Source organism: Schistocerca serialis, chromosome 1 (genome assembly GCF_023864345.2).
Source record: "Schistocerca serialis cubense isolate TAMUIC-IGC-003099 chromosome 1, iqSchSeri2.2, whole genome shotgun sequence".
Taxonomy (NCBI): domain Eukaryota; kingdom Metazoa; phylum Arthropoda; class Insecta; order Orthoptera; family Acrididae; genus Schistocerca; species Schistocerca serialis.
Window position 1 is genome coordinate 869,610,040 of NC_064638.1, and position 144,179 is coordinate 869,754,218.

Sequence of the window (144,179 nt, forward strand, 5' to 3'; positions counted from 1 at the left end):
AAGGATCATGTACCCTTGCTGTAATATGTTAAAAAAGATAACTGGTCAGAAGGCCAAAAATTATATACAGTACGGCATCTGGTATTACCTCTGAGAAAGAAAAACTGTATCCTTCAATAGATAGCTTACATTATGGCATTTTATGAGATCAGACACAGTGTCATGAGGCCTAGCAAAGCTTTCACAAATTTCATTAACGTATTGTATACAAAAACTATTAAATTCAGCTTGTGATACTACTGCAGCCTCTTTTGATTGCTTTTAACCACTGAGTTAAACGCTTTCCTGCATTTATTTCAGGATGACTCAATACTAAACAATTTATCTTGTTTTGTAGCCTCATTATTTATAATCCGATTGAGCTCTTAAGTATCTTAGCTTAGCCATATCTGTTTTGTGCAGTCTATAAAAATCTAAATACATCTACTTGGACCATTGTAAACCTATTTTTGCTGGCCTGGGAGTAATGACTGTTTATGGTCACCATCTACTTCATTCACGTGAAACTGAACCATAACACGTACAACAAGAGATGTTAAATGAATCTTCACAACACCAGAGATAAGGACTGTCTAGACAGGACAAGATGTTGAGTGACCAAGACAAAAAAATTTCTAATGATGGTTGTGAAATATTTTGTGCACTACCAAACAGTACTCAGTTTTCACCAGTGAAACTGTTTAAAGCTAAAATTTCAAATGATACAAAAGGAAGAACATTATACATGTGGATATATAAGTTTTTAAATATAAAACAAAAACTCTTTATTTTCAACTCAGTGCTGTATCACAAACAACAACACTGTAGACTTTTAATATTGCCATAATGTCCATATTACACAGGGTACGCAACTCTACTGTGTGGTTTAATGATGGTGGCATCATGCTGGGTAACATATTCCTGAGGTAAAGTAGTCCCCCATTTGGGTCTCTAGGTGAGGTCAACTCAGGAGAAATAAAACTGGCATTCTAGGAGTCAGAACATGGAATGCTAGATCCCTTAGCCAGATCTTAAAATGTAACACAAATGTGGACTCTTACCTCAATTTATTGCTTGTAAAGTGTTGAGTAAAACTGAAGAAATTACAAAAAGGTGGGAAATTAAGGAGATGAGACATGGATAAGTAGAAAGAATGAGAGGTTGTTGAGAGTTTCAGAGCAAGCATTAGCCAACAATTGAGTAGGACTGGGTGAAGGAATACAATAGAAGACTAATGGGTAGCTTTGAGAGATGCGTAGTGACTGCGGCCGCCACTATTGCAGTTCTGTGCAGCTCAGTACACGAGAGCTTGCCATATGTCATGCTGCAAGTGTTTGATTTCACATCATAAATTCAGTTCCCATGCCAGCCACCAGGAGTGCAGTGATTTGCCATAATTGCTGCCCTTGTTTATTCTTTGTGGTCTGCAAAGTAGGAGAACTGTCATTCACATTTCCTCATTGCATAGTTTCATTACAGATAAACAGTCAAGCTTACTCTCTCTCTCCGGCTCATTATTCTTTCACTACATTTAATGAAAACAGTAGTAGCTTGTCTACAGGGAGAATAAAGTTCCTACCAATCTCCATAAGCTACAGCAATTGTGCATTATTTATTGTAACTGAAACAGGCAGGGCCAGACTCAGCCCTATCACCAAAGTCATCACCCTGATGTGACAGAATTAGCCATATTATGTCACAGGACCTGCATTCGACATGGCAGATGCATCAACAGAGCCCATGCCTTCTGTGACATGATTCGCTGTGCGTTTCCCACCCTTTTGGCCACATAGCTCAGTATTATTGTTTGTGCCTTGGCGTGACCTCAGCAAAGATGGAGGTCATTATCGGAAACAATCGAGGAGCCGTTCGTCTACCACTTCCTCCACGTCAGGGACTGACAAGCCTGCCATTTGCTGGTGCCACAGATGATTCGGGGACCAAGCAAGGAAGTGTGCAATGCTTTGCTCACACCCAAATGCCAGCAGCAATCGAATATAGGCGTATCGATCGATTGCAGGGCGTCGTCTTGGCGCCTATTCATCAGTGAACATAAGTCTGAGCAGAATTATCTCATAGATTCTGGTTCTGACTTATGTGTGTTCCCACACACGAACCTACACAGCAAGAAGCTGCGCAAACCATTCTGCTTGTCTGCCGCCAACAATTCAGCTGTATCAACATATGGAATGCTGCAAATCACCCTGGACCTCGGACTATGACGCGACCTTACGTGGGATTTCACAGTTGCAGAGTCAGAACTCATAATAGGCCCTAACTTTTTATCACATTATCAACATCATAACTATGACCGTCTTTACCAGTAAGTTTTCGAAAGAATGTCTTCGAATGTTTACACAGTCTGTGTCATCCCAGCATGCGATCTGCGATATGCCTCAACACAGATTGATCGTATGTACAGAAATGAAGAAAGACTGCCATGAGTGGTCATGATGTTGCTTACAGTGTCAGCATTGAAAAGTCAGCTGGCACATACATGCACCAATCGGCAGCTACCCTGACACTACCATGCATTTCACTCACATGCATGTGGATGTTGCGTCACTACAACCAACTTCAAAAAGTCAGCGGTATCTGCTAACAATGATTGACCAATTCACCCACTGGCCAGATGCAGCACCTGTGGACAAAATCTCCCCAGGAGCTTTGGTGCATGCTGCTGTGCTAAACTGGGTATCACATTTTGGCTGTTCTCTGCACATTACAACAGATAGTGGCAAACAGTACGAATCGGAATTGTTCACTAAGCTCACAGCACTCTGTGACATGAATCATCACAAAACAACCAGCAACCATGCAGTCAGCAATAGAATGATAGAGCATTAGCATGGAGCACTAAAAAACGCTCTGATGTACCACCTGCTGGGTAGGCAGAAGCTCAGCTGATGGTTCTTCTTGGCTTGCAGAATGCATACATACCCATTCTAGACAGTTCATCTGTGGAACTGGTGTACTATTACTGTCTGACAAATTTGTAGGTGTAACTCCCCAGCCTGATGCAGACCCATCTATCTTCGTTGGTAGCCATAGAGATCATGCCATGACGACCCAACCTCCATACCTGGCCAGGCATGAAACTGTTGCCACATTTGCCTGTAAAGAGCTCGAAACTTGCACACACATGTGCTGCCTACTAATGGCATCAAACCGGCCCTACAACCATCATACGCCAGGCAACATTGTGACATCAAGAGGGGTGATCCCATCCTGCATGTCCTGGTCAACAGCAAACGCACAAGTGTTAGAATAAATGGGCTCAAGTCTGCATACGTTTTCAATGAGCTACCTGTCACTAACGCTAAATGGACACGGCATCCCACTTCACCTCATCCAACCACAGGAACTCCAGCATCAGCACCCAGCCCAGCAGCAGCACCTCCTGTGCCAATACTGGCCACAAGGTAAGCTTCAGGAGAACAACAGACCACAAGATCTGGTTAATGCGTCCACTGCCCGGTGCACTTCTTGGCTGGTGCTCTGCTTACACCTAAGGGACTGTTGTAGCAACTGTGCCTGCTACCAACAAAGTTCTGAGCAGTGCAGAGCACGAGTGTTTGATGCATGTGTTTGATTTCACACCATCAATTCATTTCCTGCTCTAGCCACCACGAGCGCTGTGTTTTGGCATCATTACCACGTTTATTCTTTGTGTTTTGTGACGTATTTGCTATATTTTCTCTGTGTCTTCGCTGTCAGAGAGCTGTCATCCATATTTGCTCATTGTGTAGCTCAGTTATGGATAAACCATCATGCTTATTCTCTCTGTCTCTCTCTCTGGCTCCTTATACATTTAATGAAGTACTGTAGTAGCTTGTCGACTGGAAGAATAAAGTTCCTTTCAGTCTCCATAACCTGTGGGAATTGTATGTTATTTATTCTAATCTAAACATGCAGGCTAATGGCAGGAAGTGCAAAATGGCTAAACAGGAATGACTAAAGGACGAATATAATGATTTAGAAGCATATTTCATTAGATGAAAGACAGATGGTACAGTGTACAGGAAAATTAAGATCGCTTTGGAGACAACAGAATCAGCTATATGGATATCAAGAGCTAAGATGGAATACAAGTACTAAGGAAAGATGGAAAACTGAAAGGTGTAGGGAGTATACAGAGGGTCTATACAAGGGGGATGAACTTGAAGGCAATATTATAGAAACCGAAGAGGACTTGGATGAAGATGGGATGGGGGGTACAATGCTGTAAGAAGAATTTGAAAGAGCACTAAAAGACCTAAGTCAAAACAAGGCCTATGGAGTGGACGATGTTCCGTCAGAAGTACTGATAGCCTTGGGAGAACCAGCCATGACAGTACTCTTCCATCTGGTGTGCAAGATGCATGAGGCAGACGAAATACCCTCAGACTTCAAGAAGAATATAATACTTCCAAAATACCCTAATATTTATGGACAAATATAGTACTTTCAATTCCAAAAAAAGAGGATGCCGAGGTATATGAATATTACCGAATTGTCAGCTTAATAACTCATGGCAGCAAAATACTGACACAAATTCTTTGCAGAAGAATGGAAAAATTGGCAGGAGTTCACTTCAGGGAAGATCAGTTTGGGTTCTGGAGAAATGTAGGAACACATGAGTCAATACTGACCCTGTAGCTTCTCTCAGAAGGCAGGTTAAGGAAAGGCAAACCTATGTTTATAGCATTTCTAGACTTAAAGAACCCTATTGACAGTGTTGACTGGAAATCTCTCTTTGAAATTCTGAAGATAGTGGAGGTAAAATATAGGGAGCGAAAAGCTATTTACAACTTGTACAGAGAGCAGATGGCAGTTGTAAGAGTCAAGTGCCAGCAAAGAAAAGTAGCAGTTGAGAAGGCAGTGTGACAGGGTTGTAGCTTATCACAGATCTTATCCTATCTGTACTTTGAACAGACAATAAAGGAAACAAAACAAGTTTTGAAGTAAGAATTAAAGTTTGTGGAGAAAAATAAAAACTTCGAGGTTCGCTGATGACATTGTATAATTCTTTCAGGACCAGGAAAAGCTGTTGAATGGAATGGACGGTGTCTTGGAAGAAGGATATAAGAGGACTGTAAAAAAAAAAGGAAAACAAGGATAAAGGAATATAGTCAAATTAATTCAAGTGATACTGATGGAATTAGATTAGGAAACGAGATGCAGCGTTCTGCTATTTGGACAGCAAAATAATATGATGGGCTAAGTAAGGATGATATAAAATGTAGACTGGAAATGGCAAGAGAAGCGTTTCTCTAGAAGGGAAATTTGTTAACATCGAATATAAATTTAAGGGTTAGGAAGTCTTTTCTGAAGTTATTTGTCTGAGATGTAGCCATGTTTGGAAGTGAAACATGGACGATGAACAGGTTGGAGAAGAAATAAATAGAAGCTTTTGAAATGTGATGAGTGCTACAGCAGAATACTGAAGATTAGATGGGTAGATCGCCATAAATAATGAGGATGTGGGGAACAGAATTCAGGCTAGAAGAAATTTGTGGCACAATATGGCTCAAATATGGCATCAAGCAATCACCAATTTGGTATTGGAGGGACAGGTGAGGGGTAAAAATTGTAGAGAGAGACCAAGAGATGAATACAATAAACAGATTCAGAGGGATGTAGATTGTAGTAGTTTTTTGGAGACAAAGAGGCTTGTACAGGTCAGAGTAGCATGGAGAGCTGAATTCAGTTAGTTTTTGGACTGAAGACAATAACTACAACAACGACAAATGTCCGTTTTAGGATTTATTATTCTAGAGTAATGTAATCCATTCAGTCCTGACTGTTCAATGACGTACAGTTTGTAGTAAATGGTGATATACTCTACTCAGGCATTATCCAGCACTGATACAACGCGTTTCCCTCGCTATTCCGAGAATATACCTTAACTACCAGCTATTCCGATTTCGTACAACCGGTCGATAGGTAGAGAACAGCCATGACGAGTTATAGAAGATGACGGACATGCTGTTTGAGAATGAAAGATGAATTTTGGCAATGGTGCTCTTCGCCTCCTACTTCAGATGAATAAAATATAGAGTCAGAGATCCTACATAAATCTGCATTGAATGCTCTAGTTGCTTTAAGGCGTAATTTGCAGATTAAATTAATACCTTCCTTGTCGCTTCAGTTGGCTTTCAATTTGTTACTGGTCACGGCTGTAAGTTGATCAGCGATCCTTAGTGGGGCTCCTCTAAAAAAACACCTTTGCTTCGATCACAGCCACAGCGGTAGTTTTTATCTTTGATACAGCGTTGTTTTTGTTTATAGTATTTGGTATGTTTATTGTTTACTTTGGTGCGGTGGGTATGTTAATCGTGTGGAGTGGAAAGCGATTTACTAATTGACAGAAGATCACGAAAGAGACAGGAATTCGTATAATTACAGGAATTTTAAACTGACGCAGAGTAGAATGATGTTCACGCTACCTTGTATTTTTTAAACATTGATTTTCGCAATTGTTTCATTTGCATTAATAATGGAAACAAGTACCACTATTATAAGAAGCAATCTAAGAGAACAAAGGATCCATGAAAGGGATGAGAGACGACAGGAAATTGTAAATCGTCGACGAGCGCTGGGAGAGTTGAACTTAAGTGATCGAATAGTAAGCTCTACAGAAATCATGGATTTGGCGAATAAATTGAAATGCAAAAAGATAACGCTACAAGACATGAAGATTTTAAAACAGGCCCTTATACAAAGTGAGGACAATATACGTGCATTTTTAAATGTCAGCGGCGCGCTTCATGCTCTAGTTCGTGAAGCATCCGGTAATTGACAATTATATGTGTGTGTGTGTGTGTGTGTGTGTGTGTGTGTGTGTGTGTGTGTGTGTGTGTCCTTTTTTTTATTTTTATTTTTTTTTCCTCGTTCTTTTCCAGAAACATCTGGCACGGTTTGCTGGATGCTTCTGTTTGATCAGCTTTTTTCTGTTGTAGTAAAACCCATTCCTTATTCCGGAACACTGCGCAGTTATTTCCTCGTTGTAGGTCTACTCCTGAAGCCGTTTTACCATACTCACTCTAGCTGTGGATGGATACCCATAATCCTATAGTTAGGTCATTCAAAACTGAACTGAGAACGTTAGGCCCATTGGTTTCATCGTCACTTCATTCTTGTTCAAACATGTCTTCTGGGCAGCATCCGCCGCCTTATTTCCCAATCAAAGTAGGCTTAGCCATTTGATTTTTCCCCAAATGCTAATTTTTTTTTTCACTTTTTAGCCGAGGTTAATTGGCAGGATAGTGAGCTCTACACTCATGTCCCCATGTTTTAAAATCGTTAATAGCGCTGGATTACTCTTTAACTGGCAATAAATTAAAGTTGACATGTTTAATTTATGTACGTTAATTCTATTTCTGTGTGTCAGTATGTTAACTTCAAACAGTATGTTATAGGTATGGGTTTTGTTTAATCATACAGTGGCTGTAAAGGCCGAGGCATCTAAGGTGCCAGTATATCAGTAATGCTAATGCATTTATGTTATACTATCATGTGTAATGATATTTTTGTAGATACATGTTATTAGTAGGTAGTTCTGTAATAAATAAAATGTTTATACTTTTTTACCCTCTGTGCACATTTTACCCTGAGCTTCCATAGACAAAGAGTATATATTCACAAGATGATGCCCTTTGTTGATCCTAGTGAACAATGGGATCCATCGGCATATTCTTTGAAGTTTGCTTGCATTTATAATGTTTTTGTTTGTATGTTTCTTTTTAAAATAATAGATGTCATTTATGTGTTTGTTTGAGATATGTTGTTTGGTTCTTATTTTCAGTAGTGCTTGTTATTTGTTTTGTTATGTATGTTGGTGTAGTATATAATGAAGTGTAAAATTTTGTAAAAACTGTTTCCATTATAGAGCTTGTTCCTAGCACTAGTGGTGTTAATCATGCTAGTTCACCTTCTCAAAAATGAGAGGAGGCGGGGGTTGACTGTCTTCTGGAACAGATTTAGAATATTGGTACCCATATTTCAGTCAGAACAGATTTTATAGTAGGACTGTGTAGGCTAGTGACAAAAAAGATTTGATAATTTTTTTTTTTTTAAATGACTGATTGGAGAAAAGATGAGACGTCATTTGTGGCCATTTAATCATTGGATGTGACAGCTGTGTGAGTTACGATAACTAGTGGTGAGTTCATGTGGTGTTGTCTGTGGGAGCGTGTATGGGTCAAACAGGCAGTTGTGTTGTTGGGTCAACAGAAGCGTCCGATCTTACCCGTCGGCTTTGACCCGTGACGTAAGCGTGTTGTGGTGTGTGACGTCATTACGGCGCGGAGTTTGATTTGCGATTGTGGCGTGTTTGTAGATGTCTTGTTTTTGTTTGTCGTGCTCTCTGGTGGTGTGTTCATGGTTTTCGTTTGTTTCGTTTGTTTCGTGTGGTGGGGTCAGTTTTCTGTTGCTCAGGTGTTGGATTTGAAGCGGAATTTCTATTAGTGAGTTAATGGTTAATTTAATGCTCATTGCTGTACGTCGGGTGAGTTTGTTATTGAGTGTATTTGGTTGTGGTTTTTTGTTCAGGAATGGATATGAAAGACCGCCTTAACAGTGTTCGGTTGAGGGCGATGATGGGGGAGACAGCTTTAGAGCTGATTAAATTTCTTCAGCTATTTGGCTTAATTGCCGAGGTCGTGAAGTGCGGTGTGTGCCGTGAACCTATGAAATTGGTTAAAGTTCCGGACTCTCGGACCAGGGACGGATACATGTGGTGTTGCCAGAAAGATGGCGTATGGCGTTCTGTAAGGCGTGGTACCTGGTTCGAGAAGTCTAGATTGGCCATGCGTGAGATTGTGCTTATTACGTATTATTTTTGTTATAGTTGCGGGCAGAGTTTTTGCGCGTTTGAGACTGGTGTGAGTGAGAGGACTGTTTTAGACTGGTATTCCTTTTGTCGTGAGGTGTGTTCCGAATTTATTAAGTACAGGGGTAAGTTGGGTGGGCATGGGGTGCTTGTGGAGGTGGATGAGTCGCAGTTTGGTAAAAGGAAGTATGGGAGGGGGAAGTCTGTGGCTGGTCTTTGGGTGTGGGGGGCTGTTGTTCAGGGGGGTGGGGGTACTGAATGTGTTTTTAGGGTTGTGGAGGGGAGGTCGAAGCCTGAATTAGTGGGGTTAATTGAGGAGTATGTAGAGCCGGGGTCCACAGTAGTTTCAGATGCGTTTTCTTCATATAGGGGGTTGGGTGAGAGGGGATTTAATCATTTAGTAGTGAACCACAGTCTAGAGTTTAAGAATTATGATACTGGGGCTTGCACTAACACAATTGAGGGGATGTGGGGAGCGGTTAAGTCAGTTCTTGGGAGGGGGAAGAGGCGCTCTTCCAACCTTCAGTCTCATTTAGATGAGTACTGTTGGCGGAAGAGTGTCCCAGAGGGCTATTGCATTCTTCGGGTTTTTTTAAGGGCTGTGGGTAAAATGTATAGACCGAAAGTGGTTAGTTAGGGTGGGCTGGGTAGGTGGGTGGGTGGTTTATTTTGTTGTATAGTGTTTGTGTGTTGTATTTTGGAGTTGTGGGGGAGGGGGTTGACGTTTGGGTGGGTTGGGTTTTTATTTTAGTTCAGTATTTTTTCGTTGGTGTGTGTGTGTGTGTTTTTGTATGTGTGTGTGTGTGTGTGCGTGCGTGCGTGTGTGCATTTGTGTGTGATTGTGGTGGCCAATCTAGTTTGTGGAGCTGGAACTTTTTTGAGGTAAGTTCCGTTTTTTTTTTTGGTTATTTATGTATGTTTTGTGTATTGGGTATAGGTTGGAAACATCCGATCTCACGCGTCGGCTTTGACCCGTGACGTAAGGGACCTACACATTGATCTGTAGCGTAGCCCTGAATACGAGGTTAGGTTGGGAGTTTTTTTTTGGAATGCGGCCGCGGCAGCGGCCGCCTATGATTCGAAAATATTGATTTGACGCTAATGAACATGTATACGTAATATGAAGCAATTTGATGAACATATTGATCTGTAGCGTAGCCCACTTGAGGTTAGGTTGGGAGTTTTTTTTTTGGAATGCGGCCGCGGCAGCGGCCGCCTATGATTCGAAAATATTGATTTGACACTAATGAACATGTATACGTAATATGAAGCAATTTGATGAACATATTGATCTGTAGCGTAGCCCACTTGAGGTTAGGTTGGGAGTTTTTTTTTTGGAATGTGGCCGCGGCAGCGGCCGCCTATGATTCGAAAATATTGATTTGACACTAATGAACATGTATACGTAATATGAAGCAATTTGATGAACATATTGATCTGTAGCGTAGCCCACTTGAGGTTAGGTTGGGAGTTTTTTTTTGGAATGCGGCCGCGGCAGCGGCCGCCTATGATTCGAAAATATCGATTTGACACTAATGAAGCCTGTGGGGGGATGGGGGGGCACTGCAGACTCCCCCCACCGCATAACGACACATGATGATCAAATTTTGAAAAAAAATGAAAAATTTTTTCCGTACCTGCTAAACTGCATAAGTGCCGATGTATGTAGGTGTAAGGGAAGCTTTCGTTTCTTAGTTTTCTATTGGGGGATGTGATCGGTAGGTTCTGTTGAGCTATATAGGTTAAGGGAAGTGTCCGATTATGGATAGGAATGTGTTTTTTGGTATTTGGTCAGTTTTGTGATGTTGATTTATTTCGTTGTTTTGCGTGGTTTTGAATGGCGGTCGGTGGCTACATTTCTGTATATTTAGTTTCTCCGCACCCAAAAACCCCTAATTTCTCACGCTTGTCCCGTTACAGTCATTAGGCTTTTTGTGAAACTTGTGTATTTCAGTGTTTACAATACGTATGCGATGTTTTTATATCCGCCATATTGGAATTGTTTATAGTCGTTTCCGCGGTATTTGTGACGTCATGGGTCAAAGCCGACGGGTAAGATTGGACGCTTCTGTATTTCCATAAAGTCTGGTGGTGTTTGCTTGTCATGAGATTACTGTTAGCAGGAAATCTGTAACTGATTGGTTTAATTTTTGTATTGTTGCAATTTGTAATGTGAACAGAATAATTGATGGGGAGGGGACTATTGTTGGAGTAGGCCTAAATGAATCTTGCTTTGGGAGTGTTAAATTTCGCAAGGGTAAGTCAATCGTCAGTGTTTCGAGATTTTGATGCTGTTTCAAGTAAGAGGATGACCTAGTATTAAACATCATTGAGAAATGGGATACAGTCATTGTTTTAAATATTGGTAAAAAAAAAAAAAACACTGAGGAGGGAGCTATTATTTATTGTGATGTATATATGAGGGTCATTCAATAAGTAATGCCACACATTTTTTTTCTCTTAACATATTTGTTTTTAAAAGTCAGAATTTGGTGACAATATACATCAACATGTCTTGTCCATGTCCTATTTTTGTACGTAGTCTCCATCACGTTCTGTGGCCGTACACCAACACTGTGGAAGAGCATGTATTCCCCGGTGGTATAAGCTCTTGTCCTGTAGACGTAGCCATGTTTTCATTGCATGACTGATAGTCTAGTTGTTTTCCAAGTGTGTTCTACATCTACATCTACATTGATACTCCGCAAGCCACCCAACGGTGTGTGGCGGAGGGCACTTTACGTGCCACTGTCATTACCTCCCTTTCCTGTTCCAGTCGCGTATGGTTCGCGGGAAGAACGACTGTCTGAAAGCCTCCGTGCGTGCTCTAATCTCTCTAATTTTACATTCGTGATCTCCTCGGGAGGTATAAGTAGGGGGAAGCAATATATTCGATACCTCATCCAGAAACGCACCCTCTCGAAACCTGGCGAGCAAGCTACACCGCGATGCAGAGCGCCTCTCTTGCAGAGTCTGCCACTTGAGTTTATTAAACATCTCCGTAACGCTATCACGGTTACCAAATAACCCGGTGACGAAACGCGCCGCTCTTCTTTGGATCTTCTCTATCTCCTCCGTCAACCCGACCTGGTACGGATCCCACACTGATGAGCGATACTCAAGTATAGGCCGAACGAGTGTTTTGTAAGCCACCTCCTTTGTTGATGGACTACATTTTCTAAGCACTCTCCCAATGAATCTCAACCTGGTACCCGCCTTACCAACAATTAATTTTATATGATCATTCCACTTCAAATCGTTCCGCACGCATACTCCCAGATATTTTACAGACGTAACTGCTACCAGTGTTTGTTCCGCTATCATATAATCATACAATAAAGGATCCTTCTTTCTATGTATTCGCAATACATTACATTTGTCTATGTTAAGGGTCAGTTGCCACTCCCTGAACCAAGTGCCTATCCGCTGCAGATCTTCCTGCATTTCGCTACAATTTTCTAATGCTGCAACTTCTCTGTATACTACAGCATCATCCGCGAAAAGCCGCATGGAACTTCCGACACTATCTTCTAAGTCATTTATATATATTGTGAAAAGCAATGGTCCCATAACACTCCCCTGTGGCACGCCAGAGGTTACTTTAACGTCTGTAGACGTCTCTCCATTGATAACAACATGCTGTGTTCTGTTTGCTAAAAACTCTTCAATCCAGCCACACAGCTGGTCTGATATTCCGTAGGCTCTTACTTTGTTTATCAGTCGACAGTGCGGAACTGTATCGAATGCCTTCCGGAAGTCAAGAAAAATAGCATCTACCTGGGAGCCTGTATCTAATATTTTCTGGGTCTCATGAACAAATAAGAGAATCTGTAAGTGCCAACAATTCAGATGAAATGACCTTTCTTTGAATCTTGTGGCCCACTGCGAGCATTCGTGGAACCCATCGTGAGCACCTCTTCAAATACCCGACAGTCTCCAAAGCTGACCGACAACTGTAGAGCTAATTATTTAGTTGTGATGTGCTGGTTGGCACAAATTATGGCACCCACACTATTCAGAATGTCTGGGGCAGTGGCTGATGATGGATCTCCATTTCTGCATTTCCTGAGGCTGTAACTTTCTTGACCCATAGTCCAACTGTACTCCTATAAACTGCAGCATCGCCATACACTGCACACAAGTGTTTATGGGTGTTCACCGTGGTTTCTTTTTCTACACACAAGAATTCAATAACAGCATGCCACTTGTAATGTGAGTCGTATGTAGATGCCATTTTGACGCTGTACTACAGCTCTGTTATCTGCCAGAATGGTTAGAAACTTCACTAGCATGCAGAATAAACATCAGATGTGGAGCACCAACAAGGACGTTTGTCTATGTATATTATTGGTTTTTTTTTTTTTTTTTTTTTTTTTTTTTTTTTTTTTTTTTTTTTTGTGGGTCATTACTTATTGAACAACCCTTGTATGTGAGTGGTGTCTGTTCTGTCAGACATATCCAGCAGAATAGACATCATGTGTGATGATGCAGCTAGAACAGACATGGAACTGTAGGAAGGAGAAAAAAAGAGAATGACGGGTGGGAAATTGTGATGGCTAGCTGCAGAGGGCATTGTGATAATGCTATGGCGAAAGTTCAAAGTTTGTGCCATACCAGGCGTTGAACCTGGATTTAGTGCTTCTTATGAGTGGTTGCCATAACCAGTTTGACCATCCGGACATCATCCCTGACCAACTCAAATTTCCAACTTATTGCACACAGCAATGCACCATCCTTGTGTGTTGAACTCTCTATTAGCAAATTATGATTCTCATAGAAGTTTGGATGATATGTATCCATTTGCACTGATACAAATGTGGGGGAGCTGGACATGTCTGACAGAGCAGACACCTCAGAGATATATACATTTCTGAAAAAGAGGTAATGGTTCCTCAATGGTTGTTTGAGTGTGATTGCATAAATATTGTCTGAGTTCCTATGGGAAACAGAATTTGCGAGTGAAAAGTTTAATGGACGAGGGATGCTGCATTGCATTGTGTGATTAGGTTGAAAATTTGAGTCAATCAGGGACTGTGTCCGATTTGCTGAAGTGGTTAAGGCAGCTGCTCATGAGAAGCATTAAATCTGGGTTCAAGTTGAAGCCTGCCCAAATTTTCAGCTCTCACCATTGCATTACCACAATACCATTTGTGGCTAGTTGTCATCCCCCCCCCCCCCCCCCCCTTTTGCTCCATTTCCTTCCCCTTCCTACATTTCATATTTACATTTCTTCTGTTGTAGGATTTACTCTATTAATTGTTGGGTAGAATTTAGAAGTTTTAAATCTAGGTTATGCACTGATACTGAAGGTGGATGTTTGTTTACATGTGCAAGAGCTGCGGGAAGGGGCTGTACATTGCAGTTGTATTTGAAGAAGTAAGTATGGACAGTGAATTTGTCGTTGTATCTTTTCTGAAGGTTAGGTCTTTTTTGTGTGTTTTTTTTTTTTGTTATGAATGGGTTGTTAATGCATGATTATTTGTGACTTGAGGTTGTGATAGTTATTATGTGTATTCTTATGTTTATATGCATGTGCGGCCAGCTCTGCCTTCACGGATTTGTTATTTTTTTCATATTAGTCTTTCTAGGAAATACGGAAGCGTCCGATCCCACCCGTCTGCTTTGACCCATGTCGTCACAAATATGGCGGAAACAAAAACAAACACACACACTTTCCACAAGAAGCCTAATTACACTAACGGGACAAGCGCAGGAAATGGGGTGTTTTGGGTGGGGGGCAAACTAAATATAAACAAATTTAGACGCCTTGCGTAGCTACAACGTGTAAGTGAAGACAGCCATGCATGAATACCCACCCACCTCCCCAGGGGTCGTAACCCCTGCAACCCATAGAAGATAAAGATGCTTCAGTAGCTGATTAGTGTTTTTTGTCTTTTTAAAAAAAAATCTCACGGGATAGAATGAACAGATCAGAAAGATAAATATAATAAACTAAAACAGAAATTTGAGGAAACAGATAATTAAAATAAGTAAATTTTTAAATTAAAAAAAAAATCTCACGAGATAGAACGAACAGATCAGAAAAGTAAATAAAATAATGCGCCGTCATGACGTCACACACGACAACACCCTTACGTCACGAGTCAAAGCCGACGCGTTGGATCGGACGCTTCTGTCGACCCTGTTTCTATTTTATTTGTGATTTTTAGTATTTATTTTTGCTTCTTTTAATTTTTGTTTTGTTTGGGCCTCTCTTTCTCATAAAGTGCAGATTTCCTTAATTATGAGTGGAGTCAACTGTGTATTTTATATTAATTGTTGCTACTTACTTTTCTGTTTGTAGAGTGGGTTGGTTGTTCATATTGCATGGTTTACTGTACCTGCTCAAGATATACCATAATTAATTGCGAATATTGATGCCGATGAAAGTGTGCAACAATAGAAGCAAAAATGTTTCCGTAAATATGGAATCAAGTTTGCATCTAATTGAGCTGAAATTTCACCTGTGGCCTACAGGGTAAAGAAATATTTGGTATTCTAAAATGATCTTCTTAACTTTGATCAAGTATGTTTCAGAAATAGGGGTAGGTGGATATGTGTGGTTTGTGGCATAATGTTCATGCACACGTAAAGCTTTAGTAGTTGTTGAACAAAGTTCAGTTTGTGCACTATCTGTAACATGCAGGATATCGTAATTAGTATTCCAGTTCCTCTCATGCTTGGCCTAGCATGGCCTCCTTTGTGGTGTCACCGCCAGACACCACACTTGCTAGGTGGTAGCTTAAATCGGCCGCGGTCCATTTAGTACATGTCGGACCCGCGTGTCGCCACTGTGTGTTCGCAGACCGAGCGCCACCACAAGGCAGGTCTCGAGATACGGGATAGCACTCACCCCAGTTGTACGACGACTTTACTAGCGACTACACTTACGAAGCCTTTCTCTCATTTGCCGAGAGACAGTTAGAATAGCCCTCAGCTAAGTCCATGGCTATGACCTAGCAAGGCGCCATTAGCCTTACATAGTTTGATAGTTATCGTATGAAATGTCTCAACAAGAAGAACGATGTATACAACAAAAAATAAAAGATAAGTATTCGAGGAGCTGCATACTTTTCTTATTAGAATTCACTACTTATCCTGTTCCAGAATTCATGCCCGTCTGTGTTAGATAGCGTGCATAAAGGCCGCCTCTATCTACAAGGTGTTGGCACATTTACCAACACATCATCCTTAACCTATGCAGTTGCTGCTGTGTTGTGAGTTCTTGCAGGTCCTGCACTGTGGTCTTCTAGTTAGCATCCTTCAGAAAGCCCTAAAGCAAAAAATTTAATGAAATTATGTTTGGTGACCTTGGTGGTCATGAAATGAGTCCTTCACTGTTGGCGTCCATGAAATGGGTCCTCCTCTGCCAGTCCGGCAACCTGGAAATGTTGCCAAAAGCCTTCCTGATGATCAAGGCCCAAGGTATAGGGCCACCACTCTGCCTGAGCATGATGTCAGGTTATAGTTCTTCAACCCGTAGAAATGCAAACAGTTCCAACATGTCCAGATAAACAGTCAAGTTTATTCAAGCCTCTGCAGTGAAACTACATGTTTGCCGTTGGACTGTCGCTCACAATTTCCCTGCTGAAGTATCCTCATAGCCACGCACTGTGTCAGTTCACGTTCATGGACACACTAAAGCGAGCTTTGTCTATAAACATTATCTTTATGATGTAGTCTGGGTCATTGCCAATGTGTCTCAGAATCTCAATTGCAAATGCTTTGTGCTTTGACCTGACATCAGGTTGAAACACATGCAGCAGTTGCACATTGTAAGCATGAAACTACAGTCTCTTATGTAGCACCCTGTGCACTGTGGTTGGTGGTAGCTGCAGCTGTCAGGATGCCTGACTGATTGGTTCTGTTGGACTCCAGATGAATGTCTGTTGCACCCATATCACATTTGCAAGCATTCGTGCTTGGATGCCCAGAACCTGACCTCTTCATGAGGTTTCTCTGAACCTCGTGTTCCACTGCCTGATGGCCAAATGTCATATCGGTGTGCTTCTGTAATGTGTCCAGAAGTTCCATGGATCTGGGTGACAGATTTGGTCTCCATCAACCATTCCACACACTGTGCCATCTGCTAGGGGGGGGGGACGACACATGACCATTTTCATTATAAAAATACCATCCCCATTTGTGAAATGTACATTATTGAAGTTGTAAATATTTTGGAAGATAGGTTTCTGTGAACCTCGTGTTCCACTGCCTGATGGCCAAATGTCATATCGGTGTGCTTCTGTAATGTGTCCAGAAGTTCCATGGATCTGGGTGACAGATTTGGTCTCCATCAACCATTCCACACACTGTGCCATCTGCTTGGGGGGAGGGGGAGGGGACATGACCATTTTCATTATAAAAATACCATCCCCATTTGTGAAATGTACATTATTGAAGTTGTAAATATTTTGGAAGATCCTCTACATTTAATTTAGCAAATTACATGTTGTAATTTACTGTACATTCACCCATACCTGCTAGAGGAGGTGTTTGATATGTAATCCTTCCAGTCGAATGCGATGCTTCACTCATCTCTGTAGTGAATTAAGAATTCTTTCATATGTCACCAGGTCATCTCAGAAATCATGACAAGGTTGCATCGTTCACTACTCCAGTTCTATAACCTTATCACCGGTAGTGCTGTATACTTCACTTTTGAGATGAACCCAGACAAAACACAACAGAGAATTTAGACCAGATGATCTTGGTAGGCTGAGGTACAGGTTCCAACCAACCTACTCATTTTCGACCACACTGGCATGTTAGACATCATCCTAAATCACCAACAAAATTTGCCGGTGCCCCCATTGTGCATCTAGCCCAATGAGATTGGAACTTACATGAACAGGCTACACTTCAAATACATTTCTGCTAGCTAAGACAGTTTTTCATTTTTTACTGAGTTTGCCTTGTAGTCTTCCTACTTTCCCCCACTCTAAAGTGAGTTTATCTTGAGGCAATATCAGTTTACTGCCATCAAAGCAAGCACTGTGACCTACTAGTTATACCAGCTTGCATGAAAATACTTTCAATTGCGACAGGACAGAGTTCACATTGCAATTATTGTGTGGGATTTTATACAACTGCCTGTCACAGCAGACATTTCTTGTGTGTGTGTGTGTGTGTGTGTGTGTGTGTGTGTGTGTGTGTGTGTTTGTTTTAAATATGTACATTAGGAAGACTGGTCAATTTTTGGTTGACTATGTGATGCTACTACATGACTACATGGTTATGGAAAACCTAATAGGATCACTCTTAACATTTGACAGATAGAAGATAAGATGTGGAACCTTATGGATATTACATCAGGTCATATTAAGAAACCTTCCCATTGCTACTGCCATTTATTTCATGTAGGAGAGAAAAAGAAAGCTGCTGATGGATTTACCTTTGCCCAGACATCCAATTTAACTGAATTTTCTTAAAGTGTTTAACTGATACCAGGCAAATCTTTCTACCAATGTTTCAAGACAATTTTGGGCAATCTCCATCAGTAAATGCTCAATAACTTTTTGTTAAAAGAAAAGATATTTCAAAACTTATCTCTGTTACAATTTCTAAGTCCTTAACAGGTTTTCTGAACATCACTTGCTGGCATGCCAATTCTCATTTCAAGGTAGGAATTATGTGTTTGCATAATTCTTCTGGCAATTCAGAAAATGCAGACAGCAGACTTTTTTCAGTGTCTCCGTAAGTTGTATTCTTTTGGGACAGGTGAAAGACTTTTGCAAATAAGGCGAATGATATTGTTCAGTCATTTCACAAAAAAATATCTTTTAGTCCAGCTACCCTGAAACTCCCGCTTCTCATATGTGGCCTACTTGGTCCTTCTTCGTCCATTCTACATTTAATTTTAGACGTTCTCCAAATGGAGACACTGAATTCTCACAACAGTGCTTATGAAGAGAAAAACAAAATCTTAATTACTAAAAGATTACTGTATAAAATTTGGTTACACTATTATTGGCCAATGGTTGTGAAGTAAATGCTTCCTGATTCACAGAAATGTATCAAATTGTTACTAAACTTTGTTGCAAAAAGTTCAGCCCTGTTACTGAGTCTGCTGATGAAGCTCAGTGATGCAAGGTATGCACTATAGAATACGTTAACCACTGATGGCTAAACAATATTGTTTCTTGTGCACCCACATGTTCACTTGACTACATTATTGTGGAAGTTCAAAAATAACATATTGCGAAACAAGTTATTGTTCTGGATTGGGGTCCATTGCCACAGTGCCAGCTAGACTGGCATGGCTCAAAAGAATTAAGTTCTGCAAGGGCCCCCCATTTCCTTTCTGGGAGAGAATGGAAGATGAGAAAGAATGATATTAAAGTTTAAAAAAATTACAGTAGTGAACAATGGGAGGTGGGCTGCACTTTGTGCATTCCTGTTGTAAACTAATATCACCAATAGCTTGTACTGAAGTTTTTTTATTGCTGTAATGATTCACATTAAACTGCATTGTTGAACATATGACTTTGACTTATTTACATGTAAAAATAATAACTTTGAAGAAAGTTATGTACATTATAAACTGCTTTATATAACAAAGTAATTTGATAGATAAAAAACATACTCACCAAGCGGCGGCAGAGCATGCACTTAAAAAAAGGTTACAATTATGCAGGCTTTCGAATCAAGTGTCTCGTTCTTCCAGCAGATGTTTGAAGGGGAAGGAAGAGGGGTGAAGGAAAAGGAATGGAGAGGTCTAGAAAAAGAGGTATATTTCGGAAAAGTCACCCAGAGCTGTGGGTCAAGTAAGGCTTACTGGATGGGATGAGAAGAAGAAACTGATTGTTCGGGACTGCACTGGATGAGATTTGAATAGATTGTCAAACTCATCTCGTACAGTCCCCAACAATCAGTCTTTCACTCCTATCCCATCTGGTGAATATCACCTGTCCCATAGTTGTGGGTGACTTTTCCAAAATCTGCTCCTTTTCCTAGACCTCCCCAGTCCTTTTCCTTCGCCCCTCTTCCTTCCCCTTCTACCCTTCTGCTGGAATAAGGAGCCACTGGTTCTGAAAGCCTACATAATTAAAACCTTTTCTTACGTGCATGTTCTGCCGCCACTTGGTGAGTAGATTTTTTATCTATCCAGTCACACTATACTGCCAAAAATTCATTGTTTTCATTACTTTTAAGTATGCTTTTGACGTAATAATATTATAGATTATTTTATGAGCTTTTTTAGAAATTATGCAACATGACATTTTGCATCATTGTTTTTAATTAATATACAAATTACTTTCCAGTTACAACGTGCAGTATAATGATGATATAATCTGAGCGTGTTTGTCAACATTGTGTTTTGTGAGATGTATGATTTTTGATGTAGAAAAACCTTAAGACTCGATACTAGTAATATTCAAGTGATGACAATATTAGAATTTTTTATAATTCACTAAAGTGTATAGCACTGTTCTATAGATGATTGAAAGTTACATAAATATCAAATGTAAATTCAAATAAATTTCACATAATGTTTAACATATAAATGCACAAATTAATTACTGCACACAGTGTGCAAGTAGGATATGCTACTGCGGTATTAGGCATACAAGTGAATATGGATTGGATCAAATCCCACTCTGCCATGTTATAGTGCACAGCGAATACAAAGAATTCTGACCTGTGTGCTCTAAGAAGCTCATCCACGTGGCAACCTTGCTCTTTGTTGCACAAGGTGTATTTGTAACATGTGCTGTCGTACACATAATCCACAAACCTTGGTGTGCATCCATGGAGCACAACAATTAATGCTGCTAGTTGTGAATATACCAACTTCTTGCAGCTGTTGCTGTAGTTTGATGAAAATGATATTTGATGTGCTGAAGTGATCCAGAAAACATACTCAGTATATGCATTGTGTCGCTCTACCATCTTGGATTGTACCGTGAAGCAGAAGATTTGAAAATTATCTGATCTTCAAACTTATTTCATATCCAAATGGTACATTTCTGGACATGGGTTCCTTATCAAAACTTTACTACATCTGTTCAACAACATCCCTCCACATGTAAAAGGAATTGTGGAATGTCTAGTATACCTCTTATAAGCATATAATGGGAGGAGCTTACATGCTTCACAGCATTTTCTGACATAAGGTGGTCAACTCTGCTCCTGGCCACTTTTTGGGGGTGGCCATTCATTCCAGTGGACAACTGGTTGGTGGTCATGCCTACATAAAATGCTGTTCAGAAATTACAGCTTACTGATTTCAGAGGTGGTCCTGTCTGTGCTGTACACTGCAGTGACAAAAATCATGGGATGATGATTTTCACATATACAGGTGGCGGTAGTATCATGTACAAAAGGTATAAAAGAACAGTGCATTGGTGGAGCTGTCTTTACTACAAGATGATACATGTGACATGGTTTCTGGCAGGATTATGACCCCATGATGGGAATTTACAGACTTTAAATGTAGGATGGTAGTTGGAGCTAGACACATGGGACATTCCATTTCAGAAATCATTAGTTATTTTAATATTCTGAGATCCACAGTGTTCTGAGGATACCAAATTTTAGGTAGGACCTCTCACCACAGACAATGCAGTGGCCGACGGCCTTCACTTAACAATCAAGAGCAATGGCATTTGCATAGAGTTGTCAGTCCTAACAGACAAGTAATACTGTGTGAAGTAACTGCAGAAATCAATGTCGGCTCTACAGTGATTGTATCTGTTAGGACAGTGCGGCGAAAATTGGGTTCAGTGGGCTATCGCAGCAGATGACCGATGCAAGTGCCTTTGCTAAGAGCACGACGTGACCTGCAGCAGCTCTCCTGGGCTCATGACCATATCAGTTGGACCCTAGCTGACTGGAAAACCGTGGCCTGGTCACGAGTCCTGATTTCAGTTGGTAAGAATTGATAATAGGGTTCAAGTGTGGCACAGACCCCACGAAGCTGTGGATCAAGTTGTCAACAAGGCACTGTGCAAGCTTCTGCTGGCTCCATGATGGTGTGTGCTGTGTTCGCATGGAATGCACTGGGTCCTCTGGTCCAGCTGAACATATCATTGACAGCAAATGTTTGTGTTTGGCTACTTGGAGACAATTTGTTGCCATTCATGGACTTAATGTTGCCAAACAAATGTAATTGCCACTGGGCCACAGTTATTTGTGATTGGTCTGAAGAAATTTGTGGACAATTTGAGCAAATTACTTGGCCACCCAGATTGCCCAATATGAATCCCATCAAACATTTGTGGGACATAATCGAGAGGTCAGTTCGTGCACAAAATCCTGTGCCAGCAACACTTTGGCAAATATGGACAACTTTAGAGGCAGGGGACTTCCGACAACTTTTTGAGTCCACACAATGTAGAGTTGCTGCAGTGCATTGAGCAAAAGATGATCTGACACGATATTAGGAGATATCTTTATCTCCTCTGTGTACAATGAGCCTGAGATGGGACTGGAGTAACATGTGCAATGTGGGTGGATTAGTCAAGTTTTGCACCGTATTTTTTCACATGAGTAATGTAGCAAGAGGTGGGGAATAAATGTGGTGTGAGGACTGAGGATCGACTAAGAAATTGCATAGATTTAGTAAGCAGTGAAGTACCATCTTGGGAAGTGTGGATAGGATGTTCATCATTTCCAGGCAGAGTGACAAGTAGTCAAAACCCAGGCAAAGGATATGATTCAGTTTTTCCAGTCCAGGATGATACTGGCTTTACAGATTATTCTTAGGTTTGGTTGGAAACTTAGGAATATGTGTGGATATTTCATATACACATACAAGAGGAACTGCCATGTGGTTAAACAGTGCCTTTCATTCTTCAGTCATTACTTGTGAAAAATTCTTGCATCCCCCAAACCTGGTTTTTTATGATCAGTTTTTCCCCAGTTAAATACTCTATGTAGAGTGCAGTTGTTAATGTGGAATTGTTCAATCTGATCTCTCTGTTGGAAACCATTATTATGTGTTTGAAATATCTGTTTTAATGTCATTTATTGTTATCTCCATTTCACACAATCCTGAAACTCTGAATTCAGCCCTTTTTCACCTGTGTAGGTAATCTCAAATTACATATCATTGAATATTTTTATTTGGTTTGAATATTCATTTTTGATTACTATGATCATGATGTAAATTTAATAGTACATGCATGGAATAGTCTTTTAAGAACAAAAGATTTTCATTACATGGTTATCAGCTTTGATTTGAAATACTAAGACTTCAATTTCTTTTGGGAATCAGGCAAAAGCTGAAGTAGTGGAATTGTGTAGATTCTTTGAATAGTGATAAATCATGTAAGTCCAATTTTTATGTTGTGTTGTGTCGTGTCGTGTTAGATCAGTGACTTGTAGTGGGAACATAGCGGTGTTCATCAGGAATGTAAACATAGCGGTCGAGTCCACAGTGTATTAAGAAAATGATTGTTGTGATACATCCATTTGCTTTGCTAAAATGCAACCAAACCATCAACTTCTCTACCTCACCAGTTCAAAACGTTTTGAGTGTGGATTGATCAAACATAGGGAAACAGTAAATAGCAGTTTTAATGCTTTACTACAGAGTCTGCCCCCTCCCCCACTCACACACACTTACATACAATGCACAGAACACTCGTACAATCATGTGAAACTGTCTTTGGGATGATGTTTAACTTGCATCTCTCATTAGCTTGAATGTCAATTATGTCGCCAAAATATTCACCTTTCATGTGGATTTCTGCATTTTTGTGGTTTGTTCTTATGGGTAACACCAAGTCTCATCTCCTATGATGATGATCTCCCAGAAAAGATTGGTCATGTTTTGCATTTCAGTCAAGCTGTATCCGTGTGTCACTTTTATTTGTGAGTCAAGATGTGTGGAACAAACGCGCACACTTTTCCCTTTTTCAAAACATTCTGGAGGAGAAAGTCTTGAACATTTGATTTAGAGATGTCAGTCCATTGTGACACAACAATGTCAACACACTGTAGCCTTATCCACTACTTAAGAATGTGTTCTTCTAACTGACTGGTCGAATGCACAGCTGTTGTTTACAGTTGTTAGCTCAAGTTGCCACCATAGTTACTGCAATGACATCACTTGCATGCCAAGAGTAAAATCATACTCGAAACGTTTTGCTTTATGATATGCTATAAGTAACTCTGACACCACAGCTTCCATTAAAAATAGCGACATCAGTGATGTCACTGCTCAAGACAGTATTAGAATCAATATGTGTAGTAAACATTGCAATCCAAGGCTTCACCCACAATAACTAAACAGCATATAGTAAGCAAAACTCTCAAATTACATCTACAACAGAAACACCGTTGTGTTCTTCAGTCTGAAGACTCATTTGACGCAGCGGTCCATCTAGTCTATCACGTGCAAGCCTGTTCATCTCGGTAAAACGACAGCAACCTACATCCACTTGAAACTGTCTGCTGTAACAGACACTGATCCTTCTTTGCAGCTTTTACCTCCCAGACTTTTCTTCATCATCAGATTGACTATTTTTTCGTGCTTCAAGATGTGTCTTGTCATCTGATCTCATTCCATTACATTTGCAGTCAACTGAAACATACAAAGAAAAACATCACAGATGCCAACTACGTAACATGTTTCAAATTTCAAAGAATTGTTCACTTGTTAATCACCTTTACAGTGTATTAATGTAATGTACAAAATGTGCTTGTAGCACTGGCCAGCTCTGTGTGATAATTTTAACAGTTTTCTCATTTGAATTTTTCATTTGATAAAAGTATGTATAATGATTATTTAGCAGGAGAAATGCAAGCATTTAATTTATTTAGTACAGTGTTAACTATTTTCTGTCAATAGACAACTTACTAACTATTAACAGTTCAGAGACTTAAAAATAACCCTCAATTTTACTGAATACTATTATTCCATTTATTGCTAAAAACATCATATGCACCAGCAGAGACTGAATGTACTGTGTTTCATTGTAAAAAGAAGTACTGTTAAGCAAATCTTTAATTTCATTCAACAAATCTCATTCAATTAAAAATTATGGTATATGGAGCTGCATTTTCTGTACAGATAGTAAGTTTGGACTGATCATTATTCATTGCACCAGTAACATTTTGCAGGTCATAAAACACCATACAAGTTGGAAGCTATCAACTGCTGTTGCAATCTTGCACTTGGAAATGAAAAAGTTGGAATGCAACTAACCAAAGCATTTGCACCTTATCTTATTTCACAGTTGGATTGCTTCAGCCATGTATTCCTGGTAAATAATTCATCATTTTTCTTCTTTTTCTTCTTCTTCTTCTTCTTATTATTATTAATACCAGAATTGCCCTAACCATATACAGTGGGAAATATTGTTTTTATATATTTGCTTAGAGCAAAGTTATGAAGTGTGTGTTGATAGAAGACATGTTCTATGAAGGGGATAACCAGTATGTGCTGTTATTGTATATAGAATAAATGGATAAAATGATGAAGAAAGCAACTTTTATAAGTTAGTTACCTCTATTAAAGGAATTCTCATGTTTATCCTTCAAATTAACAAACTGTAGAATATTAAGGAAACTCAGTCAGAGGAAAGATATTGAAAACTACAGAAAAGTGTAGATTAGTAGTATGGATGCAAATATCCAGCTCGATAGAGAGCATCACAATGGAGTTGTAAGTAAGGTGAACATTATCTAGGGTTAAAAAGAAAATGATGTGCAGTTAACATTTACAATCAAGGAATTGAGACTTATTCAATGAAAATGGGCAGCAAGTTGAAATAAAAATGTCTGATATGTACAGAGAAAATACCACCCATCAAAATGACTGGGTGCAGGGATCACAGTGATGGTAATATAGCAAACTTTTGCCACCTAAGCTGGGAAACATGGGATGAAGTATGTTTCAGAAATAAATTGCTTTCAGCTGCATATGTACATAAACAGCTGAAAGCAGTTCACTTCTGAAATGTCTATTACTTCATCTGTGGTTCCCCTCAACAAAAAAATTTTGTGGGTTGCGTCCTACTTATATCCGTGGTGTGCCCCCTTCCACCTGGCTCTGGGAGGCATGGTACAGAGAGCCCAGTGGGCAGGGTGAGGGGAGAAGTCGTGATGGTAGCGGGCATGCTGTGTTCATCTCTGTCAGAGCATTCCAGCCCTGTCTCGTGAGGAGGACGGTGGTGGGCATGCTCCGATGAATTGCCGCTATTGCTGGATTCCATGCCGTGCTCAGTTGGTGTCCTTTGTCTCTGTTTACAAGATTCTCATGAATCCAAATTTCTAAGGACTCTTTTATGACACTGTCCCAATAGCTGGCAGCTTGGCAGAGCACCTTGGTGTTCTCCAAGTCAAATATGTGGTATTCTTCGATGCTTTGTTGTCCTATCACTGATTTCTCTGTCTGTCCTAGTTGCACATGCTCAATAAGTTCCCCATAGTGGTTAAAAATACATTGCTGTGTTTGTCCAATGTACTGTTGACTGCAGCCGCAGGCAATGCTGTAAATTCCTGGTACGCTGAGTTTAAGGGGGTCTTTCACAGAGCCAAGCCACTCTCTGTACCCAGCATCCGAAGCTAGGTGGAGGGGATCACACCACTGGTATAAGTAGAATGTCACCCGCAAAATCTCAACACTTCACCAGAAGATGATGAGTACGTTACTCGTCGAAATGTTGTGGTCTTATAATACTGCCATTTGGCTGGAGAGCTTTGCATCAGCCAAAAAACTATTTTTATTATGTAGCAACTCATCATATCACAAAGATGCTAAGTCACAGATAGGTGCAACAAAAAAGACTATCACAAAATGAGCTTTCAGCCAACATGATCTTTGTCAAAAATAGACAACACACACACTCACGCACACACACACACACACACACACGCACACACGCACACACACACACACACACACACACACACACACACACACACACGAAAACTCGACTCACTGTGAGTTACATTTGCGTGAGTGAGTGTGTGTGTGTCTGTTGTCTATTTTTGACGGCCTTGCTGGCCAAAAGCTCATTTTGTGAAAGCTCATTTTGTGACAGTCCTCTGTTGTGCTTATCTGCAACTCAGCATCTCTGCCGTATGGTGAGTAGCAACTATCCTTTTCATAATAATTTTACATTCCATCCTGGATTATCCATTGTTTAAAAAACTGTTTGTCTGGGATGAGGAGTTCAATGAAGCAGATGTAAGTAAAATGTTCAATAACTTTCATGGGACATATCATTACCATTTTGACATAGGCTTCCCACTTCAACAATGTAAATTAAAACCAACTAGAACCAAAAGTTGGATCACGTCAAGTATAAAAATCTCCAGCACGAAGAAAAGATTTCTTCATCCAAAGGAAAAAAAAAAAAAAAAAAATACTGAATCATTAAAAATGCAAAATTATGTCAAGAGTATGGTAGGATCCACCACAAAGCTATTAAAGATCCAAAAATAGGGGTAATGACGAATACATCTGCAAATTGAAAAACATATCATGGGCAACACGGAACATCAGATCCTAAACAGGCACCAAGCCAGTGACAAAAATTATTAACCTAAATCTGGAAAATGGACAAGTATCTGATATCACCTCAGTAGCTAATATTTTTATTGAGTACTTTAGCAGAAAAGCAAATCTTATGTAAAGTAACTTTCAGGCTCTTAACATGTACCAATATGAAAACCGCAAGCCACACAATGGATCTATGTTTCTCAAAAAAGTCAGACACAATGAGCTACATTGGCAATTAAATCATTAAAGAAACTTTCACGTGGTTTTCATGTCATTTTGGCCTGTATTATAAACTGAACAGGACATTATATTGTAGACCTGCTGAAGCATATTTATTATTAATCACTCCTTATTCACAGGTATATTTCCAAACCTGCTAAATGTTGCAAAGATAACTCCCTTGCACAAAAAGGAAGCTACAGGCAATGTTAACAATTACAAGCCAGTAGCTTGGCTTAGTGGCTTGTCTTGTATAATACGTTGCTAGAGCTTATGAACAAAAACTCTTTGTTGTCAAATCACCAGCTTGGTTTCAGGATTCACAACCACAGCACTCTACAAATTCCTGTATGCTACACTAAAAGCTATAGATGGAAAGGAAATGGCTCCTGGAATATTTTTGGACCTATGCAAAGCATTTGACATTATAGATCATGCTATTGTATTACATAAGTTGGAAAGAAAGTGGAAAGGGAGTTAGAGTTACTCCAAATGAATGGATTAGGTCATATCGTACCAACCAACAACAAAAAGTTGTTCTTAAACAAGATAAAATAACTGGGAGCATTTTAAGAAAAACAGTATACTCATCAGAAAAAAGCTACAATGAAATTTGGTGTGCCACAAGGATCAACATTAATTCCAGTCCTCTTTCTTTTGCTTATAGGTGGTCTGAGTGAGACTGTCCATGACAAACAGAAAACTTCATTTGCTGATGACACTAGTATTTTAATAACAGGGTTAAACCAGTAATCTACAGACACACCATTATGTATTTAAACCGGGGACCTAGAAACAATGAAGAGGCTTTGTCCCGCCGTAGCCCACAGTGGTTTGCAACAGGCCACAGCAGTTCACCACCCTCCCCCCCACCACCACCACCGAACCCAGAGTTGGTGGTCGGTTAGGCCCCCAGTTGACCCCCCTGGGAACGTCTCACACGAGATGAGTGTAACCCTAGATGTCTGCATGGTAGAGTGATTATGGTGTATGATTACATGGAGACAGTGTTTGCGCAGCAATCGCCGACATAGTGTAACTGAGGCGGATTAAGGGGAACCAACCCACATTTGCTGAAGCAGGTGGAAAACCGCCTGAAAAACCACACACAGGCTGGTCAGCACACCGGACCTCGACACTAATCCACCAGATGGATTTGTGTCGGGGACCGGCACACCTTCCTGCTCGGGAAGCAGCGTGTTAGACTGCATGGCTAGACGGGCGAGCAGACACACCATTGTTGGAGCTGATACATTATTTTGAAAGAAATGAACTTGTAAGAAACACTGAAAAAATGGCAACCATGAACTTTCATATATCCCGCCCTATGCAACAAAATGACCACTCATTGAGAATAAATAACAAAAACTTAAAGTTGATTGATGATGTGAAACTTCTGGGAAGAAATCTGCAGCTAAACTGTCATCAATCTATTATATGCGACAGATATTAAACACAAGCTGTAACAGAGAAATATTAATACAGGTGTATCACACTCACATCAGATGAGCAGTTAGATATGGAATAATATTTTGAGATAATGCACCTTATAGTTGATCCATATTCAAAACACAAAAATTAGCTATCTGAGTCATATGCAACATAGAGAGACAAGACCCGTGTCTCCCTCGTTTCCTGACATTAAAGATACTGAACCTCCCAAGCCTCTACATGTTTGAAATGACAGTCTTTTCACGGGAATGTTTAGGAACCTCCAATGCATATCAGCAAAACAGCTCTGTGCACAGTTATAAATGGGAAACTGCAGTAACATCCATGTCTCCCAGGCCAGGACATCAGTCTTCCAGAAAAGCTTCATAGAAGCACACAGTTTTAAAATCACCTCCCTAACAATGCCAAGTTATTAAAGGAAGAAAGTTAAAAAATAAAAATAAAACGCGGAAGTCATTTCTGATGGACCACTGTTTCTGCTCTGTAAATGAATTCCTCATCATTTAAAGTGGAATCTTATAATGTAAAATTACCAGATATATTACAGGAACTGTGTGTGATGAATCACACCTATTTTGCGTATGGTACTGTATTAACATAATCATTTACATTAAACTTGTCCAGAGCAGTCACATGTGATAAAATCTATTATTATTTGTATTTATATGTAATCTTTATCTCCTCTGTATCCTTTTTTAAACTTGTCCTATATCTGTTCAAGATGTCACATGACCGAAACTAAATAAATATCAGGTCAATTTGCGTGTGTGACATTGATGATGGCAGCATGTATTTGGATTGAAGGTTGTAGTGGCAGATGTAAATGGCATAACCAGATTCTGAACTGCTGTAGGGTAGTAGTAATCCCACTCATCATGCCTTATGTTTCGTCCTGTCACAAGAAACATTTTCCAGAAGTGAAGATTTCACACCATTTTATTGGAAGTCTCCAGCTTGGTCCATTTGTACTGGAAGCAGATCACATTCAAGTTATGTCCTCTTTAAAAGTTTTTGGTACATTTGTGTGCAAAAAATCTTAGAAATTATCATATTTCTGTGTGTCCCAGAGGGATTGGAAATTGTCTAAAATCTATCACTAACTACTGAATGTATGGGCATATAAAGTTCAAATTCGAGTAGTGACTTGTACGTATAACTGGCTGTGCATTTAGTTGAATATAATGGAAAGGTAAAAATAAATTAAGAACAATGAAATATATGTTTTTCTATGTAACAAGAAAAAAATACTGGCTCTGGTGTAAAAGAAGACACTTTAATTACATGAAACTTGCAGTGATTCATAAATAATCACTATTTTCACACAGGAAAAAATTTTTTAGTTCACTGATTTTTAAAACAGTCGCTAAATATCTTATCTTTGGGTTCACATAAAAAGTAATGCTGAACTCAATATGAAGGGTGATTTGAATGCCATGGCATTTTACTTGGCAAGTGCTATACTCTCAGCTTGCCCATTAAAGAAGAATAAAGAGTGTAATGTGGACCCAGAACTACACTATGGCTGAAAATGACTTACAAATTTGTGGTGCCCTCCATCGGTAATGGTGAAATTCATTATGTGTTGGCCCATCCTTAACCTTGATGACAACTTCCACTCTCGCAGGCATATGTTCAGTCAGGTGTTGGAAGGTTTTTGGGGAATGGCAGCCCATTTTTCACAGAGTGCTGAATATTCGGTTTGGCCATCGACTTGAAAGCATGGCCGGAATATCTCCATGATTTTTGCATTTAGTGTTATTGTAATGAGTCCATTTTTTGTACCCGGTCACAATGCGATGCAGAAATTCCTTGCGTTTTTGCCTCTGAGGCAACTGTTCACAAACACACAAATGCCATTCAATGTTTCTTGGTTTCAGCTCACACGGGACCCAAGTTCCTTCTTTCTGAATCATGCCCATAGCCTTGAGACGTTCTGAAATGGCTTGCTGTTTGACTCCATGCCAATTCCTCTTGAGTTTGACGCGAGTCTTCACTCAGCAATGTCTCCAATTCTGTATCTTTGAAAACATTCTCTCTTCCACCACTATGCCAGTCTACAACATTAAAATTGCCATTCTTGAGGCATTGAAACCATTCACGGCATGTTCTTTCTCTAATAGCGATCTTACCATACGTACTTGAGAGCATTCGATGAGACTAACACCTCCCACAAATGATGAGAATTAGGCTCATAAACTGACATTTTCAATCAGGAACAACTTTATGATGTAGACACAAATCAACTAATGTTTGAATGATGTTATGTTGAGCGAGGTCCAAGCTAACTGCTTGATGTCTGCGATCTGTTTCTTTCGACCGCTACTTACTGTTGTCGCCACCTATCGGTAAACAGCGGAAGCAAAGTTGTACACCTGGTAGGACAGATAGTTAGGAACCTCACTCTTGATGAAAATATATTGGATCTAATGGCAACAAATAGACCTGACCTCCTTGAGGATCTCCACATTGAAACTGGGATCATTGACCGTGATATGGTTGTGGCAAGAATGATTACCAAAGTACAAAGGACAACTAAAACAAGCAGAAAGCTATATACGTTCAGTAAACTAGACAAAAAGTCAGTCATGTCATATTTCAGTGACGAAGTTGAAACTTTCAGCAGAGGGAAGGAGCATATAGGAAAACTGTGGCTCACATTTAAGAGAGGAGTTGACCATGCACTGGATAGATATACATCCAGTAGAACAGGTCATAATGAGAGGGAACTTCCAATCACTGTGAAGAAACTTCTAACTGCATAATTACTGCATAATAGGTGTAAAACAAAGTGTAGAGCTATACATAGAGAGACGCTGAATGAAACCGTTTGATAGTCAGGAGAGCAATGCGTGTTGTCTTCGATGACTAACATAGCAGGATATTATCAAATGATATTACATGTGTAATGGTGTGACGCATGTCAACAATCTTCTGCAGTATGTTGGCCTGTCGTTTGCCTAGTATGTGGCCAACCATTGGTCTTGGATATCTGTTGTCTAATGCAATTTCTTTGTGGTGTTGGCTTGTCAATATTTGTACATAAGTACGACTCACATTAAGTGCAGCTCCTGTTTGTGTAAACTGAATAACATAAAAACCATACTCCCATTTTGTTACACCTTTTTCTTACCACTACACTTCTTTTAGTAGCATCTTACATTTGTTACTTACAGCAGACCCAGAGAGCACTGTAGTGGAAACATTGAAGCCAGATTTGGGGGTGTCAGGGCTTAAATCCTTGTCTGGCCATCCATATTTAGATTTTCTCTGGTTTCCCTAAGTCACTTAATGCAAAGGTGTGGACAATTTTCCTGCACCAATCCCTGCTTGTGCTCTATTGCAAATGACTTTGCTCTCAGTGGGACATAAGGGTTTAATCTGCCTTTACTTTTTTACACATATAGTGATAAATATTTATGATCTTCATTCTGATTTTTGTCTCATTCAGAGACTCACTATGTATGCCTTTTATTTACACAGTGACTTTTGAGTCATCTTGAATAACTGTAATTCAGTAACTAGTAATATTGTTAGATGTATGTGCTGTAGCAGGATAAATGCAAGACAGAAAATTCGAAGTCCACAGTCTGTCTGTCTACAAAAATATTGTTTTATGTAGCTGCAATATATGCCAGTAATAGTGTGTACTACAGCTTATCAATAATTAATTGGAAGCTAGTAACGATATGTCATAAGCAACTTATTTATGCATAATGTAATGGTGTGATTATAGTAAATCAGCTAACATTTCTGCTTGTGTTTCCTGTATTTATTGCTTTACTTTTTTCCCAAAGATAAATATGTGTTTTATCACGAAATATAGTATAAGGGTCTGTAGTGAATGTGAAATTAATGGACCTTCTTTTCCTAACCATCTCTTAAAGGATATTTGCCTCTGGACTCTTGGAAATTTGGCAGGAAGTGGTGTGAAGCCTTGGTCAATATTAAAAACTCAAGGTCTTTTGCCAAAGATTCTGCAACTCATTGCCATGGGAAGTGTCATTCAGTCAGCAGTTTATGCTCTTATGATGTACACAAGGACAGGAATCACTTTTTTAGAGTAAGTTTTTTAAAAGGCAAGAAGTTAGTTCTTTTTGTGATCTTGTGCAGTTTCAATGACAAAAAGCAGCAGTTTAAATTTACTGTAATTTTATATTGGCAATAACTCATGATTGCAACTGTGAGGTGTAAATATTATAGGATAAAATGGCTATATACTGTATTCAGAGTTGTTTGAAACAAAGCTCACACTTTTAGAACAACTAAAAGATACTAGAAACTGGATTTAATAAGTAACAATAAATTTTATTTACGCTCTAAGACAAAAAAAGTCAGTAATGCATTTGTCCACGTCTGTCCCTTATGCGAGCAGTTATTCGACTTGGCATCAATTGATAGAGTTGTTGGATGCCCTCCTGACGGATGCCGTGCCAAATTATGTCCAGTTGGTGCATCAGATCATCAAAATCCCAAGCTGGTTGGAGGACCCTGCTCATATTGCTCCAAATGTTCTCAATTGGGGAGAGATCTGGTGACCCTGCTGACCAAAGTACAGTTTGGCAAGCACGAAAACAAGCAGTAGGCACACTCATTGTGTGTGGGTGAGCATTATCTTGCTGAAATGTAAGCCAAGGTGGCTTGCCATGAAGGGCAACAACACCGGTAGTAGAAAATTATTGACATAACACTGTGCTGTAAGGGTGCTGTGGATGACAACCAAAGAGGTCCTGCTATGAAAAGAAATGGCACCCCAGATAATCACTCTGGTTGTCAGGCCATAAGGCAGGTGACAGTCAGATTGGTATCCCACCGCTGTCTGGGGTGTCTTGACCCATCTCTGGTCTGCAGTCTCATTGACTGGAGTGGAATAGTCTTCACTGTTGAGTCCTGCTTCGAACTGAGCTCTAGTGACCAGCAAAGAAATATCTTGGAATCTATAAGCCTATTATAAAAACTAGTCATAAAAAGACACATACACTCCTGGAAATGGAAAAAAGAACACATTGACACCGGTGGGTCAGACCCACCATACTTGCTCCGGACACTGCGAGAGGGCTGTACAAGCAATGATCACACGCACGGCACAGCGGACACACCAGGAACCGCGGTGTTGGCCGTCGAATGGCGCTAGCTGCGCAGCATTTGTGCACCGCCGCCGTCAGTGTCAGCCAGTTTGCCGTGGCATACGGAGCTCCATCGCAGTCTTTAACACTGGTAGCATGCCGCGACAGCGTGGACGTGAACCGTATGTGCAGTTGACGGACTTTGAGGGAGGGCGTATAGTGGGCATGCGGGAGGCCGGGTGGACGTACCGCCGAATTGCTCAACACGTGGGGCGTGAGCTCTCCACAGCACATCGATGTTGTCGCCAGTGGTCGGCGGAAGGTGCACGTGCCCGTCGACCTGGGACCGGACCGCAGCGACGCACGGATGCACGCCAAGACCGTAGGATCCTACGCAGTGCCGTAGGGGACCGCACCGCCACTTCCCAGCAAATTAGGGACACTGTTGCTCCTGGGGTATCGGCGAGGACCATTCGCAACCGTCTCCATGAAGCTGGGCTACGGTCCCGCACACCATTAGGCCGTCTTCCGCTCACGCCCCAACATCGTGCAGCCCGCCTCCAGTGGTGTCGCGACAGGCGTGAATGGAGGGACGAATGGAGACGTGTCGTCTTCAGCGATGAGAGTCGCTTCTGCCTTGGTGCCAATGATGGTCGTATGCGTGTTTGGCGCCGTGCAGGCGAGCGCCACAATCAGGACTGCATACGACCGAGGCACACAGGGCCAACACCCGGCATCATGGTGTGGGGAGCGATCTCCTACACTGGCCGTACACCACTGGTGATCGTCGAGGGGACACTGAATTGTGCACGGTACATCCAAACCGTCATCGAACCCATCGTTCTACCATTCCTAGACCGGCAAGGGAACTTGCTGTTCCAACAGGACAATGCACGTCCGCATGTATCCCGTGCCACCCAACGTGCTCTAGAAGGTGTAAGTCAACTACCCTGGCCAGCAAGATCTCCGGATCTGTCCCCCATTGAGCATGTTTGGGACTGGATGAAGCGTCGTCTCACGCGGTCTGCACGTCCAGCACGAACGCTGGTCCAACTGAGGCGCCAGGTGGAAATGGCATGGCAAGCCGTTCCACAGGACTACATCCAGCATCTCTACGATCGTCTCCATGGGAAAATAGCAGCCTGCATTGCTGCGAAAGGTGGATATACACTGTACTAGTGCCGACATTGTGCATGCTCTGTTGCCTGTGTCTATGTGCCTGTGGTTCTGTCAGTGTGATCATGTGATGTATCTGACCCCAGGAATGTGTCAATAAAGTTTCCCCTTCCTGGGACAATGAATTTCTCGGTGTTCTTATTTCAATTTCCAGGAGTGTAATTTACAGATAGGAGGATAGGTATCATCAGGGAAAAAATGAGATGAGGTGGAAGCGGCGTAACAAAGAAGCTTGGGTACAAAACATGACATAATAAAGTGACAAAACAACACAAAAAGATTTGCTGTAGTAATATGAGTAACAAGGGTGTAAAGATGGAGGGAAGATGGGAACTGCTGCCTAGTGATAGTTGAAGAATTGGCTTCACAATGTGATGAGAATATTTTATTTGATGCTAGTTTGGCACATTGTATACAGCTAATGATCATTTTATTCAGCAGTCTCATTGTTAACATGACATTTATTTATTTGTTCAGGGTTCATCTTATAATGATATACAAAGTGCTTTAACAAATATGTATGAAAATGCTGCACACAGAATCACGATTTGGGGCAGGGGTGGGGGTGTCCTTGGTTGATGCTTGGTTCCTATCTGAGTTAGGAACATGGAGTAAAAGGTTTTTGGTTTAGACTGGACCAGTGGCCATTTGTATAGCCATTCAAACAGCTGTCTTACTGTAGATATGTTACAGCATGCTGTGCAAGATTTGAATTTACAGTATGCTGTGCAAGATTTGAATGACAAACCAGCACTTAGGGAAACTGTGCAGATTGATTAATTCCTTTTGCAAAAAAATTTAATTTGGCTGAAATTAATGCTCAGCTAATGGCACCATTTGTACTTGCACTCCTCAGATTGTACATGCAAAAACCATCCCCCTCATTCAGATATTATGTGCAAAAACAGTCGCCTTTTAAATGCATTGGACTGGAGCAAGATTGTTGGTTCAAATTTGGTCCTCTGGTGTATCCAATCTTGATCTAAGATAAATTTTAACCATTTAAAAAAATCTTGCTTTGTTTGGATTTTATATGCAGAAAACACACATTTTTCTGGAAGGTTTTTGAAGCAAGCCACTTGTATGCACTAAACTTGTATGAAGCAGTTCAAACTTTTGATAAAGGTAAATACAAGTCCGAATTAATTTTTTAAATTCAATAATCTGTACTCGTTGTTGAGACACGATTGTTTAAAGTTGACCTAAATGTAGCTCGTATAAAATTTGTTCTTACATGAATTGAATCCCCCCATGAACCATGGACCTTGCCGTTGGTGGGGAGGCTTGCGTGCCTCAGCGATACAGATAGCCGTACCGTAGGTGCAACCACAACGGAGGGGTATCTGTTGAGAGGCCAGACAAACGTGTGGTTCCTGAAGAGGGGCAGCAGCCTTTTCAGTAGTTGCAAGGGCAACAGTCTGGATGATTGACTGATCTGGCCTTGTAACAATAACCAAAACGGCCTTGCTGTGCTGGTACTGCGAACGGCTGAAAGCAAGGGGAAACTACAGCCGTAATTTTTCCCGAGGGCATGCAGCTTTACTGTATGATTACATGATGATGGCGTCCTCTTGGGTAAAATATTCCGGAGATAAAATAGTCCCCCATTCGGATCTCCGGGCGGGGACTACTCAAGAGGATGTCGTTATAAGGAGAAAGAAAACTGGCGTTCTACGGATCGGAGCGTGGAATGTCAGATCCCTTAATCGGGCAGGTAGGTTAGAAAATTTAAAAAGGGAAATGGATAGGTTGAAGTTAGATATAGTGGGAATTAGTGAAGTTCGGTGGCAGGAGGTACAAGACTTCTGGTCAGGTGACTACAGGGTTATAAACACAAAATCAAATAGGGGTAATGCAGGAGTAGGTTTAATAATGAATAGGAAAATAGGAATGCGGGTAAGCTACTACAAACAGCATAGTGAACGCATTATTGTGGCCAAGATAGATACGAAGCCCACGCCTACTACAGTAGTACAAGTTTATATGCCAACTAGCTCTGCAGATGACGAAGAAATTGAAGAAATGTATGATGAAATAAAAGAAATTATTCAGATTGTGAAGGGAGACGAAAATTTAATAGTCATGGGTGACTGGAATTTGAGTGTAGGAAAAGGGAGAGAAGGAAACATAGTAGGTTAATATGGATTGGGGGACAGAAATGAAAGAGGAAGCCGCCTGGTCGAATTTTGCACAGAGCACAACATAATCATAACTAACACTTGGTTTAAGAATCATGAAAGAAGGTTGTATACATGGAAGAACCCTGGAGATACTAAAAGGTATCAGATAGATTATATAATGGTAAGACAGAGATTTAGGAACCAGGTTTTAAATTGTAAGACATTTCCAGGGGCAGATGTGGACTCTGACCACAATCTATTGGTTATGACCTGTAGATTAAAACTGAAGAAACTGCAAAAAGGTGGGAATTTAAGGAGATGGGACCTGGATAAACTAAAAGAACCAGAGGTTGTACAGAGATTCAGGGAGAGCATAAGGGAGCAATTGACAGGAATGGCGGAAATAAATACAGTAGAAGAAGAATGGGTAGCTTTGAGGGATGAAGTAGTGAAGGCAGCAGAGGATCAAGTAGGTACAAAGACAAGGGCTAGTAGAAATCCTTGGGTAACAAAAGAAATATTGAATTTAATTGATGAAAGGAGAAAATATAAAAATGCAGTAAGTGAAACAGGCAAAAAGGAATACAAACGCCTCAAAAATGAGATCGACAGGAAGTGCAAAATGGCTAAGCAGGGATGGCTAGAGGACAAATGTAAGGATGTAGAGGTCTATCTCACTAGGGGTAAGATAGATACCGCCTACAGGAAAATTAAAGAGACCTTTGGAGATAAGAGAACGACTTGTATGAATATCAAGAGCTCAGATGGAAACCCAGTTCTAAGCAAAGAAGGGAAAGCAGAAAGGTGGAAGGAATATATAGAGGGTCTATACAAGGGCGATGTACTTGAGGACAATATTATGGAAATGGAAGAGGATGTAGATGAAGGTGAAATGGGAGATATGATACTGCGTGAAGAGTTTGACAGAGCACTGAAAGACCTGAGTCGAAACAAGGCCCCCAGAGTAGACAATATTCCATTGGAACTACTGACGGCCGTGGGAGAGCCAGTCCTGACAAAACTCTACCATCTGGTGAGCAAGATGTATGAAACAGGCGAAATACCCTCAGACTTCAAGAAGAATATAATAATTCCAATCCCAAAGAAAGCAGGTGTTGACAGATGTGAAAATTACTGAACTATCAGCTTAATAAGTCACAGCTGCAAAATACTAACACGAATTCTTTACAGACGAATGGAAAAACTAGTAGAAGCCAACCTCGGGGAAGATCAGTTTGGATTCCGTAGAAACACTGGAACACGTGAGGCAATACTGACCTTACGACTTATCTTAGAAGAAAGATTAAGGAAAGGCAAACCTACGTTTCTGGCATTTGTAGACTTAGAGAAAGCTTTTGACAATGTTGACTGGAATACTCTCTTTCAAATTCTAAAGGTGGCAGGGGTAAAATACAGGGAGCGAAAGGCTATTTACAATTTGTACAGAAACCAGATGGCAGTTATAAGAGTCGAGGGACATGAAAGGGAAGCAGTGGTTGGGAAGGGAGTAAGACAGGGTTGTAGCCTCTCCCCGATGTTGTTCAATCTGTATATTGAGCAAGCAGTAAAGGAAACAAAAGAAAAATTCGGAGTAGGTATTAAAATTCATGGAGAAGAAATAAAAACTTTGAGGTTCGCCGATGACATTGTAATTTTGTCAGAGACAGCAAAGGACTTGGAAGAGCAGTTGAATGGAATGGACAGTGTCTTGAAAGGAGGATATAAGATGAACATCAACAAAAGCAAAACAAGGATAATGGAATGTAGTCTAATTAAGTCGGGTGATGCTGAGGGAATTAGATTAGGAAATGAGGCACTTAAAGTAGTAAAGGAGTTTTGCTATTTGGGGAGCAAAATAACTGATGATGGTCAAAGTAGAGAGGATATAAAATGTAGGATGGCAATGGCAAGGAAAGCGTTTCTGAAGAAGAGAAATTTGTTAACATCCAGTATTGATATAAGTGTCAGGAAGTCATTTCTGAAAGTATTCGTATGGAGTGTAGCCATGTATGGAAGTGAAACATGGACGATAAATAGTTTGGACAAGAAGAGAATAGAAGCTTTCGAAATGTGGTGCTACAGAAGAATGCTGAAGATTAGATGGGTAGATCACATAACTAATGAGGAAGTATTGAATAGGATTGGGGAGAAGAGAAGTTTGTGGCACAACTTGACCAGAAGAAGGGATCGGTTGGTAGGACATGTTCTGAGGCATCAAGGGATCACCAATTTAGTATTGGAGGGCAGCGTGGAGGGTAAAAATCGTAGAGGGAGACCAAGAGATGAATATACTAAGCAGATTCAGAAGGATGTAGGTTGCAGTAGGTACTGGGAGATGAAAAAGCTTGCACAGGATAGAGTAGCATGGAGAGCTGCAACAAACCAGTCTCAGGACTGAAGACCACAACAACAACAACATGAATTGAATGTGCAGAATTTTTTTTAAAGTGGATCATATAAATGAAAAATACTTTCTTATCATGAAATTGAAAACCCACTTTTAAAAATCTACCTTCATTCAGATTTTCTGTTTAAAAACATTTTTTTTTTTTTTAAGCGTGCCATTTCTGTGTTTCAGACTTGTGCAAATTGTTTCTAATTCTTTGAGAAGGTAGACAAATACATGTAATTAATGGTTGTCCTATTGCTTTGTGGAAGCTTTATCCGCTGCCACGATATAAGCAACATGATTTGAAAAACAATAAAAAGACCTATGCTGGATCAGATGTTGCCTGAGTGAACAGAAATCTGCATTGGTTGCCAAGGTATCAAGGTATGGCAGTCCAGTGTCAAAATTATGATAAATGAACGAGAATGAAAAATGGTGCTACATAACACAAAAGAAGGTGAATATGCCCTGGGCAGAGTAAGGGATGTAAAAGAAGTGAACTAGCTTTGTGACCTATATGCCAGCTTCAAAGACATTTAATTCAAAACATCTTGATATATTCACACTCTTTTATGAGTTAACCCTACTTCCGTAGTGCATAGAGTTCTCTTAACTGAAATGCATTGGCACACATGCATCATGCAGTTTAAAGAGCAAGGTTCCTGATCCTGTGCTCAAAAGGCAGATGATTTGTCAGCCATAGTAAACAATACATAATATCATATAGCTGAAGGGCATATATGAAATAACTAAAAAAGTTTTTCTGGTGAAATAAAATTTCTGGGGGTGAATTTGTTCCTGGGGTATGCTACAACAATTTTTTGTTCCTAGGTTGGAGGGGGGGGGGGGGCATTTCCTGCCCCCCCCCCCCCTCTCAGGGAACAATTTCTCTCCCAAATCCACCCACTGATACACGCATGGTGAGGAATGTAAAAACAAATAGACACTAATTTATGCTTGTAGAGAGTGGGATGCATCTGCAATAGTAAGTATCTGACAGTGGGGGTGGATCTGTAATAGAAAGTGTGGCAGAGGGGGGATGCACGCATCCTAAACATTAGTGAAGCGTTGCATCATATTGCACAACATGACAAATTCCATGTTGGATGACATGATGGCATGTGCCATGTTATACAACATGGCGTGATGTATCATGTTACTTTACTTGACACGATGCATTATGTTATGTGACATGGTTTCTAGTACTAACAAGTACCGAGCGAGGTGGCGCAGTGGTTAGACACTGGACTCGCATTCGGGAGGACGACGGTTCAATCCCGTGTCCGGCCATCCTGATTTGGGTTTTCTGTGATTTCCCTAAAGCGCTCCAGGCAAATGCCGGGATGGTTCCTTTCAAAGGGCACGGCCGACTTCCTTCCCCGTCCTTCCCTCATCCAATGAGACCGATGACTTCGCTGTCTGGTCTCCTTCCCCAAAAACAACCAACCAACCAACTAACAAGTAAAAAAGTGAGACTATGTCACAATGTTTTGATCAAAATGTCTTAAGTGAAAAAGCTAGTTCCATTCTTTTACATCCCTAATTCTGCCCGGGACATATTCGACTTTTTTGTGCTATGATATGAGCTCCAGTCCATTCGGAAAATTGACTCTGGATCCGTAAACATGCCGTGGTGCCCCATGCACGTCTTCATATCCACACTTCACCTGAATAACTGAGTTGGCACCCCATGAAGAGTGAGATGTTGAAGTTAGGAGAATGATGTTACTATCATGCACTATAGACCTTGGCACATGGTTTTCCTGTAAAAGCATTACATTGTAATCATGTATTGTGATGTGACAAGGTGTTGTAGTTGTCCCCTTGCATTATTAACCACTGATCTTGATTCCTCTAAGTACCCTTTGTGTGTGTAGTATGTATTACTTATGAAAAATGTTGTAGCTGCATTTTTGAACAGATATATTTTAATAGTCTTTTTCATCTTCCTGCACAATTTATTGTATAATTTTATTCCCTAATAGAAAGTTCTGTTTCAAGTTTATTTGTTTTTGTAGATAAATGTAAGTCCAAACTGGCTTGTGTTCCATCATTATGTGTATAACTGTTAGTTAAATACTTTGTAATGTTTTTCTCAGTATCTAAAACAGATAGGTAGCTAGATTAATTTGTTAGAGTAAGGGTACCCAGTTTGTTAAACGATTCTTTAGGATGAAGTGGTCTAATACTTTTGTTACTATTCTTATAGCCCATGCATTTTAAAAATTGTGTCCATGTTTTGTGACAAAAAATTCCAATCACTAAGAAATGAGTATGTAGGAATAGTATGTCAACACAAGACATTGACTGTTACAAACTTATGATAGAATCCTAAGAGCAAAACTTTCTGTTGGCATTATTTTTGCCAATACCTTGGTGTGTGTATTCCATGTCAATTGACAATCACAATTCATCTCTAAAAACATTGTGTTTGTAACACTTTAGTTTATCATCTATACTTATTTCAACAGGACTGTTTTGCCTCTTAATGCTGTAGTGCGTACTGTTTGTTTTCTTTATATTCAGTGTTAACTTATTGCATTCTGCTCAATTGTGAACATCCTTCAGGGTTTCAGTTTCTTTTACTAATAGGAGTTCAGTGACTATAATGTTGTTGTCATAAGCAAAGAGAACCTGTCTGGAAAGTCATTGACATACAGGATGTCCATAATTAAAGTTCCAGTTTCAAAACGCTGTAGAAAGATTACTACTGATCAGAATGACATCAAATTTGATCTGCGTATTATTGATTAGAGATGGGTAAAACTGTTCTTTTCAGAGATTAGATGAGAACTGGTCACTCACTGGTATGAACTAGTTCTTCTTCATGACTCACACTCACCATTCATTCCCAAAAATAAGTAAAAGGAAGACTCATTGCCTTATCTGATTTTGTCCTATTTTGAAAGAACATATAAAGAGAAGTAACAATTTTGTGTTATGTCTGTAGTAATTTTGAGATCCAAAGTTTTAAATTTCATCTGCTGTAACAATTATAAGTATTGCAACAAAATCCTAAATACTTTTTTATCAAGTGGAAAATTTTTAAAAATGAGGACTGATTGTTGCTATATTTTGATACTTTCATTGGAAAAATGCAGTATAAAAATTATGACATAACTGTAATTAAAGTGTCTCTGCAGTCGTCACTTACATTTAGCATTACCATGTTGTCGTGGTCAGAGACTGGTTTGCTGCACATGTCCGTGCTATTCTATCTTGTGCAAGAATCTTCATCTCTGAGTAACAATTGCAGCCTGCATCCTTCTGAATCTTCTTAGTGTATTCATGTCTTGGTGTCCCTCTACGATTTTTACCCTCCACGCTGCCCTCCAATGCTAAATTGTTGATACCTTGATGACTCAGAACATGTCCCTCCAACCAATCCCTTTTTCTAATCAAGTTGTGCTACAAATTTCTCTTCTCTCCAATTCTACTCAGTACCTCCTCATTAGTTATGTGATCTACTCATCTAATCTTCAGCATTCTTCTGCAGCATTACATTTCCAAATCTTCTGTTCTCTTATTTTCTAAACTATTTATCATTCATGTTTCACTTCCATACATAGCTACACTCCGTACAAATACTTTCAGAAATGACTTTCTGACATTTAAATCTATACTCGATGTTAACAAATCTCTCTTCTTCAGAAACGCTTTCCTTGCCATAGCCAGTCTACATTTTATATCCTCTCTATTTCAACCATCATCAGTTATTTTGCTCCCCAAATAGCAAAACTTATTTACTACTTTAAGGGTCTCATTTCCTAATCTAATTCCCTAGCATCACGTGATTTAATTTGACTACATTCCATTATCCTTGTTTTGCTTTTGTTGATGTTCATCTTATGTCCTTCTTCCGAGACAGTGTCATTCCATTCGACTGCTCTTCCAGGTCCTTTGCTGTCTGTGACAGAGCTACAGTATCATCAGCAAACCTCAAAGTTTTTATTTCTTCTCCATAGATTTTAATCCCTACTCCAATATTTCTGTTGTTTTCTTTGCTGCTTGCTCAATATACGGATTGAATAACATCAGGGATAGGCTACAACCCTATAAATAGCCAAAAAGGAAAAATTAATCAGTGTTGTCATTTATAAATGAAATCTGACCCATTTTAGTTGATGTGAATCTGTTTCTCTTCTCAGTGCCTACTTGTCCTGCTTTTGAAAGTATTCGGTTCACAGAACACTGATGTTGCTTTGATACATGATACTTTTAGAACCAATTGATACAGTACTGACCACAGCAATTTTCTTGTTTTCCACCAGTTTAAGGGATTACTGTTTCTAGGCAAGTATCCCTCTGCCAAATGCCAAATATTTGACTAATTTGACAATTGCTGCACTATCTGGATCGTGACTTGCTTGAAGCTGACTAATAGTTTTATCAGACTCCTACCAGATTGAAGAAGTCCCATGCATTACGATGGCAACTGGTTTAGAAATGAGTTCTGTCTGTGTGTGTGTGTGTGTGTGTGTGTGTGTGTGTGTGAGAGAGAGAGAGAGAGAGAGAGAGAGAGAGAGAGAGAGAGAGAGAGAGAGAGTGTGTTATTTTATTTCTTGAGGACATTGTTTATTTTGGTCTGTAAAGAATTGTAGTTGCAGTTCCATTAATCTTGGCACGATTTTCATTTTTGAAAGTGAGACTTTTTTTTCTGAGAACACCTCTTGGGTCACCTCATGGAAACCTTTCAAAATCTGTAAAGCCTGTTGCATTATCTCCCACTCTGTATCTTTTAAGTTTAAGGTGATCAATTTTGCACCTAAAATAGTGAGACCAGAAATTATGGGATCTTTATTTAAAGTATATCTTTGCAAAATGGGACAAGTTGTTTCAATTTCAGTTGGTCATTTTTTAAAGTTTTTTTGCATTTCAGCAAGTTTGCTTAAAGTAAATGGTCTATCCTTAAAAAACGTAACTCTTTTGACCTTGTCAGTGGTTTTCTGTATGGACTTCTGAATAGCATGTGGCACAGTGAGGTCTAAAGAATGTACACAGCATGGGATATGTGGAAGTTTCAGAAGAATGGCAGTTAATTTCACATTTGATACATTGTCTGTTATTATAGAAGTGATTTTAAAATTGATATTATATTTGGCAGTAACAGACTTTACCCAGTTTGAGATATTTTCTGCAGTGTGTCTGTCCTCAAAATGTTAGCATTCTAAGAAGTATGACTTTAATTCACACTTCTCATCTGTAAAATGTGAGTGAGAGCCTAGAAACTAATGTTATTTACACTCATCCACGCATTAGATATAAGGCAGACTGCCATTTCAGTGGTCAAATCATTTTTATTTTTATCGAATAACTCATGATAAAAACTGGGCATTAGGGAACTCAACAACTTTTTTGACTTGGTAAATTATAATTTGGGCAGAGCATACTCTGTGTCTTACAGAACTCAAACAACTTTTTTGACTTGGTAAATTATAATTTGGGAAGAGCATACTTTGTGTCTTCATCAACTACAGAGAGTCCGCCCCCAGTAGCTGAGTGGTCAGTGCGACAGAATGTCAGTCCTAAGGGCCCAGGTTCGATTCCCGGCTGGGTCGGAGATTTTCTCCGCCCAGGAACTGGGTGTTGTGTTGTTCTAATCATCATCATTTCATCCCCATTGATGTGCAAGTTGCCGAAGTGGCGTCAAATCGAAAGACTTGCACCCGGCAAACGGTCTACCTGACGGGAGGCCCCAGTCACACAACATTTTAACTGCAGAGAGAGGATGGTATTCTCTGCAAATCATTTTTAAAAGCTGTGTATGTAGTGCCATACTTTTATGTACGTGACCAGCTTCATATTATCAGAAAATTTACTTATTGGTTGTTGTAAATGAAAAGCAGTTTGGGGTGAGGGCACCACAAAAGGAAATAAATTAGGACTTGGTCCAGAAACTGGCAACAGAGATAGGCTGGTTACAGTTTGAGACTAAATTTGCCTGAAGTGGAAGCATACGTCAGTGAGTACAGTTCACGAGAAATGATTTCTCAAATTTCTGTATCAATCTTTGGTGATACTGATCGGCTTCCTGACCCTCATCATTCCAGAGGTACTGTGGGATGCTTCTATTTTAGATGTGTCTTCAGGTTTGATGATGAGCCACAAACCATGGAAAATGTCTGCTGAGAGTAGCAGTATTTTTGTTTTTCTTCTATCTTGGTAAAATGGTACCATACATCACTCGTAATTCTTCTGTTCAAAGCCAATGTTGTTGACATATTGTTGTGCAGCACTGAAAAGTTAAAATATTTACTATTAACATAAACATTTTAAACTGTAAAAGCTTAAAGTGAGAACAGTTATACATGCAGCACATTCTGTAATCAGAAGGTATAGAGTATGATGTAGGACGTTATGATTTATGAACCTAGACCCGCGATCATAAAGTTGGTACCATATATGAAAAGGTGTGAAACAGTCAAAATGATTAAGGAACTCGTGAAGGCAAGTCTGACAATACAAAATATAGCAAGAGCCTCACTGAGGCCTTTACAGACCATAATTACCCTCTCAACCTTCTCATATCTTATCTTTCCGGTCACCCAACACCTCCCAAAATTCCACCATCTGGCCACAGAAGATCATTCCCCTCATGACTTAGTATCACCCAGGACTGGAGCAAATGAATTACGTTCTCTGCGAGGATTTTGAATACCTCTCATCTTGCCCTGAAATGAGAAATTTATAACCACTATTCTTCCCGCCCCTCCCATAGTTTTATTCTACCACCCACTGAACCTACACAATATCCTCGTCCATCTATACACAACCCTTGCTTCCTACTCCGTGTCTCGTGGCTAATATTTCTGCAATACACTCCTGGAAATTGAAATAAGAACACCGTGAATTCATTGTCCCAGGAAGGGGAAACTTTATTGACACATTCCTGGGGTCAGATACATCACATGATCACACTGACAGAACCACAGGCACATAGACACAGGCAACAGAGCATGCACAATGTCGGCACTAGTACAGTGTATATCCACCTTTCGCAGCAATGCAGGCTGCTATTCTCCCATGGAGACGATCGTAGAGATGCTGGATGTAGTCCTGTGGAACGGCTTGCCATGCCATTTCCACCTGGCGCCTCAGTTGGACCAGCGTTCGTGCTGGACGTGCAGACCGCGTGAGACGACGCTTCATCCAGTCCCAAACATGCTCAATGGGGGACAGATCCGGAGATCTTGCTGGCCAGGGTAGTTGACTTACACCTTCTAGAGCACGTTGGGTGGCACGGGATACATGCGGACGTGCATTGTCCTGTTGGAACAGCAAGTTCCCTTGCCGGTCTAGGAATGGTAGAATGATGGGTTCGATGACGGTTTGGATGTACCGTGCACTATTCAGTGTCCCCTCGACGATCACCAGTGGTGTACGGCCAGTGTAGGAGATCGCTCCCCACACCATGATGCCGGGTGTTGGCCCTGTGTGCCTCGGTCGTATGCAGTCCTGATTGTGGCGCTCACCTGCACGGCGCCAAACACGCATACGACCATCATTGGCACCAAGGCAGAAGCGACTCTCATCGCTGAAGACGACACGTCTCCATTCGTCCCTCCATTCACGCCTGTCGCGACACCACTGGAGGCGGGCTGCACGATGTTGGGGCGTGAGCGGAAGACGGCCTAACGGTGTGCGGGACCGTAGCCCAGCTTCATGGAGACGGTTGCGAATGGTCCTCGCCGATACCCCAGGAGCAACAGTGTCCCTAATTTGCTGGGAAGTGGCGGTGCGGTCCCCTACGGCACTGCGTAGGATCCTACGGTCTTGGCGTGCATCCGTGCGTCGTTGCGGTCCGGTCCCAGGTCGACGGGCACGTGTACCTTCCGCCGACCACTGGCGACAACATCGATGTACTGTGGAGACCTCACGCCCCACGTGTTGAGCAATTCGGCGGTACGTCCACCCGGCCTCCCGCATGCCCACTATACGCCCTCGCTCAAAGTCCGTCAACTGCACATTCGGTTCACGTCCACGCTGTCGCGGCATGCTACCAGTGTTAAAGACTGCGATGGAGCTCCGTATGCCACGGCAAACTGGCTGACACTGACGGCGGCGGTGCACAAATGCTGCGCAGCTAGCGCCATTTGACGGCCAACACCACGGTTCCTGGTGTGTCCGCTGTGCCGTGCGTGTGATCATTGCTTGTACAGCCCTCTCGCAGTGTCCGGAGCAAGTATGGTGGGTCTGACACACCGGTGTCAATGTGTTCTTTTTTCCATTTCCAGGAGTGTAGATATAGAGGCATTTATCCTTCCACCACTGTGTACTCCATTCTGGCTACAAACATCATCTATCCCATCCAGCATTACACAGCCCTCTAGTCCACCAATGAACCCAGTCATTTTACTTCTCTCCTTTCCCGCTGCCCCCCCCCCCCTCTTCCTCCTCTCTCTCTCTCTCTCTCTCTCTCTCTCTCTCTCTCTCTCTCTCTCCCCCCCCCCCCCTCCCCCTGCCCTCTGTCTAAACTCCTAACTGTACCTAGCTACCCTGCCCTCTCTCCACCTCATCTGTGCACACTCCCAATAGAAGCAGTTTACCATCTCACACCCCTACCCAGTTATCCCTCCCCACCCCAGCTTTCCCCTTACCCCCACCCAGTTACCTCTCCCATCATGTGCTGCTGCTGGCATTCTGGCTTCAGCTGTCAGAGACTGTGGTCACGTGTGTGTGAGTTGCGTTTGCTTTTGTGTGTGTGTGTGTGTGTGTGTGTGTGTGTGTGTGTGTGTGTGTGTGTGAGGGAGGGAGGGAGAGAGAGAGAGAGAGAGAGAGAGAGAGAGAGAGAATGTTGGCCAAAAGCTCACTTTTCGACAGTCTTATTGTTGTGCCTATCTGCAACTCAGCATCTCCATTATATGGTGAGTAGAAACTACCTTTTTCATAATGTTGTTACATTCCATCATGGATTTTCCATTGTTTAAAAATATTATGATTTTTTAAAGTAATTGTGATTTTAATATGTTTTGTAATTGCATAGAAAATTCTGGTCTGGTGTACGAGGGATCCTGAAGGTATTAATCTGTGTAGGCTAAATGAATCAATAAAAATTAAACGTAACATACAGGTTGGCCCAGACAGAATGGTCTATATTTGGGGATGACAGGAATGATCATTTGAAACAAAAAATTCATGTAGACATATTCACCATTGTGAATGGTCTCTGAGACAGAATATGCTTTATTTAATGTTTATTGTTATTTATTTTCTTTATTATTCAGTACATTGTCATTGTTTACAATGTACCACAATAGTGTGGATGAAGTTGAGGTGAATAATTTGATATAGGACATGAGATCTATCAAGTCAGAACTCTATCTCATTTTGGTTTACAAAACCTACTTACATCTCAATGTATTTGTGCCACACAAGATTTTCATCTTTTTCTTACTCTCTTCATGCAAACAGTAAGTCCAGAGAAGAAATGAATAGCACCTTTTTATAGGAAATATAATGTAGTTTAATTTTTTACTGTGACGCGTTTTTGTTAGAGGCCACGATTGTGAGTTATTCAAGATAAACATACAAAATTAACTTTAAATGTGTTCCATCTCAAAAACCATTTGGAATAGGGCATGTGTCCATATTTAGTTTTTTGCTTCAAATGATCAGTCCTATCATATCCCTGAATACTGACCATTCCTCCTGAGTCAACCTGTGTATTTGGGCTATTATATACATTAAAGTAATTATGTTGTACACATGCCATTATTTTTATAAAAAACTGAACTCGGATGGAGAGATGGTCAGTGAGGAAAGCGAGTTGCAAGCTGTATCACTGTGCCAGGAGTGCAGAGAAAAGATTGATGCCCCAGGTCACCATGTGATCTGCTCTATGCGATCTCATCCGTAAGAGTGGTGGGGAGCAGTGATGTACCTTGCAATGTGATCTGTAAGGGTGGTAGGGAGCAGTGAGCTAGTGAGCTACCTTGTGATCTGATCCTTGAGAGAAGTGGGGAGCAGTGTTCTAGTGAGACGGCGTACGGTTTGATTGGTTGGAGTGGTGGGAACAATGAGCTGCTGTTGGTAGGGGAGTGATGTTTGGGTCACTTTACGATGATATGTTGCGACTGCATGGTGGCTGAAGACCGCAGCTTATATGATCGCTGACGTTCCAAGTACGACTCCAAGACAAAGGATAAAAAGCAACAACTCACTCAAAAGTATGTAAACATTGATTGAGCTTCTGAAATTTGAGGTTTTCTTTTCAACTGAAGAGTGGTATCACGGTGCTGGAAGTTTTTTCTGTGTTCCTGTGCCATTTTAAAGAGCCAACCTCTCATTTGCATCGGTAGCTGCACAGTGAGCATGGCGGGTTGCTAAATATAGGGACCTGAGTTCGATTCCTGGCTGAGTTGAAGATTTGCTCTATTGGGACTGAGTGCTGTGTCGTGCTTCCTTTTTCACTGTCATAACCAGCTTTACTATTGAGATGGCTGAATGGGTATGACCTGACAGCCAATAAATGGGGATCGGGGCATGTAGCTTTCTTTATTTTCTGCTGTTTTCATGGATGAGAAAAGCTTCACATATTAAGAAGCTATGCAAATCCACATGTGCACATTTTTTGTATCTTAGGAAATGTTTTCTTAAGAATGTGTCATGGGATGGTGTTGCAGCAGCCTACTGCAGAATTTTCATTCTGCTCATTACAGCCACAAGAAACGCATTTTGAAATCAAATGAGCTACCATTCATTTTTTTCCAAATCACCCATCACCCACTCCTTAGAATGATCAGGCTCTTTGAATCAATTCAGGAATGGACCCATTCATTTTTTCCAAATCACCCATCACCCACTCCTTAGAATGATCAGGCTCTTTGAATCAATTCAGGAATGGACTACCCATCTCTGTTATTGATGCAGGGAGAAACATGGAGCAAAAGAAAAAAATTAACAAAAATGTTGCCAATAGATGGCACTGTAAGTATCTTAACATAGGTGGGGTTGCCTTCAAATGACAGATGAATTGCAATATGATGGCTGTGGTTTGAGTTGCACATTACACCATCCGTACTGTTTAATGTGCCTGATTGCACAAGTTCGACAGTCAACAGTTGTGGCAATTTTGCTAGGTAAACCCATCCACGATGACAAGGTCACACCACATTGGGTGGGAAAAATCGTTTTTGAATTGTCATGAGGCCAAAGCTGAATAAAAGGCAAAATGACATTGATTTCTAATTGTCATGAGACTGGTGCAAGATTTATTCAATATGTTGTCCACTGTTTCCTGCCACAAGTTGAAATAGAGAAACAGCAAGTTCCACAGCAGATCAGAATGTCTCGGGTGTCACATTCAGAACATGTTTTGCAGTTCATGCCTTCAGTTCAGCCACATTTGTAATTGGAGCACTTTCAGACATGTTCATAACTGAAGCACTAAACACGATGTCTTTCAGATAACTGGATTAAGATCAAGTGATATAGATGGCAAGGAAATGATGGCTGATAATTCTAGCAGTTCCAAAATGCCTCTGTAGCAGCCACTTCACTGATGATGCAATGTGCAGAAGAGCGCCATCTTGCATAAAAATGATCTCACCCACACATCCTTGCTGTTGAATGGTTAGAATGAAATTGGTGTGCAAAAGACTCTCATAGCTTTTACTAGTGATGGTACAACTAACAAGACCTGCAGGACTCATCTGTTTGAACAAATATGCTGTCGACCCACACCACACAGTCACCTTTGCAGAATGAAGTGGTACCAGTGGATGTGCGTGCGCATTATCCATTGTCCATATTCTGCAAATTGACAAGTCCTTTGAGATGGAAATCTGGTTTGCCTGTCTACAAAATCGGTCATGGCCATTCGTTGTCCACTTCCATGCAAGCAAGAAATTCCGGAGCAAATGTTTGTCTTGCTGGCAGTTCAGCAGGAAGAAACTCCTGAACTTTGGTGATTTTGTATGGATAGCTGTGCAGGATGTTTCTTAGGATTTTATACAGCATGCTCACAAGCATATCCAATGTTCGGGCAGTTCCCTGTGCACTGCAAGTTTGCACACCACTGCTTGAGCCCTGCTGCAATATTACGGCCATGTCTTTGACAGCTGTTCGATCAACTCCTTTCCTCCCTCTGCCACATTGCACTTTGAAAGAACCTTTCTTTTTGAATTTTGTAGTCATTTTCTCCAGATCCCTAGCGGACATCAGACCAGTTCCTTTTTTCATAACCTTGAGTCTGTGGAACTTCTGCAGGGCTACTGGCATACAGTTACTGTTCTTGTAAAAGAGCTTTATCAGGAGCATGCAATCCTTCATGGACACATTCATGTAGGGAATCTCATACACAAACTGAGGAACAGCTGTGTGCTGCACATCTATTGCTGTGCCTATTCTGATGCTGGCCAAATTTTCATAAAAAAATTTTTTGTTCCTTGATGTTTCCCCTTTGTGTCAATAATACGCTGTTCAAATTTGACATCATTCTGAGCAGTGTTTCTCTTTCTATAGTTTTTTTGAAACTGGCACTTTAATTATGTACACCCTGTATATTAAGAACAATTAGACCCAGTACAACACCATGAGGAGTATATATGTTTCTTGTCTGACAAGTGCTTTACTAAAAATCATACTTGAAATGATTCTAGGCCACCTTATTCCATGCTAAAAAATGTAAAATGGCTTCCCATGATTAATGTACAGTACGTGTGGTGGTGAACAATCAATGTGCTCAGAATATATAGAAGAATATTTTATTATTAATTTGTGAAAACAGAAAGGGTAGCAAATTGTCTCCTCCTGGTAATGACAGTGGTGCATCTAGACACTGACTCAATCCAGATCTTCTGTTTAATGTAAGCAGCTGCCTAAATAATTAGGCCATGCAAGCAGATATTTCTGTTCCTTCAGGACATTTCAATTTTAAGTTCATCCATTTGGTATGTAGGGATTGTGCTGTTAAATAAAATGATTTCGTGGAGGGGTGGGGCATTTCCACAGAACTGTCTGTAGATTATTAGTAATGGGTTGACAATACGATGTGTTCGCGAGCTGAATCAGTACAGTGGAAAACGTCTGCATGCCAGAAACCAATATTTGATCATTTTCATAGAATGAGAATATTTTATTATTAATTTGTGAAAACCGAAAGGGTAGCAAATTGTCTCCTCCTGGTAATGACAGTGGTGCATCCAGACACTGACTCAATCCAGATCTTCTGTTTAATGTAAGCAGCTCACTAAATAATTAGGCCATGCAAGCAGATATTTCTGTTCCTTCAGGACCTTTCAATTTTAAGTTCATCCATTTGGTATGTAGGGATTGTGCTGTTAAATAAAATGATTTCGTGGAGGGGTGGGGCATTACCACAGAACTGTCTGTAGATTATTAGTAATGGGTTGACAATACGATGTGTTCGCGAGCTGAATCAGTGCAGTGGAAAATGTCTGCATGCCAGAAACCAATATTTGATCATTTTCATAGAATGCTAAGACAAGATTCAGAAAGCCACATAATAATCAATCTCACTGACATCATCTAGACGAGGAAACAAGTGAAAATCCCTGCTAAAGGGCTAAATTTGTTAGTAGTGTCTGGATCCCACTCCAGCTACTGCTGAGTCTGGGTGCCGACGAGTACTCTCCATTTAGCTCAGCCCTCCCACTACTTTTCTTCCTCCACTTGTTGCCAGATCACACCTCTCCTTTCCACAGATATTCTCACTCCCTTTTTCCATCGTGTTCTTGGGTGCCCTCTAGGTCTTTTTCCAGCCCTCTTAAGTTCTTCCACATCTTAATCTTTTTTTTTTTTTCAATTTCGTCCCTCATACTTTCTTGTTTAAGGTCCTTTCTAATATCTACATTCCTTACTCTGTCCATTCTTATTTTTCCCTTAACTGCTCTGAGAAATTTCATTCCCCCTTGTTATAACGTCAAGTTGAACACATGTATTTCAGAACGACACAACACATATAAGTCACAGAGTAAGTTGACAAGCAAGACATGTGTACACGTTAGCATTCGAATGAGCACTGAGTCCCAGTCTAGCAGCCACTGCTCGGCTGGCCGCTTAGGTGGCGCAGCTGCTGCATGGCAGGCAGACAGCGCCGCGCGTAGAGGACGCACGTAATTGTGCGGCGGCGCTTTGAATGATCGGCGAGTCACAACACTTTTCCCCCCTTTGAAATTGTTGCACTGGTCTTGATGGAGGTGTCCTGGAGATGGCTAACGTCCATAGGCGTTGTTTGACTCACCGTAAAGTCTCGAGGAGGAGGCTTCCCGTACGGACGGAAGTATCCCCCGATGATAACGGGTCGAGATGACAGGAGACGTAAGGGTCGAATCTGCTGGGGCCCCCTGCACCAATCTGCCCGTTGCGGCAAGTCCAGTTGATATGACAGGAGACATGGGCGATGTGTCGGCGTCCGTTGGAGGAGGAGGCGAGTAGATTTGCTCTGACAGAGGATGGTCATCCGGTTCCTGCATGGGCACGTCTCCTGGTGGCGTCCGTTCTTGTGCTGGCATCGCGATGACGGTGAGAGGGCTGCGTTGTGAGTATTGAGAGATGCCAAGATCCCGAGCGTCAGGTAGGGCCAAAAGTGGTGTAGCGGCATTCGGAACAGGCGTTGCTGGCACACGAGGCCGAAGCTGGTCCGAATGACGCACTGCAACACCCGTGTCCGTCTGGATTTCATACAGGCGTCTGCCACGGTGTCTCAAGATGCGGCCCGGGCTCCATTTTGGCCGTCTGCCATATCCCCGTACCCAGACGAGGTCGTCGTCGGTGAACCGGCCAAGGGAAAGCACCCGCGGCCGTGAGGTGGGAGGCCGCAGAAGATAAAGTAGCGTGTGGGGCTGTCGGCCATGTAAGAACTCAGCCGGGCTGTGGTCGCCCATGGGGGTGAAATGGTAAGATGCCAGAAACTGGAGAAGCGCATCATCAGCAGCAGAAGAAGTCAGAAGTTTCCGCATCTGAGCCTTAAATGTGCGGACCAGTCGTTCAGCCTCACCGTTGGATTGTGGGTGGAACAGCGGGGCTGTGACATGCATAACGCTGTGACGAGCACAAAAATCTGCAAATTCGGAAGAGGCAAATTGCGGACCATTATCAGTTACAAGAGTAGAGGGGAGGCCTTCCAAAGAAAAAATGTGGGCGAGAGCACTGGTGGTTGCCGCAGTGGTAGGCGACGTGCAACGGACAATGAAAGGAAAGTTAGAGTAGGCATCAATTACGAGGAGCCAGTAAGTGGTCCCGCAAAGTCAGCATGAATGCGCTCCCAGGGCTTCTCAGGCAAAGGCCACGGTGACAAAGATGACTTCGGGGCAGCGGCCTGTGACGCACAAGGGCTGCAGGCAGCGACCATGTGTGCTATTTCAGAGTCGATGCCAGGCCAGTACACATGACGGCGTGCCAGAGATTTTGTGTGGGACACACCCCAGTGCCCTTGGTAAAGGAGGCGCAGTACCGAAGCACGCAAAGACGCAGGTACCACGACACGCGGCGAGGTGAGGATAACACCATCCCTAGCCGTGAGGCGGTAGCGCAAAGCGTAGTAATTCCGCAACAGATCAGAAGTCTTAGCGGACGGGCGATCTGGCCAACCGTTCTGAATACAGCGTAAAACCCGTGAGAGGGTAGGGTCAGAACTCGTAGCAGCCGCCAGCCTGTCCCCAGTGATGGGGAACCCGTCCACAACCCGCTGCTCGGCAACATCCAGGTGGAAACACAAATGTTTGTCCCTATCGAATGCCTGATCAGGACCCATGGGAAGGCGAGACAGAGCATCAGCATTTGCATGTTGAGCCGTTGGCCAGAAATGAATCTCATAATTGAAACGAGACAAGTAAAGAGCTCAATGCTGGAGGTGGTGTGCAGCCTTGTCGGGAAGTGACGTTGATGGATGAAACAAGGAAACAAGTAAACAAGTGGTTTGTGACCCGTAACAAGATGAAATTTTGAGCCATAGAGAAAAACACCAAACTTATGAAGAGCATAAATAATGGCCAAAGCTTCTTTTTCAATTTGAGAATACTTCTGTTGGGCATCCGTGAGCGTTTTGGAGGCATAAGTAATGGGTTGTTCCGAACCGTCAGAAAAACAGTGCGCAAGGACTGCACCGACCCCGTATTGAGAGGCGTCTGTGGCAAGAACAAGATGTTGGCGAGGTCGATAAGTAGCCAGGCATGGGGCCTGTTTCAGCATAGTCTTCAATTTCTGGAAAGCCGCATCGCATGACGCAGACCAGTGAAAAGGCACGTTTTTATGCAACAGGCGATGCAACGGCTGAGCCACCAAAGCCGCAGACGGTAAAAACTTGTGATAGTATGCTTTTTCCCCAAGAAGGCCTGCAGTTCCTTAACAGATGTAGGGCAGGAAGGGCATCGATCGCAGCGACAGTTTGCTGAAGCGGACGAATACCATCCTGAGAGAGTTGAAATTGAAACCCCAAGTACGTGATAGATGCCTGAAAAAATTGTGATTTCTGAAGATTACACTTAAGACCGGCAGCCTGTAAGACATGAAAAAGTGTGCGGAGATTTTGAAGATGTTCTTCAGTGGTGGAGCCAGTGACAACAATGTCGTCCATGTAATTGATACACCCAGGGACAGGGAGCAATAATTGTTCCAAGAATTGCTGAAAGAGAGCAGGGGCGCTAGCCACCCTGAAAGGCAAGCGTTGGTATTGATAGAGGCCGAAAGGCGTGTTAAGGACGAGAAACTGCTGGGAAGCAGCGTCGAGAGGAAGATGATGATAAGCTTCCGACAGGTCAGTTTTAGAAAAATACTGGCCTCCAGCAAGTTTAGTGGACAGTTCTTCAGGTCCGGGCATTGGGTAAGTGTCGATGAGGCATTGAGCATTTACAGTGGCTTTGAAATCGCCCCAGAGATGAAAATCACCATTTGGCTTAGCAATGACAACGACAGGAGAGGACCACTCACTGGAAGTGACAGGAAGCAAGACCCCTGAAGTAGTGAGACGATCCAGCTCCCATTTTACCCAATCACGAAGGGCCACAGGAATGGGCCGAGCCCGAAAAAACTTGGGCCGAGCAGTGGGTTTGAGCGTGATATGAGCTTCAAAGTCGTTTGCACGGCCTAACCCAGGAGAAAAATCTTCTGCTTATTGTATGTCTGTAATTGCTGAGTGACAGGTGACAGGAGCGGAGAACCCAATTGAAGATACGTCTGAGAATTAATTATAGTGGCAGCAGAACCGGTATCCACCTGCATGCGAACATCTCGACCAAGGATTTGGACATTAAGGAATAACTTCCCTGAAAGGGAAGAAGTGCAATTGACAGACAACACAGAATCAGAATCAGCGTCATGTTCGTGAACATCATGTATGCTGTCGGATTTGCAAACGGAAGACACATGACCTTTCTTTTTGCAATTGTGACACACAGCCCAACGTTGGGGACAATCCTCGCGTGAATGTTTCGTAAAACACCATGGACATGAAGGAAGTTGCCGGGGGTTTTGCTGCAGATTCTTAGCGGGTTGTTTACGGTTAGGCCGAGGCAGCGCCTGGGAGCGCACTGTGGCCACGTCGGCCAGCGGGGACGCGCTGCACGCGTCAACAGCGGACAGAGGTTGTATTTCCCCGACATCACCCCACGCCTCTATTTGCGCCCCAGCAGCGCGAGAAATTTCAAAAGACTGCGCAATGGAGAGAACTTCATCTAGACTGAAGGGCACGTTGCCGAACTTCTTTGTCCGGCGCCAACTGGATAATAGCATCCCGTACCATGGAATCGGCATAGGATTCTTTGTGAACTTCAGTAACAAATTGACACTTTCGACTGAGGCCTTGAAGTTCAGCAGCCCAAGCGCGATAGGATTGATGCGGCTGTTTCTGACAATGATAAAAGGCAACACGAGAGGCTACCACATGCATTTGCTTTTGAAAATAGACAGACAGAAGTGAGCACATTTCAGCAAAGGTCAAAGATGCAGGATCCTTCAAAGGAGCCAATTACGACAACAACCGATACATTTGAGGTGAAATCCAGGAAAGGAACAGAGACTTACATGGTTGTTCATCCGTGACATCAAATGCCAAGAAGTGCTGTCGAAGACATTTTTCGTAATCAGACCAGTCTTCCGCCGTCTCGTCGTATGGAGGAAAAGGAGGTATAGCCAATGACGAGAAACGCCGCGCATTTGACGCCGCGACGAAATTGCGAATCGCCGCTGTTAGAAGCGTTTGCTGTTCAAGGAGACTTTGCAATAGTTGCTCGACAGTAGCCATGGAAAACTGTGGTTCAACGGTGAAAAGGAAAAATCCACTACCTCGTCGCCAATTGTTATAACGTCAAGTTGAACACATATATTTCAGAACGACACAACACATATAAGTCACAGAGTAAGTTGACAAGCAAGACATGTGTACATGTTAGCATTCGAATGAGCACTGAGTCCCAGTCTAGCGGCCGCTGCTCGGTTGGCCGCTTAGGTGGCGCAGCTGCTGCATGGCTGGCAGACAGCGCCGCACGTAGAGGACGCGCGTAATTGCTCGGCGCGCTTTGAATGATCGGCGACTCACAACACCCCTGCTTGCAGTCTGCTCCAGCCCCTTTCTGTCACTGTCCATGTTTCTCCTCCATAGGTCACCATAGGGGAGTAATAACTCTTATAGATTAGGAATTTTGCTTTTTCTGAAACTTCCTTATTCCAAATCAGGCGTTTTATTGTTTGGTAGAAATTGCCTCCCTTCTGTAACTTCCTATTAATTTCATTGGTTATTCTTCCATCATTAGATATTTCACTCCTTAGATAAGTGAAACTGTTTACCACTTTGAGGAGTTCTGCATTCAAAGTAATATTCCCATTGGTCCCTTTCTCTTCCAAATTTCATTACTTCACTCTTATCTTTATTTATTTTTAATCCATGCCTTTTCATTATTTTGTTCCACATGCCAAGTTTTAACTGTACATCTACCTCTTTATCGCCCCATGTTACTATATCATCCGCAAAAATCATCTTTTTGTCTTTTTCTTTTACTATATCTTTAACTGCCCTATTCATTTCCTCCATCACAACATTAAAAAGTGCAGGAGGTAGAATATTTCCTTGTTTAAGTCCTTTTCTTATTTTGAAGTATTCAGAGTTCCCCAATGGTGTTTAAATTCTACAGTTGTGTCCTCTGTACATTGTCTTTATTACATTAATGTATCCAACTTCTATACCTATCTTCTTCATTTCTTCCCAGAGTATTTCCCTGTTAACTGAGTCATATGCCTTTTCTATGTCTATAAAAACCATTATCACCCTTTCGTTATACTCCCAACTCTTTTCCATCACTTGACAGATAGAAAATATCAGATCAATCATGCTTCTTCCTTTTCTAAACCCATGCTGTTCTCCACTTAGCTCCTTTTCTATCTTTTCACTTATTCATATATCTAAAAACAAAGATGATGATGTTACTTACCAAACGAAAGTGCTGGCAGGTCGATAGACACACAAACAAACACAAACATACACACAAAATTCAAGCTTTCGCAACAAATGGTTGCTTCATCAGGAAAGAGGGAAGGAGAGGGAAAGACGAAAGGATGTGGGTTTTAAGGGAGAGGGTAAGGAGTCATTCCAATCCCGGGAGTGGAAAGACTTACCTTAGGGGGAAAAAAGGACAAGTATACACTCGTGCGCACACACACACACACCCACACCCATCCGCACATACACAGACACAAGCAGACATTTGTAAAGGCAAAGAGTTTGGGCAGAGATGTCAGTCGAGGCGGAAGTACAGAGGCAAAGATGTTGTTGAAAGACAGGTGAGGTATGAGCGGCGGCAAATTGAAATTAGCGGAGATTGAGGCCTGGCGGATAACAAGAAGAGAGGATATACTGAAGGGCAAGTTCCCATCTCCGGAGTTCTGACAGGTTGGTGTTAGTGGGAAGTATGCAGATAACCCGGACGGTGTAACACTTTGCCAAGATGTGCTGGCCGTGCACCAAGGCATGTTTAGCCACAGGGTGATCCTCATTACCAACAAACACTGTCTGCCTGTGTCCATTCATGCGAATGGACAGTTTGTTGCTGGTCATTCCCACATAGAAAGCTTCACAGTGTAGGCTGGCTCTCCAGCAGGGGTACGACTTCCTCAAATCCTGCCCTGAAATGAGATCCATCCTTCATGAAATCCTCCCCACTGCACCAAGAGTGTCTTTCCTCCGTCCACCTAACCTTCGTAACCTCTTAGTTCATCCCAATGAAATCCCCAAACCACCTTCCCTACCCTCTGGCTCCTACCCTTGTAACCACCCCCGGTGTAAAACCTGTCCCATGCACCCTCCCACCACCACCTACTCCAGTCCTGTAACCCGGAAGGTGTACACGATCAAAGGCAGAGCCACGTGTGAAAGCACCCACGTGATTTACCAACTGACCTGCCCACACTGTGAAGCTTTCTATGTGGGAATGACCAGCAACAAACTGTCCATTTGCATGAATGGACACAGGCAGACAGTGTTTGTTGGTAATGAGGATCACCCTGTGGCTAAACATGCCTTGGTGCACGGCCAGCACATCTTGGCACAGTGTTACACCGTCCGGGTTATCTGCATACTTCCCACTAACACCAACCTGTCAGAACTCCGGAGATGGGAACTTGCCATTCAGTATATCCTCTCTTCTTGTTATCCGCCAGGCCTCAATCTCCGCTAATTTCAATTTGCCGCCGCTCATACCTCACCTGTATTTCAACAACATCTTTGCCTCTGTACTTCCGCCTCGACTGACATCTCTGCCCAAACTCTTTGCCTTTACAAATGTCTGCTTGTGTCTGTGTATGTGTGGATGGATATGTGTGTGTGTGTGCGCGAGTGTATACCTGTCCTTTTTTCCCCCTAAGGTAAGTCTTTCTGCTCCCGGGATTGGTGTGACTCCTTACCCTCTCCCTTAAAACCCACATCCTTTCGTCTTTCCCTCTCCTTCCCTCTTTCCTGATGAAGCAACCGTTTGTTGCGAAAGCTTGAATTTTGTGTGTATGTTTGTGTTTGTTTGTGTGTCTATCGACCTGCCAGCACTTTCGTTTGGTAAGTGACATCATCTTCATTTTTAGATATATTTTTCCCACGTGGAATGTTTCCCTCTATTATTTTCACTTATTCAATTTAGTAAAATTCTTTCAAAAATTTTGGCTGTATGACTCATAAGAGCTATTCCTCCGAAGTTTATACAAAGTCTTTTATTGCCTTTTTTGAAGATGGGAACAATGTCTCTTCTTCTCCAATCACCAGGTATTGTACTATTTCTCCACACACTTGACAGTACTCTGTACAGCCACTGCAGTCCCACTGGACCTGCTGCTATTATTGTGTCAACTGATACTTCATCAGGTCCTGGGGCTTCCACCCCATTCATCTTCTTCACATCTATTTCCATTTCTTCCCATGTAATTTGACCTGATTCTGCTTCCCAACTTCTCTCAATTTCTCCATTATTGATTGTTTCCTCACGTACCTGCTCCTCAGTGTTTAACAGTTTCTTAAAATGTTTTTTTCAGAGATCTTTTATATGCCCTGCATCTTCAATCACAGTACCATCCTCTCTTTCCATCTTTACTGGTACTTCAGAAGCCTTCCTTTTATTTTTCATCATTTTATAGAACATTTTCTTATTGCTCTTCACCTCATCTTCAAGTTTTTTTGTAAACTCTTCCCATGCCTTTTTCTTTGCTATTTCCACTGTTTCTTTGTACTTCTTCTTTTCCTCTATATATCTTTTATGGTCCTCGTCATTTTTAGTTTTCCACCACTTTCTCCATGCTCCATTTTTTCTTCTAACTGCTTGGATTGTGGTATCATCCCACCAACTTGTCTGTCGTACTTTTTCCTTTTCAGATGTTTTACCACATACTTTTTGTGCTGTTACGACTGAAGTGTCTTTGAATAAACTCCATTATTTTTCTTCACTGCAGAAAACTTCTTTTGGAAATTTTTGTGTGATTAATTTTCTATACTTCTCTGCACTTTCACTCTCCTTCAGTTTCCAACCCCGTATCCTCAGCACTTTCTTCTGTTTTCTATTTTTCGTACACTGATTCATTTTCCATTGTCCGACCAGTAATCTATGGTCTCCATCTGCACTCACATTTGGGATTACCTTCACATTTGGTACTTTCTCTCCCCATTCCCTATCTACTAGAATACAATCAATTACGCTCTCAGTTCTTCCATCCCAACTGTATCTGCTGATAACATGACTTTCTCTCTTCGTAAACCAGCTGTTTGCTATTTTTATTCCATTCCTCTGGCACAAATCCAGGAGTCTTCTCCTTCTTCATTTCTGCCTCCATATCCAAAACATCCCAATACTTGCTCGGATCCCTTTCTCTCTTTGCTGACCTGTGCATTAAAATCTCCCATCACTATATTAGCACTCTCTATATGGTTCTCTAATTCATCTTTTCTTCGCTACATCCCATTTGAGGTGCATAAATCTGGATAACTTTTAGTGTTTCTTTTTGGAATCTCAGGTTTAAGATTATGATCCTGTCTGATATATGTCTCACACGTTCAATACAGTTTTGTACATTCTTATTCACCATCACTGCCTCACTGTTTCTTCGAAACCTGTTATTCCCACTCCAGTACAGTTTTCCTCCTCCTCTCAAATTCTTCTCACCTATTCCCTTCCACTTCATTTCACTTAATCCCAAAATATCTAACTTTCTCACTGTCAGTACATCTGTCATTTCTTCCATTTTTCCACTGAGTGTTAATACGAGGTGTGGCTAGAAAAAAACTGGACTAGTACTGGTGAAACAATAAAACGAATGCAATAAGGCTGAAAGTCGCGTGGCCTGTCACGTGACTCTCGCTCCGCCTACTGCTCGAGTTTCATCTGCCTCCTGCACTCAGTCTGCCCGTGGCATGTGTTTTAAGTAGTTGACGTTTTGTCTGTGCGTCGGAAAATGTTGAGTGTACAGAAAGAACAGCGTGTTAACATCAAATTTTGTTTCAAACTAGGAAAATCTGCAAGTGAAACGTTTGTAATGTTACAACAAGTGTACGGCGATGATTGTTTATCGCGAACACAAGTGTTTGAGTGGTTTAAACGATTTAAAGATGGCCGCGAAGACACCAGTGATGACACTCGCACTGGCAGACCATTGTCAGCAAAAACTGATGCAAACATTGAAAAAATCGGTAAACTTATTCGACAAGATCGCTGTTTAACAATCAGAGCAGTGTCTGAGTTAACAGGAGTTGACAAGGAAAGTGTTGGGCAGATTCTTCATGAAAGTTTCAACATGAACAAAGTGTGTTCAAAAATGGTTCCAAAGTGTCTCACAATTGAACAGAAGGAACGCCGAAGAATGATTTGTTCTGACATCCTGGAAAACATTGAAAGTGATCCCACCTTCTTACAAAATGTTATTACTTGCGATGAATCGTGGTTTTTTACTTACGATCCCGAAACTAAACACCAATCGATGCATTGGAAAACTCCTGGTTCTCCACGACAAAAAAAAGCACGAATGTCAAAATCGAAATTCAAGGCCATGATGATTGTTTTTTTTTGACATAAAAGGGATTGTGCACATTGATTGGGTACCAGAGGGACAAACAGCGAATCAGCATTACTACATTAGCGTCCTGGCTACCCTACGTGAGCGAGTACGGAGAAAACGGAACGATTTGTGGAGAAAAAAGTCATGGATCCTTCACCAAGACAATGCCCCAGCTCACAGTGCGTTGTCAGTGAAGACGTTTTTGGCAAAACACAACATTCCCATCTTAGATCACCCACCCTACTCACCTGATTTGGCCCCCTGTGACTTTTTTCTTTTCCCTAAAGTCAAGTCAGCTTTGAAAGGAACTAGATTTGAGACTGTTGAAGCAGTAAAAGAAAAAGCGACGGAAGTAATGTATGGACTTACCGAAAATGATCTGCAGCATTGCTATGAACAGTGGAAAATTCGTATGGAGCGGTGTAGAGACCGAGGAGGAGAGTACATTGAAGGAGATAACATGAAATTGTAAATAATTGTAAATAAATGTTTTTTCCAGCATCAGTCCGGTTTTTTTCTAGCCGCACCTCGTATATTAAGGGTGCCAATATTTAGCTTAGTTTTTAGTCTGTTTGGTTTCATCTTCTTGTACTGATGAATATCATCCCATCATTCACACCAGTACTAGAAGAAGCAGTGGGCTCAAATCCTGAGTGGTTTGTTTCAAGGCTCATCTGTGTTTAGAAAGCAATATATGAAGACTTTCCTACTGGCTTGCTAGGCCTAAAGCAAGAAAGGATTTTCTGTTGGGGTCGTGCCCCTTCGCCTTTGGAGTTTCTCCTCCACCACAAGGCAGTGGTCCCCTTCTCATTTAATCCCCAGAAAGGAGGGTTGCCACATTTGGCATCTTTGCCACCTCGAAGTCTCTCTTGTCTGCCATTGCTGCCATTAAGGTTTTCACCTATAACTCTGGGCATGGGTTCCATGTTATACCCCATGGGATTGGGTCCCTGCCTGAACTCGGCCATCCTATCACTCTGGCCCACCCCCGTGATGTGGATGCGCCAAACAGGAATTACCCCAGTGGAGGAATACGGAAGGGGACCCTACCTTCCTTGAGTGGGTCAATGATTGTGTATCGTACCACAATCAAAGGCTAAATTTGGTGCCCACTCCAAATGTGCTACCAATAGCAGATTACATCAGCTATGTGGTGCATGCTGTCACTGGAAGCAGCAGAAAAGGTTTGCATTCAAACCTGTAGAGTACTTACCAAGCAGAGGCATTAGAATCTGGAGTGTTCAAACCAACAAGTTTATAGCAAGGTTTGGATGATATATTTGTGGTGTAGCTATATGGAATTAAGAAACCTGAGAGTTCCAAACAGATCCCGGGATCATAGTATATATAGAAAACCCACAAACACTGATCTCTCTCTCCATACATTGAGCCACCACCATAAATCACAAAGAAATTTCGTGCTAAAGATTCTGGTCCATAGAGCTCAAACAAATTCAGACAAGGAGAGACTTTTTGAAGAATTTGATCAGGTTTTGCTGTCAAAATCAAGAACTCCTGAGAGAGAGGTATAGACTGAGATGGAGAAAGAGAATCTGAAATTCATTTATCTACTTAATGCTGGCTGAGTATCCAGAAAGATTGGTAGACTCCTATTGAAACAATGCTTACATTGTATTTCACTCCCGTCAACAAAGATAAAAAGTCTTTTTTGTAATGTTAAAGATGATCTAGTCTCCAAAAGTGGGATGTGCACCACATTCCAAGTGAAAGTGGGATTTCTTACATAGGACAGCCTGTGAGAACAATTGAGGAGAAATGCAAGGAAAATCTGTGACACACTCAACTAAAACAAGGAATCAAACCACTGCTCTGAATATTGCCATGAAGTGAAACTTGATGAGATTGGTATCATGGTGCAGACACCAAGTTTCTGGGACAGTTTGACGAAGGATTCTGTTGAAATAAAGATGTCAGATAACCTAATGAACAGGGAGAGAGGTTTCAGTCCAACCAAGGCTTTTGTCTCTGGCACTCACTTTAGTAACACCTCACCAGCTATCAGATCCACCAGAGATGGGACATACTGAGATAATGTACATTTCACGATATATCACGCATTGTCTGAAAAATAAGAGAGCATCAAAGGGTGTAGTTAATGTTGGCAGTCAAACTCAAAACCATCTATAAATAGCAGTGTGAGACCAACAACAGTTCACAGTCTGGTTGGAGTCAGTCAGCGAGTACACCTAAAGCACAACTCACCACACCTGCAGATGATGGGTGTGTTGGTTGTTGAAACTGTGCAAAACTGGAAGCAATAGGTTGGTTACATACCCAGAAGTATACCGTAGAGAGTTTTGTGATGACTATGGATCCGTAATTTTCTTTGGATAGTCGTAAACTCCCACAGACAATAACAATGCAGAAAAAGTGCAAAACTTGTGAGTCTGCTGACTAATAGTTAGATAAGTGCTACTTGATTTGTACCATAGCATGGTTCTCCATAATTTTAACAAAAATGGTGCAGATGGGTCTGAGCAGTATGGGACTTAACATCTGAGGTCATCAGTCCCCTAGAATGTAGAACTACGTAAACCTAACTAACCTAAGGACATCACACACATCCATGCCCGAGGCAGGATTTGAACCTGCGACCGTAGTGGTCGCGCGGTTCCAGACTGAAGCGCCTAGAACCATTCGGCCACACTGGTCGGCGAATTTTAACAGTTTCAGGCAGTGGGGAGACTGTGTGAAAATCATTTTTGTAAATCTTGCAGTTAAATGTACAAGTAACAGTTAGGATACTGTAGTTCATATTTTCTGTAAGACATTGATGGGTGTTTGTGATCCCAAACCTGGATGAAAAATGACAGTCGTGAACATCATGTGAAAGTACATTTTGTTACACTTTCTTAAAGACATATGTAAGTAAAAGAAGGATTTTGTTAGTTGTTTGGTTTGAGTTAATGCTACATTTCTTCTTTTACCAAACATTTTGGTACTTCATTCTGTAGGAATGGTCATCCTCATATTTACAATGTTCATTGTTCATTTTTTAGCCTGGGTGTAAGGTGGCCTTGCAGAGTGATGCTTTCAATCATACACAGTGCCATCAATAGTATGCTGCCTATGGAAGTTACAGCACTTCTTTTTCTATTTTCTAATCAGACAAATATATTAATCAGTATAAAAGTTTGTGTTTAGTGTGTGTTCTGATACACTAACAAATTTCATTCTGTAAGATTTATTTTCAGATTCTAAGAAAGTAAGGGGTATATTAGTACTTAGCTCAGAGTTTCCATTCCAAGGCATTGTATTAGACCCCTCCCAGGTTTCCACATGTATTTCCTGTTTTGTAGCATATGATCAGTTTCTTTTTCAGATTCTCTGTGGAGAGATTTTGTGTTCATATTGTGTTTAAGGTAAAAGACATGCAGATTACAAGTGCATCTAGCCTATTGGTGTAATGATATAATGATGACGTTACTGCCAAGTCACAGTGTGGGAACAAAATTCTGCACACACACACACACACACACACACACACACACACACACAGAGATAGACATACAGAGAGAGAGAGAGAGAGAGAGAGAGAGAGAGAGACAGAGAGAGAGAGAGAGAGATAACACGAGATTGAGCAATGGAATTGTCTCCTTTTTTCCTTTGACATTTAATTATAAACTTTGTCAACATAACATTAAACCATTAAGTGAAATCTTGTTAATTACATGTAATAGAGATCTGATTTATTATCTAAAATGTTGTCATTTTTCTTTTATCAGGGACCATGAGCTTGAGTCAATTGCTGTGGAAAGTTGCCCGTTGATGTCAACAGAACCAACTGTTAACTGGGTCATTTATCTTCTGAGCTGCACTGAAAAGTGTGATATAATTATGCTTAAAAATTCTGTTGTCTCAAAAGCATCGAGCCTTTTGCTAGAATTGGTGAGAAAACTTGCCAGTGAAAATGAAAGCAATGATATAGTGACTGTAACAGCACTACTTAGAATTATAGGAAACTTGTGTGGAGGAAGGGAAGAATGTGTAAAGGAACTGATGCAGGGAGTAGATTCTCAGAAACACATACTTGAATTGTTTGGGACACTTCTAAGTTCTCCATATCCTCATCTAAGATGTGAATCATTGTGGGTTATTGGAAATGTTGCCAAACATTTGTGTGAACCAGAGATCTTCTTATCACAACTGGAACCAAGCCTTAGTAACACTCTCAAAGCCAACGTTACACTGAATATATAATAATAAATGTGTAATAATAATTGATGTCAATTTAATATTTTGTACCTTGATGATAAGCAATATATATTTATGTTATGCATGTTGTTTTGTTGGGACAAAATTGCTTGTAACTGCCCATGAAGTTTAGTGAGTTACAAGACTTGCAGTAGCTTGTAAGAGTTGAGTTTGATTCCTAGCTGCTCCTCAGATTTATTAGGTCTTTCAGCTTGTTATGGTGTATGGTCTACACTGAAATAGCTATAGTAATAGATTATGCTTTTTAGTTATATGTACCATGTAAGCCTTGAACCTTTGATAAGTAACTTAAGTGATTAAAATAACCTGAAGCTATAGTGATTAGGCCATGGCAGGAAGCAGTGACTGTATTGATGAAAAGAATACTGATACCACGTAAAAGTACAAATGTGCTATTGTGTAGTCTAGAATTTCTGTGTTAGGATTAATCTGCTGTGGAATATCATCTGTCTAGTAGAAGGTGGGTATAGGATGTCTGTTGGAACAAGTCTAAGATTGGAAGGCAATGGATGGAAGCAAGGGATTGAAGGGGCAATGGACAAGGAGTTCTTCTGTGAAAATTGTTACAGAAATATTCTAATAATTGACAAGAGGGAAATACTGTGAACACTGACAATAGACCTACATAGTGTTCCATGGATGTCAACAACATTTGGCATTGTGCGTGTTATGATTAAAATTAAATGTCACAGGTAAGTTCAGTGTATTACATGTAAAACTGTAAATTTCTCTACACTCAGAAGGGAAACTCCCATTGCACCCCTCTCCCCCCTCAGATTTGGTGGTAAGATGGTCCTGTCAAACACAGAACACAAATCAAGCAAAAACAGGAAGAAAGTGTATTGAAATGTGAAAAAAAGGCAAAATAAAATCAGTGGCTGGTCCAATCTTAACAATGACTGAAGTGTAAGAACTATGGCGTTGTGGGTAAGTGGTCATGGTGTTGGACTGCAAAGCGGACAAGCCGTGTTCGAAACTCCCTCTAGCTATTTATTTTATTTTATTTCACTTTTTTACAATATTATAAACTGTCTATCCAGTCATTGAAATGTCTTTGTAGTTGTCAAACTACTTATTGGTTATAGAATATGAGTAAATGTGATGAGTAGTGAGAGCAAGATACCACATAGACCTCTCACAGAAATGAAAACAACAAATAAATGGGTGTGGACTATTTTACAATAAAGGAATTCAAGAGTAAAAACTTCCAAAATGGAATGCAACTTCAAAACTGTTAAAAACATATGTTTTGACGGAGAACAGAGAAACTGCCTGTTTGTGAAACTGTTGCATTCATTTGTTGCAGCTTATGTGACAAACTATTATGTTTTCATCATTTCCTTGGGAGTCATCACATTCACATCCACACGAACACCAAAATTGGGCAAGGAGGCATATCTCACTCCCTCACCAGACATACAAATCTTTTATTGTTTATTTCAGTGCAGTGCAGCACATTGTATTATTATTGTTAGAACAGTAAGGTGGAGAGAAGTTGCACACAGAATTCCAAATACCCAAGTTGTCTAATTTCTATTGCTGGGGAATTAGATGGCTCAGTGATCAAGAAAACATTGACAGATGACCTTCTGAGGACATTGAAGGACTGCCAAAAAGCCATATAACATTTGTAGTTGACATGGTAACTTACCTAGCGTCCGAATTCAGTCATACCACATACTGTCAAAATACTAACTGAAGAGTACTCAGTGGTTTACACCAGTCAGTTTTAAGTCCTCGTCACATGAAGAATCGTGTTAAACAATTTTAAATTAATAAACATCGCATATAGGTACCAGAAAGAGATATTGATCAGCATACACTAAAAGACGGCTAAGTGACTAAGTGACAGGCTACTAATTCAAATGTTCAGAGTTGAAGGTGGCCTCCAGAAATTTTTCTGTCAGTTGCCCCTTTATGTAGGTGATAAATGCCAAGTAGCGTAGTGGTTCAGAGTCCATATCAGACAATTGATTCTCCATTAATAAGCTGGGTATATCACTTCAACTGCAGTGCCTAAAAGAATAACGAGTTAAAATCTGAAACTTCCTGGCAGATTAAAACTGTGTGCCGGACCAAGACTCGAACTCGGGACCTTTGCCTTTCGCGGGCAAGTGCTCTACCAACTGAGCTACCGAAGCACGACTCACGCCCGGTACTCACAGCTTTACTTCTGCCAGTATCTCGTCTCCTACCTTCCAAACTTCATATATCAGCGCACACTCCGCTGCAGAGTGAAAATATCATTCTGGAAAGTTAAAATCTATTCATCCCACTGATGTGACGATCAAGGAGCACAGTTGGCTATGAGTAGCTCATAATGGAGTTAGATTATTTTGTATATTTTTTTTTTAATATATATTATTTTCTGTGCTAATGCAACTAAATTCTGTAAAGTATTTGTCCTTTGTCTTGCAGAGATCTGTTTGAAGATAAAGTTGAAAGTTGAGGCGGCATTTATATGAACGCCACTTTTGTTGTTAAGAAAACTGACTAGTAACATTTTTGTTGTACTAAACATTTTATCAAAAAACAAAGATGATGTGACTTACCAAATGAAAGTGCTGGCAGGTCGACAGACACACAAACAAACACAAACATACACACAAAATTCAAGCTTTCGCAACAAACTGTTGCCTCATCAGGAAAGAGGGAAGGAGAGGGAAAGACGAAAGGATGTGGGTTTTTAGGGAGAGGGTAAGGAGTCATTCCAATCCCGGGAGCGGAAAGACTTACCTTAGGGGGAAAAAAGGGCGGGTATACACTTGCGCACACACACACACATACCCATCCACACATATACAGACACAAGCAGACATATGTCTTTAAATATGTCTGCTTGTGTCTGTATATGTGTGGATGGATATGTGTGTGTGTGCGAGTGTATACCCGTCCTTTTTTCCCCCTAAGGTAAGTCTTTCCGCTCCCGGGATTGGAATGACTCCTTACCCTCTCCCTTAAAACCCACATCCTTTCGTCTTTACCTCTCCTTCCCTCTTTCCTGATGAGGCAACAGTTTGTTGCGAAAGCTTGAATTTTGTGTGTATGTTTGTGTTTGTTTGTGTGTCTGTCGACCTGCCAGCACTTTCATTTGGTAAGTCACATCATCTTTGTTTTTAGATATATATTTCCTACGTGGAATGTTTCCCTCTATTATAAATATTTTATCATTTACATATGATTGGATGGTAGGTCTGTTCACAGATGAAAAGAGTATCTGGTAGAAAGATTGCTAACAGAGAGGAAGGTGAATGTATTTCTACGTCCATATTAGATAAAATATTTGCAGTCAGTCTCTTCTCAAACTGCTGAAGCAGTCAAATGAAGCTATAAGATTTACCCTACAAGTAGCAAATGCTATTGATAAAAAGTATAAGAATTTCTTTGAGATTACAGTTATTCATTTTAATCTGCCACGCCGAAGTGGAGGATTAAATGCTGCAAGTTGGTACGTTTTCAAATGGTTGGGCTAAACTTCTGTCTAAAAATGCATGAATTTAACTGTGTATACTTTCATTAAATGAAATTTTAGTAAGGTTATGTGTAGAATATGCCAAGGATTTGAAGAGAAATATGTGTTTTGTAAGTGAAGAGATCAGTAGTTTGGAAAATATGCAACTTACTTGTGACACTTTAGTTATTGTGGTGCATACCACTATAAGAGCAGTAGAAACTGGCAATCTGTCAGAAAAATAATTGAATGTATATTTAGTCAAGGCCGTATAAAAAGCCGAAAAAGTTTTGCATTTCTGCAAATATGTGGGCTTAGATTCAAAGGCAGCAGGGGATAAAATAACATATCTTATGAAGCTAAAAAAGTAACAATGTTAAAATGAAAGCAAAACAATAGCCAAAATAAAGGCAGTATGGAAGAGCACATTGGTGAACTGGAAATCTGCTGCTGGGTAACATTCAGTATTGTGTTTCTCCATCCCATAGATCGTAACATGCTTGGATCCTCCTCAGCAGACTGTCCATCAGGTTATCAAAACATTTCTGCTCAAGAACATTCTCGCTAAATGATGGTAGCCGTAGTGCGGTCATCCTACGCATGATGATGCACTGCAAGTTTCAACTGGCATTAGGCGTACTCAGTTTTTTTTTTTTTTTTTTAATGTCTGCCGATACCACGAGCTTTTCCATTCAGTTGCTTCCTACCTCCAGCAGGGATGAGTTTACAAGATAGACACTGCATATTTTTCAATTAACATGACAAAAGATGAACCCGTTGTGAAATGTTGACTGAAGGGCTGGACAGTAGGTTGGAGTATCCCATCGTTCTACTATCGAGCACTCAGTTATCCTTGTTAGTGATAAGAGATTGTCCATGATGTGAGTGGTCCACCTCCCACCTGAGCCAGACGCCGCATGGACAAGATGTCCGATGGTACTTGGTCGCCTAAACACTCTTCTTTCATAGTCGCCAGACCTCATGCAAATCCCACACTTGTAAGTGAAGAGAACAGACACTATTGATCCAGTTTCCATACCAATCTTTCCCCTGTCCACCTTCTTCATATGGCATAGTGCTGTGAGACATTAACTGTTTTCTGTAATAGACATTTAGATACCAAATTAATCATGTGGAGACAGTCATGTACTGTCTCGGTTGACACAACCTTCTTAGCTACCTCAAAAAGAAGGAAGAAAGAAAGTAAGTAAGTAAGTAAGTAGCCCGCTCGGTTGGCCATGCGGTCTAACGCGCGGCTTTCCGGGCGGGAAGGAGCGCCTGGGTCCCCAGCATGAATCCGCCCGGCAGATTTTTGTCGAGGTCCGGTGAACCGGCCAGTCTGTGGATGACCTTATTCCGCCTCAGTTACACTATACACTATGTCGGCGATTGGTGCGCAAACAAGTTCTCCACGTACATGTACAACACCATTACTCTACCACGCAAACATAGGGGTTACACTCATCTGGTGTGAGATGTTCCCTGGGGGGGGGGGGGGGGGGGGGGGGGTCCACCGGGGCCTGAACTCCACAATAACCCTGGGTTCGGTGTGGAGCGGCGGAGGGGTGAAGTAATGGGGTTGTGGACCACTGCGGCTGCGGCGGGGACGGAACCTCTCCATTGTTTCTAGGTCCCCAGTTCACATACAACACAATACAATACAATACAAGTAAGTAAGTCAGTCAGTAAGTGCACAGTTCTGTTGCATGGTTATGAGCCATAATGTGTAGCATACACCATACAGTGTTATAGACCTGAAGCAAAAACTGTGAGGCAGAGTATATACATGTTGTGGGCAACTCACTGCACCAACAACACTTCGTGGCATAAGATGAGAGAGTGTGCACAGTCTCAGTGTGAAATGAGCCTTTGAGGCATGTTGACAGACTGAACAGCGAGCACAAGCCACTTCGTCCTGCTCACAATTGAAGACACAGTACTCTCTACCAAACTTAATAGAGAATGCAGGTTTACTTTCAGTCCCACCATACTGGTGGCAGTACACAGCAGTTGATTGTGGTCAAAATACTGTTTCAGAATGAGTTTCTGATAAAAACACAACAGTGCAAGTCATCAGGCTGGTGCAAAACTTGCGTTGAGCAGTTTTGGTAAGTATATTTCAGTGTAGACGTGGGTAGTTCTTGGAGTTCATTGTTTTTGCAGTTGGGTGAGTTCTTTTTGAGTAATGCCGTGGCATCAGCTTTACAGTTTGATTCATTAATGGGTGATATTTCAAAAGAGGTTCTAACAACAAGATGGTTTGTAAATAATGTTAACAAGTGGTGTGAGATAATTGTAACAAGAAATAAAATGGAGTCTCTTAGTAGGAACAAACCAGACAAGTTGATGCATTTGAAACAAATGCTGAAATGGTTTGCAACAAGCAGTTTCAGTGGGAAGGAGCAATGGAAGCCAGTGAAAGCCATACTTCCACTGTCAATTACTTCAGCTGTAAAACTGAGAAACTTCCTTACAAGCAGTTAATTGACTATTTTTTTACTAGCAGATTATCAACAAATTATGTTGAAAACCTCTTTTCACAAGTTTGAAGTCCGCCCTGGTAGCTGAGTGGTCAGCGTGACAGACTGTCAATCCTAAGGACCCGGGTTCGATTCCCGGCTGGGTCGGAGATTTTTCTTCGCTCAGGGACTGGGTGTTGTGTTGTCCTAATCATCATCATTTCATCCCCATCGACGCGCAGGTCGCCGAAGTGGCGTCAAATTGAAAGACCTGCACCAGGCGAACGGTCTACCCGACGGGAGGCCCTAGCCACACGACATTTCCATTTTATTTTTACAAGTTTGAAAAACTGATCATATTCATCCAACACCTGTAAAACTACAGCATGTAATCAAGGTTATACACAATGCGCAATACTTTCATGAATTGCATGTACCTCTGTCATCTCTGTATGAAGTGGGTGGTTGTGGTTGTGGTGGTGACAATGAATACTATATGAATTATATTATTATTATTATTTCCTGATCGTAGTCTGAGTTTGAGCCCTGTTTCTTCACTCTTCTAAATATTAACATAATTCAGAAATATAAATAATAACATAATTCCTTTGCCAGTAATGTCACAATGGGGTCTAGTATACTGAAGTTCATCTGTCTACAGATTTCATTGTGAAGTTATCATTGTTAGGTGAAGAATAGCCTTTTTTTTTTTTTTTTTTTCCTAGTCAAAAGTCAAAATTAGAACCATTCATGACGAAGTACTGAATTCATAAAATCACGTCCTTAAATGTCCAACATTTTCCCCACCATACTTAGAATAGCTTTATGCCTCCCCCCCACCCACCCCCCCCCCCCCCACCCCCCCCAAAAAAAAAATCATTGCAATATCCTGGTCAGACACAATATAGTCACAGTCCTTCTGCACTCATTTCCCTATCCTATCCCTCCTATACCTGTGATAGTCCTCGCAGTAAGACATCCACTATGCACCCTCCAACTACCCCCTATACCAGTCCTGTAACTAGTAAAATAAACACTATAAAAGGAGGAGCCATATGTAATAATACACATTTCATGTACGAGTTGTTTTGTAAGCACTGTTTCGCCTTTTAAATTGGTATGGCTGCCACCAAGTTATTAGTCAGCATGAAGGGACATAGGTAGAGGGTGTAGACTGGCAGCACACAATATCCTGTTGCAGAACACATTCTGCAATGTGACAGTAGCAATGTTGATGCCTGATTCATCACACGTGCCATCTGGATTCTTCCCCCAGACACTAAATTCTCAGAACTCCACAGCTTTAAAAGGTGAAATTGTGGAGGTATCATAGGTTCAAATAGGTGAAAAGACAAGGTCCAGTAGAAATCCTTGAATAGCACAGGAGATATTGAATTTAATTGATGAAAAAGAAAATATAAAAATGCTGTAAATGAAGCAGGTGAAAGGGAATACAAACGTCTAAAAAATGAGAGTGATGTGAAGTGCAAAGTAGCTGGAGCGGCTAGAGAACAAATGTAAGGATTTAGAAGTATATTTCACTAGGGGAAAGACAGATACTGCCTACAGGAAAATTAGGGAGGCCTTTGGAGAAAAGAAAATCAGCTGTATAAATATCAAGATGTCAGATGGAAAACCAGTTCTCAGCAAAGAAGGGAAATCTGAAAGGAGGGAGGAGAAGGTCTATCTAAGGGAGATGAACCTGACAGCAATATTATAGAAATGGAAGAGCAAGAGGACGCAGATGAAGATGAGGTGGAAGATATCATACTGCAAGAAGAATTTGACGGAGCATCGAGAGATCTAAGTCGAAACAAGTCACTGGGAGTAGACGACATTCTATCAGAACTACTGAGAGCCTTGGGAGAGTCAGCCATGCCAAAACTCTTCCATATTGTGTGCAAGATGTATGACACAGGTTAAATGCCCTCATACTTCAAGAAGAAAGTAATAATTCCAATTCCAAAGAAAGAAGGTGCTGACAGGTTTGAAAATTTCCAGACTTATCAGTTTCATAAGTCATGGTTGCAAAGTACTAAGACGAATTCTTTACAGAAGAATGGAAAAACTGGCAGAAGGTGACCTCAAGGGAAGGTCAGGTTGTTTTTTTGGAGAAATGGAGGAATATGTGAGGCAATACTGACCCTACGACTTCTCTTGGAAGATAGGTTAAGGAAAGGCAAACATTCGTTTATAGCATTTGTAGACTTAAAGAAAGCTTTTGAGAACATTAACTCAAATGCTCTCTCTGAAATTTTGAAGGTAGCAGGGGTAAAATGCAGGGAGCGAAAGGCTATTTACAACTTTGACAGTAACCAGACAGCGGTTATAAGAGTCGAGGGGCATGAAAGGGAAGCAGTGGTTGAGAAGAGAATGAGATAGCATTGTAGCCTGTCCCAGCACATTGAACAAAAAGTAAAGAAAACCAAACAAAAATTTGGAGTAGGAATTAAAGTTCAGGGAGCAGAAATAAAATCTTTGAGGTTTACTGATGACATTGTAATTCTGTCAGAGACAGTAGATGACTTGGAAGAGCAGCTGGATGGAATGGGAAGTGTCTTGAAAGGAAAATATAAGATGAACATCAACAAAAGGAAAACAAGGATAATGGAATGTAGTCAAATCAAGTTAGGTATTACTGAAGGAACTGGATTAGGAAATGAGGCCTTAAAATAGTTGATGAGTTTTGCTATTTGGGTAGCAAAATAACTGATGATGAACGAAGTAGAGAGGCTATAAAATGTAGACTGGTAATGGCAAGAAAAGTGTTTCTGAAGAAGTGAGATTTGTTAACATTGAATATGGACTTAAGTTTTATAAAGTATTTTTTGAAGGGATCTGTTGGGAGGATAGAACACATGAGGAGAATTGGGGTGACAAGGAATTTATGGTACAACTTAACTAATAGAAGGGATTGGTTGATAGGACACTTTGTGAGACATCAAGAGGTCGCGAATTTCATACTGGAGTGAAGTGTGGGGGATAAAAATCATAGAGGAAGACTAAGGGATAAATACAGTAAGCAGATTCAGCAGGATGCAGTAGTTATTCAGACATGAAGAGGCTTGCGCAGTATAGAGTAGTATGGAGAGCTGCATCAGACTAGTCTTCAGGCTGAAGACAACAGTAACAACAACAACTAAAACTACTTCTTGTTCTTGTTCTTCTTCTTCTTCTTCTTCTTCTTCTTCGTGGCTTCTAAGGGATTCAAAAGTCCTGTACTGCTCTCACATGTTGCCTCCAGATGTTTGTATCTACTTCCTGCCAGTTATTTAAATCCATCCTGCTGCATATTATATTAATGACAATTACGTATGTACTCCTGGGTCTCTCCCTTGGTCTCTTACCAAAAGACTTCTCCATGAATATTCCTTAAACTACTTTGATCCTCTTTCATTCTCATCATATGGCACACCCACTGAAGTCTTCTTGAATCAACTATCCACGTTATTACTACTTGTTGTGATAGCATATGGATTGCTGTGTTGTTTCTTCTCTTCCAGCTTCATGATTCATTATCATGGGATAGAGCAAAGATTCTATTATAAACTTTGTTCTCAAATACAGTACTTGTATCCATTTTAGTTAAATTCTGCACTTCTGCTCCATAAGTTAGGACTGGCCTGATGATTGTGTTGTACAGTTCCATTTTTTGTCAGTAGTTCAGACCCTGGTAGTATCTTGAAGTCTCATTATCACTTATGCTCATCTCTAATTTGGTTCTTCTGTCATTGCACCCATAAATATGAACTGTTTGCTCACAACTCTCTCCAAGGCTACATTAACAAGCAGACAACTTTTGCTACATAAAAATTGCAGTAGTAATATGAACTACATTTGCAATGGTATGTCCAAGTGCTGTACTAGCTAGTGTGCCATGTTGATGATTCTGTTGTATCACCAGGATTTTTTTTAGAAAGTATGTGCATTAAACTAAATTACCAATATCTACTACATGTATACCACCACAACTGCTGCTACTACTACTACTACTACTACTACTTCTACTAGTATTTTTCATTCCCTCTGGAACATAGGGCTGTTATGAAATTCCTCCATCTGGTATGATTTCTAGGAAGTCTCTTCACTTCACTCCAGACTTTCCCATCCTCTGCAGCTTCTCTCTTGATCATCCTTTTTTGGGTCTGTTTGTGATGACCACGTTTTCTAACTCCTTGAGGTTTCCAGTCCAACGTCACCCTTTCAACAGCTCCATCTGGCTTCCTCAGTGTATGCCCAATCCAGTTCCATTTTCTTTCCTTGAGTTGTATATTGATTGGTTGCTGATTTGTCTCCCTCCAAAGATCTTAATTTGTCATTATATCTGGCCATCTCAAATTAAAAATACGCTGGAGGCAGTGGTTGATAAAAACTTGGAGCTGGTTTTTGATGTGGTTAGTTTTGCAGCCATACAACAGAACAGCCTTCACATTGCTATTGAAAAGCCAGAGTTTGGTCTTCCTATTTCTCCAAACTGGGTACAGCTGTACAAACGCACCATTTGCTTTGTGGATGTGACTATGGACAACCTCATCAGCCCCTCCTGTAGTCATGACTATACTTCTGAGATAGAGGAAAGATTGGATCTGCTCTACATCCTCTCCATTAATGGACAGCCTAGTGATGATGGTTGAATTTATCTACATTTCTTTGGTTTTGCGAACATTTATCTTGAGGCTTCCAACTCCTGCCTCTCTCTGTAACCTGGCCAGTTTCTCTTCGAAGTCTCGATATCGTTGTGCCGTTAAGCAGATGTCGTCTGCGAAATCTAGATCTTCAAGCCTATCCTGCATCGCCCATTACACAGCTGCTCCCCATCACTCTCGTCATCACATGGTCCAACACCAAAATAAATAGTGTTGGCGAAAGAATACACCCTTGTTGTACTCCTGAATTAACTTGGAAAGGCTCTATTAGTTCTCCATTATGTAGTACTTGGCATTCATAGTCTTCACACATTTCCTTGATGATGTTAATAATCTTTGTTGGAATGCCATATTTTGCACGACTATTTGATTGACAGAGTCAGAAGCCTTGTTAAAGTCAATGAAGGTAAGGTAGAGGGTATATTGCCACTCCACACTTTGTTCCAAAATAATTCTGAGAGTATTGATAAGGCCCACACAGCTTCGATGTTTTCTAAAACCCGCCTGCTCTCTCCTCAGTTGTGCTTCCTGCTTCATGTATGATAAACATAATTAATTTGTTTACATGAGAGTGCGTTTTCTGATTCAGTACTGCCTTCAAAATGATACATATGATCAAAAGCTATTCTTCCTGACAGAAAAAGGGAAGTATGTAGAAGGGGAGGAGGAAATGAAATGAAACTTCATATGTTGACATGGCGTGTGATATCTCAGTGATAACGACATCAAGTCAGATTTAAAGAACGTGGTAGTATGAGCCCACTAATCACTATGATGTTGGACCCCTTCTGCCTTAGATCCATGCTCTAAATCGGTTGGGAAGGATGTCATAATGTCATTGTATCCTCTCCTGAGGCAAGCTGGCCCACAGTTGTTGTAACTAGTCCTTCATATCTGGATGGCAGTGGGACAGAATGGCATCTGAACTGGTCCCACACTGTTCTGTTGAGGAGAGATATAGGGATCTTTTTGGCCATGGGAGTACCTCACCATCATGCAGACATTCCATAGACACACATACCATGTGCGGACAAGTATTGTCCTGAAAAATGGCACCAAGATTCTGTATTGTGGGAGGTAACACAGTGTGACAAAAGATGTCTGTAACTTACTATTGTGCCCTTACATTTCCATCAGTCACTACCAGGCATGACCTGAAGTAACAGCTTATGGCTCCCCACACTATAACAATAGAAGTGACACAGTTGTACCTCTCCAAAACATTGGAAGTATGGGTCCCTTCCCTAGATCACTGCCATACTTGCAGACGATGGTCATCTGAGGTAATGCAGAACTGTGATTAATTGCTGAGCACAATGTGACACTTATCAGTCAGTAATCCACGCATACCAGTTGTGGTACCACTCCAAACACAGCCATTTGTGCTGCAGTGTTACCAGCAGTGTATGTATGGGATGGTAATTCCCTAGTGGAGCTGCTGCTAGTCTCTGTCCAATGATGCAGGATGACATTGGATGTTGCAGGGAGTCCATTACTTGACCTTGAATGGCAGGCGCAGATGTGATGGGGCTATGATGTGAGTGGTGCTTCGTGCACAATACAGTGGTTCTCCTTTGTGATGGTCAGACATGTTCAACCAGAACCTTTACAAGGAGCTTACCTGCCCTCACATTCCCATGTAGTAAAACATTAGAACACTGTCATATCAGAATGCCCCCTAATCTGAATATTGCATGATTTGACCAGCCAGTCAAATGTAAAACCAAACACTGTCAGGTGCTGATAATGCTTTCTTGTATGAAGGCACTGCATTTATGTGTCCTACACGGGTATCGCTCCGCATCTGATGCATTCGAAGCCCCTTATATGTCCTACCAGGCCTGGCAACAACACTAATGCACTCTGTTGACCATTCTATCTGTCGCAGAGAGTTACACCTCTAATCATTTACATACCTGCTAATGTTGTCTATGTGTATGAAGTTACATTGACAACTGACTATGTCTTCTGCATGCTTCACTTTTTTTTGTCAGATGGTCTATATTATAATGAGCATCTGTTTTTGCTCCAGTGGGAACTCACTGACTAGACTTCGCTCCACATAACATGAAGCATTGCGGAGAGGTGCTTCTGCCACACTACATTCTGTAAATTCTAGTGACTTGGCACACTGTTAGTAATGCAACGTGAAGGATCACATCACTATCTCCTTTATCTGACTTACTGTTGGACACAGCACTTACTTACATATTAAGCATTGTATATGCATCACTGTAATATTTGTAACTAACTCATATTTTATCAGTGTTACAATGTATTCTATGTTTGGTGCCCAGCAGTACTATTGATAACTACATTGAGTCAGAGATACTGTGAGAGCTGGTGACAGCCACCATCAAGCATGTTCTGTGCTGACCACTGTGTTTCCCATGGAGAGATCCCTGTTCTCTAGGCCACTCCTTTTCTTACACCAACTTGTAAGGCTGGCAGTTAACAGTAGTTGTCAGTCCACTGCTGTTATTAATACCAAGCACTTCATATACTCACCCATTTGCTCATCTTGCTTCACCTGGAATCTTCTATAGCCTGTTATGGTGTTTATTGGTTTCAGACTTTGTCTTTCTCCAAAGACATTCTTCAGTACCTAGTTGTCTGCAATCACAACCCACTCATGCCATTAACTGACAGTTGTCTTCTGGTTGTGAACTGTTTCTACATTTTTGTTTCAATAAATACCACCGACAGAAAACTGGATTTTAGTAATAATTCAGAATGGAATTTTGAGTTAGGTTCAGTAATTGGAGTCAGCATTTGTAACATATGTATTTCAATAAAAAATTGTTTTATACTTGTCCATGTGTATCACTCAAAATTCAACATGAACGATAGCACAATAATAATGAAAAAAAATATTAAAAATACATCTAATTTTCTGTAACTATATCCTCTGTAACATATTAATTTGAGGGAACAATGTAATGAGATTACTATTCATTGTCACAGTTCCTCAAAAGTTAAGTACTATGTCTCTCAGCACATCACTGTTATCTCATATGACAAATTGAGCAGAAGTTGTCTTTGGCATCCAAAGAACTGTGTGAGACACAGTTAATCATTGCACTATTAGTTACTGAAGCCTTGGGGTGAGGCTACAATACAATATTTCAACATAATGGTGAAAAACTATTTTTACATGGAGAAGGCACAAATGTATTAACGACCTTATGGAATTATATGCAGAGAAAATCTGAAGTAAAAAGAATGAAGTGGCTATACAGAATATACTAAAATAATTATCGGAAGTTTCTAGAAATGAAAGAACCCAGAAATGAAGTGAAATGGTCGCAAAAAGAAAATAAAAAGTTAATATCACTTTTGTAACTTCATATACATTTCATGCCCACATCCACAGACGAGGTCAGTTGTGTGGAGGTGATTGATTCAGAAGAACACTGGTTTGAATCCTGTTGGTGGTCAATTTTCACTGACAGTATTTATCACAAGGGAAAGAGAAGTGATGGAATAAAGTTCCTGATTGCCAGTCTCTGCACCAGTGTTCTGGATTAAATTCCAAACCTCTCTGCAATGTCTGTCTGAAATTAGGGCAATGAGACACTCTTGATGGTTGTCCATCTGCCGGATGAGGATATTAAGCCCAGTGGCCCCCTTGGTTTTATTTGAGAGATGTAGGTTCTGTGTTGGCACCAAGATTCACTCTTTTCCATCCCTTCATCCATAACAACACAAACCCAAAACCACACTGTACGAGCACTCATCACAGTCATCAATGCAGTGCAGATACGCGCTTTGATGCTTCATAACAGAACGGAGTAAGGCAATGGCAAACCACTTGACTATGACCTTGCTTAGAATGGCCATGCAGGATTCTTGCATCTGCTCCTCTACGCCCATTCTCTGAGTATGAGACTACTTTGACTTTGATATTTTTAGTAATAGGTATAGTGATTGATTTTTGTACTTTAATAAATTACTGTATCATATTTTATCATCATTTCTTCCATTGTGAATTAAATTGGACAAGAAATCTGTGAATATGACAAGGCAAGTGATGTTCTTTGACTACTGCTTCATTTTAATACCAGTTTTATTAATTATCTGTACATATCCAATCATAACATTAGTGTTAACATTACTTGGACATACAAAAATATATCTTAATTATATGTAACTTAAGATAGAAGTAATAACTTAGTGGTAGTGTCACCTCATCCTGTGATTTGGTTTCATAATACAATTAAATTTATCGTGATAATGAGGTAATGACATGAATTTGTCCTGTAAATTAGAGCTTACAGATAAATTTGTGTGTAGTTTCCATGTAACCTTGATGGTTACGTAATTGTTACCACAGTATTGACTTCATGACAGTGTTGTGCTTTTACTTTGTTGTAGATTCAGTTTTTATCTCCTTGTTTAACGTACTTCATGTCTAATTAATGTCAGAGCTGTATTTTTGTTTTACATATTTCTAGGGCTCCTAATAAAAAATGGTAATTCCTCTGGAAACTCTTACACACATACACATTATACATTGCACTGAAAAATTATTATTCTATTTTACTAGTATGCATTTTCAAATATAGTTTTTCTTGCAAGTTTCAGCAGTCATACTCCCTGTTTGCTTCCATGTACACAACAGGGAATGTCCTCTTCGGATCACTGTTACTAATTAGAGAATAGCTCTTAATAAGCTGTTCTTGGAGTTCCTGACGACGTACCTCACGTTCTGTTTTGTGCGCCCTGATAGCTTTTCCAAGAGAACAGGCAAAAGTCATCCCAAGGAACTGAAATGGCATTTATTGTTAATATTAGCATGTTTTTGTTTTTCTTGAATTTCATCTAATTTATATTGACATTTATACATGACTAACAGAATGATTAACTACCTCTGTATTGAGGGGAGGACCTCTAAACTAAACCTACATGAAAATAAAGATAGTAAAATATTACATCTACCTTCTACTAGGTTGTAGTGGAACCCTACAAAATAAAAAAAAAAGTACAAAATCCTGTCTTTTCAAAACAATGACTCCTATGTTTGCAGAATGAGACTTCCTTATTAGCAGTGATTAACTATGACACAGGCCCATATCAAGAAAGAAATAGCATAAGAGTGGAGAGAGAAATCGTCAATTAAGTTGTTGGTGGTGGTGGTTAGTGTTTAACGTCCCGTCGACAACGAGGTCATTCGAGACGGAGCGCAAGCTCGGGTTAGGGAAGGATTGGGAAGGAAATCGGCCGTGCCCTTTCAAAGGAACCATCCCGGCATTTGCCTGAAACGATTTAGGGAAATCACGGAAAACCTAAATCAGGATGGCCGGAGACGGGATTGAACCGTCGTCCTCCCGAATGCGAGTCCAGTGTGCTAACCACTGCGCCACCTCGCTCGGTTTAAGTTGTTGTTTCCACATGGGGTTATGTATGGTAATGTAGCTTATACTTAATATGCTTTCACATGTGGCCCTACTTTTCATAGGATAAGAGGTGCCCTTCCCTGGACCGCAATAAAAAGTGGTAGTGGTTGCAAAAATAAATAAATAAACAAAAATTTAAAAAAAGGAGAGAGAGAGAGAGAGAGAGAAGTTAACGGCAGCTTTCCTTTCCTCAACAGTATACTTTCGTTATTGCTGGGTATAAACCTCTTCTTTTTGGTGTCATCTCTCCCAGTCCTGCGAATCCTGCATCCACACCTCAAAATAGCTTGTGAAGTTATGATTACTTATTATGTAAAATATGAAAACCAGTCTATTTTTAAGTAGCCTAACATTGTTAAAGAACTGAGTTGCCTGTTTATTTTATATCATATTTTTGCATAATCATGTAAGAGCTTAGTTTCAGGCATTAATTTATCTTATGGGGCCTATGTTCTGTGTCGTGCAGTGGTTTGATACTATCTGTAATACTATAGCACTAATAGTACAACATACTATCTTTTACTTTCTACAGGTTTTTTTAAGTCATTTTTAAATTTTGAATTGAAGTTTTGTTTCATGCATTTCAGACTTTATATCTTACTAGTAGACACCCTCCAATTTTCATACTACCCCCACATCTACACAAATACTTTGCAGGACGAACATGAAATGGCGAAACGAGATCATTCTATTTTATCATTGTCACTTATTTGCTTTGTGTGTTTCTTTTTTTTTAAATTCACACATGTGTTCATTGGCTCTGTTTCAGTATATTTGTAACTAATTTAGGTAACATAAGCAGAAAGCTGTGGTGATAATTCTAAATCAGGTTGCAAGTAAGTGGGCTGCCATTGTGCTCTCTTGAAATAGGTTGCCTAAACTATTAGAGAAAAATCATTTGATTTTGTACTTATTTGTAGACCTCAAAAAGAACTACAAATGGTCTGTGAGAGCATGTGCTTATCTTTCACAGTTGAGTCACAGTCCCTCTTTTTCTGCTTTGTAGGTGCTGAAATTGGTGGCTTCAAAAGACAAAAATCATCATTATTAGTTAACCATAAGAGATGAACTTATGTTCTCACAGATTTTTATTTAGATCTTTTTGAGCTCAACAGTGTGGTAACATGAAGTTGCTCTTACGTATTACATAGTGTATGTCAAGTGGGCATGCTGGCAGAAAACATTTTTACTTAATTTAGCTGATGAAATTTAAACAGCTGAACAGACTTTCATGGAACATAGCTAAGAACCATCCCGATTAAATCTGGTTTGTGTTGGGGGTTAAAAATAGGTGTTTTGTTGGGTCTTGGGATGTTTGATATGAACAGCAGAATTTAAGTGGCCATTTAAAATGTGGAGATGAACATCTAGCTCATTGAGTTGAGAAGGACCAAGTGAAATGGATTTGGGATTAGCTGGAGGGGTAAGAGCAGAGACTGTCCTTGACACAGAGCCACATTGTGAAAATGTTATCAATAAATCTAAATTGGACAACAGGTTTTAGGTGTTTAATGGATATGAGGAATTTCTCTTGCAAGGAAAAATAATTGTGGGTCAAATTGTAATTGGCCAAACAATTAAGAAGAAGGGGGTGTGTATGATGTCAGGGGGATGTTGGGAAAGGTGTTTATGCATGGCAGCAATGCTGTAGGCATGGGGATATTGATGTACAGGGACATAGCATTCACAGGGACAAGAAATAAGACAATTGATATTGGGACAGCTAATGTGGACAGATGGTGAAGAAGTAATTAGTACTGTGGATGTACGAAGGAATATGGCTGACATTTTGAATGACAGAGACTGAGAATCTTTCTATTGGAGTGTTGTAACCGGTTGCAATTGATGGTCAGCCTAACTAGAATGGATAGTTGTCTTGGATGGAGTATATTGGGTGGACATGATAAGGAACATGCAAGGACTAGAGAACAGAGGGAGAGAACAGTAGTACAATGCCAGAGAGAGTTTAAATAGTCACAGATCAGAAGCAGTTGCATGTTGTGTGTAGGAACAGGGAGGATCATGCAGTTAAGTTTTCCACTACTATTGTTGATCCATTCTGCGCAGTAGAGTTCTTGTCAACCAATTGTGCCTCTCAAGCATAGCTCACAGGCTACCTCACAGCTTTAACCAATTGTAAAAGTTGCTGTAGAGAAATAATAATAATTATTATTATCATAATCAATTATCACAATCATTATGGAAACTTTATTTGACATTAACTGCTAACATTGTGTCAGTGTTAATGTAGTACATTGCTTCAATGTTCATGGCTGTATCTGCAAACTTGGGTGTAATTTGTATTAAAGCCATGAGAACACCTTGAGTATGCAATATGCTTTAATAAATGTGCTATGTTTAAGCACAACATTAAACATTTGTGCTATTTGCTTTTTTTACTCACCTGTAATAAAGCAATTGATATAGCAGCTGTTGCAAGCAGCAGGACACTTTGGTTAATCAGGAGTCCCAAACGTGACACACACCCAGTAGCAAAGATATTTGTTCTGCAAGACGAACATTACATAAAGTACTTCATTTACATGCTTTACAATTACAGTGTCTGTACATAACTTACACTGCATATATTAACAAAAGTGTGCTCATTATTTAAAGACAGGTGGAATTATAACTGATGACAGCAGGTCAGCAAGACAGGTGTGTGAACTTTATCTGCTAGAACTGTGTCTGTGTTCGTGTGAGTGCATATGTTCTGCTATTTCAACCACACACAATGTAATCTATTGGCTCCAAAGTAGTTTATTCTTGTTTTCTACATTTAAACTTAATAACTGAGAAAAAATGTTTCTTTAAGTACTTTGTGTACTCATAGTACAATCTGATACAAAAATATATGATACATACATGAGTGCTATACATATAACTTCATCAAATGCAGTAGTCTGTGACTGAAAAGAACCATGTAAAGAAACAGACACATATTCCTAACTGGTTTGAGGACTAGCAAACATTTTCATGATCATTGAAAATTTTTGTTCAGTGTTGTATTAGTCTATTGCCCTTATCAGTAACATATTTGTGGAAGGTACAATATACATTCACTACCAAATGAATTGATATAATTACCTAGTAGTGTGTAGCATCAATTTTCCCTCTAATAATGGTACCAACACAATGTGTTATGGACTGAAGGTACTGAGGCAGATGGGATTGATGGGTGGGTGGGGATCCTTAAACCAATCATGCCTGCTGAAATGTTGCTCACAACTCATTGAGATTAGTTGGAGAGGTATTCAAAGTGCATATTTGCCCACAGCTGTCTCAAATGTGCTTGATAGGATTGGGGTCACGGGATGCCTGGAGCCACATAAGCTCTCACATGTCAGTGGAGTATTCCTCAGAGTAGTTTAACACAATTTGGGTGATAAAGTCATGCAGCATGTCACTGCAGAGAAAAATCACATATGTGGTGTTATCTGTATTGCTCAGAGATAAGTGGGGAATGGGGTTTTTCAATAATGGACGGCCATACACTTCCTGCATCACACAGTGAGGATCACAGAAATTTTATATTCTCAGTTATGTAAATCATGAATGATGATCTTGCACAAACACAACAGTTATGACAACTATGTTATATTTCAATTTTTAGAATATTTTCAGAGCAACTTCAAGTGTATTGAAGACAAGGAGTGTACTTTCCCATCAAAGCCATTACACAAACTGTAAAAATGTTTGGTTTACTGAAAATACATACTACTGCATGATGTATTTCTTTATGCCCAAAAAGGCAATAATACTTCTTTAGGAGTCAGAAGTTCATTGGGTAAAAGAGGTACCGGTATTATTATTAGATGAAATAGTCCCACTCGAGGACTGTATATAACATTCATCCAGAATTAAAAGAGATATTTTATCATAGGCCTACAGGTCTTTGTGTACTGAAAACAAAAGAAAACAAAAAAGTTCAAATGGAACAACATAGCTTTTACAGAGAAGGTGAAAGTTTTCTTTAGATAACAGCACTACCATCATTGTGCATGCTGAGTTCTACAAAACTGCTCATAAATGCCTTTCAGAGGATGAAAGTTTGGTGAGATAAATAAATGAAACAGAAACTTGTTTGTGTTAGACATCATGTTCTACATCCTGGAGGACCTCCTCACTAAGGATCAATTGGAATGAAAGTACTGTAAATCTAATCTAATCACATTTTGTCAGTTAAGATGACAGATGGCAGTGATTAATAACAGAGAGAAAATTGTACAATCATTCCAAGATACATTTAAATGTTTGCATATTTCAAGTTGTGAATGAGAAACACAGGCGGCTTACAATGAAAATAATTATGCCTGAGAGCAATGACTGATAAGGTGTGTGAAGTCATTTGAAGTATGAAGAAAGGTGTCTAGATATAATTGTATTTCATTATGAATGGTTAAAGCTGGAAGCAAAGTGATGCAAAAGAAAGTTGGAAAATCGTTTACAATGTGGCTGCAGAGGAGGACAATTCCCAAAAACTTGAAAAAAATTGTAATTATTTTACATCACAAAAGAATGAAAATAAAAGAAAACAGTCAGCCACCACTCAGTAAAGACAGTGTTCATTGAAACTATCACATGAAATAAACATTAGATTGTAATCAGATGAAAGAAGAAACTACCTGTAGATGTAGTACAGCAGACTATTTTCAGCTCATGAATGTCTGGGATTGATATGTTTGAATAAGACTGTTTTCACAGAGTCCATAGGAAGATCCCTTAAAAACAAGGCACTGATTCAACTTTCTCTGGTATACTGAAGAATAGATTTATAAATCCTACAGGCTCTGTTAGACTTCACTATGACAGTGAGAAATTTGGAATTTGATGAGTAGTAGACAATGATGTTCCATACCATCAAAATTATTCTCTGCAGTTCTTGAGAAAATTATAAGATCCTTAAACTGAGGAAACCTACAAGGAATACATGTTAATGGAAAGTATCTGAATCATCGTTGTTTTGCTGATGACACTGTACAGTTTACCATCAGTGCAGACAAATTTCCAGCAATTAATGGAAGAACTCAATAGTATAGATAACTTTGAAAGTAAGTTTGACAATGAATTATGTTAGCATTAAAATGATGTAAACTCATTGCATTAAGAAGACTTGTATTTGGTAACAGTAAAGTCATAGATGTCATTGATCAACTGTGTAATAAGGGTAGTTGAAGATGACAGATTGATAATACTGTATATTATCAGTTTTTAGTTGTGAAACATGGACTTTTAATACAAAAATTATTTAGAAGTGGAGGACAGCTAAATGGGCAATGGAGAAATACTTGTTGGAAAAGATGGGAAAACAAACAAATAGATCAGGGAATGGACTGGATTGTGAGACATAATTATGACCATAATGAAATGTAAATATATGTAGGTTAGACATGTAACTAGGTGAATAGATGATAGAATGACCAATGAAGTACTTTGGTGTTGTCTGAGAGGTGAGAAAATACCTGGAAGGCAGTCTGATGGAAGGTGGTCAGCTGACATCAGAAAACACTCAGGAACAACATGGATGCCTTTATCTGGAAATGGATGTCAAAAATCTGGCAGTGATTATTAATGATGATATGAGAAGCTGTTTGTATTTTCTCTCAAATCATAAATCCATTTCTAATCATATAATCTTGTTTATCCCTTATTAAGATCTTTTGGTATATTAAAATTAACTTGATCATTAGCTGTTTCACTTTCACTGGATGTATTATATTTCACCTAACACTTAACATTTATCCTTAAAGTAATAGTTCATGTTGTAAACATATTTTAATTGCTTCTCTGTATTATCTTGCTCAGTCTGTGAATTGAAAAGCAGGGGTAATGTTTTAAGTGTTTTTAATGCTATTAAATAGATTCAAGCAGTTGAAGAAGAGAAAATATAGGTGTTAATTGTACTCACGGAAAATTGATCTCCCCATTGCCTTCATCACAAAATAACACAAGACCAACACAGTTTGTGCTGATGTTTGGTGGGAAAAATAGAACTACTTAATATACTGTGAACAATAGTTATAGGGAACAGTGAAAAGTTACCAACATTGAGAAACAATAGATTGAGGAAAGCAGCAAAGAGCAAAAATGTTATTCAGAATGAGATTTTCACTCTGCAGCGGAGTTTCAAAAATGTTATTGTAAAGACTACATTAGAGTAAGTCACAATAATTGTAGCTTCACATTACTTCTCACCATTACTCTATTTCTCATGTAAAACAAGTTCACTAAACATTAAAACCACTAGGGTGAATCAAGCTTCATCTGACAAAGAACGCATTGTGGAAATTTGGGTATTTTGACACAATGATGTAGGAACCACATACAGAAATTGACACATTGCAGAAAATCTGCAGGGGTCAATTCATGCATGTTGTGTTGGTGGAGTTACTGGTCATGCAGAGCGTACCAGATGCTCATGCGGGGCACATCCCTTTTGAGTACTCATTATCTGATTCTCTTCAAAATTGAGAGCGCACACTTGTGGAGCACCACAGTCAGCCCTGTTATTTAGTGTGTGTGTGTGTGTGTGTGTGTGTGTGTGTGTGTGTGTGTGTGTGTGTGTGTGTGTGTGTGTGCGCGTGCGTGCGCTGGATTTCCTCCTTTAAGTCATGGATTTCCTCCTTTAAGTCATGAATGTTTCAGGGTTTATTGACATAATTATTTAAGATAACTCCAAAGAAAAAAATCACTTGGGGTTAAGTTACATGATCTTGGTGGCCATTGTCGGTCATTGTTAGGCGAAATGAGGTGATCTGGAAACTCTTGTGGAAGACCTCAAATGCAGGAAGTGTGAGAGGTGGCACCACCCTACTGAAATTGCAACTCACAAATATCTAATCCACTGAAAAAAATAAAAAAAACTCTTACCATCCTGCAGTATCAGTTTTCATCAACTGTCACAGCTTGTTCTGCCTCATCTGCCAAAAAATATGGGTCAATAATGCTGCCCATCCAAAAGCCACATCAAACTATCAGTTGCTGTTGATACATTTCCCCCTCTTGAACCATGGAAGAATTCTCTGAGATCCAGACATGGCAGTTCACTTTATTCACAGATCAATTTAAGTGGAAGGGCTCCTCATCACCAAGATTATGTTCCACACTAGATTGTCATCTTCTCAGAAATCAATCAACAAAATGTTGCTTTGTCTCATTATTGGCTTCTTACAGGTGCTGTATTAACTGAATCTTGTAGGGGTGGTAATGGAGATCATACTTGATAATTTGCCGTGCTAAAGAATACCTTATTTGCAATTCTTGGGAATGGTGAAAAACTGACTTCAGTTGACTAACAGCCACACTGTCATGAATCACCACAATGTTTTGCACAGATTGGCCAGTACAAGTGCACTCACAACTCTTAAGTTTGCTGATGAACCCATTTCATTGAACTTTACAATAATTCTGTGAACTGTTGATTCACTCAGTACTTCTATGCAGCCATAGAATCACATGAAGACATCTGACAGCGGCTGCTTAACTTTCTCCATTTTGATAAAATGTTTTCACTGTTAGCACATGCTGCACAGTAATAAACTGCTCCATAATTAGACACCCAACAAAAAAATCCAAGAAATTTAGACTGAAGCAACAACTTGGTTGTTCACAGTAACCAAAACGATACATAACAACATGATCAACTGACAAACAGAAATATACTACATGATTAAAAACTGGTGTGCTTTTTGAAGGATCCTGTATCAGCCTGCTTAGATCTGTAGAGTTTATTTGAATACTTACGTGGTTTCATTTGAGGCAAAAGCTGCTACACATGACTGCGGCAATACTGTTCCATTGAATGTGACTGTGTTATCTCCTTCTGTTAGTATTCCAGCCCAGTCCTTTGGGCTTGCAAGACCACAACATTGCATCTAAATATAAAAATAAATAAAGTTACTATAGTTAATGTAAAACATAGGCCAGGAAAAAAGTCACTTCTGCTTGCTTTAAGGTAAGCTGCACTGTATTGTGTACTTAGTTAAGAACTGACAATCCTGTAGTTGACAAATACATTGAAAGTATTTTTAAGGTTTAGTATTATAAGCCAAATAGAAATAATGTGCCCACTAGTGTCATTTAATATATTTCTGTCAAAATGTAATGACTGTATAGATATGTTCAGTCTGTAAATTTCTTATAAAATTTGTAATTGGTTGTCATGAATTTTCCCTCCTGCCGGAGGTTCGAGTCCTCCCTCGGGCACAGGTGTTTGTGTTGTTCATAGCATAGGTTAGTTTAAGCAGTGCGTAAGTCTAGGGACCGATGACCTTGGCAGTTTGGTCTTTTAGGAATTCACACACAGTTGAATGTATGATGAATTTTATTTCTAGCTAATACATAAAATCTGTTGACAAGAAGAGTATGTGGGTACTTTTGCACACATTTATTGATTTTTTGGATAAATTAATTTCTAAGCATGATTACATGAACATAACAGCTTTTGCTCTCATTTTAAGAAAAACTGGTGTTCACAAAGTAACTGAACAAAGTTACCATAAAATGATTTGCTTCAAATGTGCAAAGCTAAACAGCCAATGTGCATTACTCGGTGAGTGTATACAGAGGGTGATTGTTTTCTTCAGTTCCATAGAAAATAAATAATAATTAAAGAGGGAGGGGGGAGGGGGGGGCAGAAGAAGAAACTATGAGGAACAGTCTGCTAACCAACCATCCACTCCTAGTATACGCTGGGTACTGATTAAAAAATAATGTTTTAAACCAAATTATGAAGAAATACTTAAAGAGAATTTTGTTATAATTGGTAATGAGTCTGTCTGTTTGCAACTGATTTTTTTGTGCCAGACATGTTTCACCTTTATTATTTGGAAGGTGCCATCAGTGGCCTGAAAAATGTACATATTTGTGTTTACACTAGCTTGTTTTTCATATTGGACATTGTACACTAAGGATGCAAACAGTCCTGACATTTTCTGGTTTTTATAACATAATAGTAGTTTAAATTACCACTTACAAATTTCATAGATGCTGCTCCACATGTGTATGTGTTCCTGTTTTATAGCTGTTGTTCTGCCTAATGCCATTCACAATTTCATTTGCACAGCACTAGAAAATGACCACTCATTTATGTCGTGATGTTTTGCATGTTCATGAAATAAATGAGTGTTCATTCTTAGTGCTGTGTTTGTGAAATTGCAGATAGCAATATGCAGAGCAACAGCTGTAAAATAGGAACACAAATGCAGGGAGAGCAGGATCTATGAAGTCTGTACATAGGAAGATAAACTACAATAACTTATTGAAAATTCAGAAACTGCCAGAACTGTTTATAACTGCAATGTGTACTGTCCAGTATGTAAAACAAAACATTGTGAACACAAATATTTCAAGCCACTGATGACGCCTTTCAAACAATAATGATGAAACACCTATGGTATGAAAAGCTCATTTCATTCAGTTGCAACTAGATGAATCAAATGCTTTAATTATTGGCATAATATTACAAATAAGGGTGACAGGACAACAAAATATAAATGGGGTAATAAGTCCATACCATAGGCCTGTTTAGTATGTTTTATTTCATTGTGTGCTTTGTTTTATATCATATGAATAACCAGATACAATAAATTACCCCAGAGGCCACTGTTGTGCTAAAAATTAAGTCAACCAGTAGGAAATGCAAGAGAAATGATGATTCTATCATTGGGAGCAATGGGAGGAGAGGAGAAACAAGAGTTCCAATTCCAGGCAAAGGTGATGACTGTCAACTATTTGTTACTCCATTGTATGTACCAGTTGTTGGTATTTAATTTTTCTTTCTAAACCTTTGAAGAAGTAACTTCCCCTGTAATTCTCAACTAACAGATGCCATGAAACTGACCTGACCAGTTTTAATGACTGGCTATGTAGTTAACAGTACAAAACGAGAAAGAATAGTTAACATACCTGTGGATTCCATCCAAGAAACAAGAATTTTCAAGATTTAATGATGATTTCCAAGCATCCACCCATAATCTGAGATAGGTTAGGTGAGGGTGGTAATGGGATTTGTGGGAGGGGGGAACTCGTGTTAGTCCTGTAGCAGGTGTCAAATTAGTTTTTAGATTTCACAACAAATGACTCTGGGTATGCTTTCCATTTTCTGCCTTTCTTTAAACTAATATTGAACTGATACATCTGTCTGTCAGGTGGAGGGGGGGGGGGGGGGGGTGCCAGCTTATCTGCCCTGCCAGATTCTTGTTACAGCCTCGATCCCTTAACATCATCTCTGTGTGTTTGTGTATTATGCAGATTTTTGATACAACATGAACTGGACTTGTACTAATTCAGAGGAACATCTTGTATACATTTCCTGTCATAAATAACCAGGGGAGTCCTTGCTAGCTGATGTGTAATTTGCTTTTACAAAAGTGACAGTGACTTAGGACTCCTGTAATGTGTGCAAAGCAAACCCTGAAAATTTTTGAAATTAGGTGAGAGTACAGATTATTCAATCATGGTATACTTACAACAATTATTAATGCAAACTGCACAGGACATGGCTTCTCCACCATTTAACAAAAAATGGAAGGACTGGGATGCTTACCACTGATGACTACAGTCATATTTTTCAGCTTGTCAAATTTCCAATACAGAAAGACAAATGCCATGTTCTTGTCTGGAACTCCTGCACTGTTTCATCTAACACATAAAGTGGAGCTATTAACAAATCTGGTGGAACAAGAGGTATTTAGAATGTTTTCTTTATTGCAAGATCATTTTTTGAGAAAGGCATGAGATCAGAATTTTATCAACAGACAAGGGGCCCTGTCAATCTCATGGAGATGTGGCCTGTGGCTCACATGCATTAAATAGGAATTGCAGTTTTAAATATTTGTATGGGCAGGATAACACAGACTCTCTAATCAGGGACATTGGAGCATCTTACCCGAACTTGGAAGTGAGCAACCACACACTGAGAAAATCAGATCTGTCCATAATTGAAGTAACTGAATTGCTCAAGCCCATGAAACTGCCTGTGCATCCCAGAGTTTGCATATGATGGAAGAAAATGTTACAGTACTCAGTTCTCTGGCACCAGTCACACGGAACATCATGCCATCTCCAGTGGGGCCTCCACATGCTCCATGACCTAGGACAACCTTGGAAACAACCACACCAGCAACGAAGAGCTACATGTCAGCGGTGTCATTGCTTGGCTGTAAACATTGCTTCTTTTGCTATGCACACAATGCTTGACTCTAACAGTACACAACATTCACAGGTGTGGCAAAAAAATGAGACTTGCAGGAGGGAGGTTGTAGCAGTCCCAAAACAAATAGTCCTGAACCTATGACAGTGTACCAAGTAAGTGATAAATCTAGAAATTTATGGAAGTGCAGATTTCTCAGGACACAATCCAGTAAATATGTTTAGCTGTGTTCATAGGCAAACACCCAGTGAAATTACTTCTGGACGCCAGTGCTTCCGAGTCCATCTTGAATCAATCTACTTCAATTTAGGGGCACTGACCATGCAGCGAGCCAAGACAAAGATGCAGGCTTATCTGTGTTCTTAGTTGCCCTTACCAGGAAAACTTCCAGTTTCACTTACAACAAAGTCATTTGTCCTGTAAATTTTCTTATGGTAGCTGACTCTGTAGTGGACAATGTTTATGGGATATACTCTTTTTCACACCTTTGGATCGACAGTTCGTGAAACAGTAAGTGGACTAAAATGCAGCCTGCTTCAGTATTCTTTCAGGCAACCATCTGTAACAGATTTAGGGTTCACCTTTTGGCTAATGAATCTGAATCAGCGGAAGATTATTTTGCAGCTAGCTCCCACCTTGACACCCATATGCTGTACAGTTTTCTAGCAATTTACAGAGTCACACCAACTGATGGCCGCAGCCCAGCAGAGCAGCCTTACGGCTGCCCTCAGTGCACCCACATTGATGTATTGTTTCCACCTCTGGCACATGTTGTCGATGAGACCATTTCTCTCTGGATGACTGTCCCCTAGTGGTGAAGGATTTGTTCAAATGCCACCCAGTCTGAATCTGCAGGATGATCTCCATCTGCCACAGCTCCTTAATGTGCATGATGACCTCCTCCCGTGAACTTATGCAGTACCACCAAAATCAACTTCACCTCTCCCATCCTGTTGAGCAGCTGTTTGTTTCTCAGCGCCCAGCAGACTCTCCTCTGGTTCTGTGGCAACTTGTACTACTCACATTGAGCATTGTTCTACCCTGTCATTTTGCAGCAATGCCCATGGAAGTCAATCCATCACCTTTGCTGCTGGTAACTCCTCCAAACCATGCACCAACTCAGCGTTCACCCTCCATGATTGTTGGTGGGGCAGGTGAGGGGCAGGGGAAGAGGCTGATGGGTGTAGTGACACCATATGATATTGCTACAGAAATCTTGTTGCTGGTACAGCATTTATGTTGAGTGCCATAGTGCCTTTACTTAGATGGTGCTAGTCATCAGGAACACACCAGAATTTAGCATGTAAGCTGGTCGAGGGCTGATCTGAGTCAGCTGTAATGCGATCTATGGAGTGTGATGTGAATTTACTACCTGTTTGGCTTTGGTACTATTGTCATGGACTCCATTTGTCATAGATGGAACTTTGATACGGTGTGGACTAGACTTTGCTACAGAATACAGACTTAAATTACCTTGCACTGTTTCTGAAGTACATGTTTCAGATATATCCTGTTGTTAATAAACCAGACCAGGTTCCTACTATCTTTTGTGTAACTTGCCTTTACAAAACTAAAAATGAAAGATATTGCTTGGTAAGCTTTACCAAACTTTTGTACCTCTACCGAAAAATGAGTATGTATGCAAATTTATTATTCCAAAATTACCATACACTCTTAATTTGTAATGATAGCCTTTCCTTCCCTTACATACCTAACCAGCAACCAACTTGTGGCTCCAATGCCTCATCCCCTAACTGTACTTTGTAAATCCCATGAAGTCTTGCTCTTACTTTTATCTGTGTAATGCATTCCTATTTCAGATTCATTAGCATTTCTGTGACACTACTTGTCCATTGAAGGCTCTCGTCGAATACCAGGCTGCATACAGTTGCGTTCCTATTTATTTTGATGTGTATGTTTGTGAAAGATCCAATATCACTCCAGCATACTCCATCTGGGGTCTTATAAGCAACAGCAAAGGCCAATTCACACTGGCCATTGTGACAGTGTCACTTCAGAGTGTATACTCACACTTCCATAACATCAAGTCAGTTCAGGTCACATGATCTCAGATCGTATGGCTGTACTCAACTCTTTTCTCATGGGAGTTATGGTCTTTGCAAGATGGTTCTCAACTGCTTTATGCAGAAGTGTACATACACAATGTGGTAGCTTTTGTATGTGGATATTAGAGTCCACATGTGTACAAAATCAATTTTTCACATTATTCTGTCTGTCTGAAAAATAATTTTGTTACATGTTACGTAAGGGAAATTTCACACACACTACAAGGAGTTCAAAGAAGAGGAACCTGCATTTTATAAATATTTTAGGATATCGAAACACCATTTTTTCCATTTTTTGTCAAACTGCAACCAGAATTACTGTAATGAACACAGTGTCATAAGCTGCCATCACACCCCATGAAAAGTTGGTTTGTTTAAGGTTAAGTTTAGTTGCCATTTCAGTGTAAATTTTTGTGCAATAGGCAAATCTCTTTCAATATCTTTCCCTTTGAGATTTAGCTATAGGTTTTCTTTACATTTTTTATTTGGCTTTTAATAGTTCAAGTGCCTTATTTGTACTGGTGTTAGCTAGTGAAACTGCATAAACGTTGAATATTAATGCTTGCAAAACTGTTTCACACACAGCCCATGGAGCTGCTTAACAGCATATAAGCCTGCCACAAATACAAATACAAATTTAAACAAATGACTCTAATATGTTACTTGATGTACACCTCACAAAACAAGAGTTTTGCCATTATCGCAGTGTCTGAAGGTTTCAGTTCATTTCTTTATCCAACATTACAAATTCCTGACAACATACAAATAAATATTAATTACTAATGAGTTTGATTATATCCACAGGACCTTTTTCACCATGGGCTGTAGTCATATTGCAGTCCACTTCATTGCAAAATATTAAATACTGTTATGTATAAAACTCAACTTAATAAATGTAGTAGAGGGTATGTAATTTAGAAGTGCTATTGAAAATACTGTTCTGGCATGTGACATTTGCAACATAAATGTGAGAAGGTTTAAGATGTTTAGAAATCAGATCTCGCACATTCTTTATTTTTCCACAATGCTTAAATGTAGTTTGAGTACCCCATATCATTCACGTATAATTCAGACTACTGCCACACTGCTTCAGTTAACCTTTTGTCATTCATTATATAACTGCAAATTTTAACAAAAGAAATAACAAAATTAAACAGCTGACAACAAATAACAAAAATATTGAATAACAAAGACTTAGAAATGTAAGTTAATGCAGATGCTTGACACAACCATGTTGATTAAATATCTGGGCATAACATTATAAAGCAGTATGAAATGGAATGGGCATTTAAGGACTATAGTATGGAATGTGCATAGTTGACTTTGGTTTATTGGTGGATTTTTTTAGGAAAATGTGGTTCACCCTGTTCAAGTGTTCGGGATCTGCATCACGGTGGATTAAAGGAAGACAATGAAGCAGTTCAGAGGCAGGCTGCCAGATGTGTTATTGGTAGGTGCAAAAAACATGAAGGTATTAAGAGATGCTTTGGAAACTCAAATAGAAATCACTGGAGGAAAGGCAACATTCTTTTGGAGGAGTACTATTGAGAAAATTTAGAGAACCAGCATTTGAGGCTGACTGCAGAACAATTCTACTGCTGCCAATGTACATTCCACACAAGGGTCCATGAAGGTAAGATTAGAGAGATTAGGGCTCATACACACGCATAGAGACAGTTGTTTGTCCCTCACCCTCTCTGTGGGTTTAACAGAAAAGGAAATGACTAGTAGTTGTATAGGGCACCCTCTGCCATGTCCCATATGGTGGGTATCAGAGTAGTATGTAGATGCAGAATAACAACCGATATCAACCATGAAAAGCATGATGAAACAAAGTATGGAGGATGAGCACATGTCTGTGTATCAGGAGGAAGTGAGCTTGGGGGTCACATGATTTAATCACAGACAATGTTATCAACCATCAACACTTTCTTGCTGAGAAACCTTGACACTGCCATGCTGTAACATGATGGCCAGTGCAGATGCTGCCAAATGCATTGTAGAATGTTCTGACAGGATATGACTTGATGTGACAGTCAGTGTCAATTGGCCTTGACGGTTTCACCTTAGTACCCTTTCTTGCAATGTTCAGTAATTTCATAATAATCTGCATATTATTATATGACTTGTTCACTATGTCTGCGTTCTGCCCTCAGTATAGTTTTCTGGCACTCAAGTGTTGCATACAGCTATCATCATTGTTGTCATGCTGCAACATAATCTGGTCCTAGCCTCTGTGTTTTATCTTACTGCTGCTGTTTGTGAAAGTTTTTTGTTGACTTTCATTTGCATTTTCCAGCATTGCATTTTGTCCAGTCCAGATTCTTATGATGTCTAAGTCTTTACCTTATATTGTTTTCAATTTTTTTATTTCCTTATGCAATACTAAGTTATTAAGTTGATTCCATTCCAACACTAATGTCATTTACATAAATCAGAAACAATAGTGGTTTTAATTTACTGCCAGTAAACTTTATTGACAAAACAACAAAGGTAATGGTAAATATTCTTTTAATAAATACTTATAGGAAACCAGCAACTGCTGACACAATATTACACATCACTACAAACATCCCCACAGCTAAAAACTTGCTGAGATACATGGAGTATTGAGTAATCAGAATCCCATTCAACAAAAGAAACTACAAGGAAGACAGGCAAAGAATCGGCACCTAGCCAAGTACTACGAGTATGCCACATACACAGTGCATGAGCTTAAACAAAAATATTAATACTTAGCTACAGAATAAACACAACACAATTAAAAGAGAAATTATGAAATACTATAGAAAGTCATGCTTTATGTCAGCCTAAGGTCACATCTGATGAACATTTAAAACAGTATAATTCTGATGAAAGTCAAAATGACATGAAATACATCAAAACAAGAATAATCCTGGGGTTATATGTGTTTACTGAACAAACTGAAGGAAGAGAATATTTACAGTGCCTTGTGTGATGGCTGTCTTTGATACTGTGGAGTACATATAAAAAACTTAATTTAATTAAAACTTGGTGAATATTCAGAGCAAACTCAGTGAAAGCAGAGAAAATTTCAGTAGGGTATGTACTAAGTTTTTAAAATTAACAATCTGAAACTTAAGCACTTTATTTCCACATGAAAAGTGGCGTACACCTGAAGATAGATGCAAAATATCCTGAGAAAGCCTACTTACAAAGATTTAACAGCTGGATGTACAATAATGACTCTAGAAATAAAACTACAGCCACCTCTCTATTGATCCTGTAGGGACCATTAGGACAACACTGGGTTAATTACAGCATACAGAGAGGCATTTAAAGGGTCATTCTTCCTATGATCCACATGTGAATGGAATGGGAAGAAGCAGTAGTAATGGGTATGATAGGATGTACCATCTGCCATGCAGTTCACTGTGGTCTGCAGAATATGGATGTACGAGGGTAAGTCAATTATTATCCGCAATTCAGTTATATTTTTGTTTATTCTGGTAGTACTGTCTTTTACATTGATGACACACGTTTTGTTATTTGTTGTCATATCTTTGCAATTTTCAAGCTGCTAGGTTAGTTTTGTCATCTCTGCCATGCTGTTAATCATGGCTGCTCCGCTGTCTATCTGCACCAAAGAAGAGCAATGTTCAGTGATCCGTTCTCTGTGGGTGGAAGGCATATCAGGGGCTGAAATTCATCAAAGACTTTTGGTACAGTACGAGAACAGTGTTTTGCCACAACAAAGTGTCTACAAATCGATTGAAAAATTCCAAAATGGTTGCACAAGTGTTACGCATGATGAAGGAGCTGGATGACCGTTTACCACCACAAATGAAGAAACCATTGAGCGTTCACATACATGAAATGATTCTCTTAGACAAACAATTAACTATTGATGAAGTGGCACATCATCTGCAGATTAGTCATGGTTCTGCCTACGATATCATCCACAACAGACTTTGGGTTTCATAAAGTTTGTGCAAGATGGGTCCCAAAACAACTCACACAGTTGCATAAACTAATGTGCTTGGACATCTGCAAAAAAGCATTTGGATCACTATGATAACAAAGAGGACAACTTCTTAGACAGGATCATTACTGGTGATGAAACATGGATCCATCATTATTTGCTGGAGAGTAAACAGCAGAGTATGGAATGGAAACATCCAAATTCGCTGTGCAAGAAAAGGTTCAAGACCAAACTGTCCACAGGAAAACTGATGATTATGGTTTTTTGGGATGCACAAGGTCCAGTACTGGAATATTATGGGGAAAGGGGCACAACAATAAAAAGTGTACATTACAGTGATATGCTTACTGCCAGGCTAAGGCCTGAACTTCAAAGCAAACGCCGAGGATTGCTGTCAAAAGGTGTTGTGTTGTTGCACGACAGTGCCCACCTGCATACTGCTGCCCACACTGCTGAAATACTCCAGAAACTCAAATTTGAAGTAATGAATCATCCTACATATAGTCCCAATCTTGCACCCTTCTGACTATCACTTGTTTGGTCCACTTAAACAGGCATCAAGGGGCCGTCGATTTGCCTCGGATAAAGCAGTGAAAGAAGCGGTGCATTCCTGGCTTGCAGCTCAACCAAGAACCTCCTTTTATGAGGGCATCAGGAAGCTTGTACATGATGGACCAAGTGCATTGAAACGCAAGGAGACTATGTCGAAAAATGATGTTCTTGTAAGTTCCCCATTTGATTACAATAAAATTTTATAACTACTTTGCGGATGATAATTGACTTACCATCGTAGATGTAGGACTGTATGCTCTCTAAAGAATTGTTGCCTCTCTTTTTTTGTCATGTGTGTATACCATTGTTATCTTTAATTTTTTCTTCATCTGTTATTTGTACAAGATTTTTTCCTTTTAGCTTTTCTTTATGAGATTGAGCAATATCAGTATAACATTATGAAATGTTGTTCAAGTGGTATGTCAAGTCTTGGTGTTTTGATTACAAAATAAAACCACAAGAAACATGTAACATTAGAGTATATGAAACAACAATTTGTGAAGAATAGTATCAGTAATACAGTTTCCACATACCACAGTTCTATCTCATGAACCAATGTAATTTTTGTGTTTAACTTACAGTTTGTTGTAAGTAATCCACTGTTTGTGCCATATAGACGTCTTTTGGATAATCGTGCATTGTAGAATTTATACTTCCAACTAACATGTCCACTAGTCCATCCCTGAGGACATAACTAGCAATACTGGCTGAGAGCTCCAATATGAAGATAATTCCAAGAAGGACAGCAAACTGTTAATACAAAAAAGATTATTAAAGCTTCATAAAATCCTTATACAGGATATTGCAAGAGGTGTATGAAGTACCACTCAGGAATTAAGTAGTGAAGTCATTAGTATCTATTACTAGCATGATACAGCAAGACAAATATAAATTTCCTTTTCTTCTCATCCTACCATATTTTGCTTGTGTAAAATGTGGGGCCAATGTCTTTCACAGATTGAATAACTTAATTTCATTTGAAATTGCATGTTATGCTATAAATCTTCCTGCTGTGATCTGCTTTGACACCTGAGCATTAATTTAATGCTACTGTAATTTTTCAATGTCAGTGCTGGAAATTCCACTTAAACTTCATGGATGTTCAGAGCAAACTCAGTGAGAACATAGTATAATGTCAGTAGGATGTCTACTAAAGTATTAAAATTGGTGATCTGAAACTTAAGCACTTTATCTGCAGAGTTTTTTTTCCATCATGAAAAGTGTTTTTGATACATACCACCATTACCATGCATGTACTTTCACGTACTGCACCACAGCAACCAAAGAAGGCAACAATAAATATAATAATTCCCACAGCTATAAGTAAGGTGGCAGGTGTCAAGTATTTGTCCTCCAGAAAATTTATGTAATCATTATGTATAGCATAAATTGTTGTTCCAACCATGATGAGCAGGATACCAGTTATCTGAAAATAATAATAATAATAATAAATAATAATAATAATAATACAAGATGGTTAAATGAGGGTAGGAAGAGGCAGGGAGCAGGGACAGAAGGGAACAGTTCGAAGGAGATGATTAAGATAATTTTATGGAGGAGAGTAGAGGACAGATAATGAGAGAGCCAATGAAAAATGGGTAGTGAGATGCCATCATAGAAACTAAAATTATAGTTAGAATAACAGTTTGTGAGGAACATTCAGGTATTGGGAGTGGAAGTAGTTGGAAATGATATGATGTCAAGGGCAGTATTAAAGAATATGTTACATATAGGGAGCACAGACTGGTGGAGAATTGGAACTACCAGAGTTTGAGATTTGAATAATTTTTGCACTGAAGAGGATGTTCATTTCTTAATGTAATTGGATGTGTGTGTCAATGAGACAAAGAAAAAAATCACTATACTAGACATTGATCAATAAAATGTTTGTTTGAAATAATAACAATGATAACAGAGGCAGAGTCTTCATTTGGCAACTGAGGACCACTTCCCACCGCAGGTTCATGACAGTCTTGAAATACAGTTGGCATATCTTTGTGATATATGCACAGATACTTAAGTGTTGCCACAGTTTTCAGGTACAGTTTGCATAACCCTCTGCCAGAAAAAATTTTTACAATTATCCTTGACGATTTATTTTTAGAATTTTCTTGATGGAGGGACCAAGTAAGTTTTCATCAGCAAATAACAAAACATCTAAATTAAAGATTCTTGCATCTCTGTTCTGTTTACTGTATTGTTGGTTTTGATTATAAAGGATATAGCAACCAACAAAAATTAGGATGCAACCATTCACCTTAGCTGATTGACACATTACTCACAGATGCACTTAACAGCATAGATATATTACTAGCTTTTGAACTACCACTCTTTTACCGGTAAGTCTGCAATCAGTGACACACACAGACACACAAATTCAGCCACATGGATCAGTTGTGCACTTAAGCTAGAAAATGAGACATAGTTAAAAATTAGTAATGATGATGATGGTGATGATGATGTTGCTTAATGGGGCACTCAACATCGTGGTCATCAGCACCCATACAAATTTCCAGTCTTTCCAGTTCCAATCTCGCCACTTCCCGAATGATGATGAGATGATGAGGACAACACAAACATCAAAATCCTCAACCTGGCTTGGAATCAAACCCAGGACCCCATGATCCACTCTTAGCAATGCTAGCCACTGGACCATGAGCTGCAGGTGAAAATTAGTAATGCCTCTGTGTTGTTTTGTATACCTATATGTACTGCATCGATCAGCTACAGGTGAGTGCTTGATTTTTAAATTTCGTGTTGTGTTTATATTCTTGAATTTTTTTCCTAATTGTATTAGAGTATAACATTCAGTACATACAAAGTATGGTAATGAAAGTTACCTAACAGAGCTTCTTTCTCAATGAATGAATTGGCAGTTTGAGAGTTGTCTCAAAATATTTTAGGGTGCAACAAGTACATTATTTAGGAATGGCAACAGTTTGTTACTGTAAGGGGTATTAGTCTTCCATCAGCAGTGAAAACGTGATATTACTTGGACCCTCATGCAATATTAACCTTAGACTTTGGTTGAGCAATCGTAGGTATTCTCCTAGATACACTTCAGCAGCACTGCTTCAACATAACAGTTCCATGTTCACAGGTATAGTGTAATGATTGAGTACTGTATTTTTTTTTTCTTTTTTGATGTCTCAGTTTTATTCTCATTGTTTGTTTTCCCAAGAACAAAAATGCAGAAATTTTATATTGTTATCTCTCTCTTATCAAAATAATTGACTCTGTTCGTAATTATATTCTTAAAAGTTTTAGAGCAATAATTAAAGGCACAAGTGGCAGAGAAAGAAAAATGTCAATTTTAGCAGTGCTTCTTATTAAATTATCGAAGTTTATGGTTACAGACATTAGTAAAAAGATTACTACAGTTCAGTAACCAGTAATTGCAATTTATTCCTGCTTTTGCTTCCATGGATTACAAAATCATAGATATAAAAAAGAGGGAGATTAAAGTTTATGCCCTTTTGAATATGAGGCATAAGAGATGAACTACAAACTCTCATTGCAGATAGATGGGGAAGAAAATTTGCCATTACCTTATTAACGAAATCATGAAAAATCTAAATCTGAATGGTTGGTAGAGGACTTCTACCATTGTCCTCCTGTGTATAAGTCCATTGTCTTACTGGTTGAACACTGCATGCAAAAAGCAAAGATCCAGATTCAAGTCCAGAACTGACAAAGAGCTGTAGCTTGCCATTGATATTGTTGAATGGACATTGTGTACAAAGGTACGTTCTTTATCATGTTTGATTGATAATCTTGTTTCTTCTACAGGCACTGTTACAAATGATGTTGGCAATAAAAATAGATTTGGTGTTTTGAAGATAAATGTTTTCCTTTCCAGCTGCAACATCTGTTATCTTTTACTATGTACTCATCAATAGCTGGTACTGCTTAAAAAATGTATCCCAATTAGTAGCATTATTTTTTGTTTTCTAACACACTTTTTTTTTGTTTCTTAGTTTTTCTGTAACTAAGGTACAGTGATGTACACTGAGGTGACAAAAGTCATTGGATAGTGATATGCACATACTGTATACAGATGGTGGCAGTATAGCATATACAATGTATAAAAGAGAGTGCATTTGTACTCAGGTGATTCATTTGATAAGGCTTCTAACGTGACTGCGGCCCTACGATGGGAATTAAGAGACTTTGAATGAGGAATGGTTGGTGGTTCTAGATGCATGGAACATTTCATTTTGGAAATAATTAGGGAATTCAATATTGCGAGATCCACGGTGTCAAGAGTGTGCAAAGAATATCAAATTTCAGGCCTTATATCTCACCATGGACCTTTACTTAATAACCTAGCAGACAAGCAACACTGCATGAAATAACCACAAAAATCAATGTGGGAAAAATGATGAATGTATGGCAAAATATGGTTAATGTGTTATGGCAGCAGATGACTGACATGAGTGCATTTGACAGTAGCATGGCAATGCCTCTCGTGGGCTCGTGACATAATTGTTTGTTCTCTAGATGTCTGGGAAACCATGGCCTGGTCAGATGAGTCTCAATTTCAGTTGGTAAGAGCTGATGGTAGTGTTCAAGTGTGGCACAAACACCACAAAGCCATAGACCCAAGTTGTCAAAAAGGCACTTTGCAAGCTGGTGGTGGCTCCATAATGGTGTAGACTGCTTACATGGAATGGACTCGGTCCTCTGGTCCAAGTGAACCAATCGTTGACTGGAGATGTTTATGTCTGGTTACTTCGAGACCATTTGCAGCCATTCATGGACTTCATGTTCCCAAACAACAATGGAATTGTCACCAGGCTACAATTGTTCATGACTGGTTTGAAGAACATTCTGGACAATCTGAGCAAACGATTTGGCCACCCAGATTGCCAAATATGAATTCCATCAAACATATATGGGGCATAATGGATAGGTCAGTTTATTGCCAAAATCCTGCACCAGCAACACTTTTGTAGCTATGGATGGCTATAGAGGCAGCACAGTTCAATATTTCTACAGCAGACTTCCAACAACTCCTTGAGTGCATGCAATGTCGAGTTGCTGCACTATGCCATGCAAAGGAGCCCTGACATGATGTTAGGAGGTATCCCATGACTTTTGTCACCTCAGTGTATTGCCTTTGTAAAAATGATCAGCTTTTTCTATTACAATCATTCACAGACTTTCATTATTTAGAAAAAATGAATTATCGAGAGAGGGTTTCATCAGAGCCAAACAACTTTCATTATAGAGAGAGATAAAAATCTTTGTTATCTAGATAGTCTTGATATGCTTTATCTGAATATCACAGATATATGACATGTCAATTCATCTGCATCTGTGCAGAAGATACTGACATAATTATTTCATTTTCTATAATAATTGGTTTCCATCTAAGGAATTTCACCTATGACTAAATCATTAAAATAGAATAATAAATATCAACTGAAGTTACTTTGTTTTCAGTGCTGTTTGGAGAGGAAAAAAACTATAACCTCATTTGAAAGCACACAGAAACAAAGAAATCAGGTATGTCTAATTAGTTTTCCTCCACTGCAGGGTGAAAAGTCATTCTCGAATTTTTCCTCCATTCCATTTTTGATTTTTCCTCAAATGTAACCTTTTCTCCAATTTATTGTATACCCGTTTCTGTTAACAGCATGGGTACCTCATGCAGCTGTATAAACTCACTATCCATATTTGTGGTGCACTTAACATTATTTTTCTGGACACTAAGCAAAAAGCAAAGGCAGACTGGAACATGTGGAAGAATGACAGATACAGAGGTGGACGACAAACCATTGACAACCCAGCTCAAGAGAGAACATTATTTTTTCTTATCAGTTAGGGCAAAGACATTAGTTCATTCTCATCCAAAACTTCTGCACTTCATTTGGTCACTGGCTAATGAATACATAAGAGTTAAGTTACAGGGCTCATAATTGTACCACTCATGAAATACTTGTTGGTAAGGGAAAGTCAACTTTTCAAAAATATTATGTCTGGAACTTGTGTTATACATCACCTTTTGAACAGTATCTGAAATATGTGTTCCAGGACCATAAAAATAATTATATGTATTTTATAGTCAATATGTAACTTACCACAAATAGAAGGTTGAAAGAGAAAAGTAAATATTTAATACAGCGCATTCCCTTATCTAGATCTCGAACAGCCATTTTGTATTATCCTTATGTGTGCTGCAGCAGTAACAGACTGATCACAAGGCTGGCATTTCTGTTATCAACAGAGTCCATTATCTCTGTGATAAAACAGATCAATTATCTACTGCCAGTTCTGAGAAGTACCTTTTAACTAGATAAGATAGAATAACTTCTAGCCAAAACCTTATATTGTCTTGCTTTAAAAGTGGAGCTGGCTGATGACATTAGTATTGTCAAACACTTACATACTTTGAAACAGAAAGGCTACAGTCAACAATAGATAGAAGATGTATTGAAGGTCCTTAACTGAGGCCAACAGTGACAGAACTAAGGCACCCAGCACAATGAATAAATAAACAGGCATTCAGTTTGAACTGTGGAATAATGAAAACATTAAATCCATTAATATGCAGGAGCATTTAATGTCTTAAATATTTGAAATAAAGCGTTTCAGGAAAGAGCAACTATATCTCCAAGGATTCTAATTTGACTGTCCATATTTGCCACATTATTGGCATAGAGCATCCACCCTCTAGCAGAAGCCATGAGGAGATACTAACTCCTACAATGCAGCAATTAGCTAGGAAGCATTTTGGGCTATTGAAAATGACTATGAGTCAAAACCAGTTTAACCAATAAACAAAATTTGTATGAGCATTGACTAACAATCTTTACAGTCAAATTCTGATTTGTTCAGAAAACAACTGATGCATGGTGATATACAAATGTTGAATCATTGTTTGATATGTTCATTGTATCTTCTGTCATTCCTCTGTTAATCTCAAGCTGAAATTGGGCTGGTAGGATTTCAGTCCTACAGGAATGCAAGTTACACATGTAAATATAGATAATGGGGTGAAGAGAATGAGTGACTACTGAATCTCACTTGTTGTGTCACTGTCTGTAGGCAAAATGAAACTATGAAAAATCCAGTCATTGTAAAATGCTTTTTACATAGTAGTACATCTTCCCATGACATCAAGTAAACATAACAGAAAACAAGGGATCACATTTATTGTAGCTTATTTCTCTTACTGATGCATATAAATTATCTATTGAAGACACTGAAGGTCTTTTAGAATTGATGGTATATCCTGATAACATTAACATTCCAAGCAGTGTATTGAAGTAAAGTCTATCAAACAAAAGGGTACCAAAATGAGCTATATTTCATTTGCAGAAAAACACCTCTACTCTTGATCTAATAAGAACCCATATTATGTGATTTCAGATACAGAGCACCACTCTACAAGTCAATGAAAAGTATGTTAACATTTATATGCATAAAATGTAAAAGGATAGGATTTTCAAAATGAAACTACGATGATCACATATAAGCAGACATGGGCACATACAAAAAAAAAGATACTTACCCTTGTTTTGGGGACTTGACAATCCATTATGTGGAAAAGGTCAAAACATGATTGCAAAATACAAATATATTTATGTACTTTCATCTTTGAGGTCAATACTCATTGGCAAAGTTCGTACCCTCCTGAGAAAAGCACCATCTAAGCTTAAACAAGATACCAAATGGCAGAAAAATAAATGTGGTTAGAAGAATTTGGTGTCACACTCTGCACCAGCCATAATCATTATTTTTGTAAAGGTATTCAGCAGCATAAAAAAAGATCACTGATAAAGTGAGAATGGGAATGTGGGGAAACAGAGTTTAACAACATGAGAGATGCCACATTCCTAGTTGTTAAAAGAGTACTGCTACTAAGGAAAGTGGACCAGTGAGCACCACCCCATCAAATGTTCTTTGATGAAATGTTCCCTTACATTTTGTGACTGCTGTTAAAATGCTATGGGTCAGACTTGAATTCAGATCATTCAGTTAAAAACTAACATTCATGTAGAAACTCCTCATAAACTGTGTACATACAAAAGAATGTTTTCCAAATCAGCCCTGTATCAGTTTAAATCCCAGCTAGAATATGAAGATTGGAGGGAAGTCTATGCAGAAACCAATGCAAATCAGAAATTTATCAAGTTCATGTCAATTTTTGAACTCAGATTTGGAGAGATGTTTCCCAAAACTCTTTATCAAATTAAAACTACAAAAAGAAATCAATGGGTGACTACAGGTATCAAAAAATCCTCAGAAACTCTTAGATATCTCAACTCCATAAAAAATAATCAATCTAACCCCGAAGTTCTGCAATTCCACAAAAAGTACAGGAAAATATACAGAAAGGTGTTGCTAGCCGCAAAAAAATTTTCAAACAACAAAATATTACTTGAAGCTGAAAACAAGAGCAAAGCAGCCTGGAACATCGTCAAACAGGAAACATCTAACTCTGCTAAAAAGGACCTCAATTCACATATTAAAAACAAAGATGTACCAGTAGGTAACCCTAAAAAATTAGCTGATTTTGTAAACTCATATTTCAGTAGTATTGCAAAAAAATCACAGCAGAAATTTCCAGATACGTATGGTTTACCTACTCAGAACCAGCCAACAAATTCAATGGTGCTCTTGCCAACTACAGAAAGGGAAATGGCACTAGTAGTACACCAACTAAAAAATAAAACTTCAGTAGGACTTGATGAAATCCCGGTCTGCGTAATTAAACAATGTATAGACTTCATAAAGGGCCCATTAACAGACATAATCAATGAATCTCTCAAATCTGGATACTTTCTGGAGTACCTAAAACAAGCAAAAGTTATACCTATCCTTAAAAATGAAGATGTGGAAAATGTAGAGAACTACAGGCCGATTTCTATACTGTCTACCATTTCTAAAATAATAGAAATTCTAGTCAAAAAGAGACTGCTAAATTACCTGAATAAATATAACCTTCTTTCCAATGACCAATTTGGTTTTAGACCCAGAAAAGGCACACAATCTACTATAGCACAGTTCACTAAAGTAATTTTAGAAGCACTGGACAAAGGTGAAAATGTAAGTGGTATTTTTTTAGACTTGTCCAAGGCCTTTGATACAGTTGACCACAAAATCTTACTTCATAAATTAGGGCTAATAGGAATAAGAGGTGTGACAAAGAAGTGGTTCAAATCATACTTGGAAAACAGAGTTCAACGAGTTGAAATATCACAAGTTTCAAACAATTCCCTTATAAAACACCTGTCTGACCCAGAAAATGTGAATATAGGCGACCCACAGGGAAGTGTATTAGGCCAAATATTGTTTCTTATATACATTAACGACTTCCAACAAAGTATCAGACATGGATAAAAAATACTTTTTGCTGATGACAGCAACATAGTAATAACAGGTGAAAATCCAACACAACTGTCGGAAAGAGCAAACGAGGCTCTCAATGATGTCCACAACTGGTCATTAAAAAATAAAGTAACCATAAATGTAAAGAAAACTAACTATATTAACTTCCAGTTGAACAAAAAACACAATGCCACTAGAATAAAAGTTAATAATAATGAATTAGAATGTGTAACAAGTAGATTAGATTAGATTAGATTAGTTTTCGTTCCATAGATCCGTGCTGAGGAGATCCTTGTGGATGTGGAACATGTCAATTTCTTTTTTTTTTTTTAAGCTGAAATAACAATACTAATAGTATGAATATATACAATACATCATTTGTTTCTATTAAAAAATTCATCAGTGGAGTAGAAGGAGTTGGCCACTAGTAAGTCTTTCAGGCTCCTTTTAAACTGATCTTTATTTGTAACTAAATTTTTTATGTTTGTTGGCAAATTATTGAAGATGAGTGTTCCTGAGTAGTGGACCCCTTTTTGAACTACAGTAAGTGCTTTTAAGTCCTTGTGCAGATCATTTTTGCTCCTGGTATTGTATGTATGAACTGAGCTGTTTGTTGGAAAAAGAGATATATTATTTAGGACAAATTTCATTAATGAGTAAATATATTGAGAGGCAGTAGTTAGTATACCCAGTTCTTTGAAGAGGTTTCTACAGGACGTCTGTGAATTTACTCCACAAATAATATGTATTACACGCTTTTGGACTCTGAAAACTTTTGTTTGACTTGAAGAGTTACCCCAAAATATTATACCATATGACATTATGGAATGAAAGTAGGCAAAGTATGCAAGCTTTTTCATTTTTATGTCGCCTATGTCTGCTAACACTCGAATTGCAAATACAGATTTGTTAAGGCGTTTCTGCAGTTCTGTGGTGTGCTCTTCCCAACTGAATTTATTATCAAGTTGTAATCCCAGGAATTTAAGACTGTCAACCTCTTCTATCTGCTCTTCTTCATATTTTATGCATATGCTGGGTGGAAACCTCTTACAGGTTCTGAATTGCATATAGTGAGTCTTTTCAAAGTTTAATGTCAGTGAGTTGGCTTTAAACCATTTATTAATATCCACGGAAATATCATTAGCAGATCTTTCTAGAACTACACTTGACATACTATTTATTGCAATACTTATGTCATCTGTAAACAAAACGAACTCTGCTTCTGGCAGTGTAACTGATGAGAGATCATTAATGTACACAAGAAAAAGCAATGGCCCTAAGATGGATCCTTGTGGGACACCACATGTAATTTCTTCCCATTCTGATGATGACTGATGACTTAATTCACTAGTCCCTTGCACTGACACCCTTTGTTTCCTATTAGTAAGGTATGACTTGAATCATTTTGCAGCACTGCCCGTGACACCATAGAATTCTAATTTACTTAAAAGGATGTTGTGGTTCACACAATCAAATGCCTTTGACAAATCACAGAAAATACCTGCTGCTTGTAATTTGTTATTTAATGAATTAAATACATTTTCACTGTAGGTGTAAATAGCCTTCTCGATATCAGAATCCTTCAGAAATCCAAATTGTGTTCTTGATAATATGTTATTTGTGGCCAGATGGTTGAGCAGCTGCCTGTACATTACTTTTTCTAAAATTTTTGAGAATGCTGGCAAAAGTGAAATCGGTCTGTAGTTTGATGGTATCTCTTTATCCCCTTTCTTGAATAGAGGCTTAACATCTGCATATTTTAGCCAGTCAGGAAATGTCCCAGTTATAATTGACTGGTTACACAAGTAACTTAGAATTGTACTAAACTCACAAGAACATGCCTTAATTAACTTTGTTGATATTTCATCGTACCCACTAGAATGCTTTGTTTTTAAAGATTTTATTATGGACGTAATTTCTTTTGGTGAAGTGAGTGATATATTCATGTCCTTGAAGCTATTTGTGAAGGCTAGTTTCAAATATTCAAGGGCATTATTTACTGATCCTGAAAGTCCCATTCTATCAGTAACAGATATAAAGTACTTGTTAAATAGATTTGCCACACTATGCCCATGTGTCATCTACCCTTAGTGCTATTTGCTCCTGTTCCTTTCTGGTTCTGCCAGTCTGCTCTTTCACTATATCCCATATTGTTTTTATTTTGTTCCCTGACATTGCTATCTTCTTCTTGTAGTGCATCTGTTTAGACGTCTGAATTACTTTTTTTAATGTTTTACAGCATTCCTTGTATTTAGCTAAATCATCAGCATTCGAGCTATTCTTGGTCAACAGATACATTTTCCTTTTTGTGTTACAGGAAATCTTTATTCCTTGTGTAATCCATGGTTTTACTATAGACTTCTGTTTAATTTGAGTAACTTTTAGAGGAAAACAGTTTTCAAACATGGTACTGACATTGTTCATGAATGTGTTATATTTTTCATTCATGTCATGAGCACTATAAACATCTTTCCAGTTCATATCTTTGAGCAGTTTTCTAAAACACTCAATTTTTGGTTGATTGACTACTCTCCTGTACTCAGATTTAGCAGTCTTGGTAATCTACTTAGAATTTACATCTAAAACAAGGAGCTGCATGTCGTGATCTGATAGTCCATTTATTACAGGTTTTATGATATGATTTTGTTCCTTTGATTTGTCTATAAAAATGTTATCAATGGCTGTCCTTGAGGATTTAGTGATCCTAGTTGGAAAGTTTGCAGTGTGAGTTAGATTGAAAGACAACATTACTAACTGCAGTGAATGTTCGCTGGAAGACTGCATTAGAAAATCTGTATTAAAGTCACCAGCAATCAAAATTTCTTTGTTTCTTCCTGTTAAATAACCCAAAAGGGCTTCTAGATGATCTAAGAATAGATTATAATTTCCTGCAGGTGCTCGGTAAATAGTTATTATTATATAGGATCTGTTATGGAACTCTACTTCTGTTGCACATGGTTCTAGATGCTGCTCTAAACAGAATTTATTAATGTCAATGTTCTTGAATTTATGGCAGTTTTTGATAAATGTGGCAACTCCTCCTCCATCCATATCTACTCTGCAGAAGTAGGAAGCTAGCTTAAATCCTGAAATGTGTAACATATCTATATCAGTGGTCACTTGATGTTCAGAGAGGCAGATTATGTCAATTTGGTTAGATGAATTCATTTCATCGATGCAAATGAGTAGTTCATCAACTTTATTTCTAAGTCCCAGAGTGTTCTGCTGTAATAAAGATAACTGATACTGCATACTAATGGGATTGTAACTGCTTTGGCAAAGATGGACTGGCAGTTTCTGATTACTTTCTGTTAAACACTGTTTAAATGGAGGCTAAAGTACAAAATTCTTAGGGATGAATGTAGACAGGCAATTGAAATGGACAAACCATGTCAACATTTTGGCAAAGAAATTATCCACAGCATGCTATGCTCTTAGAATCCATGCACCGGTATGCAATAATACCTGTCTTAAAATACCATATTATGGATATCTACACTCAGTCCTCAGCTATGGGATCATGTTTTGGGGAACAAGTGCCAATAACATACAAACTGTGTTCAAAGTACAAAAAAGAGCCATAAGGATAATAACAAACAGCAACAACAGGGCCCACTGTCTAGAATTATTTAGAAAGCTAGGCATTCTAAATGTTTCTTGTGAGTATATCTTTCAGAACATAATGTTCATCAAGAAAAATCCCAACATGTACAACACAAACAGCCTAATACATGACCTTGAAACAAGAGCTTGTCACCACCTCCAACTAGATAGAAAGAACAAGGCAAAGACGCAAAAAAGTGTATTTTATAATGGAATAAAACTGTATAACACATTACCACAAGAAATTAAAGAAATAAATGAGCCCCTCACTTTCAGACAAAAGCTTAAAACCTTTTTAGTAAGTAAAAGTTGTTATACTGTAAAAGAATATTTAACATAGATGTAGATTATTAGCAACATATGACACTATCACCAAAATATTATGTAATTATAAATGTGTATATGACTAGTTATAAAAACTACACAAAATATGAGAAACCTGTTTCATTGTAAATGTAAATGTGTGCTCATGTGTTGTAAACTGACAACATCCATACAATATTTATTGTTCCACAGATGAATAAATAAATAAAATAAAAGTAAGAAACACATGCACATACAAATACACGAAAGCCAGGTAATATGCAGCATTTCTTAATCTGCTGATAATAATAGCTTATATTTAGTACACTGTCCTTATAAAAATTAACTGTTTTCCTGATATGAAATATAAGTTTTCCTGATATGAATATTCACAGGGAGGTGATTAGAGCAGGTACTAATGAAACTGGTAGCTGTTAAACGTTCTGTTAAATTCTGTTATGGTTTATTGCCAAAAATCATTGAAGCATTATTACTAAACTATAGTAAAGAAAAGTTCTGTTTCCTTTTTTTACATTCTTTGTCCTCTAAAATTGTAGAGTAAAGCTTTTCTTAAAGGGTTTACCAGACAAGCTGATAGTGGGGCAGAGGCAATATGAGATTGGAATATTTGTCAGATGCAGGGGAAAGGAACTATTTTAGCTGAATTCTAGGACACTGTGGTCCAGACAAAAATATGAAACGTTAGTGTATGTGAATGTGTTCATTGAAGTTTATACAGGCAATGAAATGCTGGACATACTCAGTGTACCATTGTGCTACCAACAATAAGTGATGTGATCATTGGCCAGGGTTCTAAAACTGTCTTTCACTTATAAGCTTTGTTGACCCACTATAAGAAACTGAATCTGCCATGAGATGGAGCTTGCTATGGGGTGGTAGCTTATGTGCTTCAGTGATACAGATAGCTGTACAGTAGGTGCAGCCACATCACGAAGTTATCTGTGGAGGGGGACATTGACATTTTCAGTGGTTGTAGGGGTAACAGTCAGGATGATTGACTGATCCGACCTTATAACATTAGCCAACATGGCCTTGTTATCTTAGTTCTTTGAACAGCTGAAGACAAGGAGAAACTGCAACCATTGTCTTTCCCAACGACATGCATCTTTACCATATGGTTTAATAATGATGGTAACTTCTTGGATAAAATATTTTGGAGATAAAATAGTCCCCATTTGATTCTCTGGTTGGGGACTATGCAGGAGAATGACAAAAAGAGTGCATCTGATTGCCATTGTACAGGTTGGAGGGTGGAATGTTAGATCACTTAATCAGGTAGATACGTTAGAGAACTTGAAAAGAGAAATGGATATACTGAAATATATAAATATATATGATGAATAGTTAATATATGATAAGATAAAAAATTATTCAGTTTGTTATGAGAGACAAAAATTTAAGTGTCACAGGGACTGGAATTTGACAATAGGAAAAGGAAGGAAAGGAAAAATAGGTGGAGAGCTAGGAATGGGGGAAATTGGTGAAAAGGGAAGTGACCCAGTAGAGTTTTGAAAGAGCACAATTTAGTCATTACAAATACTTTAATTTAAGAATCATGAAAGAAGATTGGGTACACATGCAGGAGATCTGGAGACACCAGAATGTTCAAGAGAGATTTAGAGACTACATTTTGAATTGAAATAAAAAAGAAAGAAATCTAAAAACAGATTTGGACTGTGATTAAAACTGGAGAAGTTGCTGCAGGTAGGAAATCAAAGCAAAGGTACCTGGATAAATAGAAAGAACCTGAAGGTGATGCAAGTTATGCAAGATACATGGAACAGGCGAAATACACCAAGACTTCAAGAAAAATATACCAAAGATGGCAGGTGTGTGTGTATTAACTAACCCAGCAATTTAATATGTCATTGCAAAATACTGACATTATCTACAGAAGAACTGGAAGAAGCTGACCTAGCCAAAGATCAGTTTGGGTTTTGGAGAAATGAAAAAAATATATTACGCGTTACTGACTTCACTACTGTTATTATAGTCTGGGAGACGAGACATTGGTATTGACAGCTCTGTAGCGTCTTTCCGTTGCCTAGCGACCGCAGGCAGGCAGCCAATGATGGCCTGACTTTGAGCGGGTAGCAAGGGCCACGTTGCCGCTCTGAAACCCGGCCGCGCGCGCTTCTGAAACTTACCAGTGTCTCGCGTGCAGGCGGTGTGGTCGTTCGTCGTTTGTCTGAAGTTGAATTCGCAGTTTATTTCGTTTTTGTTGTTTTTAGTGTTTCTTTGTTTATGTTTTGTTGTAAACAATGTCTAGTGCGGTGGGTAGTACCAGCCCAAAACAAGAAGTGAAACGGAGGAAGAAAAGTGTGCTACACACCCAGGTCCGTGAATTCGTGTGCTCTGTGAGGGATTACTTTGAGAAAGAAAAGGACAAAGGTGGGCCCTTAATTCCTGTTGTTCAGGTTGTGAAGAGAACTGCAGCAGCATTGAAAATAAGTAAGAACACTGTTGCAAAGATAGGGAAAGAACAGTATAGTGTAGATTGTGACGAGAGTGGCACAACAAAGCTGCACACACCAGGAAAGAAGCGACCGAGAAATAAGCAGGTGACAGCTTTGGACGGTTTTCAGAAAGACGCTATTCGTCGTCATATATACAGCTATTATAAGAGAAGGGAACATCCCACTCTATCTAAATTACAGGCGTCGCTTCAGAAAGACGATCTTTTTAAAGGGAGCAAATTTTCTTTGCATACAGTGTTGAAAGACATAGGCTTCAGCTATTCACTGTTTAACGGACGCAAAATATTAATGGAAAGGACAGATGTAGTTGCATGGCGGTGCAGATTTCTGCGCAGGATCATGGGTGTGGAATTCGAAAGTATAGTGTGGTTAGATGAAACTTGGGTCAATGCCAGCCATTCGTTACGTAGAGGCTGGAATGATGGAACGCCCGAGGGGACAATGGCAGTGCCTGTTGGCAAAGGAGGGCGTATTATTGTCTTACATGCAGGAACATCGAAAGGTTTTGTGCCAAACTGCTTGAAAATGTTTCGGTCAAAAAAGACGGGAGATTACCATGAAGAAATGAACAGTGTAGTATTTCAAGAATGGTTCGAGACATCACTTATGACGAATCTGACAAGTCCATCAGTGATTGTTATGGACAATGCGCCTCATTCCGTTGTTCACGATAAGGCACCAACCTTGGCAACAAAAAAAGACGATATCATTCAGTGGTTGAAACGGCGAAAAGTAGATTTCAGAGAAGATTTAAGGAAGGCGGAACTGCTCGAAATTGTGGCACAAAAGAAACCCCAATTTCCAACATATGTAATTGACGAGATTGCTAAAAGGCACGGGCATGAAATCGTTCGGCTTCCTCCATACCACTGTCACTTCAATGCAATTGAAGGAGAGTGGGCGCAGATAAAAAATTACATTGCTGCAAACAATAAAAAATTCACGATCTCTGAAGTGGAAACTCTCCTTCCAGCAGCTATCAATAAAGTGACAAGTGAGACGTGGGCTAAAATTGTAAACAGCACTGCAAGTGCCATCAGAGAGGCGGCCAAAACCGAAGGGGTTGTGGAAGAATGCATCGAAAATTTAATTATACATCTGGGAGAGAGCAGTGATAGTTCGAGTAGTGCTGAGGAAGACAATGTCAAATCAGATTCTGACAGTGATGTGAGTGGTGTTTTTCCATTACAGTAACTACAACGTATTCAGGAATGTAAGGAGGGAGTTTGCTATCGATCTACAACCAGATCATCATATTGTGAGTACTTTCTTCAGATTATAACTCTTAATACACTGACCAATTATTCTGTAGCTTGTAGTAGAACAAATTAATAATGCTAATACTTAACAATGGAAACCAAAACTGCTAATGTTCAACAACTTGCGAAAATAGTTTTCATTTAAGTTGTGAAGTTTAACAAATAACTTTATTATGTTTCAGCATCTTAGATACTTGTACTAAATAGCTCTTATCAGTTTTCGAGTTAATATATTTCAAGCATCAACTTTAAATAAATTCACGCGTACCAATACGACTTGTATTTTGTCTCGCTTTTATTTCTGCTGCTAGAGAATGCTTGTAGCAGACAGGGCGCCGCGTGCTGTGAGCCACGTTCGGCAACAGCGCCGTCTGCTCGCCGGAACTGTCAGTACCAATCACTCGTCTCACGGACTATAGAAGACAGATTGAAGAAAGGCAAACCCACAGTTAAAGCACTTGCATGTTTACAAAAAGTCTTTGGTAATGTTGAATGGAATACACATTTTGGTATTCTGAAGTTGTTAGGGATAAAGCTATTCTAGGTGCGGTGGCCAAAATCTCAGACAGAGTGATTTTAGGAAATCATCGCCTTGTCGAAGTAGCTGCTTAATACATTCAAGACTGGCATAATACTGAGTGAAAAGTGGTGTGCTCCGAAGCTTTTTTTTGGAGGGATCAGCAGTACTAGGACTGGGTGTAATGGCCCAGGAAATCTGCTATGAACTGGGCTGGTGGGGTAACTACAACCAGTGGAGGCTGAGGTGAGAATGGTGGTGTGTAGCTGTAAAGAGTCTGCAACCAAACAAATACATTTGCCTCAAATGCTAAGGCTCTTTGGGAGGGAATGTTTGAACAGGCCTTCAGTGAGCATGAGGTCAACTTCAAGGAAAGTGGTGTGAGATTCAGAAAAGGATCATGTGAAATTTGATTGGGAGAAGGTATTTAGAGATTCCAGGAATTTTAACAGGTCAGCCTCACGATGAGTCCATACGGCAAAGATGTCATCAATGTATCTAAACCAAACCAGGGGCTGGAAAAACCCCTCCAAGTGACCCATGGAATGGTTGGCAAATGAAGGAGCCATCCTAGTTCCAATGGCCATAACCCTGATCTGTTTGTATGTCTGCCCCTCAGAGGCGAAGTAATTGGTGGTAAATATAAAGCTGATTAAGGTGAGCAGGAAGGATGTCATATGTTTGGAATCAGGCAGTCACTGACTGAGCGAATGTTCAGCAGTAGACAGGCCATTTTGTACATGGGGAATGCTGGTATAGAGGGAGAAGTGACAAGCAAGATGCGTAGTGGGAGTGGGATGGACACAGAAGATTTCTTTGAACAATACTTTTGCACATGCTACTGATGGAGCACCATCAGTGATATGTCACTACCATGGATTTATTGCTTAATTAAAGGAAGAAGTGTCAAATGCTTTATCTGTTCACTGTGTGGCACACAAACAACAACTTGTATGAAAACACTAAAGAGCAAGTTTCCATTCATCATTAAATATAATGATTTGTCTCATAAACAAGATCAAATCCAATTCTAAATGTAATAGAATGTTTTGACAGATTTTCCAGGATGTAGTGAAGATTTTATTAAGTTACTTTTGCACATGGGAGGTCAGTGGCTATCAAAGGGTACATCTCTAGGTTGTTTTGTATCATTACATGATGGTGTTACACAATTTTTTGAAACTTATAATGAGGCCAGTTTGTGTTGGCAGTTAAGAACAGTAAAGAATGATCTCTTTTTTGGCAGACATTGTCAAGAGATTTAATTATGTCAATTTGCTACTTCAAGAAGTTAATAAAATGCGTACAGTTTTCCGAAGCATTGTTTTTATTATGAGACTTGGACTACTTCATTATAACATATTGAAGAGCTAATTTTATCACTTTGCTGAAAAATCATATATAAAAATTATGTAACTCCACAGTTTAGTGACAGTTTCAGTAGTCATCTCAATGAATTAAATTGGGCATAAAAAAAACGATATGAAGATATTTTGAAATTGAAGATGTATGACTGGATGTAAAATCCTTTTACCACAGATAATGAAGAGGTGGATACAAATTGTCATGAAGAACTGTTAGAAAGTAGACTGATGAAGAAAGTACAGTAAACATATATTTGATATTGGCTGATATTATAATCTATGGCAAAATAACAAAAATGCCTGTCTTATTTCCAAATATGTGGAAAATGCATTCAGTGTATTGACACCATTCCGTACCTCATATCTTGTGGACTCAGGCTTTAGTTCTGTTAGTCATATTGTGACCAAACATAGAAACTGTCTCAATAATTCTGAATGAGGAGACTTCTGTTACTTCTTTACAAAAACTGTGCCATATAACCAGTATTTAGTTTCACAGCATCAGCCTCAGGTATCGCATTAATAATTTAATTACCTAAATGCAATGTCATGAGACTTTATGCTTCAATGTATGCAAAGTATAAATAGAAGGTTAGTTTCAACTATGGGAATTTGTTTTATAAAGACTTAGTCCGCTAAACTTAACAAAAGTTCAACATAAAGAATTTGGCAAGTATTATTATTATTATTATTATTATATACTTTAACTTGCTGTAACTTTGCATTATAAAATTACATCCCTACTTTATAAATCACCATTACTGTGGAACCAGTGGGCAATTAGAAAATTTTATTACTAACAGAGATACAAAAGTGGGCAGTAGGTATAAGAAGGTTGACTACCCCTCCACTTTCTGCATCAGCATAACTCCTTTTCATAACTCAAACTCAAATGGTACTTGCCTGAATCCAAAGCCAACTTACTTGAAATTGGCTGCCATCTTACTGAAGTCCAAATCCAAATGTCACTGCATATGAAACCAAACAACAAGCAACAATGCATACACTTTGATAACTGCCACTTCTTCACCATTAAGTGCTCTCTCCTGTACTGCTTAGGCATCCATGGCAAATGTATCTTCTCCGCCACTGATTAAATTGCTCAATACCTACACATTGAACCTCTTCCAGACTTTGCTATCCCGTTAATGCTAATTAAGAATTAATCACGAACAAATTTCCTGGGCAGTATCTTCCTCTCATCCTTTGCCTAATAGAGGTCCCGCTTCCAAAAACTCAGACAAATGTCTCTCCAAAAACTCAGACAAACGTCTCTCATCACCTGGTACCACCCAGAGTTTGAATACCTAAATACCCAACCAACTACAGGTATGGCTTATTCAAGTCAAGCCATGAAATGATATCCACTGCACACTGCCCACTGTCATCCTCTTAACCTTCACAACATGTTAGTCAAACCTTTTAACATTACCAATCCATTCTTCCAAACTCAAGGTTCCTATCAGTGCAATCATCCTTGCTGTAAATGCTGCTCCATATACCCATCCACCACTACATAATCTAGCCCCAACACTGGTATCAAAGTGAGAGTAACTCGTGAAACAATGTGTGTTGTTTATTGACTAATTTATGTCTACAGCAGTGTTTTACATAGGTATGACCATCATCAAACTGTTTGAGTGCATGAGTGAGTATAGAAGAGTTGTTTGCTTTGAGGGTGACTGGTATATCCAGTAACTGAGCATGCTTCACTGCAAGATCTTCATTGGAACTGGGCTCACTACTGTGATGAATTGTTTTGATAGTTTAGTGATCCTTGCAGCTGTCATTTTTTTCTTTGTTTGTTGTACATTTGCACAATTTCATTCATAGACCATTCTCAAGTATCTTTATAAAAATTCACCGATGGCACATTATGCCATAGAATTCTCTGCACCTGAGTGCTGGTTACACTACATGGGCTATTTGAATTCTTCTACCCAGTATTTGTTTTCCTGAACTGTAGGGTTGGGAATTTGGCCACCAGCATATGCTTGCATCTTGACTGGAGTAAGCTTAACACCCAAATGACATAAGTCTTACTTGACGCGCAGGTGCAAAATTATATATCATAATTAGTAATGAAAACTGACTGACGTGTGTGAAAATATACCATAATACAAGCAAAATTGTTCCAGTAAATGTGGGTCCATAAATGATTCATTTATCATATAGTTATGGATGTGTGGTTATGAGTGGCCACTGACATTTGTATGAAATATTGTTCTGCTAAGTATAAATGTATCTGAAATATCAACATTTCAGTTACGTTGCCATCTGACTGGGCTCAAATTTTTCCCAAATCTTATAGTTTTATAAGCTTACAAATCCTCCTAACTTTACCAATATCTGTGGCTAAGGGTGAAATGAGTTTTTGAGAACTTAAGGTCATAAAGACATCCATCAGGTCAACACTTTCTCAAGGACAACTGTGTGCACTGTTTGTTTAAGCTGAAGAAAGTGATACATCAAAGTTAACAGATTAATTTTAGTTTTGAAAGATTTTGCTGAGTTAAAGTCTAGAAAAAATTCAGTATAATGCTTTTTTCCAAGGGAAAATTCTCAGTACATATACTGAACCACTGTAGGTATTATACATGTCTCAAGTAATGGAATATTTGTGTTTGATATCACATACATATTTGCATTTTTGTTTTCAGTTGCATACATAAAAAGTTTGGCCAATTTTCAACTACTTTGGTGACAAATTTTCTGAAATTTAGCTACTAATCAGAGAATTTTCTCTGTGTGTAACTTACAACTTATGTTGTTAAACAATGCCTTATGTTATGCTTTGTATTTCTGTTTCATTTTTTCTGATGGAAAGTGAAATAATATATAAATTATAGATTTAAAAAAGTTCTATTATTATACTAACACTAACATAAGTATTGCATTTACATTAATTCCACTCACTTTAATAGATAGCTCATTTTTATTGTTTCTTCTTTTAATATTTAACACAAGAACAAAATTCAGACATTTATTTGTGTTATGGAGGAGTGATTATGTATTATTTAGTTTGAAAGGGAAAAAAAGCATTTCTATGATAACTAGAGTTATATTTATACTTGATGATCTAACCAAGAACCCAAGGGAAGGCAGTTGATATCTGACGGAGGGGTAGGGCACCAAATGATATGTGGAAAAATGCTCTCAAACTGCCCCTGATTCTCACACCCTCCTGGAATTCATCATCATTAACACATCCTCTTTCTCCTTTTTCATTACACTTTTTCACACACTCTCTTCATCTTTTTCTAACTTTGTCCTCACTACAGACAGAGCCAGTTTGAGAACAATTCTCCACATGGCATGTAGTTCAGTTAGTGGCTCTATCTTAGTGATTCTCCCTCTATTCTGTTGTGAGTTACTGTGTCATGCTCTGCATTTAGTATTTGGAGGAACAGGCCATCAAGTTGTGCAAACTGCATGTTCTTGTCAGATTCTAGTGTCTGTAGGACGGCGATCAAAATGTTTCAGTCTGTTGACAGTGATCTCACTAGAAATGAATCACTGGTTTTATTGGACAAGTAAGAAGGGAGAACTGGCCTTATTGAAGAAACCATCCACAGATTCAACTCATATGATTAAGGAAAACCTAAATCAGGATGAGTAGATGTGATTTGAACCCCGTTGCTCCCAAACAGGAGCCCCTTGCCTTAGCTACTGCACCATCTACTCACTTATTCCTCAGCACTTAGGCCCATTCTACTCTGATTTTCTTCCACATCTTCTAACCATCATTTCCTATGCCTTCTTCTTCTCATTCTTTTTCTAGTGTTTTCCCTGGAATACAATCTTCATTAATGTTGCGTCTAGTGTTCTTAGCATATACCCTCCCAACATTGTTCTCATGACTGCTGGTACTCCTGGATTTCCATACAGATATTCCAGTTCTATATTCATTCATGCATTCATTCCCAGTTTTTGTATACTGGTCCATTTGTTTTGTGCAGTATTTTCTTTTTGAATTTTCTTCTCTTTTTTAAGTATCTGTGTTCGACTCCACAGGTTACAACTGATCTAGCTAACATCTTACATTTTTGTCTTTGATGTCTGGTAGCATAAATTTAACAACCCTCAGACAGATGCTGTAGCACAGTGATGTGGTTGCCATTGATGTGGGGACAGCTCAGAATAGTGTTGTGCCCTTCTTCCATTGCATTTAGTGAACAATTACACAAGATGCCTATCAGCCAACTCTGCATCAGTAAACCTATTCATAATAATACTGCTCTTTATCGCTGTTGATGAAAAAGTAACACTACTGGAAAACAAAACCCTAGACAGGACAGGGCATTAGTAAATGCAAGCTTGAGGGCAATGAGTTAAGGGAGCATTTTTGTTGTCAACAACAGGTATTGTGAGAAAATGGAAACATGACAGTGCTACATTTACGCTGTTGTGCACTATTTGCTGTGGAATACAGACACAAAGCTAATTGGGGCAAGAAACAAAGTGACATGCAATAACTCTGTAATGTACTATTGGAGACTGTGAGTCACTTACACCTCAATACTCAGAAGGTATCTTGAAACAACCTCTGAAAGTTTGTTGGTGAAGTTGTGGTTCACCCTGTGTATTGAATCCACCATTGGACACACTGAGCATGGAGAAAGATCTCTTGTACTTATGAGATACAGTGGTTGCTGATGCACATCGATGCTATGGTATGAGTCCTCCAGCAATCACGAGGCTACCGGTAGTCATTCATACTGTCAGCAAATCATCATTCAAGAAGGTGTTGGATGTATTCTCAGTTGAGGAGCGTTAAAGCAGGATGTAATGTATGCAGTCCCTGATTTGCTTCATGTCGATATTTAGTTCATAAGTATTTTCTAACTATTGTTTGAATTTGAGAATTTGATGTACAATTGATTTTCCCTATTGGAATCTTTATTGAGATTTCTTGACTGTACGTGCCAATCATGATCTTATTTTTGAGAATTTAAGAGACAGGCTTGTACACAACATTCAGTAGGGAATGCCTTGGTAATTTTCACGTACCATTTTATCACATTTATTACATATATCGGTAGGGGATATTACTTCTGTTTTCCAGACTTCAGGTCTTATTTTCCATTTTTTGTCTCTCTTCAGTGATTTAATTTTTTCTATTAGTATTTCTTCTCGCACCTTTAGGAGTTCAGCCTTTTGGCTTGGCATATTTATGTTTGTGTGTGGTCTTTAAGCCAATGACAGTCCCAGTTTGTGGTATTGTCCAATGCTCGTGGCACCACCAAAGTCAGCAAGCACATTGATATCACAGACATTAGCAAAGTCTTGCTGCAATCAGCTGAAGTAGTCAACATCATTGATTAGTACGAACATGTTATTCAAATCTCAGATGGATGTACTTTTGTAAATGTTGAACATTGCACTTCAGGAGAATAGTTTGTAAATTAGTGCACCAAGTGATGCTTTAATAGTTGATGACAGTTGTAAATTATCAGGCACTTCTATGGCAAAGGATTGTATCATGTTAAGTAAATCCTGTAATCATTTGTGTGATAAAGTCAGTTAACATTTCATATGTTGACATTCAGATAAGTCAAAGAAATAAAAAAATCCACAGTTATGGCCGAAAGATTGTACTTTCGTCTGGTCATTACACAATTAGTCTGCAGTTTGGGCAGATTTGTTTTGGGTGGGCGATACAGTAAGACCAGCAACTGCTTACCTGCAGAGGTATGTAATTTTAGTATTCGTACAGGCCCTGGGCACATTAGGATAATGGGACCCCTATGATCTTGACAGGGCACTATTTTGTTAGCGCAGAGAAAGAAAGTAGATAAAAAAGGTTGTAGATACATTTTTTGTTTCGTTACAGTTATGTTGAAAGAATAGATAATGTAATATAAACCACAAAAGTAACTCTTTCAGCCTTCACAGGTCAGTGCTTAAAAATCTATGTTGATTGAAGAGGTACCCTTCTAGATTTGAGATGTGCAAAATTGCCAATCACTTCTTCAAAATCTATATTTTTGAGCATATCACATTCTATGGGCATCAGTGATAAACTGGTTAATCTCTCTTGAAGCATTGTGCTTCTTAATTCATTTTTTATGGTTTTCAGTCTTGAGAAGGAGCGTTCCACACTGCGGTTGGTTACCATCGTGCTTAAAAAAGATTCTCAATGCGATTTCTGTATTTGGAAATGTGTCTTCAATTTTGTTTTCTTTCAAAATGTGATATATTTCAAATATACTATTAATTTCCTCCATTTTTACTATGAATGCTTGCTCGTTAACTTGGACCTTTGTCTCACCTCTTTGGAATTCAGAGTTTTCTAGTTAAAAAAATAAACCAAAACTTTGACTAATGTTCTCATATGAACTTAATCGCTGTTTTAGATGAACGATTAGATTTCTACTTTGAATTTCTCTTTTTCATTCAGTTGGACTGACAGTGCAAAGCCATGGCGTGAGCTCCTACGTTTTGTTCTTTGAGATAGGTCCTTGTAATCAGATTCCAGGTTTCTTTCTTTGGCAGACGATTCGAAGCCATCAAATTTATCTCTGAGGTTAATGATAAAATCATCAAATGAAGCGAACAAATTAGTTGCAATGTGCAGTGTTATTGTTTCTTTTTGAAGATAATTACTTGTTTTGTTTATTCTTTCCTATATAGAGCTCCAAATTTCCGTTAGTACAGTGAATTCTAGCTTTCACATTTTTTCTAGACAGACTAAGGGCTTCGTCTCTGGTTTCTCTTGCCTGTTCTGTATCTTCTGTGATGGACGTCCAAGTTTCTATAATTTGTTCATGACCTTCATGCAAGGTGCTTCCTGCATCAGCTTGTCTGGCCATCTGGTTTGTGAAAAAATTTTAACAACTTTTTTTGACCCTAAATGTTCTGTCAATATATTCCATTGGTGGGTAGAACTCAACAAAAAGTTGTACATTTTCTCAACCATTTCAAAAATCTTTGTTGACTCTGATACACACCCAGCAGTATGGACACCTACCATTTTAGTGAATGTCCTGCACATCGTACAAAGGTGACAAATTCACATTTCTCCTTGATTCTTGCTGGTGGACTAGCATACTTCCTGACATATTTGAAGCATTGTCGTAGCTTTGTCCTCTTCAATCTTTTATGGAAATAACATTATTCTCTAAAAAATTCAGGATGGTTTCTGCTAAATACTCAGATTTATGGTCTTTGATAGATATACATTTGGGAACCTTTCAACAGAGACACGGTCTTTTATGTATCAAATTATAAAAGTTTGCTGGTCAACATGAGACAGATCGAGCGTACTGTCAGCGCTAATGGAAAAATATTTTGCTAATTTAATTTCATTTGTAATTTTTTAGGACCTGTTTTCCCATTACGTCAATCGACTCATTACAGATATTCGCTGATAAATAAGAAGTGTTACCTTTTCCAGGATTCCCAAATTTTTGTAAGTGATCTACAAGAAATGGATAGAATTCACTCAATAATTCCACACATCCCAAATAATTTCCATTGTTGGGAGAGCCTAGGATTTCATCGTCACCACGATATAGAAGCCGTCTCGATGCCAAAAATTTTAGTCGCAGTTTTGAATCTTGCCTCGGGCATGGATGTGTGTGATGTCCTTAGGTTAGTTAGGTTTAAGTAGTTCTAAGTTCTAGGGGACTGATGACCTCAGAAGTTAAGTCCCATAGTGCTCAGAGCCATTTTTGAACCAAAAATTTTACAACAGCTACAATCCGTTTCGGTACATTTCTCCTGTAATCTACATGTTTTTGATATTGAGATAGTAAGTGTAAATCTATTCTACCAACCGCATTACTTCGTGCCAGATAAGTCATCATAAATCCTATGTGCTGGTGTATTTTTATGTGTTAAAATTGTATGATTAATGTGATTCCAATCATTACATCCTCTTGGAGAGCATAATTTACACCAGAAGGGTTAAATAAGCAGCATGAAAAACAAAATACTGAGGTTTTGGAAGGCGAGCACAACAACCATTTTCTTTCGACACTTACATATTCTTTAATTTGCGAATAAATAATGCTTTGTTGAAATACCTAGTCTTGATTTCTTACCATCTTTGTATATTCTGGATGCCTCAGAAAAGCCAGAATCTTTATTTTGAAAATATACAGGTCCCTTATGAATCAAAATTTTGCGATTTCTTTCTGTAAAATTTTTGCGAAAATAATCAGCGGGATCGTGTGATATTTCTTCTGGGCTGGAAAACTGTTGTTCAACTGACAGAGTTGGCGGTGTTGGTGAAGTCACTGAAGTTGCTGCACTTTTGTCGTGGGGACGGTCGCTTTCTGACTCAATCTCTTTTCCTAAATTGGTAGAAATTTGAAATTGGTGTAGAACATGAACATTCAGAAATTCCTGCAATAAGTGATTGACACAACTGATCATGTGGAAGAATTATTATTTGATTGATACTTACAGAAGTTGCTGCAGTAGTAGTAGTAAAATATGCTGTTAATTTTGGTAACTTTTCAATTACTTCCTTCTGATGTACAGCTTTTCACCTTTTTGTAGATCCACTAGGATATGACCATTTCGACATTTTATATTACAAGCCATTATTTACTTTTACACCGAAAATAGTCGGTAACACAAAACAAAAAAAAGCAAACGACGATTTAATCAAAGAATACCTCACAGCACAGTCAGCAGCAACTACAAACAAAGCAAACGTCACAACACAGCAGATAAATACAGGCGAATCCCCTATCGTCGAGTCGATTTATTTAAGTCTGTTGGTCACGTTTGATTTTACGTCGCTATTCGCTCCGTGCAGATCTGTGCACTGCGCAAAACTAATAAGCAAGTAATATTGTAGTCAGTCATTATCATTCAAATATCGGTTATCGTTTGATGATCTGGCAGGAACTAGGGGACCCCTGTCGATCGGGGGCTCTGGGCACATATCCTGAGTGTCCAGTGGAAGAGAGGGGCCTTGTTCGTATCGTCTCGTAATGGAGAATCTTTCTGCTTACCAGATCCTAGGCGATGTATTTTCTCTAACAGCGGATGAAAGCAGTTCTCCCTTTGATAAAGACGTGTTGTCTAGGCCTAGTTGTTAGATGCGCGATGGTATGGCACCGGATTCCATCCTTGCTTAGTCATCAAAAGAATGCAGAAATAAGTGACGTATAAATAAGGCATAAAAATGGAATAATATTATCAACACGTTAGCCGAGTACTCAATTCAATTAGCCCCCTTTCGGTTGCTACTTGTGTATAAAAGATCTCTGTCACAGTGTCAGGTCCATAAAGATTGTAGAGGACAGCAAGTCATTGTCAGCGAATGATGATTTTGAAACGTTCTCGGGTGTTCAGGTGGGTAGTGTCGTCAAAACGGTGCGATGTTTCTGCAAGCCGACTTATTGCCGAAATATCGCGCCATTTGGACGACCGCACCCGACGGAGCCTGCGAGGACATTTCAGAAGAATGATACGAAGGAAAAGGCAAGTGACTAACTATTGCTCATGTCTGTCTGCCTCATTTCAAATCGCTAAGTTTCACCTCCGTCCTCAACTTATGTAAATGAAAATTATCTTTTCATGGCAGCTGAATGTGAATGTGAAATTCCGTACTTCAAGATCGGCTAAGAATGCTAAGTAAATTTAATATAACGAATTTTAAAAGAAAAATTCTGTATTAAGCAATAACATCAGCCCTTCTTTTTAAATTGTTTTATAAGATGTAATTTCTTGGTTCCAAATCGGCGCTCGCGCATCTAGAAGAAACACTCTGGCAGGCAAAATACAGCCGCTTTCTTTCAGAGCCAGACCGGAAGTACAGTAAGTCGCTTACGTCAAATGTTTTATTATTGTGTGAGACAGTAGCAGAGATGGTAACTCACTTGGAAAGGTAATCGACAGGTAGCTGGAAAACGGTACCGGTACGCGTTAAGAGTGCGACACTAAAAGGATTACGTTACGCGAATACTGGCGGGAATTTGGCACCCACAGGCATAATCCTGGAACATACATTAAGGTCTACACACTTTACAAGTCGATTTTTTATATTCTATCGGAATACAGATATCATTTTCACGCATAAAATATTAAAAATTACAACGCACATATAATTCCAGAGCCTTTACGGGTATACAACACTGTCGGCTGCAATCTCAGCAATAATTTATTGCTCGTTAGAAGTCAGTGTGTTGTAATGATTGGAGACGGGGGTAGAGACAATAGAATTTTTGGTGTCTATAAATACTCGAACTCTTCGGCAGCCTAAAGGAGCAGTATTCTCGTATTATTCACTGATCGCACGTTAATTTAGATAGAAACATTGTCAGTACGAAATTGCAAAAAGCTGCAAGACGTCATAGAAAATTTTTTATATCAGTGTCTAGAATAACAGTCACCTTGATGTAGACACATAAAGAGCAATACTGAATTATCCCAGCTGACTAGGGTAATCAATATACTTAATGTGAAAGATGTCACGCAAGAAGCTCTTCAATCAATTCCTAAATAATTTTCGAACGTATAGAATTCCTTTAAAGTTGAAGTGAAGTAGGAACGAACTTATAAGTCAGGCTGTTTTCATGAGAGTGTCATTAAGGCGATCGATGGTGAATGAACACTTCATTTTGTATGTAACTTCTGATGTTGTCAAAGTTGTGAAGTTAGTTGTTCTTATTGCTCGTAAATCAATTGCATCACACATGTATTCTGAAGTTTTTGGAGGAATGCTTTTCAAATGCTGTATTTCTCTGAACTGCTATTTTATTTCTCTAAACTACAATTTATTGGAAGTTGTGGTGGAGGGATGTAGTGACCACTGATGTACACAAATTATGAAATTACTGTACGAGCTTCATCGGAAAGTAAAGAAGATTTTTTTTCCTATAGAAATTTTTTTCTTGATATAATTAAACGTATCCAAGCTGCTTTTTTACGTAGCCACTGTTCAAAGTTACCCACTTGTCGTACCGTTTAGTGTTCTGCGCACTCAGTTTCCGCCAAGTTGTTGAACCACTGATTAACGGCTTGTTTAAGTTTTTCATCCACTCAAAAAATCTTTCAATTTGTGGAATAAGTGATAATAACTAGGGGCCAAGTCCGGACTGTATGATGGATGTTGAAGAATTTACCACTGAAACCGCTGAAGCAAGAGCCGTGTCCCTCCTGCTGCACGTGGATGTGCATTATCGTGAAGGAAAATGATTCCACTGTTTAGCATTCCGCGCCGCTTGTTTTTAATGGCGCGGCGAAGTCGTTCAAGCGTCTGACAGTAGGCCGCTACATTAAATAGTCTCACCTCTAGGCATGCAGTCCAGGGCTCCCAAAATCTTTATGAGACCATAATCTTGAGTGCCATCAGATATTAACTAGAACCGCCCCCTCCTCCCCCCTCACTCCCACGTCGCTCCTCCATTATCAACATTAGCGTCTAACAAAATTTTAGAATGAAAAAGAATCTTTGAACACTTTTATTTCTAAAATGACAAAAGGTAAATGATATTTGGTGTCTGTAGGTGTTATATTAAGCCATGAACTAATGAGTCAATTGGTACTGATTGTTCCTAAGAACATGTTTTTATACACTCCTGGAAATTGAAATAAGAACACCGTGAATTCATTGTCCCAGGAAGGGGAAACTTTATTGACACATTCCTGGGGTCAGATACATCACATGATCACACTGACAGAACCACAGGCACATAGATACAGGCAACAGAGCATGCACAATGTCGGCACTAGTACAGTGTATATCCACCTTTCGCAGCAATGCAGGCTGCTATTCTCCCATGGAGACGATCGTAGAGATGCTGGATGTAGTCCTGTGGAACGGCTTGCCATGCCATTTCCACCTGGCGCCTCAGTTGGACAAGCGTTCGTGCTGGACGTGCAGACCGCGTGAGACGACGCTTCATCCAGTCCCAAACATGCTCAATGGGGGACAGATCCGGAGATCTTGCTGGCCAGGGTAGTTGACGTACACCTTCTAGAGCACGTTGGGTGGCACGGGATACATGCGGACGTGCATTGTCCTGTTGGAACAGCAAGTTCCCTTGCCGGTCTAGGAACGGTAGAACGATGGGTTCGATGACGGTTTGGATGTACCGTGCACTATTCAGTGTCCCCTCGACGATCACCAGTGGTGTACAGCCAGTGTAGGAGATCGCTCCCCACACCATGATGCCGGGTGTTGGCCCTGTGTGCCTCGGTCGTATGCAGTCCTGATTGTGGTGCTCACCTGCACGGCGCCAAACACGCATACGACCATCATTGGCACAAAGGCAGAAGCGACTCTCATCGCTGAAGACGACACGTCTCCATTCGTCCCTCCATTCACGCCTGTCGCGACACCACTGGAGGCGGGCTGCACGATGTTGGGGCGTGAGCGGAAGACGGCCTAACGGTGTGCGGGACCGTAGCCCAGCTTCATGGTTGCGAATGGTCCTCGCCGATACCCCAGGAGCAACAGTGTCCCTAATTTGCTGGGAAGTGGCGGTGCGGTCCCCTACGGCACTGCGTAGGATCCTACGGATGTGGCGTGCATCCGTGCGTCGCTGCGGTCCGGTACCAGGTCGACGGGCACGTGCACCTTCCGCCGACCACTGGCGACAACATCGATGTACTGTGGAGACCTCACGCCCCACGTGTTGAGCAATTCGGCGGTACGTCCACCCGGCCTCCCGCATGCCCACTATACGCCCTCGCTCAAAGTCCGTCAACTGCACATACGGTTCACGTCCACGCTGTCGCGGCATGCTACCAGTGTTAAAGACTGCGATGGAGCTCCGTATGCCACGGCAAACTGGCTGACACTGACGGCGGCGGTGCACAAATGCTGCGCAGCTAGCGCCATTCGACGGCCAACACCGCGGTTCCTGGTGTGTCCGCTGTGCCGTGCGTGTGATCATTGCTTGTACAGCCCTCTCGCAGTGTCCGGAGCAAGTATGGTGGGTCTGACACACCGGTGTCAATGTGTTCTTTTTTCCATTTCCAGGAGTGTAGAATGACGAAGCATTTCACAGTGCATTCCTAGGTCTACCTGCAACTCCTCAAAGAAGAAAGCTAACTACCCACAGTCGGGGCCGAGACTTGTTGCAAAACACGCTCCCCCTATACCACATGGCGCAGTGGTTAGCACACTGGACTCGCATTCGGGAGGACGACGGATCAATCCCGCGTCCGGCCGCCCTGATTTAGGTTTTCCGTGATTTCCCTAAATAGCTTCAGGCAAATGCCGGGATGGTTACTTTGAAGGGGCACGGCCGACTTCCTTCCCCATCCTTCACTAATCCGATGAGACCGATGACCTCGTAGTTTGGTCTCTTCCCCCAAAAAACCCAACCCCAACCCTCTACCACTGCTACCCCTAGCGACACTTGCTTCACCCACAACTGTGAATAACGACGTAATTTGCGGTCTGTTGCTGAAACTAACTACAACTCGGATAAGGCATTTGCATGAGATATTCAAGCAGAAGTGATGTATATGTCTCAACTTTGGTCTCGTAGATATACATTGTACAAACTATGAAGTGTATGTTAGTGGGTGGGCTAAATGGAGATTGATATTCATACAATCGTTTCACAAGCTCTAACCTCCTGTCACTGTGTCACACATTAATGTTAGTATTCCGAAAAAATGTAATTATTCGTAACTTATTAATGTGAGTTACAGTCTTACGAAACGATGATGCTCTTTAAAAATAAACTTAGTTTCCTGACCGAAACACAACTGAACTCTTTCGTTTTCACCCCTCAGAAAATTACTTTATCCCCCAGAGGGTAATTACCCTCAGGCTGGGAACCACTGATGTAGTCGATGAGCAGGACACCTTTAATATCCCAAAACACTGCAGCCATAATAGCCGGCCGCGGTGGCCAAGCAGTTCTAGGCACTTCAGTCCGAAACCACACGGCTGCTACGGCCGCAGGTTCGAATCCTGCCTCGGGCATGGATGTGTGTGATGTCCCTAGATTAGTTAGGTTTAAGTAGTTCTAAGCTCTAGGGGACTGATGACCTAAGATGTTAAGTCCCATAGTGCTCAGAGCCATTTGAACCGTTTTGCAGCCATAATCTTTCTGATACTCAAAATTTATTTTTCTTTTTCCGCTTTCGTTGGGAATTCTTATTGACTGGCGCTTTATTTCAGGGATAGCCAAGTCTTATCAACAGTGACAACATTATTCAAAAATTCATCACCATCCTTTTCATAGCGATTGAGAAATGTCAGTGGAGCTGCCATTCTTTTGGTTTTGCATTCGTCTGACAAAATTCGAGGAACCCACCTGGCAAACAATTTTTTATAGCCCAGATCTGCACTAGCAATCTCGTTCAGCACAGTTGTTGAAGGGTCTGGAAAGAATGAGTGCAGTTCACTAACTGTGAAACACTTCTCTTCTTGGATTTTTGTTTCAGTCCTTGCTTTGAGCCCGTCAGTCACCAGTGAGGGCCGGCCCGGGCGATCTCCGTCGTGAACATTCTTCCGTCCGCCATTAAATATGACGCACTACTTCCGAACTGACTCTTCGTTCATACATTACCGTAAACTTCAGTTATCTGCCTATAAATTACGATGGGTCGGACTTTTTGCGCATTTAAAAAGCGGATAACACTGCGCACTTCACACTTAGCGGGATCATCAATTTTGTTAGACATTTCAAAGTCTCACAGCTAAGCAGTATGCAATCATATTGGATCGTAGCTGCCACCAAACTGAAGCGAGTGAATACTTAAGGTCAGTGGTCGGTCGGTTGTGGTGGCGGAGGGACGCGGTCATGTTTCAAAACAAAACGTGCTTTACTTCCCGAATGATCGTCGTATTAAAACATTTTATATCTTTTATTTTTCCTGTTATTGTAATCGTAGGCATCTATAGCAGATTAAAAGTGAGAATGATAATTAGTTAAATTGTAGAGGGGTGGGAGGGAGGAGGAGGAGGAATGGAGAGATTATAACATGTAACAACTTGTGATCCACATCCCACCCGGTAAGCGATCCTTAGGTCTGCCCCTGTCATCACGAACACACGAAAAATTGTACTGGAGATGGCTGGTGCGATGGAGAGAGCTCCCCTGCCGCCAATGCAAATGCAGTAGCTGAGCGTTATATGTGTCTGACATATGACTGTCTGTGCGACAATTAAGTGCAGTACGGGCAGACGCGCGGTGTGAGTAACGGCGCATTTCGTAGCGCCCAGAGAGTGGGTTTCTGCCGCACGGACACTATCTGCACAGATTCACAGTAGGCAACTGGCTAGCCTACATCTCTGCCTCTACTTTGTCAACCACTCTGAAGAGCATGGCAAATGGTACATAGCACAGAACCATATTTTAGAGTTACTTCATCTCAATTCGGGTATGAATCGCGGGAAGAATGATTACTTAAATGCCTCTGTGTGGCCTACAATTGCCTAATCTTGCCTTTGTAGTATGTACGGGAGAGATACACAAGGGGTTTTAGTATTTTTCTAGATTCCTCACTTAATACTGGTTCTCGAAACTTTCTAGGTCGGCTATAGCGGTATAGTTGTCGTCCGTCTTGAAATGTCTGCCACTTCATATTTTCCAACATTTCCACGACGCTCCTGATAGCCGGCCCCCTTAAAACGCCCGCTTCTGGGACATGGGGGATGGAGAGGGGATGTCACCGGCCCTCGTTAGAATCGGCCTCGCGAGCGGCCAGCTTGAATATGGTAATTCGGCGGTTTTCGACGTCAATTTAGGTAAATACTAGGCTGGTTCATAGATTCCACGTCACTTTCACGATGCGGAAAAAGTTTGAAAAAGACGTCACACTTACACATTCGGCCATGCAATATACACCAGACGCAGTCAGAAGGGATACACGAGAGAAGAGAGGTGAGGGGGGGGGGGGGAGGACGATGGGGTGGAGGGGGTGGGGGAGCTGGAGCTTGCTGGAGTTGGTGCTAGCTGTAAAATGCCTTAATGACAACCTACGTACAGGTATGGTTCTCCGCAAAATAGTCATAGGATACTACTTTTCTGCTACTTGCAAAGTGCGCTGTTTTACGTATCTGTGCACTTAAAACAAGTTGTCGATCTTTCCACCACTCTGAAATCTTATCAAGATCTGTCTGGATATTTATCCAAATTTTTCCAGATGGTACACAGTTTGCAAAAAGACTGAGGTATCTTTCAGTATTGTCCACCAGGTCATTAATGTAGAAGTCAACGGACACGCCGTAAATACACAGGTTCCTGTCAGATCACGGAAGTGAAGCAGTGTTAGGCGTGGCCAGTTCTTGGAGGGGTGACCGCCCCATTACGCCGCGTGCCGTTGACAATTTTTCCTTTGCCTTTACCGCAGTAGGGACGGTTGCGTAAAGTCAATGATCACCAGTCTTTGCATGTGTGCCCTGGATTGAGTCCAAACCTCTAGCTAGTCTCTCATGAAGTGGGGGCATGCGACACTGTTGATGGTGATCGGTCCGTCGGATGGGGACGTCAGACTCGGCGGTCCCCTCGGTGCTCAGGCTATGTGCTCGGCTCTGAGCACTATGGGACTTAACATCTGAGGTCATTAGTCCCCTAGAACTTAGAACTACTTAAACCTAACTAACCTAAGGACATCACACACATCCATGCTCGAGGCAGGATTCGAACCTGCGACCGTTGCAGCCGCGCGATTCCAGACTGAAGCGCCTAGAAACGCTCGGCTACATCGGCCGGCTTGGCTGTGTGCCAGCACGTAGCCTACATTCATCCTCTCCTTTTTCTCATCGTCTCCGACACGAACGTAACACTACACTCCACACACGCATTACATCACCTGCACTTACGCGCACAAGTCTCGTACTTCGCGAACGTAAAGATGCTTGGGGGCGCGAAGGGCAGGGTAAACCTTTCCAATTCGTCTGCTGAACCTGTCCTTTGGGGTCTTCCAGCTATTCATGCCATACGATTTTAAGTAATTAACATATAACATGAAGAGTAACCAAGGGGCCCAACAAATTTCCCTGAAGGTACTATTATTTCTGTATATGACACACTATCCCCCGTGCCAAGGAATGTTCAATCCGATTCACTGTATATATTCCATCAATTGTTATCTGTATTTATTAACTATTTATTTTAAAACTTATTGTTCGTTGCACAATTTTGCTTGCAGACCCTTAATTGTAGTAGTTTTAATTCTATTTTCTGTGTAAAATCTGAAAAATCATAAACCAATTTCCCGATTTCATGGATGCTAAATAAATACTATTCCCTTGTGAGGAAACATTTGTGCTCTTTTATGACGCTTGGATTTCCTTATACACTCCTGGAAATGGAAAAAAGAACACATTGACACCGGTGTGTCAGACCCACCATACTTGCTCCGGACACTGCGAGAGGGCTGTACAAGCAATGATCACACGCACGGCACAGCGGACACACCAGGAACCGCGGTGTTGGCCGTCGAATGGCGCTAGCTGCGCAGCATTTGTGCACCGCCGCCGTCAGTGTCAGCCAGTTTGCCGTGGCATACGGAGCTCCATCGCAGTCTTTAACACTGGTAGCATGCCGCGACAGCGTGGACGTGAACCGTATGTGCAGTTGACGGACTTTGAGCGAGGGCGTATAGTGGGCATGCGGGAGGCCGGGTGGACGTACCGCCGAATTGATCAACACGTGGGGCGTGAGGTCTCCACAGTACATCGATGTTGTCGCCAGTGGTCGGCGGAAGGTGCACGTGCCCGTCGACCTGGGACCGGACCGCAGCGACGCACGGATGCACGCCAAGACCGTAGTATCCTACGCAGTGCCGTAGGGGACCGCACCGCCACTTCCCAGCAAATTAGGGACACTGTTGCTCCTGGGGTATCGGCGAGGACCATTCGCAACCGTCTCCATAAAGCTGGGCTACGGTCCCGCACACCGTTAGGCCGTCTTCCGCTCACGCCCCAACATCGTGCAGCCCGCCTCCAGTGGTGTCGCGACAGGCGTGAATGGAGGGACGAATGGAGACGTGTCGTCTTCAGCGATGAGAGTCGCTTCTGCCTTGGTGCCAATGATGGTCGTATGCGTGTTTGGCGCCGTGCAGGTGAGCACCACAATCAGGACTGCATACGACCGAGGCACACAGGGCCAACACCCGGCATCATGGTGTGGGGAGCGATCTCCTACACTGGCCGTACACCACTGGTGATCGTCGAGGGGACACTGAATAGTGCACGGTACATCCAAACCGTCATCGAACCCATCGTTCTACCATTCCTAGACCGGCAAGGGAACTTGCTGTTCCAACAGGACAATGCACGTCCGCATGTATCCCGTGCCACCCAACGTGCTCTAGAAGGTGTAAGTCAACTACCCTGGCCAGCAAGATCTCCGGATCTGTCCCCCATTGAGCATGTTTGGGACTGGATGAAGCGTCGTCTCATGCGGTCTGCACGTCCAGCACGAACGCTGGTCCAACTGAGGCGCCAGGTGGAAATGGCATGGCAAGCCGTTCCACAGGACTACATCCAGCATCTCTACGATCGTCTCCATGGGAGAATAGCAGCCTGCATTGCTGCGAAAGGTGGATATACACTGTACTAGTGCCGACATTGTGCATGCTCTGTTGCCTGTGTCTATGTGCCTGTGGTTCTGTCAGTGTGATCATGTGATGTATCTGACCCCAGGAATGTGTCAATAAAGTTTCCCCTTCCTGGGACAATGAATTCACGGTGTTCTTATTTCAATTTCCAGGAGTGTAGAATAACACGATCTTATATTTAATATCGTGCACAGCTCTGTTAGTAGCTGCTGCCGAAGTAAACGACACAAGAATCGCAATGCGTAGCCCGATATGCACCGTTTTCCCTAAGACTTGGCAGCGTCACATATCTAAATTTCTTGAAACTCGTAAACTTATACGATATCCCACAGTTCACCACATACAAAAACAAGGTCTGTATCTTTGCATATTGCACGGCCCGGATTCAAGACAAAAAACACGGCGCACCATGAAGGAACTACCCGAATGGGACGGAAATGGGTAGATGTGATGTACATGTACAGACAAAACAAATGATTACAGTTTCAGAAAAATTGAATGACTTATCCAAGAGAAAGAGGTTCGCAAAATGAACAAATCAATAACGCGTTGGTCCACATCTTGCCATTATGCAAACAGTTATTCGGATTGGCATTGGTTGATACAGTTCTTGTGTGTCCTAGTGAGGCATATCGTGCCAAATTCTGTCCAATTTACGCGTTAGATCGTCAAAACCCGGAACTGGTTGGAGGGCCATACTCACAATTCTCCGAACGTTTTCAACTGGGCCGCGCGGGATTAGCGGAGCGGTCTAAGGCGCTGCAGTCATAGACTGAGTGGTTGGTCCCAGCAGAGGTTCGAGTCCTCCCTCGAGCATGTGTGTGTGTGTGTTTGTCCTTATGATAATTTAGATTAAGTAGTGTGTAAGCTTAGGGACTGATGACCTTAGCAGTTAAGTCCCATAAGATTTCACACACATTTGAACATTTTTTTTTTTTTCAACTGGGTAGAGATCTAGCAACTTTGTTGGCTAAGGTAGGGTTTGGAAGGCACGAAGACAAGCCGCAGAAACTCTGGCCGTGGCATTATCTTGCTGAAATGTAAGCACAGGATGGCTTCCCACGAAGGGCAACAAAACGGGGCGTAGAACAACGCCGACGTACCGCTGTGCTCTAAGGATGCTGCTGATGACATCCAAAGCGGTATTGTGGTGAAAAGAAATGGCACTCAAGAAAGACCATCACTCCTGGTTGTTGGGCCGTACGGTGAGCGACAGTCAGGTTGATATCCCACCGCTGTCCAGGGCATCACCAGAAACGTCTTCGCTAGTCATCGTGGCTCAGTTTTTAAGCGAGACTCATCACTGAAGACAGTTGTACTCCAGTCAATGAGATTTCAGGCTGTAGAAGTGTCTGGAGACGCCTCTGACACTGGTGGTGTACCTACCCAACTATCACCGCCATACGGCCCGACAAACAAGAGTTATGGTGTGGGGTGCGATTTTTTCATTTTATATTAGGACCCATTTTATCGTAATCTACTGCATCCTAACGGCACAGCGGTACGTCGTCGATATTGCACGCCCCATATTGTTACTCTTAATGGTAAGCCACCCTGGGCTTACATTTCAGCAAGATAATGCCCGTCCGCACACGGCGAGAGTTTCTACTACTTGTCTTCGTGCTTGCCGAACTCTAACTTGGCCAGCAAGGTCGCCGGATCTTTTCCCAATTGAGAACGTTTGGAGCGTTATGGGTAGTGACCTCCAACCGGCTCGGAATTTTGACGATCTAACGCGCCAGTTGAACAGAAATTGGCACGATATACCTCAGGAGGATATTGAAAAACTCTATCAATCAGTGCCAAACCGAATAACTGTTTACGTAAGGGCCAGATGTGGACCAACGTGTTACTGAATTGCTCAATTTGTGAAGCTCTTTCTCTTGAATAAATCATTCATTTTTTCTGAAATTGTAACCATTTGTTTGTCTGTACATGTACATAACATCTACCGAGTTCAGTGTCATTCGGATAATCCCTTTGTGGTGTGTCTTTTTTTACGCGTAGTTATTGCGCGATAGTGAAATATGCGTCACGTCCACAATTTCAGGGCCGTCACTTGCGTCATTACTATTTGCCTGCCATCTCATTGGCCTAGGGTCTAGCCGGCTGCGGTGGCCGTGCGGTTCTAGGCGCTCCAGTCCGGAGCCACGCTGCTGCTGCGGTCGCAGATTCGAATCCTGCCTCGGGCATGAGTGTGGGTGATGTCCTTAGGTTCGTTAGGTTTAAGCAGTTCTAGGTTCTAGGGGACTGATGACCACAGCAGTTGAGTCCCATAGTGCTCAGAACCATTTGAACCATTTTTGAACCTAGGGTCTAAAGCCTTTCTGAAATGAAACTACTTCTCATTACTCGTGCAGATTGCTTGGAAAGCTGGCAGCTGATTCCATTTGATGGACCACGCATTTCTAGTAAGCTTACATCCACTCTCCTTTCCTCTACTATTAGGCTGCGGCCCAGTGGCACCGACATCGGTGGATTCCGGCGACGATCGATATCAGTCGAAGACGACCGATTTTCTTTCAAACCAGTACACCAGTACGTGCGCGCTCTGAATGACACCTGTCTCAATGTCCGAACGTACAGACTTCGGACGACGGTCGGTGAAATTCATATTGTTTTCTTCGGTCGGATCAGCCGACGTTTCCACTCGCGAAACATGGATTATGAGACATATTCAAGTTTAGTTCTAGAAAGAAGAACTTGTAGAATCCTGAGGATGAGAATTGTATTAACAGAGATATGTCTTGGAGTGTATGGTTTGAAGTCGCTACTTTACTGGAAACCACATAAAATTCTTTTCGTATGAGTGACATGCCTTGCTATGGAAAGGAAAAGAATGGAACTAGCGGAAAAATGCTCCTATCGGAGAGTAAAAAAGGCAAATATGCTCCTGTTTAAAAGAGTCTGACTGAAAGATGGGGTACTAGTTGCCTCAGTCTATCTTCCTCAGCATCTTTAAAAAATTTCCCAAAAATTTTGGCATGCCAACATATTCCTGCCTTTTTTAACATGCAACCAACCTCTAACTCCCATTAGCTCCCCTAAGTGCAACTGGCTCATACCCACTAGTCCACTGGTGTAAGTCGCTCATACCCATCCACTCCTGCTTGCCCATTCTCGCTCACTCATTCAGCCCAATTCATTGTTATTATCTGTTTGCGTCTCTCTCCCTTTGTCTCTCATCTCACAGCCACTGTCTCCTCCTTTTTGCCCTTCTAGTACAGTCTCTTCTCGGTGTCACTGTCTTTCTCTTGCACTCTCTCTACTGCTACTATCACATTCATTCCTTCCCACTACTGCTCTTCTTCTCTCTGTCACTTTCTCTCTCTTCCTCGTTGTCATTGTCATAGACTCTGTCTTTCATTATCCCTGGCTCTCGCCCACTTCCACTTCTTCCTCCTCTTTCTTCACATTCTACTGGCACTGTCTCCTTCACTTTTTTCGTAGCACTGTTCTGTCGTTGCCAGCTATGTTCCACTGCTATTGTGTCCCTTATTTTCTCACACTGCCATTATCGCTTCGCTCTACCACAACCACTGTCTACTGTATTCTACGCATCTGTGTAAGCCTAATTTCATCTGCGTCATGCCTAAGGGACAGTTGCGTAGGAGATTAACATTCATGGATTTTGCAGGCCTTGGAGTTTCGCAAGCACGTTGTAGAGATATGTAGGGCGTCTTGTTTCTAGCCCTGCCGGTTAAGATTTTTCAACATTTCTGTTAGACCCCCTCACAAGTCAGATAATCCTGTGACCATTCTTGCCATCCTCCTACTGACGGGCCTGCCAAACAGGATAACCATGCCTGATCCATTGTAGAACGTAAATATTTAAAAAAAAGTATTTTTAGATTGAAAAAAAAAGGCCAGTACTTGCAAGTGCTATGGCTTTTGTTAGGTACATCAGGACGGGTGTGCCTACGTCAGGATAACTCGACCTCAGCTCTGCTAAGTCTTGTACATCATACATTATTTTATAATTGTATAGCCGACCGGAGTGGCCGTGCGGTTCTAGGCGCTACAGTCTGGAACCACGAGACCGCTACGGTCGCACGTTCGAATCCTGCCTCGGATACGGATGTATGTGATGTCCTTAGGTTAGTTAGGTTTAAGCAGTTCTAGGTTCTAGGGGACTGATGACGTCAGAAGTTGAGTCCCATAGTGCTCAGAGCCATTTGAATGATTTTTATAATTGTATAGTAAATAAAATTTTTATTAACATTAACTGGGATGGAAAAAGAAGAGAAACGTCACGAGAAAAGCTTTAGTGCTTCATTTCTAATGTCTTCGTGACGGACGGTAGGTATGAAAGAAGATTGTATTGCTATGCATGCGTCTATAACATGCGTCATTCCCTGAAACCAGGCACTTAATTGTGAATGTATGTTGTCAACCATTACATAGAAAAGAGTTACTTTAAATCCGCTTACTGACTGTATCAGCGTCTCATCCTTGTAGAGCTCGTTGAAGTGCTTCTCTACTGCTGTAATTAGTTTGTTGAGCAATTTACGCTCAATGGCCCATATTGTCTCACAGATGTTCGAAGTTTTGTCAAGTAGTTTCTCATACGATTCTTTGATGTTAGTAATTTCTGACAGCTATCCAGCGATATGTCGCAGCGGTAAGACACTGGAATTTCATTCAGAAGATGATGATCCAAATTCCCGTCTGCACGTTCAGGGTGAGATTTTTCGCAGTTTCCTCCGATATCGCTCGAGGCAAATGCTGGGATAATTGCTTTGAAATGGATACGACTATTTCCGTTCCCATTCTTCTCCTACCCGAGGATCTCTTCGTCGGCGGGACGGTAAACCCCAATTTTCCACCTTCATTTATGGTAGCGCCGTTTCGAAAGGGTTTCTAAGTCATACTCTCAGACTGCAAGACCGTAGGCGTTATATGAATTCTTAGTAGTGGTTTATATCGAATGTGAAAAGAATGAGACGTGATTTTACGACCTGTTGCTCCACTTCCTGCGTTATAGCTTTTGCTCTCACGTATTATGTATGACAGAACGTTAAGAGCGTCAATGAATCACTCCTCGAGTGTGTAGATGGTTTCTTATCTGCCAGCCCAGCATTGGATTTGAATTCCTTAGCGTTACCTTGGAAGCAATCACGGAACAAGTTTTTGAATCCTGCCATGCTATCATGCTGTGACGAAAAAAAAGACCTGTAAATGTCCTCAGCTGTTTAGAACTTCAGGGCTGTTTTTTGATCAGCCTCTTGGTCTCTACAGTGTATGTAAGGACTAAATTTAAATTCTGACTTAGTTTTTTGCGCATCGTTGTATATGCTACTTATGACGGATGCTGAGTCATAAGCTTGACCGAAATATTTGCTCACGTCTACTTTGGTTTGTTCTGTATATTCAGTTAATTGATGTTCTTATCCTAATGGAGACTGATTTCTGAGCAGGATAAAGGAGGTAAATGATTCGCATATCTTTAGGTCAGAATGATTTTCGAAGTGATCTGTCATTATCATAACATAGTGAAAGATTCCTCGTGGTTGATCAGTTTAATAATTTTTCCACTTTTCTTTCCATTTTAATTTTTCCTCATTTTTCGTTTTTCTTCTTTTTAGGGGCACCATTTCCTCGCGGATTTGTCCCTGTCGTTGCAGCCTACTATCACCCAATATCACTGGATAGTTTCCTTAACTGTGCATTGATTATTTTCCCGATATCTTCTTATAGAATAAACAACATATTGCAACGTGGCGCAGTTCTCAGCAATACATATGGGTCTCTGCAGCGGTCGACGCCA

General features: G+C 40.1%; 2 protein-coding genes across 3 annotated transcripts; one reads left to right on the top strand and one right to left on the bottom strand.

Annotated features, from left to right (window-relative positions):
• The first annotated feature begins 6,225 nt into the window (after nucleotides 1-6,225).
• Nucleotides 6,226-67,442, top strand: LOC126485956 (transmembrane and coiled-coil domain-containing protein 6). 2 transcript variants are annotated; one of them, XM_050108914.1, is made up of 4 exons: nucleotides 6,226-6,752; nucleotides 24,860-25,002; nucleotides 32,801-32,976; nucleotides 66,889-67,442. In XM_050108914.1, exons 1-4 carry the CDS (start codon nucleotides 6,458-6,460, stop codon nucleotides 67,361-67,363), a joined length of 1,089 nt encoding a protein of 362 aa, XP_049964871.1. In that variant the 5' UTR covers nucleotides 6,226-6,457; the 3' UTR covers nucleotides 67,364-67,442. The 2 variants fall into 2 exon arrangements, with proteins under 2 accessions (XP_049964871.1, XP_049964872.1); XM_050108915.1 differs by having other exon boundaries at nucleotides 6,226-6,683.
• A 14,736-nt stretch (nucleotides 67,443-82,178) lies between these two features.
• Nucleotides 82,179-107,227, bottom strand: LOC126485982 (CD63 antigen-like). The gene is made up of 6 exons (XM_050108916.1): nucleotides 107,127-107,227; nucleotides 102,281-102,469; nucleotides 101,623-101,793; nucleotides 91,074-91,204; nucleotides 85,735-85,837; nucleotides 82,179-82,700 (listed from the first exon to the last, which is right to left on the bottom strand). The coding sequence occupies exons 1-6, from the start codon at nucleotides 107,199-107,201 to the stop codon at nucleotides 82,515-82,517; spliced, it is 855 nt and encodes a 284-aa protein (XP_049964873.1). The 5' UTR covers nucleotides 107,202-107,227; the 3' UTR covers nucleotides 82,179-82,514.
• Nucleotides 107,228-144,179: the final 36,952 nt, after the last annotated feature.

Bases quoted from the DNA above. Each gene is read 5' to 3' on its own strand.
- LOC126485982 (XM_050108916.1), bottom strand. From the start codon at position 107,201: ATGGCTGTTCGAGATCTAGATAAGGGAATGCGCTGTATTAAATATTTA. The intron at 91,205-101,622 runs GTAAGTTAAACA...TTTTATATTTAG, and splicing joins TGGATTACTTACAACAAACT to ATGCAATGTTGTGGTCTTGC. The intron at 82,701-85,734 runs GTGAGTAAAAAA...ATGCCATTTCAG, and splicing joins TATCAATTGCTTTATTACAG to TTCCTTGGGATGACTTTTGC.
- LOC126485956 (XM_050108914.1), top strand. From the start codon at position 6,458: ATGGAAACAAGTACCACTATTATAAGAAGCAATCTAAGAGAACAAAGG. The intron at 6,753-24,859 runs GTAATTGACAAT...AACATTTTGCAG, and splicing joins TCTAGTTCGTGAAGCATCCG to GTCATAAAACACCATACAAG. The intron at 25,003-32,800 runs GTAAATAATTCA...CATCTCTTAAAG, and splicing joins GCTTCAGCCATGTATTCCTG to GATATTTGCCTCTGGACTCT.